Below are 130955 nucleotides of genomic sequence, written 5' to 3' on the forward strand. Positions count from 1 at the left end.
CACACACACACACACACACACACACACACACACACACACACACACACACACACACACACACACACACACACACACACACACACACACACACACCAGCAAATACGGCCACTATTAATTCCACCTCCCTCTCTCTATACACCCCATTTCTCTTCAGTCTGTGTGCACGTGAGCCAAACCTATAGCTCACGTCACCTCAATCTTGTCTTTAATTTATCCTCTTTGCATCGTTCTCATCTTCTCACATTCACTCCCTCGGCCATCTTTAACTTCATCTCACCCTTCTCCTCTGATCATCATCTTCTGCCCTGAGGTTGAGTTTCTTCATCATTGCTTTTGTCATTTACACCACTCCCTTCTATTTTCATTATCCATCCTCCCACCTTGCTTACTTTTTTACTCTCCTCGAAGCAACAAAATCACTCACAGGCACACATTATATAGATACAGTCCTCAGTATAAAGCAGACACTGCCATATTAGAAGTACAGCATTCTCCATCATGGGGCTGGGGCTGTTATTCTTTATTATATTCCCTGTTAGTTTCCATTTCCTGTTGTCCTTTAAAAAAAACAATATAAATAGTATAACAATATATAGGTTACACTTTATTTTAAGGTGCCTTTGTTACAATGTAATTATTAAAACATGTTCTGAGTAATTCTTCTGTATATGTTTAGGCTTAGGGTTTGAATTAGGAGTAGTTGCTTTCTAGTTATGCATGATTTACTGTTACTACTATAGTAAAAGATGTGTAATAGAGACACTTTAAAATATAGTGTTATGGGAAAGTGTAAAACTGCTGCAACTAAATCTTAAAAAACACTTCACTTTTCATTCACCCTATGGTGAACATTAAGAATTTGATGTAGCATATAGAACAGATCATTAGGGATAACACATAATTAACTTTATGCATACAGTACTTATACATAAAACAGAACATTAAACATTAAAAATGTTAATACAAAATGGCACCATCATTTCCTTTTAGCCATCAGAGTCGACCTACTTAGTGATTAATTGATATTGTCTTACCCAATATACTGATGAATCACAATAAAAAGAGAGAGAATTCTATATTGGGTATTCATTTTCTCCCCCTTTTATTGCTCTTATTCTTTTTTTTCTCACTTTCTCTTTTAAAATGAACATTAATCAATGCATTAATCAATGAACAATGAACAATATTTACTGCATTTGTTAATGTTCGTTAATATTATACATACATTTCTAACATTTCAGATTGTGTAAATTAATATGATTTATCAATAATCAAGTCAAGTCAAGTCATCTTCATTTATATAGCGCTTTTAACCATGTAGATTGTTTAAAAGCAGCTTTACAGAGATAAAGGTATAATTTAAGGTAACAGAGATTGTTTTGGCTTTACAGCGGTTCTTGAATAATGTTATTTTCCAGCTAAAGTTAGTTTTGATTGATTCACTTTCGTTGACATGATCATTTGTTGTTAAATTAGGGGCCGCTAAGACGACACCGTTCTCTCTAAACAGACTTTAAACGCGAACCTGTGATAAACGCTGATGGTGCTCACGTGCGCATCAAGAATTAATTCTATAGTTATGCGCATTTGAATATATATGCGCAGGTTTGTAATTCCCTACAAACCAAGCCTAAACAAAATACTTGTCTTGCCTATACATGTTGATACAGAATTTAATTTAAAGGACAAGTTCGGTATTTTACACTTAAAGCCCTGTTTACAGACCGTATCTGATGAAATAGAACGGTTAAGATTAAAATTTGGACACATGCTCCTGTCCCGAGAATTTTAGGTTTATTTAGCTTTTGTGGACCTATTTTGCCGAACGCGTTACACCCAGATTCTTCCGTTGAGAGCTTGAATAATAGACACCAGTTGGTGGCGATAATGCCCCTTTGCCGATTGCAAGCAAACCGCTGGCATTTCATTGAATACACAGAAGAAGCAGAAGAAGAAGCGGCGGAGGAATATCGTACCTCACACAGCACATTCAATACAAGTCAATGGAGGTGGACAAACACTACGATAAAACCTGTTGGAAAGCATCTTTTTCAGCGATTTTTTTTGGGATCATATCAGTGAACACCCCTGACCACTCGGTGAGTTTCACGTCTTTGTAAACGAAAGTTTAATGTGTTTTAGGAAGGAATCTGCCAGTGCACATAGACAACCATTGTGGGGGTGGGGGGGGGAAGCTAAATAAACCTAAAATTCTCGGGACAGGAGCATGTGTCCAAAGTTTAATCTTAACCGTTCTATTTCATCAGATACGATCTGTAAACAGGGCTTTAAGTGTAAAATACCAAACTTGTCCTTTAATTGTATCACTTCGGGGTAGGTACACGAATCGAATTTTCCCACAACGCTTTATCTGTTGAGTGGTAAAGGGATCCTTCACAGGGGAGAGGCTAGTTGGCACTTCAGCACTGCGTTGTCATCGGGTCCAGGCGAAGGTCCAGATGTCAGATCTGGATACGGCCTGGATCCGGCAGGCTGCGGGAAAACCTCAGGATAAACAAAGACACTAAAATTAGTGTAGATGCCATTCTTCTTATGATGTAATGAGTACATCAGGATTTAAGGAAAGTGTTCCCAGTTCCAGCTGACCTAATCTATGCAGCCTAACATTGAATTATAGAAGTCAATAATGTGTTATGTGAATGCTAGGTCAAAGAGATGTGTCTTAAATCTAGCTTTGAACTGACAGAGTGTGTCTGCTTCCCGGACAATGGTAGGAAGACTGTTCCAAAGTTTTGGTGCTAAGTAGGAAAAGGATCTACCGCCAGCAGTCGACTTTGATATTCTAGGTATTATTAACTGTCTGGAATGTTGAGATCGCAATAGACGTGAAGGACTATAATGCGTTAAGAGCTCGCTCAAGTACTGCGGAGCTAAACCATTTAGTGCTTTGTAAGTAATCAGCAATATTTTTAAATGTATACAATGTTTAATAGGAAGCCAATGCAGTGTTGACAGAACCGGGCTAATATGGTCATACTTCCTGGTTCTGGTAAGAACTCGAACTAGCTGTAGTTTGTTTGTTAAGCGTGCAGGGCAACCACCCAGTAAATTACAATAATCTAGCCTTGAGGTCATGAACGCATGAACTAATTGTTCCGCATTTGTCAATGAGAGCATATGGCATAATTTAGATATATTTTTAAGATGGAAAAATGCAGTTTTACAGATACTAGACACGTGACTTTCAAATTAAAGAATCATATACTAATATACTAATCAATAGTGTATTTATAAAATAACATAAATAAATGTGAAAGCGAAAAAATTAGCTTCAGGATACCTAATGCAGTAATGTTAAATAAGTGTACACTATTGCAAAATGTTATACACTACTATTAAATGTTTGGGGCATTCATTCATTCGTTTGTTCGTTCGTTCACTTGTTCATTCGTTCGTTCGTTCACTTGTTCATTCGTTTGCTTATTCAGTCACTCATTATCTCTTCATTCATTCATTAAGAAATTAATACAGCAAGGATGCATTAAATTAATCAAAAGTGTCAGTAAAGACTTTTATATTGTTACAATGTCACGTGACACTGAAGACTAGCTGTTGAAAATTCAGCTTTGCTGTCATATCAATAAATTACATTTGTAAATATATTAAAACAGAAAAAGGTTATTTTGTTATTTTAAAAGAAAAAAGAATGCTCACTTAAACTTTGTACGTTTTTGGGTTACACTTTATTTCGATGGCCCACTTTAGACATTAACTATAGGCATTAACATTAACAACGGCATGTCAATAACTCTAATTAGTGCAGGTAGACTGTTAGGTTAGGGTTCAGGTTCTGGTTAGTAGAACAAGTTTCCATATTTTAGCAAAGTTACTTAGTAAAATGTCTATTGGGGACCATAAAAATAAACAGTTAGCAGATATTAAACAGACTATTAATACTCTAATGACTGGTAGTTGATATACAGTTGCAAAGGTATCATAAATGTCTAAAATGGACTATCGAAATATTTCAATAGATTTTGGTGTTATTAGTGTAACCTTTAGCATGGCTGCAACAATGTTAGTCTTATCAGCAGCCCATGCGTGAGGCTTAAGACAGATTACCGTCCCACTCTCTGGAGGCCACTGGTTATTTTAGCACCTGCATCCTCACCCTATAAACAAGAGCATTCAGACTAAGAGTCATGATTCTGTGCCGATCTATTTCTGCGTCTTTCCCCCGACCCTCCTTCTTCTTGACCTGACAGGTTTTCCTTGTATAAGTGCTCAGTTCCTGTACCGTCCTGCATCTCTGCCCATTTACCTTTTCATTGACCCAGATTCCTGCTCTCTTTCTCCTCATACTGTTAGATTAGTATTGATCACAGGGCTACAAATAACTGGCCGTAACTTATTCACGGCTTTTCCGGGTCAACGTTGCATTGAGAAGCCTATGGCGTTTATGTTTGCTGGAAAGTCTTGAAAAAGATGTAATGCGTATATAAATCGGATAATTCATTTTTTTTATCTATTTTTTTAAGATCTAACAAGTGTCTCCCTAAATCATTCTGAAGTACTAATCCACTCTGTTCACGTTATATTTCAAACCCGTTTGAGACCAGATACCTGTAGTCAAGAGATAACAAATGACCCTGTCATTGAGACCAGAATATAATGCTGTGGTTTGCCAGCTCCGATCTATCTCCCCACACACCTGCTATTGGCAAATCTGTAAATCCTCTGCACTTCAATTACAGAAAACAACAGTAATGCACAGCCCCATTTACACCCACATAAAGTGCCTACCCTTCCCTGAAAACAAATTACTGTTCGCTGAGGTCCAGTGATACAACGAGACCTCCACTTTATGTGGTCAGCAAATTAGAGGTCAGTTTTAAGTGAACCAATTAATCTTTTCCCATGGGCTTGAGAATACAAATTGCACAATTTGTTAAGTAAGGATGATGCTTTCCGAACAGAAGACCATTGAAAAGCTGAATGTATTCCTAATGGAAATGAAAACTGGGTTATACTGATGCTAATCTCGCTCGCCAGGCTTTTGACTACAGAATTAGATCTGATCCATTTGAAGCTTATTCTGGCCAATGTTTGACATGTAAAGCAACCATCCACAGTTTGTTTTGTATGTGTTTATGTGCATATTGTATCAACCAAGTACCTTTTAAGTTCGACCTGGCATCCAATCAGTTTAGAGCTTGTCAGATTCACTTTTTTGTGTGTGAAATATGCAGTATAATATGCAGTGAACACTCAAGCTGATTGATGATATGTAATTTACCACTCTTTATAGTCCTTGTAAACATGTCTCATAGTGATAAAAAATATTTATGTCCTTTTTTATTTCACTCTCCTATTAGCCTAATGGATTATACTTACTGGATTTTTATGTCCTATTTTTCAAAAATACACAGAAAAGGTGACTTCCAGTATACTGGCGTTGACCCATACACTATATGTGGTAGTATATCAGTGGTTTGTGACCTGTCCTTTACTCACTCCCCTGTTCTACATTTCACACTCCATTAGCCATATAAATGAATTTTTATTCTGCTCAGAATATGTTAGCTGCACTTTCCTGAAGCAGTAATACTACGGTACATGAAACCAGCACAATAAACCCTTTAACGGTATGACATTAAAGTGTACATTACTTATATGCCACAAACTATTATGTGCTACCTTAAAATAATAATTATCCCTTTTGTTTGCACACCAGTGTGTGTAATGTTATGTTGCATTATGCTCCTTATGGCAGGAGCTCTGACATTTGAATGGTTTCAATCGATCAGGACTCTCATAACAGGCTGTGGGAAGCGCGTGAACCCCACAGAGGATCCAATGTTCTGAGACATGTTTGTTCAGGTGGGGGGGTTGTATGAAGGTCAGAGACAGCAGGGCCGAATGAACGTCAGGCTGCTATTGCTCCATGGTGGACACACAACATTAAACCCATGGATGATGAGCAGCCAGACGTGATGGTGCTGAAGGGAGAAGACTCATAAAACGCTTGATTATTGCCTTCTGTTCCTCAAGGTCTCACAGCATTTCTGGGGAAGTATGAGCAGCCCCATATGAAAGATTTGTACTTGCACATGTTGCCTAAATGGTGAAATTCATTGAATCTTCTAGTTGCAATGTATAATGGTATATTTGTAAAAAAAAGAAAGAAAAAAAGATCAATAATAGAACAAATTAATATATAGAAAGTGTCTTGAGGATGGTGGCAATTCAAAATGATTTAAGTGTTTATTTTTGCTATTGTTAATAATAGTAGTTTTATTGGGCTGTTAACACTGTTCTTTATGTTTTTTCTGTCAGGTAAAAGTGACCCAGTAAACAAAGCATTACACTGATCGACTAAGACATTCAGCCCAGAGATGCCCCCTGCATGTACTGTAACTTTGGATGAAAAGTATCTGCTAGCTAGACCAAGCAGATACATTTTTTGGAAAATTTTGTTTTCCAAAAAATATTTTAACTGTAAGGTTAGTTTCAAAAGTTTTGAGGTACGATTTTTCAAAAATGTTTTTGAAAGTCTCATACTCACCAAGACCGCATTTATATGATGAAGAAGAAAAAAAGACAGTAAAACGTGCTGTAAAATATTACAATTTAAAATAACTTTTTTTCTATTTTAATATTTTATTGTCTATTTAGTCGTGATAATAACAAATCTGATTTTTTAACAGCCATTACTCCAGTCTTCAGTGTCACGTGATCCTTCAGGAGAAATATTATTATCAATGTTGGAAACAGCTGTAAGTAATATTTTTGTAGAAACCTAAACGCCTGCCCTGCAGTGACACCAAAACGCTTTTTAGTGTCACTGCTTTTAAAGTGGCGAGTAAGTGTGAATCAGATAAGACACTGCCATCTAACGGACAGATTGTGTCACTACCGATCTTAGCAATGGTGACATATTTGTAAATAAATCTATTTTTGAACGATTTATGATTGTTATTAATGCCTCTCTTTGGACAAACTGAACAAATATGTAAACAATATATCTTTGGACTTAATTTAGATTTAAGCTCTGTTCCCAAACCCGATGAGCTTTATTTCACTGCCTGCAGCCATATGGGTCACTTCTCACTAAAACTGTAATGGCACCTCATTAATGTTGGATATAGGCAGCAACTCCATGCACTACAAATAGTGTTTTAAAAATCTTGGATTGTATTTTATTCTTTCACTTCGCTTGTTGCAGTGTATTGTGGGATTGTTGTGTGAAAACAGCATGTTCTATCTCTGTATCTGATGTTGTCTTTGTTCAGGATAATTATGTGTAATAGTCACATAGTAGATTCAGCCAAAAGAAACTGACACAAATGAACATGGGCTTGGCAGAAAAAACAGGCACACTGGGAGTTACATAAACACATGATTGACATCCAGAAAATAACTTTCTAATATTACAAATCTGATCTTATAACATTCTAATCACCCTGAGACAGTACAATAGATTGAAATGGTGTAAATTGCTTGTAAATTTGTTTTCTAGTCATAAATCACGGATTGATAAAACAAGGGAAAGAGACATGCTCTGCTTTAAAGCCCAGTGCCCACCAACAGAAACCTGAAGAAAAGTCAGTGTTTATTTATGTATTCATTCACATCTGTTCAGTGTTTTGGTACAGCTGGAAACAAACACAGGTCAAGTGAAGACAAAATGAAGAGTGCAAGTGTAATGGAGGCCAGCTAGTAGTTTAAACCTCACTCCTCTGATCTCAATAGGCACTTTAGCGACAGACGCTAGGGGCTGCAGTCTTTAGCCTCCTTGTTAGAACGCCTGACTCTCATCCCGGAGACCCGGGTTCGAGACAGGGTGAGAAGGACCCGGGTGGGGGGGTTACATTGGTGCCGTGACCCAGATGGGAGTGAGGTTTAGGGTGGTGAGTGTAACGGAGGCCAGCTAGTAGTTGCTGTGCGTATAAACCTCACTCCTCTGATCTCAATAGGCACTTTAGCGACAGACGCTAGGGGCTGCAGTCTTTAGCCTCCTTGTTAGAACGCCTGCCTCTCATGCCGGAGACCCAGGTTCGAGACAAGGTGAGAAGGACCCGGGTGGAGGGGTTACATTGGTGCCGTGACCCAGATGGGAGTGAGGTTTAGGGGGGTGAGTGTAACGGAGGCCAGCTAGTAGTTGCTGTGCGTGTAAACCTCACTCCTCTGATCTCAATAGGCACTTTAGCGACAGACGCTAGGGGCTGCAGTCTTTAGCCTCCTTGTTAGAACGCCTGCCTCTCATGCCGGAGACCCAGGTTCGAGACAAGGTGAGAAGGACCCGGGTGGAGGGGTTACATTGGTGCCGTGACCCAGATGGGAGTGAGGTTTAGGGGGGTGAGTGTAACGGAGGCCAGCTAGTAGTTGCTGTGCGTGTAAACCTCACTCCTCTGATCTCAATAGGCACTTTAGCGACAGACGCTAGGGGCTGCAGTCTTTAGCCTCCTTGTTAGAACGCCTGACTCTCATGCCGGAGACCCGGGTTCGAGACAGGGTGAGAAGGACCCGGGTGGAGGAGTTACATTGGTGCCGTGACCCGGATGGGAGTGAGGTTTAGGGGGTTGAGTGTAACGGAGGCCAGCTAGTAGTTGCTGTGCGTGTAAACCTCACTCCTCTGATCTCAATAGGCGTTCTAGCGACAGACGCTAGGGGCTGCAGTCTTTAGTCAACTTGTTAGAACGCCTGACTCTCATGCCGGAGACCCAGGTTCGAAACGGGGTGAGAAGGACCCGGGTGGAGGGGTTACACATAAAATTAATGTCTGCGAGAAAAGAGGCAATGATATAACATTCAAACGGAGATTCTATATGACTCTTTATTTCTAAAGAAACACGACTGCGGAGAACTCTGAAAAGCACTCAAGACATGTCCATTATAATGTCTGTTCAAACTAGGGGTGAGTGATAAGGCAAAAATATATCATATGATTTTTTCAGGAAAATCACGATTCATGATTATATCACAATTCTTTTTCATGTTGGTTTTACTATTTTGCAAGTGACTGAGCATTAAACTAATGTCAAACTAGTGTCCCCATTTTAAAAACAGAGCCTTACAAGGTAACATAATATAAAATAAAAAAGAATGGTAGACATTTAGGCCAAAGTGGCTAGAGATAAAAAACCTTTGTCATTATCTTCTTTGTTATTAAGAGATAAGAACAAAGATACACATTAAATATACACAACATATAATATAAAAATTAAATAAACAGTGCATTATTTTTTTTTTCAGTAGGTGTTTTGAACAGAAGCAAGAAAGAAATTAAATAAACAAATATAAAAATAAAACACTACATAGACTTCTGTATAAATTATACACGGACATTGGCACAGACACTGACAGCGGCACGGACACAACGACACCAGCACAGGCGTGGACACCAACATGGACACACCGTCACACAAAAAAAAACATGAATTTGACTTGGTTACATGATACTCAACAACAGCGGTTACACAAACAAAACTAGACAAGATATGATGGAAACATGTGGGCTATTTATACACCAAGACTAATGAATAACAAGAAACACCTGTGAACAATCAAGACAATCAACCAATAAGAATATGACACTAGGGGTACGGCAATACAGAGCAATACAGCCAAACTAATGTCCCCCCACCGGCACGGACACCGGCACAGAAACCTGGCACGGACATCGGCACAGACACCGCCATTGGCACGGACACTGGCACGGACATCGGCACAGACACCGCCATTGGCACGGACACTGGCACGGACATCGGCACAGACACCGCCATTGGCACGGACACTGGCACGGACACCGGCACGGAAAGCTGGCACGGACACCGGCAGCAACGGCACGGTCGCCGACAATGGCATGGACACCAGCACGGACAACCCGCATGGACACTGGCACGGACACCACCATTGGCACGGACACTGGCACGGACACCGGCACGTACATCGGAACAGACACCGGCATGGACACCGGCATTGGCACGGACATCGGCATGGAAATTCAGCAAGGACACTGGCACGGACACCGGCACCACCATTGGCACGGTGCGGACACTGGCACGGGCACTGGCACTGACACCGCCATTGGCACGGCATGGACATCGGCACTGACACCGGCATTGGCACGGACCCCGTCATGGATATCGGCACAGACAATAGGCATGGTCACAGACAATGGCACTGTCACTGACAATTGCACGAACACCAGCACGGACACCAGCATGGACACTGGCACGGACACCAGCATGGACATTGGCACGGACATTGGTACAGACACTGACATCGGCATGGAAACCCGGCACGGACACCGGCACTCTTAGTTCTTTTTCTTTTTTACAGTAGCCTATATGGTTCAAACTCTCAGGTCTGTTTAATTTAATAAAGATAAAGTCCATGGCAGTCTTAATCCTGTCACCTGCATTATTAATTCAATAGCCCAGCATCACATAAAAGAGATTGATCCCTTGAAGCACTGATTGTCATTCATGATTATTCAAATAATTTGCATTGCGTTGTTTGATAGCAGGTGCCACAAAGAAGCGCGATTAGCATTGGGTATCTTAAGACCACACAGTCGACAAAGTTGCCAGGGAACCAAACACGAAAGCAAAGTGCATTTTATCCAATAATATTTACACAAATGTTTCTTATACGTCAACTTCAATCAGGCAGAGAGCGCCAGTCCAACTTATCCCGTCTTTTCATTAGCTCTTATGAAATTCTGATGCTAACTTTTTTTTAACTTGACTAAATTTATCAGTAGACAAGACCTGTAGATTTTCAATGGCTTTATTTGAAAAATACACACCATTCACATATGCTTCCTTTCCTCTTTGTACTTCATTACAAAAACAATACAAACTGCAGAAAGATTCAGACTATACAGACATCAGATATGAGGTTAGCATGACATTGGACAAGATTCTCAAGTCAAGCTTCCTCTAATGAGGCACAGACTTTTGTTAAAGTTCATTTGAACAATGTTCAAGAGGCAAACTACAGGCATCTAAAAGCATAATGAGTGAAAACTGAAATAACAGCTGAGCAGAACTTTTATTTTAACTATTACTTTTAACTATTAAGGTAACACTTTACAATAGGCTTTCATTAGTTAACTACTTTAGTTAACATGAACTAACAATGAACAATAACTATGCAAGATTACTAAACGCTGTAAAAGTAATGTTGATTTCAAAATGTACTAATACATTATTCAAATCAAAAGTTGTATTTGTTAACATTTATTAATACGCTGTGAACTAACATGAACAGTTGGATTTGTATTAACTAACATTAACAAAGAGGAATAAATACTGTAACAAATGCATTGCTCATTGTTAGTTCAAGTTAGTTCATACATTAACTAATGTTAACAAATGAGACCTTATTGTAAAGGCGTTACCAATATTAGAAATTAAAATGCAAAAAAAAAAAAAAAAAAAAAATCCAACATTGCCAAGTTGGTTCGATAATTGATTTCAAAATGAGAGTTATTTTTTTTCCTGATTTCTGCACAAATCACAATTTAGTTAGAGCCCATATGACCATATTATGTCAAGTTGTTTTAAGAGAAATGTCAAGTGTTTGATATCACTGTCAATTGGAGTTGGCTTAGTATCCTCTCACACTTCTGGTACGAGTACTGAAATTCACAACACATGGCAAAGAAGAATGAACACTTGAGCTTCGTTTTGGTGTTGCAAAAGAAAAAGAAAAAAAAGATAAGGTTCCTCAAACACTCAGCCAAATGAGAGCACTACAATAGAGAACAGCAACACCGAAGCCCTTTAAGGCAGGAAATGGGCCTTATCCTGTGGTGACTGGTGAGTTCTGGACAATTTCCAAAAGATCAGCTCACAATGGAGGCAAACCCACAAGTGATGAGTGCTTGATTCTGTACAAATTGCTTACAAAAAGAAAGGTACACACGTCACTTTTCTAATATATCAATTATATGAGTCAGCAATACAAATGCACTTTTTTCCTTTTCAGGCAACTGGTACCAAAATACTTATAAAATTACTTTCTCGTGTACAATTTAATTGATACTGATCATGTATAGATTTACTAAAATCTATGAAAATATTATTTAGTTATTTAAAACTTGTGACCCTCAAATTAGTCCTTTTATTATTGATTATCTTAAGCCTCAGAACCTAATTTAGGGTTGTTTTTAAATCTAACAGATGTGCAAAACAGAAATAGCAATTTGTTTGAAAATCTGTAGCTTTGTAAATGACACCGCAAACAGCTAAAGACTTTAGCTGGAACCTGATACAACATTTCTTTTAGTATATATATACACTGTGCGATATAATAGTAATAGTATACCATGGACAGCTGTGCTAAAGTTGAAGTGTAGGCCATCTGTGACTTGCAGAACGTTCATAATAAATAGAGACCTTTTGCTCTTTCAATGCAAACAGCCCAGAGAGAAATCTGCAGTTCTGCTGCATTTGTCGTTGTGCTTAAGTCTAAGTCCATTTGCAGGGCTGATGGGAAACCCGAGGCTGTGCCGCAGATCAGCCTGTGGTGAGATCAGTGCCAGCAGTCTCCAAAGTCTCAGCAATTTCACCCAACTCGTCTTGAAGCTCTGTGAAAGAGGGTCTCCGGAAAGCCTCGATCTGCATGAGACAGAACAGACGTTCAGATGGTAACATCCTTTTCCAGGCCAGGGAACAGGGTTTGTTAGCTTTTAAGCATAACTGATAGAGGAAATGAGTGTCCATTTTTATATACACAAAAGGTCACTTACCAGACAGCAGCTGGCTGCCAGCTCCAAAAGATGCTGAGGACACCCACTGACCATTTTCCTGAATGCTGACACATCCAGGCCGTAATCCTGCAACACCCACACACACACACAATGATAAATGCATACAGAGACGATAGATTTTATGAAAACATTTTTTTTTATGTGCTTCTGATACTGGATGTGGCATTCAATCGTGTCAATAACGCTATTTATATTCACCCGTGTTCTTGGAAGGATTTCTGGGTCTGCTGGGATCCTAGCCAGAATTTCACACAGAACAATTCCAAAAGAGAACACATCCACCTAACATTACATAAAGCAAAATCATCAAGCGAGAACAACCAATGCTTTAGAACACAGTGTTCACCGGAGCACAATTTCACATCTCGTTCTGCCATTTTTGAGTCATCACCTTGCGGTCGTAGGGCTCCCCGCGCAGCATCTCAGGGGCCATCCAGAAGGCGGAGCCCACGAGTGAAAGCTTCCTGTCCTTTGCAGGAAGTTCGACCACCTCTCGAGCCAGACCAAAATCAGTCACCAGCGCTTCTCTGCCCCTCGTGGTCACCCTTATTAGACAATTCTGTGGGAGACACAAACATACACTTAGTATGCTTCAGTTTTCTCTCTTTTTAGTCTATTACCATTCATTTATTTTCACTTTTAGGATTGTAAAAATTCAGTAGCATTTGTTCAGATTTAATACAGTCAAAGTATAATACAGTAATATTAGTCAAATATTGCTACAATTTAAAATAACTTTTCTATTTTTATATATTTTAAAATGTAATTTATTCCTCTGGAGTAATGCTGCTGAAAATATAGCTTTGCCACCAGTCTTCAGTGTCACAGGATCCTTCAGAAATCATTCTAATATGATGATTTGGTGCTCAAGAAAAAATTATTATTATTATCAATGTTGGAAATAGTTGTGCTGCTTCATATTGTTTATTTTTATTATTTACATATTTTGTTTCAGGACAAAGTTAAAAAGAACAGCATCTATTTGAGTCAGAAATCTTTTGTAACATTATAAATATATTTACAGTCACTTTTGATCAATTTAATGCTTTCTTGCTGAATAAAAGTATTAATTTCTTTAAAGACCTCAAACTTTAACAAAATAGAGTACATGGCAATATATTTGCTAATAAATAATTGTATGTTATGAATTAATATTAACTTTCCTTTAAATTAGGTCATATATGTCATTAAATTATTTAAAATCAAATATACCAGATATAGCAAGGAAAAACTAAATGTTTACATTTTTAAACAAGCATCTTGGGTAACAGAATAATTTTAAGTGAGTGTTTTTCTTCACTGCCAAAAGGGGGCAGCAAAAACTAGCATAAAGTTTCATGACTCATTCTCAATCTTCTCCAAAAACTCTTACACGGCATTTCCAAAATCTAAATGCATATAAATGTGTTATTTTAATATGGCAACACATTTTCTAAATAAACACAAACTTAAAGTTTGAACCTGTGCAGACTGACTTGTCTGTGGACTTTTAGTTTCAACGCAAACCATGTAAATGCAATACAGATCAAATGCATTTTCAAGTTAAATTATGCATTAAAACATAAATAGGATACATGACAGCCATTTTGTTCTTTATTATCTGTAGCATGTGCCTAGCGGCGGAAGCAAAACTCCCAGGCTCAAATGAAAGATGTTCCTCATCATCACCGTCTCCGTTTAATGAATTATTCAGCTGACCCTGTACCTCGCCGAAGGGTCTGGACCACCTACAACTCCTCTCCTCCATCTCTCGAACACCCCTGGGGTACCAATATGCAATGTTATACCTCGCTTTCAGTTTGAATGGTCTCTAGCGATGATGTGTCATGCCTACAAGCAAACCATTTGGTCTGAATATCAGTTTAAAACAAAATTATTGTGGTTATAATAAAAATGGGCTGTTATTTTAGAGGAAAGGCAAATGAGGAGACACTGAAGCTGACCAGAGTAAGGGGACTCCAGGTACAACCGAGACGTTACATAAGACCAGTGGGAATCTTGGAGCAGAAAGTGCTGATGGATCAAACAGTAAGTTCTGCATCTGGATCGAATTAGAAACCTCAGCTAAACCTCCATCCAAAAAACTGACCTATGATTATAGGACTAAGAAAACTCCAAGCACAGCCCTGAGCCTAGAAGCCTCCAAATTTAGAACAGTAGCTCATGCATATGCCAAGTGTTGCAACACCCTTTGGCTGTGCAGATAATGGGTGGGTTTAAAAGAAAAGTACTGAGGTTGTTTGAGTCAATATGAAAAAAAAAAATGAAAAAAAAAAAAAAAACAGTAAAAAAGTTATATAAATAAATAAATGTATATATATATATATATATATATATATATATATATATATATATATATGATAAAAATATAAATACATTTTATAATAAATAATAAATAAACTAATACATTTGTTAAGCACTGTACAGACATATTAAATGTTTTATTATCTTACATGTATTTGTGTATTTCTAACAAATATGCATATGAATCTCTTTGCAAATGTTTGATCTCGTATTTAAATCCTGTAGTTCTGTAACATTTTGTGCCATTCAGCAGGATGAACCCTTTCACCTCCTCTAAATTTGTGTTCCACAAGCTCTTAAAACACCAGCTTTAGGGAAGCAGTCAACTTTAATAGCTTCTATTTTCTGACATCTTCCCACAGTCATACCAAATTCTATGTCAAATAGCAACTGCAGAGCAGTGGAAACCAATCGATGATCCCTCTAACTGACGTGCTAGATGTCACGGTTGTGTAAATCGTGTGGCTGGCATTTTTGTTTGCTCATTGTTCATATCTGAATGGCTAACAAATAGGCAGTGGCACAGAGACAAGGGTAAAAACAAAAAAAGGGGGGGAGGGATCTGCGAGCCTATACACTGTTTGTGCATTTTCAAATTAGATGGTAAGGGTTGGGGAGAGAGTGTGTGTGTGTGTGTGTGTGTGTGTGTGTGTGTGTGTGTGTGTGTGTGTGTGTGTGTGTGTGTGTGTGTGCGTGTGTGTGTGTGTGTGACAGAGAGAAAGACTGAGTGGGAGAGTTTATTACCATCACAATGGACTGGCCTTGTTGCCTCGCCCTTCACCCCAGGTTTGGTGAGCACTTCTGTGAATCCTGGCAACCAATGACACTCTGACGCAAACATCTATGTCTGCTGTATTTCTCAGGGGAAAATTCCATGCAAAGACTAGACAACAATTCTCTGAGATCCGATGATTGCGGTTCGGTTATATTATCTATGCTTTCCGTTCTCATTTTATATGTACAGTGTGTTCGTCACTAAAGATGATTGCGATTAAGAGCCCTCCTGTACCTTAGAGTTCAGATCTCTGTGATAGATGTTCTTGTAGTGGAGGTAAATCATCCCTCTGGTGATGTCAGAGCTCAGGTCAACTTTCTCTCTCCAGCACAGAGGCACGTCTTTCCTGGCCAACAGCTCCTCTAAACATCCTCCACTGACATACTGTCAAGAGAAAAAGTCAGTGAGGGAAAGAAACAAATATACGCTCACTTTTATTCTTATAGTTTTGAGCAGGTCTCAACAACAAGGATGTCTCTGGGGCCAGTGTAACGTGATGTAATACAAAAATAAAATAAAAGGTAAAGGTTATATAAAACTAAATATTTTCCACTCTTTAGCTCTATTTGTTTCATCTGTAGAACTTTGGTGTTTGATTTCTCATTTAAATGGAAGCTTATTTAATAATTAAATGTTGCATTATATTCATTATTTATTCATTATTTTTCAATATCTAACATTTAATTGGCTGTATCTAATATGTGATTAATTATTGGTAGTAAATGGCAAAATATAAATATTTTCTAAAATATTTAATATTTTTATACATATACATACAAAATTGGCAGATAAAGCAGAAAAAAAACATTGTTGAGCCCTGATAAACATCTGCAAATCACATGTGCAATTACAAAGCATCACATCTTTGGGACAATTCTAAGCACAATATAATGCATAAAATAAATTCAAACTGAGAAACAAACTTTAATTTTGAGGCTAAGATGGAGATCTCACCTCCAGAATTGGGTACAGCTTGTCCTCTTTGACACAAATACCCAGATACCTGAAGAAGAAAAAAGAGATGAAAAAGAAGGTTACGAGCCATCAGCATGACAAGTTCCCTAAAATTGCAATGTTGAGCAAGTTAAAAGACAGTCCAAAATTTTTCAAATGCACAACTATTGTATAGAAATGGAAAGTTACTTTGAGTAAAAAAGAATTATGTTCAAGCTTTCATTTGTCATCACTAATAGAGAACCATGAATCAGTGGAGCAATGAACATGGGTAAATGTAATATTTCACAGTCACGGTGACCTCATTTGCTTCAGCAGTTCTGTTCATGGGTCAACATGACTGTCATCTGTAATATGGTGATGACAGCTGGCAGTAACTGTGCAGTGTTAATTTATCTCAACTTTACAGGCAGTTTTGAATATGGCTCTGTCCTTCCATAACGCACTGGGAATAAAAGCCATTCTGAGATTTCTTAGACAAACACACGTCACAGTGCAGGATTAATAGCAGTATAACCGTGCTGTGCTGGAAAGGGCTTGGGGTGTGCCTTCTAACCTTTAACAGGCTTGTCTAATTCATTCTTCAAAATCTTGTATAGTATCTTGCATTTTAATGACATGGTCATATATGTATACTAGTTAAAGTTTTCGAAACACCTACTCAATCTTCACGATTACAGTTTTCAACAGTTTCAAAATAATAGTATAGGCAAAAAAAAAAAAAACTGAAACCACAAATGGAAGTATGGATATGGCCAAAAAAAAAAACTCTTCTATTTTAGGTTCTTCAAAGTAGCCCTCAATTGTCTAGATTACAGCACACACTAACCAGCTTCATGAGGTGCATCCTGTGATGCATTTTAAACAGACAATTCTTAAGTCAGATTAAGATTCATAATTAATTAATTGCAAGCCTTAAAGCAAAATACTTTAGAATAGATTAATAGGTTTTAAGATAGCATACAGTGCAATCAGTCCAGTGGGTCTAAACTTTTGACTGGTAATGTAAATACACAGTGTACATAAATGAGAATGGAAAGCAAATATAATAACCAAATATCAACAGACCTTTGTCAGGGGTAAACAAAATAAAACTAAAATCCTTTCTGTAGACAATAGTTATATGCTATAAATATTATTTAACCCTCTTTGTTTAGGGGTCACACTTGGCTTCTTCGGTCAAAAGTGACCCAAGCCTTGAAATGCAACTTATTTTTGGTTTTTAGAAATAAATACTTATTTTTTTATGAAGTTGTGGATTTAGATTTATACTTAGACATTTTTGTCAAGGTTTAGATTAATTTTTTATTATGTTAATTTCAATTGTCAGTTTTTGCATTCATTTTACTACAGTCAAACCTGAACACAGAGGAGGACATTTTGTAACTCATAACATCAGAATTCAATCTAGGTCTGATCTGATTTCAAACTCTTATTTGAGTCTTGTGGCTCAATTTTACCATAGTGTCACAGCCACACCAGTTCAGTTGTGTGTGTATAACAGTGTATTGCGTGTGCCTCTGCGAGTATGCAAGTTAGTTTGTGTGTGTGCACGTGTGTCTGTTTTGTACTCTTGTCTAACCTCATCCTTGCTGTTCTTTTTTTTCACACATTTCCGAAAACTTGCTCCGTGTTATAGTCGCACTAGTTCATATACATGTCTGGGGTGAGGGGGATGTGTCTAATTTGGATGTATTAGAGTGTCATCCCTTCATTGCAGTGCACTTTTTCTGAACAGTGGCTGATTTGAAGTTGTACCACCAAAGGATTATCTTCATTGAGTTTGCAGATTTTTTTTTTTGTATTTCCTTTCCCATTAATTTCCAATGTCTATTTTTGACCACAAAGGGGCCAAGTGTGACTTTTTGTTTTTGACCCTTTAACATATCTGAATCACACATTTTTTGTTGTGTGACAAAAGCCACCAAATGTCATCCCATTCTGATGAAGCAAAAAATCATAATAATATCATGATTCAATAAAATGAGTGCAGTATATGGCAAGTTATTAATTCAGGGATACCTCACTATGTTGGGGTGTGAGAGTTTCTGCAGAAGGCTGATTTCTCTTACAATGCTGTCCTGATCAACATCATTCTTATAGATCTTTACTACCATCACCTTCCGTGTGCTGTTGTGGATGACCTGAAAAATAAAGTAAAGTGACAGTAAAATGAAAAACAGAGAGGGGAAAGGAATGAATCCTAAAGAGGTATTAAAACATTCCGATCTCTCTCTCAGAACAATCAAAGAGAAAAGCGTCCGTGTTATATACAGGAAGGGACAGAACTGCTGAGACAGTTGAGCTGTGCAATCATCGCTTATGTAATTTACACAGCAGGGACTCATCAGGAACCCATTAATGGGCATGGTGTACTCGGCACAAGGGCCACCTCAAACTGGGCCTAGCTGACAAATATGTCCTAATTAGTAGGACTACAATACTGCACTGTATGAGTGCCATTAAAACATACACACATATACCGCACACTGGGAGACCTTCTGCAGTACAATAGGAGGATTACAAGTCGAATTTATCATATTTATTGTTGATGGACTTCACTATAAAACATTTATGATAGAATTCTGAAAAATATTATGTAATAAAATGGAGTAACAAAATAAATCAATATGCATGAAGTAGTCAAAATTGTACACTGTGTTTTTTGTTGTTGCGAATAATTCTCAACGGACAATGTGTTAAAGGACTAAGCAGATAATTCATGTCTGCCAAAATTTCTAAGCACCTACTGCACTTCAAATCACAGACAGATTCATGTCATCAGATTCAAGATATTTTGAGCATTACCTTGTAAACCTTGGAGAAAAAGCCACTGCCAATCAGCTCATGTGTAAAGTTTTCCCAGAACTCTAGCTTGCGGACGGCCGTGCGTAGCTTCTGCCAGCGGTCCACATGGCAGTATGTATCAGAAGACTCTCTATACAGCGTCGGGCTGGTGGGCTCAGACGAAACGTCCACCTCACACATCCTGGAGATCTCCGCTGAGAACCGAACACACACACAAAGTGTTGAGAGAAACACCAAAGCTTTCCACAAGGAGTGCTTAAAGCCAATTCAGCGTTAGAATATGATGGTAAAAAAAAAAAAGTCTAAAATTTACTGAAAAACCTGTAATTTTTTAAATCAAAGAATTCTTTGTGAAATGCCTCTTTAAATATTTATCAAGCGCAAAGCTTAAACTGCAAAAGAATTAGTAGCTGGTTTCTAAAGGAAGCAGTGTGTGTTTATGGATGAAAGTGAAGCTCTCGGTTTGAAGCTCATACAGTGAGAACTGGATTAGCTCAATGAGTAGGAAGGCTCTCGCCTGCTGTGGCGGGGTATAAAAGTGACAGAAGAACGATGTCTTAAAATAGCCATGGACAGCATGCAGATAAGGATTCATGCAGGTGAAAGACAGATTGTTCTTGATCAAAACACAAATGAGACATCAACAACTTACAATTTGTGTTACTGCTGAGACTCATTGAGATACATTTAGTTCACACAAAAGTGAAAATTCTGTCATCATTTACTCATCTTCTTGTAACTCCAAACTCTTTTGTAAACCAAAAAAAATGAGATATTTAGAAGAATGTAGTCTGATCTTTTCATAGAGTGAAAGAATACAGTGACCACAGATGGTATGGTGTTTTACAGTATATCGTTTTTGGACCCCATTGACACTTTGCTGAGTTTAACTGCATAAAAGCATACACATGGGTTTTGAACAATTTGAAGATGAATAAATTACAATTTTGATTTTCACTTTAACTGCCTATCGTAAATGTAAGACGAATTTTAAACGATGTAATGTACCGCTCAAAAGTTTGAGGTCAGTGAGATTTTTCTGTGAGAAATTAATACTTTTATCAAGAATAGAGACAATTATAATGTTACAAATGAGCTCTATTTCAGATAATTGCTGTTCACTTGTAGCCTGGCTAACGCCAGACCCAATTCTCGTTGAGACTTGGGTCTGGGAACTAAATGTGCATTTTCTCGTATTTGAGGCGTGGTTTACGAATGCCCGGCGCCGTTTATTGGGTGCTAAGAATGTCTATCAAATGCGCCTGTACGTAGCTCATAGCCAATCGTTTCCATTATACCAGATGACGTATGTAGAGAAATGGTTTAACGCCAAACGCTGCTCTTTTTTCTAAATAAAATTGCGATCTAAACTACTTAGAACAATATATAAGGCTGCATCAAAAGGTAGCTTCGCGTCTGCTGCCATGTTGACTCCATAGATATAAACAAACTGCTTAGTTGTGTCGCAAAGATGTCGTCATCGTCTTGCTGCTCCCTCCCCGTTCTGTGATTGGTTCCCTAAACGAGGCGAAAATCAGGTCCATGGTTTCCAGACTGCCTTTCAGCGAGAATAAAATCACGCTGCGCAAAGGCAGTCTGGGGAAACCCAGGCTAGTTCACTTGAACTCTATTCACCAAAACAACACTGCATTTTTTGTGCAATTCCGCCATAAATATTAAGCCGCAAAACTGCAATAACAAGAAATGTTTCTTGAGCACCAAATGAGCATTTTACAATGATTTCTAAAGTGCAACACTGAAGACTGGAGCAATGGCTGCCAAAAACTCAGAAAAAAAAACAGAAAAGAGTTATTTGTTTCATAATATCACTGTTTTTATTGTACTTTTAACAAATAAATGCAGCCTTGAAGAGCATACAAACTTATATATTGTATACTGAATAGGTTGGAAGTCTGACTTTAAACCCACACAGGATATTTGCAACACGAAATAGACATTGTCACACATTACTGTGGTTTTCTTGTGAGGTTGAGCAAATTCGGCAAATACCCTAACGAAGAAAAGATTATAATAATGATATACTACACAGCATAACTCAAGTAAAACAAGTACTCTCCAACTTGATATACACACCTGTAATATCTAAAAACACCATCAACAGCACTAGTGTCAGTTCACTCTTGGTTCATATAATATCTGGGGTCTAGAATTAATGCATCAGTATTTCCATGTTGGGGAGACACTGAGAATAAAGTGGGGCGTTGAAGTCAATGGGGACTGTCATGCCAGCCCAATGATGCTGCCGGGGAACAGCACTGAGTGGCACGCTTACACAACCCGCCGGGCTTTGTCACTTAAGCGGGAATCATCTAGCGGTATTCATCAAGGGTACAGCGCACACATGCAGTCTTTGTGCGTCTGCTGCTGGAAACACAATCACAGCCCTTTCAGTTTTACAACCTCAATAAAAAGCAAAATGCTTAGAGTGCAATCCTAACTCGTCTCTTCAATCCACCATTCACCCGAATGATAAATAAAAGACTTCAAGAGTGACTTCAGACTTTTGGAGGTTCCTCAAAAGCTTTTGTGTACGCTTACAGACTCACTATTTTTGACATCAGACCTCAATTGAAGTTTGAGTACATGGTACATTCAGAAAATAATGACAATAATCAAATAAATAAACATAACTTCTGGTGAAAAGCATGTTTTTGCACCAAGGTGCAAGTTGAAGCATCATCCTAGTACAGACTGATTTATAACAGCGGACATCTCCACTGGAGTTCAAGCAAGCTGATTTAGTTTTAGACAAACCACAAGTTAACATTACAGTGATAAAATTCACTAAAGGAAGTGGTTTCAACCTCCCATTTACTCTGGGAGGAAACAGCCGCTATCTAAGCGGCAGCTAACGTCTGCCCTCCCCTCGTACAGGAGACTCCGGGTTTGTGAAATATGCGGGTCAAAAGGAGACATTGACTCAAAGTTTACACAGCACGCAGCACGTCACAGGATGCCATCATGAAGCCCGCAACCTGCCTTCACATGCACACGAGAGGAAACCGACCCTCAACTTACTTTTACAGGAACACTAATGCTTCAGCATGCAGTAATATGCCCAAATTAACTATGTAGAAGCTACAAACGACTAGAAATTTTTAAATACTATAAAGTACATCTAATTTTTTTTTTAAATGTTACAAAATAATATGAATTTAGAAAAAAAAATGCCTGAATTTAGATGTTAGTCACTTTAATGACCAACTAGACATTAATTACTTTGCATGCAGTTAGATTTCTTAATTGGTCAGGTGTTGGTTAATAAAAATATTTGTGATCCTAATATCTAGTGTTTTTTATCATCATTTAAATACCTTTATTAATATAATTTTTTTATAAGAATACATTTTATTTAAAATATTATGTTTTTCATTTTCATTTTCAGTAAGTCTGTCATTGTCATTTTTATATTTATCTTTAACTTATTTTTTTATTTCAGTCTTAGTAATGTAATACTTAAAATTAGATTACAGTTAGATGCCAAGCCAAGATTTCTAATTTTAGGTTTTATCTAAGATTTATCATTTCAATTAATGAAAACCATTTAAAAATTATAATTAACAATAACACTGATCTTATTTTTTGGTTTTGAAGGATAGAATATGCCGTAAGAAAAGGTCAGAAGCAGGAGTAACATGAGAAAAGGGACGAAACAAAGTCCTGAACATTCTCGGAAAAGCCTAGGCCAGAACAGAGATAAGAAACCGCTATAAGAACATGCGAGTCAAGTCATGAAATTCACACCAAGTAAATCGCTTCATGCTGTCCATAGTCACACCATAATAAGCGTCTACGCACAACATGCCATGTATTTGTTTTTGTTGCATTCTTTTAGTCCACATCACGACAAGTTCTCCCTCTCTCCGCACACGGTTTTCTCATGTGGCTGCTGGGATTGGTGTGAACTGCAGGGGCAGAAGCTGAAGTCTGTTCCAGACTCAATCTGTTGGAGAAGAGAGAGCTTTGGCGTCGCTCCAGAGATCTCCCCCTCACATTCTCTCCCACTCTCTCTCTCTCTCTACCGAAAACAACATTCAGCACAGTGGCATACCAAACATCAAAAATGTCAAAAGTCTTACTGATGTTTTTCTCTTTTCCATCTCTGCCTGTCTGTTTTTTTCTTGGAGTTTTGGGAGCACTGGTTTCTGCGTGTCCAAATGCAGGATGTTGAATTGATCAAACTCACATTTGTGCACGCACAAACTCAATTTTTTAAGCAATTTAGGTGCGATGACTAGTCGTAATGATTTCGTTAAGACTGGAGCCCACCTGTCTGGGGAAAAAAAAATCAATCAAAGGAACAGCAAGATAAATCTAGTTTCCTAATAATGACTGAACAGAGACTGCTTTGTCACAATGATTTGCTGCCTAACAGGCTGCATTTGCAAACAGTGACAAAATAACTGATCCAGTGAAGCTTACAGTATATCTGCTGAACTATACGGTATCAGTGATGTATAGTATCTAAGCATAAGCATGGAAAGGCTCCGCTACTATGAAAACAAATCTGTGATGAGAGAAGAATGATTTTGCTCATACACTAAAAACAATTCAAAATCTAGGCCTAAATAACTACATATTAGGTATTTTGATTAGGCATCATACACTATTGTTCAAATTTAGTGTTGGTAAGATTTTTTTAAATGTTTTTAAAATTAGTTTATTATGCTCACAAGGGCTGCAATTTTTTAATAAAAAATAAATTAAGTAATATTGTGAAATATTATTACCATTTATTTGTAAATGATTTAAATTCTAATTTCAGAATTCATTCTCATATATTCTTATTTGGTGCTCAATAAATATTTTTTTTACCCTTAATGTTGCTTATGACTGCTTAATATTTTTAAGGAAATATTTTTCAGGATTCTTTGATGAATAGAAAGTTCAAAATAACACATAATATGAAATAGATTTTTGTAACAGTGTTTAACTGTCAATTTTGATCAATTTAATGTCCTCTGAATAAAAGTATACATTTCTTTCAAAACAATAAAAAAATATAAATAAACGTATTGACCCCAAACATTTGAACGATAATATATAACATGCATGTAATTGCTGTTGCTTGTATACTACATATCATAGTGGCGAGCACCACTCTTTATCAGAAGGATTCAGATCACAGAAACTTATGTCGTGTATGCAACTGGTCTCCAAGCACATCTCAAGGTTTGATCAACATAAACACCACGTACTTCCTTAAATCAAAGCAATTATCTTCTGAGGTTGGCTTCTTTTTGTTAGTCTACCCTTGACTTTGACTTCTGACTCTAACAGCATCACATGTTTGCGCGTCACGATTCTGTGCTCAAGCATCAATCTACATACATCTATGCTGCACTTAGTAAAGACAAATAAGACAGTATACAGAGTGGTATAAGTACAGAAGGAAGTACTTTTTCGAACAGTCCTTTCCTTTGCTGTTTTATAGGAGAGAGACGGGACTGGGCAGTACACTTTTGGAAGGAGATGGAGGGAGGAAAGCTATGTTTTCCTGTCTCACACACCAAAGGGCAGGGAGGATCTCAGCTATGTCAACAGGAGGGCACAGACCGAAAGATATAAACTCAAGAATAAAAATAGTGGAGTACAACAGACAATAACTAGGCTATATGTTAACCTGATGGCACTCTATTGCACTGTCGTCTTGTCTGAAACACTCAGAGGTGGACAAAGTACACAACTTCCTTACTCGAGTAAAAGTACAGATACTACTGGTCAAATATTACTCCGTTACAAGTAAAAGTTGTAAAGACAGATTTTTTACTTAAGTACTATTAAAAATGAGTACTTCTGTACTTCTACTTAAGTACTGTATAAAAGTAAATTTCAATGTATTGTTTTATTATTGTTGCATGTAATACTTACAGTAGATTATGCCTCTGAATATATGCCTGCCTACCCTCATATCAATATCACATTTATTTAAACATCACAATGGTTTCGGACACCCAAATGGCTGTTCTCAATTTTTTGCCGTTTAGTGAATATGTTAGCCTTACTATTATCTATAAGCTAGAGTGCTCCAAAACAATGACAACATTTGCATTTAGAAGACCAAAACCAATGTTGAAAATAAAAATCAGGTTAATGTCAGAATCCAATGTCAGATTGACGTTAATCTCCAACTTTGGACAACATCAGTCGAGTTCTGACGTGGTCAACCAGACTTTTATTTCCAACCAAAATGCAACCCCTGCAACCAAAATCATCCCTGACGTTACTACTTTCTACTCAAGGACCTTGACAGAAATGTAGTGGAGTAAAAAGTATGATATTTGTCTTTCAAATGTAGTGAAGTTAAAGTAAAAAGTTTCCAGAAAAAAATAATACTCAAGTTAAATACAGATACTCAAAAAATTTACTTAAGTACTCAAGTAAATGTACTTCGTTACTGTCCACCTCTGGTAATGAGACACTGACATGTCACAAGACTTCAACTCTAGAGCACGTCACTAGAAGCTCTGGGAACATCTATTCTGATTAATTCTCTTCATGACATTCTCAACGTGAATCCACTAATTTATTCCCAGCCATACGGAGAGGAGAAAGGTCAAGTGAGGATTATCAAACCTCTCTATTGAATACATTAGGCAGAGCAAAGCAGAAAACCTGTTCTTCATGACACATGCAGGTGTACAGAGTAGCAGCATGTTTTTAAGGACAACTAGCCGTGTACAGTATTTTTTATAAAACTGATTAATTCCTATAGTATTGTTACTTACTGCACTGGTTTAATAAGCTATTCATGTGCATCTTGAGGTGGGTGGAGAGGTGTCCGCCGGAGCTCAAAACACAGACAAGCTGGGAAGTGCCTATATGACAGAAGCTATAAGAAAAGGGACACACATAGAAGCAACCATGAACAGAGACACACAAAACATAGAAATGTAACAGAATCAGCAAGGACATAGAAACAGCACACTGAACCGACATGACATTTTAAATGCAACAAACTCTGATAAAGTGTAAAATCACATCCCACAATGAGAGAGCTCTGTAAGGCTAGCTCTTGGTGCACATAACTGTCGCATCATATTATGAGTCAACATTTAAATGAGAACATGAAAATGACAGACGGATGAGTGGGTGGATGCATGGACCAAGATGCGGTTGTTAACAAGCAGAAATGTTTTAAACATGTGCACGTGTAGCCTAGTTTATTATAATCACACACACACACACACACACACACACACACACACACACACACACACACACACACACAGTAGGAAAATAATCAAGGTGCATACATCCTAGAAGTAGCACTCGATTTAAATCAATCTCTTACTCACAGCAAAAAGCACCCCGGCGTCTTCACCTCCGCTACTGCTGACTGATTTATTGCTCAGCGATCAAAATCGACTAACGTTACAACCCCCCTACAAGTTCTAGTCGGAGACAAACGGCATCACTTGCTACTGCGCTTCTGTTCTTGGATGAGTCCATTTACCGTCACTCAACCCGACAATCCTCAAATACAGCGAACCCGCCCTCCTTCAGACTTACAACTGCTTAACAGGGTTTAAAGCGGTCTATGTTTAATGGGCTGGGCTGAATGTAGTGGGAGCCAGTTGCCATGACGTCATAATTGTTACGTTCAGCCCCACCCACCTGTTCCATGCTGCTGCTTCAAAACCAGTGAGCTGCTTACTCAGAACTGAACTAGTGGTGTGATTTTGTTCAATGACTCGAATCTTGTTCATCTCTTCACCTGACCAAACAGACTAATTTTGTGACCATTTGCGTGTAGGCTATACAAATCTAAGAGACCGTTAACGTGTCAACTCCATTAGGCTAATTTAAAAAATAAATAAAGGTGACTTGACAAATGAAATGACAATCTCAACTTCCGTTTCATGCCTACTTTAAATTAGTTTATTTTACAAAACGAAATTTGTTGAAGGAGATCCAAGTCGCTTTAGGCTAGCCAGCCTAAACACACTGATTCGTTCAGTGATTCGTTCGAAGCACATCAGTATAGCCTTGCTAAAGTGAACAATCCGTTGATGTTGCAAAACATGATGTTGCCCGTTGTCTATCCTACAACACCTCACTAAGTTTTTAGAATCAGCAGCTGGAAATAAATTCGAATAATTAACTGTAATATCACAGCAACAAACACAATTCAGCGCTTTGCATCTAATTAAACAGTCCAAATTTACTTTTCCATTGTGTGTGGTGTGTGTGTGTTTCTTTTTAAGAAAGCCGCAAAAAAGTGTGTTTATGTTTGAACAGCTGATTTCCAGGCACACACGGTAGGCTACTACAGGCCAGGCGGTAGCCTAAATGTAAAAGAAAGTGACGACAGATTTCTGCTTCGTTAATACGAATCGTTCGTTATACAAATAAATTATAGCTTTGTGTACTGAGAGGTCAATTAACTGGACAATATAGCAAATTACTATCTGGATTACAACCTTTTAGGCATAGGCCTACAACCTTTCAATTAGTCTAAATATTCACTGCATTTCCTCCGCTCGCTATTATTAGGGAAATAGCGCCCCCGTCTGTATAAATTACGCACCAGAATCTTTGCGGTTTGCAATCAGTTCAAAATGTATGCTTAATAGACCTTCCATAGAGGAAACAGAGACAATAATCACACATTTTATCATAATAATTTATAATACTTTTATTGTTTAAAGTGCATAGGTGGTAACTCTTTTATCATCACATTTGCTACGAATTATGTTTCATGACAGAAGCACAAGCATACTCAGTTTAAATAAATGCAACTGCAATCTGATTAATAAAATAAATTGCTGACATATATAAGTGTCGCTCTGATTTTCAAATTGACAGCAATTACAAGGGCACATAAAACAGCCAATCAGATGTCTTTTACATTTTGAAAACAGACCAAATATATTTTTATTGATATTACTTCACACTATAAAGAAAAATCATGAAAACAGCACAACAGGCATCCCCACTTCTTGAGGACTCTTATCTTCAGGAATTACCCATTTCACACATTTCCTAGTGTTTTTACTCTTTTGAAAAAAATATTTTTGTAATAGTTCCTGTTATCTAGGAAGTGTTTTACATCACCACTTCCACCCATATGCATTTATTTATTGACCTTCCTTTTAATATGTATTGATTATTTATTTATATATTAAAAATGTTTTATAATACATTATTTTGTAAGTGTTCTTAGCCATTTGAAACTGTATTATGTTCTCTCTGCATGTGTAAGTACGGATCAAATCATAATTATGTGTGAAGCTTGTTTAAGGAATGGAGTGTACTTCTAATACAATTTTAGGCTTTCAGTTTGATGAAGGTAAATAGTCTGTATCAACATGTAGATTGAGACTTCTGAAAGTCATGCCAAATGCGGAGAAGATTCTGCGGATTAAAGCCATTCACTACAATACGCTTGGAAAAAGTGCACCTTTCATAACTAAGCTTGCGCACCTCAAAAAGATTCCTAAGTCTCAGAAATCTTGTTGCGTAAACTGGTTTTACACCCAGGACATGCAGGCACATCCCCACATAAACATCTTCGAGTGGAATTGGCAGGACAAATCTAGAGGCCCATGATATTTTTCTGGCCAGGTCAGTGGAAAAGACATATGCTGCTCCAGACACGTATGGAGGATACCAGGTGTCTGGGTAAAGATCCTCTGGGATATACCATTTGTTGTAACTATCCCTGTGAGGAACAGCATCTGAGATGACCGATCCAGTGATGTAGTCTTTCCTTGAGGACTCGTCCCGACCATGCAGGTAGTCCACCAGGTAACGCACATTGAGAAAGACATCTGCATCGATCTTCATGGTATACCAGGCAGCCTGGCAGTAAGTGGCTACCCAGTTCATAATCATCATTGTCTTGATTGTGAGATTATGGTAGCTGTCCACAAAGTCCATTTGAATAATGTCACCATATTCCTTGCTCTCCGTCTCAAGGTGCTCCTGCAGTACTGGCTCGCTTTGTGCTGGCTGACCAAGGACAAACAAATGCAAAATAGCCACACCAGGAATCAAGCCATGTTGACCCCATGTCCTTCTAATAGCAGTCCTAGCCTCTCTGTTTTTGAGAGTCACTGGGATCATAAGAACCAGGAAAGGACTCTTCTTCTCACACAGTTCTGGCTGGTTCAAAATGAATCTGTATGTTGACGGTGAGATCACATCATGGAGCTCTTTAGGTGTTGGAGTCTTCTCCGGAAGAGATGGCCAAAGTAATGTGCCGTTGAAAGCGAATATAAATAAAAGTGTTATTAATCCAGCGACAGCTAGGTATTTTAGAAGTTTAAACCGCGATCGTTTCCGCATATTAACACGCGATACAAACTTAATTGCCCCACATGTAGGACATTTCAAAACTTGAATATTTGACGAAAGCTATGCGTAAGGCTAAGATGTCTGTTTGGTAGAAGTTACAAACCCTTCTTGACAGGTGGAGTTTAACTTGCTGCCCCACTTTTAAAGTAAAACAACTTTAATTTTCAATCGGTTTTAAGTGGACGTAATTCACAAGATAAACCAGCTGGCTATAAAGGTTATTTATAATATATTTATCATGTAGCCGATACAGTCACCGGGGAGTGTTTTATCCGGAGTTGCCAGATTATTCTGGCATAGGCAGGCAAAACAGAAGCGAAACAATGATTTGATTATAGAATGAAGACAGACATTTGCTTGATTTTGGATTCACGATTAAGCTATTAAGTTTCTTAATTTAAAATGTTAAAGAAACCCGCACAAATAATCGCAAATCAGGCGATAAACACTACCTAGTTTTCTCCCCCCATATAAGCGCATTTTCCTCGCACACCCTGGCAACATGATTTTACGAGAACCTCACTTGAGATGTGCCTCGCCCTGGAATTCAGCCGAGAGACGAGTACAGGCAGGAATGGATGATGTAAGCTTCGTGAACGAATCGTTCTTTTGAACCGGTTCTTTTTAGTGAACCGATCGAACTAGCTACACTGCTGAATCGTTCACGTCTTGCTTCAGCGCTGATCCACAAGTTACTACTAATATTAGTTAATTAGTTCATGCCTGACAGTCCCTCCGACTCGAAATAAAATAATATCCCGGAGCATATTTTACTCCAGTAAATCCAACAGTTCACTGAACTGAGACATGTTGTGCTGAGAGAAGTTTAGTTCGGACGTGTTCGAGATAGAACCATATGAACCGGGAGAGACAGTGCCCCTGTGTCAACAAGCTTGGCTCCCCGTCTGGCCCCCGGTCCTAAATTTGGAATCGAGAGCCAGCCTCCATTCCCCCCAATGGAACGGTTTTTTTACAGCGGCGGCTCGGAGCCTCTCTCAATAGTTCCCGTAAGTAGCAGCAACGCGGTAGAGTTACAGCAGAACAGACCGTTTGTGATGCACTTTTAAAAGATAACCCTTTCACACGTAAGTTTAAAATATTCTAACTTACACCCCAGCGTGAGTTTTTCAAGGCGACCGTTATTTCGAATCGGTCACTTTAGTGTTTCCATAGTGACGCGTCAATGCTTGTCACGTGACACAGCCAGTGTTGCCAGATTGGGACGGTGATTTCCAGCCCAAAAGCTCACCAAAACCCGCCCACTACAAGTAAAAACCGCCCAAAATTTTACTACCAAAATAATGTGATATAATTGTATGGCCATGTCATTGAGAAGCACAATTAGTATATCCTTAAAACAAAATAACGATGATAAAAAAAAAAAAAAAAAAAAATTCCCAGGAAAACGGATAAAAAAAATAAAAATAAAAAAAATTCCCAGGAAAACGGATCAAAACGGATTTGACACTGTCAAAACGGCAATCAAGAAATTAACCGATGACTTTAACCCTCGGAAGTACACAGAACAAAACGCAGAATTTAGCAGTCAAAACTGATTAATCGTTGATTCAAACCTTTTTCAGCCGCTGTCAGGGACAAGTAGAGAGTGCATGCAGTCTGGACGGTGTAGAAGTTGCAGATGTCTGGTTAGGCTAGTGTGCAATGTGCATATGACCATGGAAAGGAGTCGTCCCATATTCAATTTCAATTCAAGTCATTCAACTGTGCTCTCATCTTTATATTCACCATCGAGTCATCAACATGTGTACGTTTTTAGAGTTGCTCACTATCTCACTCTTTACTGTAGATGCAACTTACTGTATGTCACTTTAGCATTAGCGATCACTTGAATACAGTCAGCTACAAGTTATCGCGCTAAATCACGTCTTCCTGCTGATCGCTCGTTGATTGGCTAAAAGTGCGTGCTCGTCGGTGACGTCAACACCAACGCCAGCTGACTCTGCACTGCATGGGCGTGTGTGTTGTAATGTCATGGTGACTGATTTTATGGACTACATGCACACTTTAGTTTAGTTTTTTAACCAATTAGATTTTAAAATGTAGATGTTTGAAAACCGCCGAACTGACCCCAAACCAGCCCAAATTTTGTCCACCCGCCCAAAGCCTTTTTTACCCGCACAATCAAATTCAAAACCGCCCAATTGGGCGGGAACCCGCCCAATCTGGCAACACTGGACACAGCGCAACTACAACACAGCGCTGAATGAATGATGATATGCTTTTGTCATTTTTTCTTTTTTTATTCAAAATATTCACACATTTATTAGCATGAAACACTGATATTCCGGTAGTTCTGTAATCCGGTATAATATTAACATTCACCTCAGCAGTGATGGGAATAACTGTTACTAACGGCATTACTTTTTCCAGTAACGAGTAATCTAATTGATTACTCTTCTCATCTTAATAACACCGTTACTGCCAAAAAAATGCGGCGCGTTACTATAACTGATGAAGCTGTTTTTTTTTCATCAGACCAACTAGATCTCTGAGCGAGAGGCAAATACTTTTTTTTACTGTTCTTCCTTGGTTAGTGGGCAGAGCACGTAACCACGTAACCAGAGCGCATAAATGCTGACGATTGGCTGATGTAGAGTAAAATTTCATTGTAAGCCAATCAGAGGTAGAGTTGGGCGGGTGTTCGAAAGCACGCATAGTAGATGGGCATTCGGCTCTTTTGACTCAGCTCACTGAAAAGAGACGGCTCTTTTGGCTCACAAACGGCTCTTTAAATGACTTTGACTATAATATTTAAATTTTTATTACATAATTATTTAATTTCTATAGGCTAAATTTGTAAAAATAGAGTCGGCTCTTCAGATATGCGAGCCAGCTCCCGACGTTCACCTAAAAGAGCCGGCTCTTAGAGTCGGCTCATTCGCGAATCGCGAACGACCCATCAAAAGCTCATTCGCGAACGACCCATCACAAAGAGTATAGAAGAACAAGAGGCGAAACTCTGATGCTTTCTGGGTAACAGCCACTAGGTGGCGCGGCCGCCATTTTGGGGTGAAGATTCCAACTGGAGTTACTGGACAACAGCACAGATAACAGTTACCGTAACAGTTACACATAAACAAACAGAATGACAACGAAGTCCAAGTGGAATAAAAGAAAGCAGTGCTCGGCAATAAACTGCAAAAACTATCAGTGCAGTACAAATCTTGCCTTTCATCGGTTTCCCAAATACCCTGACAGGTAAATTTGGCCTTTATGGCATGCAACTTATATATTGGTATTAATTCAATGTTTGAAATGCTAATACTTGAACTTCAAAGAATGTCAAACCAAACTGAAGGTTTTGTGGGGAAAAGAAGACTTGTCTAAGTCTGTGAAATAAACTGTTAAACGGGATTTGATGATCACTAGTGCTGATTGTACGTTATTATATGTTGTCATTATTCAGTTAGGATTTGATCTTTAACCCTCTGGAGTCTAAGGTGTTTTTGGGGTCCTTGAGATGTTTTGACATGACCTGATATATGTATTTTTTTCAGTTGCTTATAAACATATTAATGGCAAAGGTGTAATTACACTCTATTTAGCACGAACATGACTATCATAATATGTGAGCAACATGTATGTACATGTTTGCATTTTTGAGAGAATATTATTTATGCGTGGTTATTCAAAAAACTCAAACTTAAATGTTCTGATATAAGACCACAAACGACCAACTTCACATATTCCCACAATACTTTTGACTAATGGATGTTGTCGGCTAGAGTATTTACTTCAAAATGATCTGAAAATCATCCGGGCTAATCGTTCACATAAAACAATAGATTGATTTAAATTTTGTAAGACACTTTTTGTTTGGAAAGGCAATATGCAGGGGGGCGTGAATGATCCAACAAGGTCATGAATAATGTCCTCATTCACACCTGGAGACAAAGAAGACCTGCTAATGCTGCATACTAATGAGCCTTTCACTGAGTGTGTCACTGAGCCACACAGAATGCAAACAACACACACACACACATATATATATATATATATATATATATATATATATACATACATACATACATACATACACACACACATCTACAGAATTGGTTCAGAGTTGGAAACATCTTGAAAAAAAAGTGTATTTTTCCACAAACTCTGTAGGCCTATGCTTGCAAATTGTATAATATCCAAGGTAAACATTTCTAGTAATTGTGCAGTTAATTCTCATTCGTATTTTCAGAAAGTTTTGGATTATGTAGGCTATCCTCTCCCCAAATTTGTCACTAATAAAACACAAAAATAATTTAAAGAGAAGGCTTATATTGACCTTTTAAGATTTTGTTTGCACCTTGGAAATTAGGTTTTGATGTGGCAGTACAAACTTTATAATCTATCCAAAACGAAATGTTGTCTTTCATATTTCGTCTGTAACATATCCTCTTTTATAATATAGCCTATATTAGGGCATAAATGTTAATTTGCAGTTTAAAATGTTGCTTATACAAAGACATTTTATTTCAACGTATTCAGTCGATTTTTACTCATCTCAGTAGGCAATAGATATTTCATTCACACACACAGACACGCGCGAGCTGTAACGTTAGTAAACAAACGCATGCACATGTGCCGTTCATTCATTCAAACACAGAAACGCGCTAGCTGGAGTAAACAACAGCATGTGCCGTTCATTCATTCAAACACAGAAACGCGATTCAAATTTAAACAGTCTTTTGCGGATTACAGACACCATTTCATATCGCGATTAGAACAAAGCACTTACTGATGATCTGCAGCTGGATCCGTTGTTCGGCTACTCCAGCACGTTTGAGGTAAAATTTCCAGGATAATCACGATATTATTAGCAGAGCTATTCCTCACAGCGAGTGTGTTGTCCAGCTGTTGTGGGCGTTGACTGGTTTGCATGTGTTGCTCCAGATTATCTGTGTTTGAATAGCGCGCGCTCTCGATGGGCGTGTCACATTAGCGGAGTAATGAGGTGCCAGAACGATAATGAGCACAGCTGATCTCTCGCTCTTTTTATATAGATTACATAAACAGAGAATATTTGTTTTAGATTTGAATTAGATAATTTAAAACTACACACCTAAATGATTATAGAGATATATAGCTCATGTCTGAGTGAATAGTATTCGCTGAGTTTTGTTTGAGTTTAGAGAAGTGCTTCAGAAAAAAAGTTCACGGAGACGGAGAGGCATAAAGCACTCCCTGTTTACTTTCTTTATTTTACAAAAGCACAATGTTTTATTTCGATTGTAAGTGGACACATAAAAAAGTAGACATTTAACAGCTTATTTTTTCATATTTCTTAAGTCTGTATGACCAAAACCGACGGAGTATTTTAGGTCTATTTTGCTGCTATGTAAAAAAAAACGAGCAAAACGCGCCCGCGCGTTTGCCGACCTCAGGGGGGTCTTTTTATATATATAAAGCAGCTGATATTGCCATAGCGACAGCAAGAAGCTAGTGGATAGTGATGGGAAGTCCGGCTCTTTTCAAAGAATCGGCTCTTAGAGCCGGCTCCTTCGCGAACGACACATCACTAGTAGTGGACTGCCGAGTCGCTTTCACCCCAAAATGGCGGAAACGTAGGGCTGCTGCTGGGCGCTGGTGTTGCAATGGAACGTTCTATTGGCTTTCACTTCTTGTCAATATACGTTCTTTGCCCATCATCACTAACGTTCATGAATTGCGAACGACCCATCATAACGCACAGTCGGACAGGACAGTTCACACAAGGAACAACACAAGCCAGTCAGTCAACGAGAGACAGTGTAGCGACGAGCCCAATAAATAATCCAAGTAGTTCCCCACACAGCAACATATATTTTTTTAGATGTGTGTACAATGTTTCATGTTTCTGTTAAAGGGATAGGCTAGTTCACTTTAAAATTAAAATTCTGTCATCATTTACTCACCCTCAAGTTGTTTCAAACCTGTATTAATTTATTTCTTCTGCTGAACACAAAGAAAGATATTTTGAAGAATGTCAGTAACCAAACAGTAGTCTCTGTACCCATTGACTTCCATAGTATTTTTTTTTCCTACTATGGAAGTCAATGGGTACAGACTACTGTTTGGTTACTGACATTCTTCAAAATATCTTTCTTTGTGTTCAGCAGAAGAAATAAATTAATACAGGTTTGAAACAACTTGAGGGTGAGTAAATGATGACAGAATTTTAATTTTAAAGTGAACTATCCCTTTAATAATGTATTGTATTAAGTGTCCATTTCATTATAATATTCAGATTTATCATACATAATTGAACATGCACATGTATTTTAAGTTCCGTTAAAGAGGTGGGGTCACATTTGAGGATTTAAAATGTAATTTTACTTGAAAGTAACGCAATAGTTACTTTCTTAAGTAACTAGTTACTTTTAAAATTTGTAACTGAGTAACTAATTTAGTTGCTTTTTAGAAGAAGTAACTAGTAACTGTAACTAATTACTTTTTAAAAGTAACTTGCCCAACACTGCACCTCAGACACAACCCACCATAATATTAACATTCACCTCAGACACAACCCGTTCACCAAAATAAATACTTTAATTACATCATACTTTACATACTTTCAAATTAAATTATAGTCCTTGATTTAAAGGTGATGGTTTTCCTCCGTACAGTGGCGACCCAAGCCATCCGACGCCTCTTTCAGACAACAAGTCAAAGAGTAAGTATAGAAGTAACTTCTATACTCTTTGACCAAGTATCCTTGCGTTTTTTTCCAAGTACGAAAATTAACATGATTTATTTGCCGTCGACCGTGAGACCGATTACAGCAGTTCACAATACAGCAATACTGAACCATTTTCCTTAAAATAACCTAAATTAAACCTAATATTATCAAATGACCAACGTTACAATTTGAATTACCCATAGACAGTATATAAGATGGACACAGCGACCCCATAGATTTCAACGGAGAAAAGTGAAGCCCATTTGAAGCACTCACTTCCTGATCGCCAGGCGAACTGCGCAGGCTCAAACTGAGCTTGACGACGTAGATGTGACGTGGGTCTTCTAGTATTTGTGCCGACAGAAATCTGAATCATTCCCTTCCGAATCTCGCAGAGACGGAGAGCGTGATTATTAGTTGTCAATGAGCCAGCAGCAGGAACAACTTTATGAATCTCTATGGGCTTCTCCCTTGACTTTATGCCTCCACGTCCCCCCGATTGCTTGCGAGCTTCTCCGCCGGTCTATACGGTAATTTCTTTACAGTGCGACAGAGAGTCGCGTGGGTATGACGCAATCGTTAGCCTATTTTTTACAAAAACGGCTTCTACGAAGTCATAACGTAAGATACAAAGTAATGGAGCCCTTTATACATTGTCGTGTTTCTTTAGAAATAAATAATGGACAAATGGAGTCTTTGGACGCTTCAGATGTAAAGTTATTCGCTGTCAAAGTGACGCAAAAATGAATGGGAGTCAATGGAATGCTAACAGCAGGTGAAGTTCTGCTACAATGGCGGTGCCCGCGGAGGCTTCAGTTTCCGGCGGATGGATTACCCCCTTTTGGAATTCGCCTTTGGCTAAGCCACGCCCTAGAATGTAGATTGACCAATCACAGCACAGCCAAGAACAAGCTCCCACAGAGGGTCCGACACTTTTTCACGGCGCTCCTTTGACTTCAACGCAGGAGGCTCATAATTTTGGTCTCGGCAGGCTATTACGTCGCCGTTTTATAAAAAATATGGTTAAACGTTGTGCCTGGGGCATTTGTAACACAGATATGCATTTCCCAGAGAGGTTGGAGGGGGTGTCCGTTTTTTCCCCTTCTCAAAACAGAAGTTAAATCCTGACAAGTGTCGTCTTTGGATTAAACTGTGTGGACGTCCTCTCAGTCAGCGAAACCCCTCAAGGATCAACAAGCTCACTTTTGCTCTGAGATACATTTAGCTTTTAACCTTACTGTGAAGTTATACTAGTTAGACAGTTTTATGCTGTTTAGGTTATGATTTCGGTTCTCTGCCCTAATTGTTGATACGCTAGCACACGCTGCTAATAAATAACAACTTTATACTCGCGTAGTCCGTTTGCTTTGTAAATAATAACGATTATAGAAGTGAATAGAGACCTACCCAGCTTTGCATGACAGTGTTTCTCCTGATATTGTGAGTCCCAGCCTCCGTCTCCATTAGGATATGCTGTGGTTCATTTTTTGACTGTGACCGTTATGCTTTTGCCTCTATTTGGATGCCTTGTTGTTGTTGCGTTTCACCGTATGTCTTGAATAAAGCCTTCAAACGCATACTGCAGACACTTTTGCCTACTTCTATCGGACACTTTATTTGCTGCTTTATAAAAGTTTGATAAAATTTCAGCAGGAAGAGCTGTCACAGCATAAGCCATGTTGATACCAAACCAGAGCCCAGATGAAGTTGTCGGAGGTAGCAACAGTAACTAAGGGGGGCGGGGCTTAGCCAAAGGTGAATTACCCAGTACATCTACTTCCGTACCTTGATTCCCACAATGCATTGCGCCGTGACGAAACGATCCGAAGGATTATTATGGCCGCTTCCATAGACATCATGATCAGTGTGTATTTTACAAACTCAAATTCACTGTTTTTTAGTACTTATTTGATTTTTAAATGTCTGAAACCTAAAATAAATATTATGTGGTTGAAAACACTGAATAGTTGTGATATTACAAGCACTTAGCATAGTAAATTCGCGTCTCTCTCGTCGTCTGGCGAGAGCTACCAGCGAAATAACCTGCACTCTGCGAGCACTTTAGGGACGTAACCGTGCCATGGCACGACTCTGCTTAAGAATGACTCTGGTCTGGAGTAACGTTACGCTGGTACGTGCGCCGCTCTTAGCGAGCGCAGGTTGTGCTGCTAAGCCCACAGAATGAGACTCCTGGCCATGGCGTGCAGGTTGTTCGACCTGAAGCCCCATGCGATTTATGTAGGACACCACTGCCATGTTGTCCGTACATAGATATCATATAAAGGCTAGATGTCTCGTCCGCGCTGCTGGCCAATGGAGGTCGACGTCCGCACACGGTGGCCATCTTGCCACAGGGGGATGTACTTTTTAAATAACCATAACTTGCTCAATTTTCTACCGATTTTCAAACGGGTTGGTTTGTTATAAACGTCAGAGATGTATGACACTGCGTACTTATGAATAATTATAATATTATATATTTCAACATGTTCAAGCATCCAGAATTATAGCCACATTAATAACGTTTGTAAGAAACCAAACCGTTTGTAAATCCGTCAAGATTTCAGCAAGATAAGAGTATTTGTGTTCGTGCAGATCACTCACCTTACAGAAAGCTTCCCTGTGACAAGATGGCCACCGGGTGATGACGTTAGAGACTCCGCCGTAAGACATCTAGCCTTTATTATGTATATCTATGTTTTCATTATCTACGATCCCATTCATCAAAAAGTAGTTCCCCCATTACCTTCCACCTTTAGCCTACCCGTCTACCAGGTAGCTGCGGATTGGTACAGTGATGATAAAACGGCCAGCCAGCCAATCAGATTGCGTGGTTGCACTTGAATAAAGTTAAAAACACCACAGCATCTATTTCTTTATGGATTGCATTTATGAAACAAATTAAATGTTTTGAATATATGTGAAAATTGTAAATGTTACATTAGGCTAATTGTGTGACCAAATATGCACATGTTGCAAACGTGATTTATTAAACAAAATCTGTTTTATTGTAAGAGGGGTTACAAAGAAACACCTGTTGTACACCCATTTAATAAACAAACAAACAAACAAAAATATTCAAATACCAAAACGAGACATAATTTACACAGGTATTGTATGGGTCAGTGGTTTAGTCGATAGCAGGGTAGGGGCAAACACGAAGACTTATTTTGTATATTAATTCTTTCTGCAAACAGAACTTTCATATAAGACTATGTTTACAATAATTTCAATAACCTGGCCATTACTTTTCCTTTATGATTCTTGAACATTATACAAGCTCATAGCTGGCGATCAAAGTATCACTTAATCCAAAGATTGAACATAGGTCCTGCCTTAACCTTTGTTTCATTGAAATCTTTTAAGAGGATATCAAGCAACAAATCAAGATTCTTATGCTTTGTGACTGAATGCCAATATAGTTATAGGGTACAGGAAACACGACAAAAGGTGCATATAAATGAACACTTAGCAGTACTGTAAAGATACCAGTTCGAGAAACGTGCCACTTGACTTCAGAACTGATGAGTATGAGTTGTGGGAGAGAGAAGACAGAGAGAGAGAGAGAGAGAGAGAGAGAGCATGGGTACTTAGATTGATCACACACAGGCTAGAAAGAGTTGAAAAGATCTCTGAGCCTCCCCACTAGATATTGTTATGCAGTCCTGCATATGAAATGCTGAGTTATCATGTGCCATTAAACTTCTCACCCTAATTGAGAAGTTAAAGGATAAAGTATTCTCAAGGCTAACCACAGCCTAGGGAAGAGGCTCCAATAACATTAAATAAAATACCACACACAAACATTCAACTCTTTCCATTGTAACTGTATGTGATATACAGAAAGAATAATATCATTATTTTTTTAACTGGAAAGCACCAAGCCAAACTCAAAATCTCCCCTCCGTCAGCATTGCATTATCTAGATGTTACTGAGTGTCTGTCTTTGGTGTGCGTATGATGTACAGGCACAGTGTGTAATGTTAAACACTTCACTATGAGTCTATTGGTTTACTGTTGAACAGAAGTGGTACACACACAACTGTGTATGGACTTTAGCTTTGAAGACTTTTGTTTTGTTCTTGTTCTCCATGAGTAGGAGAGTGTAGAGAGCAGGCTGGGCTCCTGGCAGTGGCTTTGGTAGATGAAGGGGATGAGATGATGCAGGAGAAACAAGGGGAGAATTGGCAGCAGAGGAGGGTAGGTTGGTTGGAGCCGGAGCGCACTGGTTTATGATCGCTTTCTCCTTCCCTCAAAGTTCCTGAAGTTGGCGGGCCTGATCTTCATCTCTGCAAACTCGACGGAGTGCTCATGACCCTTCCAGTGGAACCAGTTTACACCCTGAAGGAAAAAAACAACAATTCAAATGATCTTGACTTATAGTATGCATCTCTTTCATATTCACATGATTCTCTTATAGGGAACTCAAACACAAATGTCAATCTGTCTCTACTGTATGAAAAGTGAGAAAGCACATTTGAAATGTGTACCTTGCTGTGACTGTTGTCTCCGTATCGGCCCATTATATTGACTCGGTGACAGTTTTTATACCAGAAAGCTCCCTTATAAGACAACGCACAGTTGGTGACAGCTATATCGTTGTCATGATCGTAAGTTGAGAAGGGACGGCTGTGGTGGTACGTCATTGAGTCACCTTTAAAACAGCATCAACACAAAATTAGATTTTAAAACCACTAGCATTGATCAAGTTTTATGTTTACTTTTGAGCATAATATATGTACACATACATACACACTTAGTGTTCAAAATCTGTTCATCACCTCTTTTCAAATTTGATAATAATGAGAAATGTCACTTGAACTCCAAATCAGCATATTTAATTATTTTTGACGGATCATGTGACACTGAAGACTGGAATAATGATGCTGAAAATTCAGCTTTGCCATTACAGGAATAAATTACATTTTAAAATATATTAAAATAGAAAACATATTTTACATTTTAATAATATTTCACAATATTACTGTTTTTACTGTATTTATATTTATTCAGTATATCAAATAAATGCAGTCTTGTTGAGCATAAGAGACTTCTTTCTTTTTTATTGAACTGTTGTATAAATATTTGATTTTATTATTTTAAATGAATGAATATATATATATATATATATACACAACACAATGTAATAACAACTTTTTTATTATTTAAACATTTTCAATTAAATCACTTTTCAATTCAATCAATATAAATCAATACACACATATATATACATACATACATACATACATATATACATACTTACACATATTAGGCAAAATTGTTTAATTACATTTAAAATATATATAAATAGAAGTAGAGAGAGGTCAAAGACTTTACCTGCAGTGCCGCTGTATCCTCCGACATGGACTTTGTAGCGACTGCGTGGTTCAGAGACTGAAAACTTGTCATATTGTGCATATGCAGACTCTCCCTTATCTCTGAGGTCCACGCGCAGCTCATACTGGCCAGAGGAGGTGATCTTGTGGAGGTTAGAGAGACCTGCAGACACAGCCAATGGAATCAGTAGTACAATATGCTCAAAATCATAAAAAAATCATTCACCATGTCATAACACATTTAATTATATTATAACTTAAGGCAATATTGGCAATTTGCCATATCTGCACAGATATAAACATACCTAGCCAGAATTCATCGTTCAGGTCACCAAAGCCTGCAGTGTAGTTCTTCCAGTTTCTGAAAAACTCCACTTTACCGCTCTGCCGTCTCACAAACACCTGCGTGGAGGTACCACAATATTACAATGACTCTTGTGTATGAGAGCCTGTTTTTGCTGAGACTTTAAAGGAATAGTTCACTTGTAAATTCTAATTCAATCATAATCTATTTACTCCCATGTCATTCCAAACCCTGCATGACTTTCATTGGAGCATTTGGTATGATATATGGGTGAGTGAATGTTTTCATTTTTGAGCAAACTATCCCATTAAAAAGAAACTCTATATAAGATCACAACAGCTAATTGTTCTATCCTGCATGTTATTTGAGGAAGAATTACTCACAATCCAGCCGCCTCCATCAGTGGTCATATCGCAGTAGACCTGCAGGGGCTGACTCTCATCTCCACGCACATAAATAGTGTGCAAGCCTGAGGCTGTGTCTCCATTCAACAGAGCCTGGGAGCAGTCTTTAGGATGCTTGTACAGCACTCCAACTGTGATAAAGAAAGAAAAGAGTTTGACCAAGGGCAAGTTTATTTATTCAACATCTTCACAACTAAGAGTCCATAATCATGCAGTGAAGCTGTAACATAAATGTATTGGCTCACTGGTGGTGAAGACTGTGGAAATGATTCTGCTTCTCTTTGGCCCAGCGATGGCCTGCAGTTTGACTGTGTATTCTGTGGAGGCAGTCAGCTGAGACATGCTGTAATACGTTGCTGTGGGGCTTAAGACAACCTCCTGAGCCAAGAGAAGAAAACCAAGAACATACAACTGTCAGTAAAGAAGCATTGGACTGTGCATGTAGTAATCATTGTAGATCGGGAAAATTATAAAGCTTTAGTTTTAAGGCACAAATAAACTGCTGTAGATCATCATGTTTAATGTTTAGTCATTTATTTGTGCAGTTCACTCACCTTGACCATGCCATCAGCCGACTCAAAGCTGAGGATATACCCGCTGATGTCTGCTCTTGGTGGCTTCCATGTCAACATGGCAGTCTCTGTTTGAATATTACTGGCAGCCAGATTCTGAGGGGCATCAACATCTGTGACAGAAGGCACTTGGTTAATGCAATAAAAATGAGTATGTACTGATAACTGCCCATCCCCACTATGTGCTAGGAATTGTCATATTAAGATAGTATAGCATGAACTCTTGATGCTGACAGTGTGTGTGTGAATGAATCTTACATTTTGGGCACTTATGTCTGAAGGGTTGATATTTATTAAAACTAACAGGTTTTATTTTATTATTATATTTTGGTTTTGTTATGAATGTCACATTATAGATTATGTATAGATTCCTTTTCTCAAACCCAGACTTTCGAATTACATCATACAAATATGAATTACTACTTTTAAAACTTGCATTGATGAGTGATTTCAATGGTTTCAATATTTCAAATGGTTACTGAATGAAACATTTCCATTTCCAAATAAAAGGTGAAATATTCTCATGAACCAAATCTTTTTTTTATTCATTTACCATGAAGCTGATTCTGCAAAAAGTGTGAAAATATTATTTAATTGTATGATTGTTTAAATATTAATATAAATTATTTAATTTATTCAAAATGCTAGCTATGAAATTAGATTTAGAAAGCCAACCAAACCTGCCTTTTTATTTTAAAAAAATGTATCAAATGTAATTTCAATGCCATTAAACACAGCAATCAAAAATGTACTGGAAATGACACTGTGGTGGGAAAACAAGAGAGAATTTTATTAAATTTTTGGTGGTCATTATGTATAATACAGTGCTCATGTATTTTGCCCAGTAGGAAGATTTGTCAGATGCTATGCGGTTTCGCTTTACAACAATAAAATATTTTGTGTGTGTGAGTATAGATATCTTGTGGTGTTTGTGTGCACGGGTGAGTGAGCGTTCCCCTTACCTGTGGTGAACTCTGTTGTGGTTGCAGCACTCTTGGCTGCCTCTCGGACTGCATAGACTTTAACGGTGTATAAGGTGGCGGGTGTGAGGGAGCTCATCTCAAACTCCACAGTGTTCCCAGACACCCTTTCCATCACTGGAGCCACTGACAAAGAACAAAACACACAACTGAGACTCACTGCTCCATTGTTTTAGTCTAGTGCCTGAAGCAAGAATAATGAATGACAGTCTGAGCTGAGTTACCACTGTCTGCGCTGTAAGTGATGACATATCCGTCCACAGTAGCGATGGACGGCTGCCACAGCAGCAGGGCTTCGGTGTCGGTGATGTTGACTGCTGTCAGACCGCGTGGCTTATCCAGGGCTGAGGGCCAACAGATACACGCAGAAACATGAGAGAAGCAAACTTAAAACTTGGAGTCGATTAGTATAGGCTTCTGCCAGATAGGAAAGCAAAACACAACTAATAGGCTTACTATACAGACTAAGGAGAGGTTGACTACAAAGCAGTCTAATGAATATGAGGTGCTAAAACATTACAAAATGATTTAATCAATTATTAATTATTTTAAAATACAATATTAGAGTGAGACGTACCTGTTGTGACCCTGTCAGATCCTGGTTCACTCTCCTCCAAGCCCTTCACAGCGATAACAGTGACCTGGTAGGTCACTCCAGGGGTCAGGTTAGGCAGCATGGCTTGAGACTCTCCTCCATCTACTCTCAGTGTCATAGGGCTGCCTGCAGGGGGAGACAGAACACTGGAATAAACTAGAATAGTGATTGCCACTAGAGGGCAGCATTGTCTGTTATTGATTGGCATGGTGACATGCAAGAATACTCTGCTGATGGATAAAACAGTTTGGCTTGGATTGATGATATGCACTGATAGATTCACATAACTGAAGACGGCCTGATCTAAAAACCTGCACAGAACACTGAGAGGCTAAAAGGACAATATGGGACTTTGGGGGGACATCTCTTGAATTCAATCAATTTATTATGCCAAGAAGGCAGTCTAAGAGAATTTCCTCCTCGACTTGTGCAATATATTACGCAATACATGATTTATGACAAATCATAAACTGAAGAAGTACAAATAATAGTATGATTTGCCAACAGGCAGCCATCCAAATGCATAGAAAACCGCACGGTAAAGTCTCACTTTTCGAAGATGGCCTGTGTGTCAAAACTGTGACTTTGAAGAAGGAAGAATGCTTTGCTTTTATATCCAGACCAAAGGCTCCAAATGTGCTATACATAGTACTAAGGCATAAAAAAGGACACGAAAAGAATGTTTTTTTTTTAACTAAATTAATTTTATTCAGTAAGGAACAGTCATTTATAATGTCGTGAATATTTCTATTTCATATAAATGCTGTTTTGAACTTCCTATTTAGCAAAGAATCCTCAAAAAGTATCACTGTTTCCACAAAAATATTAAGCGGTAGCCTACTATTTTCAACATTAGCATGATTTGTGAAAGATCATGTGACACTGAAGACTTGAGTATAATGGCTGCTGAAAATTCAGCTTTGCCATCACGGAAATAAATGACATTTTCAAATATATTCAAATAATATTTGACCAGTTATTTAAAATTGTAATAATGTATTTGATCCAACTCTCAAATTTTTCCAAATTTTTGAATGGTAATGCATATAATTATTAAGTAACAGTACTGAATCGATAATGACCACACGTTACTTACCACCCTGAACGGGTACATATGTGACCCGGTAGCTGTCTACATGGGAACGGGGCATAGTCCAGTGAACAGTAGCCGATGTATCAGTCACGTCAGAAAAGCGTATCCCCTTGGGTGTACCTAGGCCTTGGTAGAAATAACACACATAAGAAGCACATAAGAATGAATTGTTAAAAAAAAATTTGTCTAGCATCTGTGTGGTTCAGACTGTAACAAAAAACAAAAATACAGTGCGTGTGAAGAAACTTCTTGAACTGCTTATGCAGCTGAACAAATAGATGCTTGAAAGTAAACATTCAGGACATGAGGACAACCAACTGTGCGGCTACAGATAAAGGACACACAGACAAAGGCCCTGGCCTTAAAGCTATTTCTCAACGATGGACCTTAGAATCTCGCGTGACAGATGCAAGAAGATTAACTTGCCCCCAGTACAGAGACACAATAGTGTGACATGCCAACATCAGGCAAAAGTGGAAATTGAAGCTCGCTATATAAAGGAAGATTGCTAGAGACAGGCATAAAACAAGGAAAATACACAAAATAGTTGGTCTTGCTCTGTAAATAAACCCCTAGATCACACAGCAGAGAGAGAGAGACTGGTGATGAATGAGAGAAGACTTGAATGAACGTGTCGTTAATGAAAGTACCTTGAGCTACTCTGTAGACACAATGAGAAAATAATGAGTGATATCATTTAGTTAAATATGGGATAATAAAAGACTTGTGTTTGCAAGTTTCCATTTTCATGTTATAAGTTTTGACCAAACCAATCTACTAGTTAACAGAACAGAAGAAAATAAAGAAAAAGAGTTAGTGGAGACCAGCGTCTCATAAAAATCCAATACCTGTTCGAGCTACGGCCAAAATGGGCTGGAATTTCCGTCCCGAAATGATCCCAAAGAGCTCAATTTCATACTCCATATCTTCATTGAGACCTGTCACTTCTTCTGTTCGCTTGTCTCCAGATACACTAATCTGGCGGGGTTGGCCCAGTCCATTAGAATCGACGACTTTGAGGGTGAATGTCTCAAAGACGCCCTCCGGTGCTGTCCATGTCAGTTTAAAGCCGTGCGGTGTGATGTCCGAGACCAAAAGGTGCTCCACTTCAGGTTCAGCTTCTGTTTGATAAAATAATAAAGTTGTTCTTCCTCTGTAAACTCTGTGAAATGTACTTAAAAGATGTTAAATGACCAAGAAGTGCACATGCAGGTCTTTGTGGTGTTTGTTAGAGACAATTCAGCGATAATGTTACTCATGCATGAAAATAGCCAATTGTTCTGTCATCTATCAGTTGCTTCTATATCGATGGCAGGTGATGCTGAAATCAGTGAGCCAGTAAATTTAATTTACATATTTTGATTAGAATATGGAATGAGATATGTTGGTTAGTAGGAGAAAAAAATTGACATTGATGAATTTTCCACCATTATATTAGGTTCCACCATCATAATTGTATCGTCATATAATAGCAGTCATGCAGAGTTCAAGACAGAGCTGTTCCAGGACAATGACATATCCATAATAATCATATTGACAGAAGGGCTCATCCTGGAAACGCATTTATCGTCTCGTTTTTAGCTGAACTAGCAATGGCCACTGACATGAATTCTGAGAGGGACATCTCTAGAGAAGCAATTGTGGTAAGGATATGTAAAACTAAAAACCTAAAGCCTCAGGGATGTCTTGACCACATAAGCAATGTTGTATTTTCAACAATGGCTTTGTTTTATGACCGAATATGTTCCAGTTTTAATATTCTGTGGTTTCTTCTTCATTGTGTACCAAGAACTGCCTTACACACGTTTCTTGCCTTTACTTTAGAAGTAGATTATAGCACCATAAATTCAGTTGATTAAGATTTGTCTTTTTTTTCTTTCTTCATCTGAAGGAGGAGTAGCAGCATGTTAACTTGTTATAATAACTTGACCTAATTCAATCTAATTTCTAGGCTGGAAAGAAAAGTCAGAACCAGAGACGTCCACCAATCCAGCAGCCAGGCTCTTAATGTATAATTTATTTACAAATACAGATGGGAATAAATATTCTGATTACAATTTTAAAAGGAAAAAATATATAGTTTATATTTAGAATAATCTGATCACTGTCTCCTCGGGATATATATGGTCATGTTATTTCACACAAATTATGGAAATGGGATGGAAATTTATTCAAGTTATTATACTGAATTTTGCTATCATAAAGGCAAAAAAAACACACAATGTATTGATCCAAACCGACAATGCTTTAATAGAGCCTTGTTGTCCTAAACTAAACTTTCATGAGAGAGAGAGAGAGAAAAAAGACCCTTGACTGGACTGAACCTCTTCTTCCTCTAAAGCTCTGGATGATGTGAAACAGAAAAGACATTTGTTGAATGTGGAAAAGTGTTGGAAATGAAAACCAGCGAGGACAAATCCCGTGGAGCTGTCCCTCTTCATTAGCACTGTTCACTTGTTTAAGAGTGTCAGCAGTGTTTGAGGCATTTCAAGAGTACTAACATGTGCTCTCCAAGGATCACTTTCATCTGACTGGCTTCTAAGTCTCCCTGGTCTGACAAAGAGGCATCTGTTTGTGGAGGTGGAAAAGGCGCCAGCTAACCTACAGAAACAAGCTCTGGAAGCAGTAATTCTACAGCAGGCAGCAAAAACCTCTGAGGGGGATATCTGTGTTGACGCAGCTAAATCTTACAGCAGGGATAAGCACACCAACTAAAGTGAAAAGTTTCTGTAAATATTGTACATTTTTCTGATTTTAAAAGCTTGTATTACTCAGGACAGAGTGAGGCAAGAGTTCATGGGTCATGTGACATGAATAGAGAGGAGGTTAACAGAAATCCAATCAGTTCCCCTTCTCCTCTGCCTATTTGCATGCAGACTTGAGAGACTGCTACAACTGTGGCCCCTGCAGCCACTGGCTGATAAACGCCAAGAAAATGTGTGAAAGTGAGGCATAAGAATGAGAAGTAGTGCAGGGTCAGAAAACTGGGCGTGCATACTGAAAAGATCCTTCACAAGAAGCGACAAAAACTCCTCAGGATCACTTCCATGGCAGTACACCCCAGCCTAGTCACCCGCTCTATTCGCTGACTCTCTGAGGGGGGGGGGGGGGGGGGGGGTTCTGGGGCAAAAATTTGGTATGCGCCTAATAAATGTATGTTTGTTACAATACAACTTGTCTGGTTTGCTGGTAGACTATAAATGCCACAATCCAAATGATTTAAATGGACTCACCAGCAATGTGAATTGAATGCCGCAGTCAATTAGAATGAAAAAGCCATCATTAGTCTAACTTTGTTTTGCCTGTTAAACACAAATGTACCAGTGAAGACAGGCAGAGGTCATTTACTGCACCTGCAGGCTGTGCTGGTGATTATGCAGACGTGAATGTGTGGGGTGGCATTATGATGCTGTGCAGGTATGCTCTGAATGTCAGCACACTTCAACACATAATAAACACATTTCACAGAATCTGCAGCTGACTTAAAAGATGCTTTTTTTGTGGCGCTTTGCAAATTTGAGAGATTATCTGCATCTGAAATCACATAATGTCAAAGTATGTACTGCATTCAAGTATGTTCTACCAACCTGATCTCACGGCAATTCATACGTATTTTATGAGGTGGCTAATTTGTACGAATTCATACGACCTCACTCATACGAATTCTTACGATTTTTGCTAAATCGTACATATTTTACGAGTTGCCCAATTCGTTTGAATTTATACGAATTACCTGCCCCTGCCCCTAAACCTATCTATCACTGGGGTTTAGACAAATCATACGAATTTGTACAAGTGAGGTCATGCGAATTGGTATGAATTAGCTACCTTTTACTCACTCATACGAATTGAGATAGCATGTAATGTATAAAATCCAGACATACCACATCAGCCATGTTGGTATTGTCATGTGACTTACGACATCAGCATCTGCTCCCTATTATTTACGGATATTGTATGATGTCCTGTGGATCATATGTTTTATGTTTATTCTGGAATCAGTAATGGTTGAGGCTGTGTAACGGAGGCCAGCTAGTAAGGGAAGTAGGCATTTTCAAACAAGGATTTATTGAGGAATAAGTCATATTTGATGAGGCTGCATTATATTTATGTTATTTAGTTGACAGTGCCCAATATTTACTCAACCTTATATATTAATAGTGGAAAATAAAATAAATACTAAATAAATAAATAAAAATTATGGAGATGATAGATGATAGATGAAGAGATGAAAACACTAAGAAGGATACAGAAAAGCTGTTAGAATCAATTGAACATGTGATGTGATAAAACATTTGCAAATGAAAAGAGACTAGAGGTTAGTCTGTATTGCTGCTTGAGGCACAGCATTTGATCCAAAGACTGGAAAAGAAAAGATGCCAAAAGACAACCAAGCTGGTCCAAGTAATAATACCTGTGATGACTTCTGCAAAGACAGGATCTAACAGATCTCCCTTGTACAGCCCATACAGTGTGACCCTGTAGAAAGTACTAGGGGAGAGGTCAGTTACAGCCAGGCTGAACTCCTGGCTAGATAATGTGTGGTTCTGGCCATCAAATAAGCCATCTGGGTCAGACACTTCAATCAGAAAGCCCTCAACCTCTCCTCTGTCCAGCTCCCAGGACACACTGAAGCTGTCCCAGGACACATCAGAGATGGTGATGTTTCCCACCTGAGGCTTCTCATCATCTGGATTACAAACAGACCAGAAGATAATTATTTTGGCAGAAAAAAAACACATACATTTAGGAGAAGAGCATCATGGGTAATGGTAACTAAAGAGATTTGACTTCTTAAGGCATTCTCTCTTTAAGATGATGGTCATTTCTGTTGCTTGGAATCAAATGTTATTGAGGTGAAAACAAAAAGGCCTGAAAGCTAAAAAAAGACATTAAACAAAAATCCACAGTGCAGAATGTTTCACATTATTCAAACCAATGCAAATCATTTTAACAATTAAAGGTGTGTGTGTGTGTGTGTGTGTGTGTGGGGGGGGGGGGGGGTATGTTATGAGCAAGTCGAACAACAATAAACCACTTAATTTGTTACTCCTAAAAAATTCATCGCCATCTGTTCCAAACAGAACAGGAACATCTGGCCATGCAGTGAAAAAACAAAACAAAAAAAACACACAAGTAATAACTTTCAGAAAGTTGTAGTGACAAACAAACAAATTTGCAGTCATTTCTCTTACAACCTATTAACATCCAAGCACCAGTTTGCTGAGACAGCTTTGGTATTAATGGCCCTGAGAAAAGCCATTAATTTTTGAAGGTCCTGCCTAGCCTGCCTGAGCAGAGGTACGCTGAACACTTCAAACATGGGAGGCAGCCATGCAGCGCAGTGCAACCTAGAATTGAACATCATTGTGCATTGTCAGCATTCACAGGCAAAGTGAGGGCAGATAGCAAGGAGATGCACGGTGGGCTAACCATTATCCTGTCTATGCACATTCAAGAGGGCAGAAACGTGGCGTGCAAATAGGTTGACAATGGGGTTGAAGTGAATGACCTTCCCAGGCATTAGGGCCGCTTGTCGCTTTTAAAACCTGGAAATGAAACAATATGAAGCTGTCAAACAGCAAAACAACTCATTGATCATCTTGCGCCATTCATGGGAAGTGAAATTTGGTCAAATTGTTTCATTTTGCACACTTATTCAATAGAGTTCTTTCCACTGAAAGCGGCCCATGTAAGTCTGAGGAGTGGTCCTCACTGCATGCAGATGGGAATGAGAGGAGGTAGAATTAAAGAATGGCTTTATTGCGGTGAGATCCTCAGGCCACAAACACCTCAAGGGCATTTGGATAAAGCCATTGTTGGACGCATGCACAACCCTTTTTGGCTCTACGTAGACACCACTGTGTGGGCTTTAAGACATGCATGTTATTTACATCATAAAGCTGCGATCACATGTCAAAGTCAGAAGCAAAATCCAGTAATTTGAATAGGAAACCATGCATTTATGTACTTCATGTGAGAGCGAACGGTTCATGTTGGACAGGCAGATTCACCACACTGACCAACTGCTTGGTTTGAAAGGGACTTCTGTCTGTGATGTGCTTCATACATCACTACACACGTTTTTTAAATTCCGCTAATTTGACCGCACCTTAACACAACATAGCATAACTGTGTGCGTGCATGCATGTGACGGTTTGCTCTCTTTTTTTTGGCCTGGTTCTGTCCTGATATGTTTCCATTGAGATCTCAGTCATCAGATTTCCACATCTCCGTGTTACAAGCTGAAACTCTTCTCATAATACCAGAGAAGCATTTAGTGAACAGAAGAAAGCCAGACCTAGAGTTCTCCCTTCCCCCCATCTTCCCAAATCCTTTGGGTCTGAGGGAAGTGTATGCACATGTTTGTGTGCCGTGTCTAAGGCCGATAATGGCTGCTGAAATAAATGCATTGGGATTATAGTGCTGGTGATTTCAGAGACAACATTTTAACAGGCGGCTCAGCATGTGTCCTATTTATCAGTCCGCCCCACAGTTCATTGTGGTCAAATCACGCAAATCCAAAAGGGGAGTGGGCTCACTCTGACGATTATCACATGAATGAGCTTTCTGTGCGTGTGTGAGAGTTTGTGTGTGTGTGTGTTTTTGGGATCTTGAGAAACACTATATCTGTTGTCTTGCCTTTGCGACCAAAGCAAACAACTGAGGTTATATTTTGTAGCTCCCTGGTTTTAGTTAATGATTGCTATGTTATATAAGCAAGAACATTTTTGGTAACAAAGTTCTGGAAGTTAAGTAAGTGGCATCCTGACCGCAGTGCTTTTGGCTTTCATTGGTTTTTCTTTAAACCATAAAATAAACCCACATGCCATAAATGAGAGAATAGGGATATTAGGCTTCAATTTCCAGTGGCATACTGACAATATGAATATTTTTAGATTTTTATAGAAGTCTTCTCAAGATAAGGAGCTACAAAATATTTAATTCAAATTCATAGAACAAGGACTTTAATATCTTCAAACTCCAAAATAAATATTGACACTTATGGGGGAAAATAGTGAAGATAATAAATCCCTGAGTTGCCTTCAGATCCTCAGTGGCCTGCTGAATAAATATTTATGTGTGAAAAATTAGATTCAAATCATATTTTCTGAAAGCTGATTTCATGATCCAAAGCAGTATTGCTTTTGTCACTCTAGAAGCAAGAGAAAATGGGATGTGAAGATGCATTCAAAATATATAAATGAAAATGTAATGATGCACACTAACCTGTGGATGCTGACAAGGTGGCTGGCGCACTCATCTTTCTTCCTCTCTTGGCAGAAAGGCTGATGGTGTACAGCATGCCAGGGGTCAGATCACTTAGGATGTAGGTATTGGCAGCACCAGGTACCTCCAATTCAGTTCTCTCGCCGACCGCAGATGCAAACACTAGCTCATAGGTGTCGATTTTGGTGACCGGCCTCCTCCAAACAAGTGTCAGTGTGGTCTCTGTGGTCTCACTTACTTGAAGCTCTTTGGGAGCATCAAGATCTAAGAGGACAGGGACAAAACACGGATTAGTTAATTAAAAAAATGACAATTCTGTCATCATTTACTCACCCTCGTTTCGTCCCAAACCTGTCCGAGTTTCTTCCATTGAATACAATAGGAAAAGAAACTGGTTGCTTATTTTAATTCAATTACAATGAATGGGAATTGAAGCTTTCAAGCTCCAAGTGAATGCAAAAGCACCATAAAATATATTGCTATAATGCTATATTTATAGTCTTTTGAAGCTAAACAATACTTTTGATAATCCAGTGAGCAGTTAACCATTGCAACCAGATCGGTCAACGAGTTGAATTCATTCAGACCCGTTTTGTGAACTGGATCAAGTGATTCATTAAAACTATTCAACAATGAATTATTCACAAACCAAACAGATTCATATTCAATTGACCACAACAAATGACAGTATTGGCCAGTTTGTTACACAAAGGCTTCAGAAAGCACAGGGGTCATATGGACCATTCTTATGATACATGAGCACTTTGATATTGTGCATTTTGTTATCCTTTTGGTACTTGACAGAGAGAGTAAATTTTTTTCTTGAACTATTCCTTTCAGAATTATAAATACAACAACTGAGCTTTATTATGAAAGTAGATCTCACATGCACCTTTTTACTCAGTTTCACTAATGATGTTGCATATCATAAGATACATAAAACACCTGTGAGTTAATGACCATTTTTGTTAAGTCTTACCAGTCACAGCATTGGTTGTTGCAGGCAAACTCTCACGCTCTTCCTTAATGGACGTCACTCCCATTCCATACTCGGTCCCGGGCCTAAGGCCTAAGAGAAAACCCAACAAAAATAGTTTTTTTGAAAATGAAACCATTAATCCCTCACATTGGTGTTATTTTTGGAACCTCCATGGTAGGCAATTGTTTTCATACTAGCGACAGCACGGTTTCAATTTCATCTTCATGCCATATCAATCTAATGCCTTTCAGTTGCCGCATCAAAGAGCTTCTCCACATGCCAGAGACAATATTTACCATCATACAAGAGATTCTCAGATCCCCACAGCCCCCATTCATAAGAGCCCTTAGCCCAAATCCCACACTTTACCCCTTTTAATGCCTGTATTGGCTCCTGCAGAGGTCACTGTGCAGGAGTCCTCCAGCATGAAATTACGCCTAATGCATAGGAAGCTCATTATCAATAAAATCACAGGCGTGACGGCAATTACAGATAATAACTGTGTGAAAGAGACAACTAGTGAGATGTGTGTGTGTGTGTGTGCGAGAGAGAGGCTCTGCGTTATTAGCCGAACAGATCGTCCGCCTTATTTACATGGAACAGGCCTCCCAAGGACAAAGGAGCAAACCAGACAAAGAATCTATTATCCATTTTGAATATATTTTTTTCCTCCCAGCCATGATAATCCCTGCTTGCGGTAACACATGGTTGTAGAGAATAAGAATTAGCACAGGAGATTGCCTCAAAGCGCAAGTGTATAATAGAAGTGCTGCTGCGACGAAGAAAGCCTCCACTTTCCCTTTTTGACTGGGATTTTCACATTGAAGCACCAGTGTTACTTCATTTAAGGCATGAATAAGGCATTATCAACAAAAAGGGTAGCATCTCGATCCACTTTAGTCGTGTAAACATTTTACGCCACTAAAACAAAGGCGCTCATTTGGAAATAAGTGGTAAATGGTACTGGTAAAGTAATGCAATAAAACACTTAAAATGTATACAATTTTAAATTAGCCTATTTCTATTCAGACATACAGAACAAAAGCTTTCCAATTGTTTTAAATCCTTTCCTTATTTTTTCCTCTTTTTGTTTTCATACATAGTTTTCAATCTCCATGATCTGCTTGTAAATGATTTGTAATCGGTTAGCAATCTCTGGAGAGGAATTTTGTGTAATTCAAACGGGCCTCTCACCAGTGATTTTAGCCTTAGTGGTGTCTTGCGGGCCACTGGGGAAGACCAGTTCTCCATGCTCCCCTCCAGAAAGTGGGCCGTATTTAACACGGTAATTCAGGACGTTGGCTCTGCTGTTTTTCCACTCCAGAGTTATGCTCTCATCTGTCTGTTCAACTGCCTTGAGGTGCTTTGGGGCATCCAGGTCTGAAACACACGTCAACATGTGGATGAAAGAAAATGCTTCTTGTAAACGTATGGTTATCCTCCAGGGCTAGACAAACAAAATTGCTTCAATGCAATGTCTAAGTGCACCACAATTATCAGTAGACCTGCTAAAGCAGATTGAATTCACTTTATGATGTGCTGAAAGGATTTCTAGTTGTTGAAATTAGTTTGTACCTGTGGTGAAGGTCTCATAGACGGGAAAGCTGGTCATCTCTCCCCTGCGGGCCATGAGAGAGACCTCATACTCAGTGTCCGGATACAGCTCAGCCAGGTGATACTGGGTATCCATGGAGGAAAGCTTGACTGTGTTCCTGTCTGAGGAATCTGTGTTTGGGCCATAGGACACAGAGATCCCATCCACCTGAGCAACAGGCTGAAACCAGGTGACGAGGGCTGTGGTGTCCGTCACATCACGCACATCCACCTGGCTCGGAGCATCAATCACTGCGGATGAGAGGAGAGATGTGTGAAAGCTAGGGGAAAAGCTACATAATGGGAGCATTTATGCAAACAGATGATCTAAAAACAGCTGCTATAGACTTTTTGATATCAAGGACCTCCAAATATGATATTTGTTCACATAAAATATAATGACGGCTATACATTTTTATTCAAAAAGACCCATTTATACTATGCATAAAAATATTCATTGTTTCATTATTCATTTAATTTAAAATAAATCATTGTTTATTCACATTGTCACTTTGCTTAAACCAAAAGAAATTATAAAAATAGTAAACAGTAAATTAAATGTAAAAAAAAATAAAAAAATCTGCAAATATTACAAAAATAGTTTTTCATATAATCAAGAAAAAAAATCCTAATGAAAGTAAAAATACATATTTGGTACATGCTAGGTTATTTCCCCCTGAAATAGCACCACAACCCCCAGGGGGTCCCCGGTTTGAAGAAAAAACAAACAAACACTATTTGCTATTATACAGATGCATATATTCCGACATTAAGATTCTCCAAGACTTAAAAGAGGAAAAATAACTATTTATGTCTTAATTTCTATGGTTAAATCAGTTAGTCACATTAGGAAGTGTATTGAGAGCAGATACCTATGTGAACGTAAGATAATATAGAGGGACTGCATGCAGCTTAGAGGAGATTTGTGCATGCGAGATGCTCCAATGCACCAGTTATCTCACGGGAGGACAGCCTCTCATGTTGCTGAGTGGTGCCTCCCACACACTGAGAGTGAGGGAGAGAACTCACTTTGAGCAATTAGTCCTCCTTTAATGCAAATCCTATGTGGCACAAGTCGAAGAAATGGAGTAGATGGAGCGTTAGAGCCATGCTGGGAGATTTTTTTAGACATTTGTAAGACAGCAAAATCAGCATGTTGTGAAGGGAAACTGGTTCCTTGCACTGACAGCGTTAGAGGCCAATGTTATAACGGCACATCTTTTCCCAATAGGGCCATATGTGTGTGTTTTTTTTTAAATAAGCTATTGATAAAAGTGAAAGATTGTTTGGGAAATGTCAAAACGGTAAAAAGCAGTGCACCATTTGAGGGTAAACCCTTATCCTACTCTTATTTAAAAGCAAATCATCTACAGTCAAAGAGGATGAAAAAGCTTGTAACTGGTACTCAGAAATATGGTGCAAAACAATAATATTTACAGTATATTTGTTAATATGTAGAATGATATTTTAGTTTCATACTGATAGGAAGATGACAAAATATATTACAAAAGCTATAAATCAAATTATCAAATAAAAATATATTATTCAAAACTATTACTAAGACATTAATGCTACTGTTTTCACTGTAACTTAATTAGTTTAAGATGTAAATCTTAAATCTTAGATGTAAAAGTCTGGTCACACTAGCAGAAAATTGGAGGATGCAAAATACTAAGTTTTTTCATGTTTTTGAAAAAGGTCTCTTATGCTCAGTGAGGCTGTATTTATTTGATTAAGAAATACAGTGAAAAAAGTAGCATTTTGGAATAGTATTACACTTCAAAATAACTCTTTCAATTTACATTTTTATGTATTTTACGATTAAATATATTCATGTGATCACAAAGCAGAATTTTCAGTAGCCTTTACTCAGTCTTTGTTGTCACATGATCCTTTAGAAATAATATGCTTATTTGGGTCTCAAGACATTTATTATTATCAAAATTTTATTCTTAAAATTTTTCTTATTCTTATTTTTGTGGAAACTGTGGATTTTTGTGGATTATTTGATGAATAGAAAGTTGAAAAGAACAGCATTTATTTGAAATAGAAATCTTAACTGTCACTTTTGATCAATTTAATGCATCCTTGCTGAATAAAAGATGGAATTTCTTTCAAAGAAAACAAATAAAAATCTTACCGACCCCAAACTTTAGAATCGTAGTGTATATATTTTAGCTGATCCGGTGTAGTAATACACATAATTAGCAAATGGCAAGTGCTAACGTCTTGCAAAATAAGGTATCAAGAGAATAGCACTTACATTGCCAGTTAGTCTAACTCAAAACAAAACATTAACATTTTCAGCAGAACCCTGCACTGCAAATAACTGCCAATTAACATAAAATGTTGGCTGCCCTTTTTAATTTCAGGTAAGACATTCTGGCTCTTAAAAAAAAGGCCTGAAAAAGAGCAGACTGGTCATGGACTGTTAATTACGTCGACAGCTGCTTACTTGTGACAACGTTCTTGCTGGATGGGTGTCCGCGGGTGTTGTTCTTTACGACCTCAAGCTTAACTTCATACTCTTGTCCAGGTCCAAGACCAGACTGCTCAAAGGTGGTCTCAGGAGGTGTGAGAGAGTTCAAAATCTCTCCATCCTCTTCTTTCTGCCATTCAAAAACAGATTTTTTTGGTTAATTGAATTGGTGAATATATTAAATCTGAAAACAGATCACTGGTTAAAGGTTCTGTTGGTTAATAAAATAACACCACAAATCATCAAAGAAGCAACCTCAGGAAAACAAAGTCAAGCTCCTATGAGTTACAGGGTAATGAGAGGGTGTCCTGAGAGTAAACACTTGGGTCTTTTAGCTGATTCTACTTGGATGAGTGTTTCACTTCACAGTGAGAGTTATTTTGGCATTGACATCTCTAAACTTGATGTGTGAATGAGACTGCCAAGCTGTGTTTTGAAAGAGGGATATAGGGGAGGCTTGCATGTTCTAATGGTGCTGTTTTTTAGAGTTTGCATAAGCCCTCGAGAAAGAAAATAAAGCATTACAGAGACAATAACAGTTCTGTGGCACATGATCACACATGCTGTTGCCAGGAGCTTCTTAGAGGGTTTTGTCTTGGAAAACCGCAGACTTCTGTCAGTAGCTTTTTGCTAAGTGGCACCACTCAGCTATTTTCTAATTTTAAACTATTACTTGCCAACAGAACAGTCCTTTTATATTACAACTTTTAGGCAAATATATGTGGGCAATGATACACTTTTGGATCATAGCCCCAAGGATGATGCCAGGACACTCACTGTGTTTCTGAAGATGAGGTTCCAGCTATCAAACGGGATGTTCAAGGGGTCCCACTCAACCTCTACTGAAGTCTCTCTAACCGATTTGAATTTCAGACCCTCGGGTTCAGGGAGATCTGATTGTAAGATAGAGCAGCTTAGCAGGATATACTCAGGACAAAATAACAAGTAACTTTCCCAAGCATTAGATGATGTGTGACTTACGTGTGGCGATTCTGGCACTGACAGGGACACTCATCTTGCTGTTCAGGACAGCAAATACACTGATTAGGTACTCTATGCCAGGCTCGAGCTCCCTAATAGTGGCTGTCTTCTTTTCACCAGAGACTTTAATTTCCATCTCTAAACCGCCAGGAGCCGTAGGCACATAGGTGATAAGATACTCTGTCACAAGCATCTCATTGACCCAGGCGAGGTCCACTGTTTCTGGGTCGACTTCAGTCACTGTAAGGTCTCTGGGTGGGGAGACTGTGGATTGAAACAGATCAAATTAGTCAAAAGATAACATGCAAAACAACATCTCATTGATATTATGCCACAATTTGTGGGAAAGAGAAATGTTAAGATAAATACTTTATCCAATGATAGCTTAATGTGCAGAGACAACTAAGTAAGCCATTCATGGTTGATTTCCTCAAATGTGTAAACATTGCCTACTGCCTAACCCACTTGGCTCAACCAATTATATGCAGTTTGAAGACGAATTATGGGTTTGTCTGACCAATGGAAGATATGGAGGAGTGTTTGAAAACCATTATTTTTGCAAATTTTGTCTGGTGATGCTAAGCTTAATACACATACACCTTAAGTCATTTATATTTACACCTGCTTCATCTTTGAGAAAGTATAATAGCCAAAACTGTAGGTAAAAGCTATACAGCTATGCAGTATACGGTGTGAATTATAGTGACTTACTTTCAGAGCAGTCGTCGCCAGTGAAGCCTAAATCACATATGCACATTCCATTCAGGCATTGGCCTTGGTCATTGCAGTTTTCTGGGCAGGTCAGAACAGAGCAATCCACACCAGTGTAGCCTTCAAAGCAGATGCATTTTCCATCTTCACAGAAGCCACGGTCCAAACAGTTGTTAGGACACATCTTTGTACCACAGTCCTCCCCAGTAAACCCGCTGTTACACACGCACTGGCCATTTACACAATGTCCTTGGTTATGGCAGTCACTGGGACAAGTCAACTCGCTGCAGTCATGGCCTGTAAAGCCAGTGTGGCAAACACACTTGCCGTCCACACACTGTCCATGGTCATTGCAGTCATTGGGGCAGGTCTTGATACTGCATTCTTCCCCAGCAAAACCATCATGGCAAATACACTTGCCATCTACACACTGTCCACGTCCATGGCAATGATTGGGACATGTTTTGATGCTGCATTCTTCTCCAGCAAAGCCATCATGGCAAATACACTTGCCATCTATACACTGTCCACGTCCATGGCAATGATTGGGACATGTTTTGATGCTGCAGTCTTCTCCAGCAAAGCCATTGTGGCAAACACACTTGCCGTCCACACACTGTCCACGTCCATGGCAGTGATGGGGGCAGGTCTTGACACCGCAATGTTCTCCAGCAAAGCCATCATGGCAAATGCACTTGCCGTCTATGCACTCTCCTTGTCCATGGCAGTCATTGGGACAGGTCTTGATGTTGCAGTCTTCTCCAGCAAAGCCCACTTTGCAAATGCACTTCCCGTTGACGCATCGACCACGATCGTGACAGTTATTGGGGCAGGAAAGCTCTGAGCAGTCGTCACCTTCATATCCAGCATCACAAATACACTCACCATCGACGCACTGTCCTCGGTCATTGCAGTTGTCGGGGCAGGAGAGAATGCTGCAGTCCTCGCCCTCGAACCCGGGGTCACATATGCACTTCCCATTGAAGCAGTGACCTCTCTGATTGCAGTCATTGAGACAGGTGAGCTTGGAGCAGTCATCTCCGCTGTACCCAATATTGCAGACACACTGTCCATTGACACACCTGCCACGGTGGTTGCAGTTTTTGGGGCAGGTAAGCTCCCCACAGTCCTCCCCAGTAAAGCCCTCATCACAATAGCAGGTTCCATTGTCACAGCGGCCACGGTCAAAGCAGTCGTTAGGACAGATGAGCTCAGAGCAGTCAAACCCCGTCCAAGGCTCGTCGCATACACATTCGTCATCCACACAGCGCCCCCTGCCAAGGCAGTTGTTTAGGCAGTTGGTTAAACGGCAGTCTTCACCAATGAAGCCCTCCTCGCAGAGGCAAGCCCCGTCGATGCAATCTCCATTCTCACCGCAATCTACAGGACACAGCTCGATACTGCAGTCCTCCCCACCAAAGCCCTCGAAGCAGACACACTTGCCATCCTCGCAACGGCCCTGATCCTGGCAGAAGTTCGGGCACTCTGGCTCAGAGCAGTTTACTCCCTTCCAACCGGGCTCACACAAACAGCTGCAGGTCTCAGTGCTGTAGTTGCCACGGCCACTGCAGTAGGGTTTGGTTGTGACTTCACCTGAGAAAGAGAGTGAAAAACAATTTCATGCTGGTTTAGGTGGGGATGGGAATTTTACAGTACACTGGAATGTTTTTCATGTTTTCAATTGGCTTCGGACACATTTTGTATATGAAATCTATTTTTACATGTTTGCTTTGAGGTCATGGTAAAAGACTAAGTAATGACCTGAGTCGATTGTGAGGATGAAATTAATCAAAGCATCTAAATCTATGCAGTCATAGAAGGAATTTTTGGGGAGGCTGATATAATCTTGTTCAAACCAACAATAGATTGCAGGAGGTTTGAATTTTATGTTTAGAAATAATTACGCTCATGTATACAAACTAGAAAGGATCATGATACATAATGCCTTGAATGGTTACCTCTTACAATTATTGGTTATGTATGTGGAAGAAGGTGAATTTCATTTAGCTTGTGCCTTTCTCCTTTTTTCAGCCGCATTTTGGAAGGAAGCAAACCGCGTTGAGTCATTCTAACTGGTCAGTTTAGCAATAAGTGGAACATTTTGCTGTCAGCTTCTTCTAACATTCATGTAGTGATTAAAACTCGTTTGGGCTACCACGTATGAAAGAAAAAGAAAAATCTATATTTTTACATTATACGCATCTGTGTTATGCATGTTAGCCGATACATTTTTTAGAACAAAAGTTAAAGGTATAGTTCACCAAAAATGAAAATGCTTTCATCATTTACTTACCCTCATGTTTTTCCAAAACTGTTTGACTGACTTTCTTCTGTGAAAAAAAGATATACTGAGAAATGTCTCAGTTTTGTTTGTTTGGTTTTGTCCATTATACAATGAAAGTCAAAGGTCACCCAAATGTTTGGTTACCTACATTCTTTAAAATATCTTATTGTGTGTTCTGCAGAAGAAATATACTCATACAGATGTCCTGTGCTTTTTCATTCATTCACTGGTTACACAGATTTGGAACAACATGAGGATGAGTAAGTGATGGCCGAATGTTTAATTTTGGGGTGAACTCTCCCTTTAAGTTTAGTCAGCTTTGTTATGTTTCTTTTGGATACATTTGTAATGAGACTCAGCCTCCTAATGGACTGCCAAATGATCTGTTATATTAGGCCTCACCTGTAACCTGAGCACTACAGCAGCTTGTTCCACTGGTGCACTGCTCCCTTAGACTGGATACCTCTGCTTCCAGCATTTCCAGTCTGTTCAGAAGGTCCTTCAGGTCAGGCATATGGTTATCACAACCACAAGCTTGCTTGGGAATGTTAATCCTATGTGTGAAAACAATCTGATTCTCCCCATCCATGGTGTGTTCTATGTGCTGGTCAGATTGTTCCGATTTTGGCTTCATTTCGGTTGTTCCTGGTGAATCTAAATCCACCGAGCACATGGATCCAGTGGGAACGTTGATGTTGTACACATGGTTGAAAACCACAGGCTGGTCAGGACTTGGGAGGGTCAAGTTCTCAGTGGTTGGTGATAGTGATTCTCTTCTGTGTCTAATTACTCTTTTAACCAGGCCAGCACTAGAGAGATGAACTAAAACGGCTACTGCCACAGAGGCCAGTAGCAGACCTCGCATCCCCATGATGATTTTATCTCACAGGACTATTCTTACTGGTGTGAATGTTCAAATTGTTTCAAGATACAGGATGACGTTCCTATCCTGAAAAAAAAAGAGTTCAATTAGAACAGTCCACTTCATTCCAATGCATTTCCAGTGTGAACAGATAGAGATCTGATAGCACTTACCCTGTCAAAATGAGACATACAAATGACATCAATGACAATGATAAACAATTCTATAATTTAATGAATTTTAAAAACATGTAAGGACAATGCTTAAAAAGCACAATTTAAAATTACACACAATAAATGTTGATTTAAATAATATTAATAAGTATTCAAATAAATGTATATCAATATTAATAATATAAATAATACGTAGACAATAAGCAATTTATTTTAATTTAAGATAAAAAAAACAATTCAAGTCACATTTAATTGTATAGTGCTTTTCACAATACATATTGTTTCAAAGCAGCTTTAGTAATGTCCATATGACAGATTGTACAGTTCTTAGATAATAAATAAAAAATCACACAGTTAGCTAACATCATGTTGTCATGAACTGCTCGAGGACGCAGACAGTGGTGATCCAAATGCAGGCTTTAATGAGAGGAAGATCCAGAAAACAAAACGAGTACACAGGCAGAGGGTCAGAGTCCTGGTAAGCAGTCCAATACAGCAGAAGTACAATACAGGGGCAAGGCAAACAGGAAAACCAGTCCAGGAACTGAGAAACTAGGAAACACTAAGGAACTGGGAAAACGCTAGGTAATGCAGTCAGACACATACAATACTGAGCCAAGACACAAAGGAAAACCAAGGCTAAAATCATAGAAGCTAACAAGCATAATCAAAACCAGGTGAAAGACATAAAGCATAATCAGTCCAAATGAAACCATAAGTAGTAATGAAAACAAGAGAAGGAGTGCCCCCCAGTGGCTCAAGCGGGCACTCCAGCCGCTGATTGTCACATAACCCCCCCACTAAGGAGCGGCTTCCAGACGCTCCTAAGAGCTCCGGGGGGAGGTCAACGGGGGATGGGATGGAGGGCCGTGGAGTGTGGGCGACCAGGGCGGAGCACACTCAGAAGGGAGCCAGGGTGGAGCACACTTGGCAGGGGACCAGGGCAGAGCACACTTGACACAGGACCAGGGCAGAGTACACTTAACAGGAGACCAAGACGTAGGGAGCACAGGGCTGGACAGGACCAGTGACATGGTAAGCTCAGATGGTCGTGCAAAGGTCCATGTAGTCGCCGCCTCCATGGCCCTCACAGGGTACCTACGGCCCCCCCCAAAAAAATACTTGGGGAAATCTAAGGCTAAGGCCTCCAGGCTGGGAACAGCCACTGGAAAAGGCTCCCGAAGCTTGAGAGGCGCAGGTAAGGCGAGGCGCAGAGGCGGGGCCGGCAGGGCGAGGCGCAGAGGCGGGGCCGGCAGGGCGAGGCGCAGAGGCGGGGCCGGCAGGGCGAGGCGCAGAGGCGGGGCCGGCAGGGCGAGGCGCAGAGGCGGGGCCGGCAGGGCGAGGCGCAGAGGCGGGGCCTGCAGGGCGAGGTGCAGAGGCGGGGCCGGCAGGGCGAGGAGTCTGGGAACGCCCTCCGGAGCCTGGCGAGCCCAACGAGTCCTTCTCCTGCGACGGCGCTTCACTGGGCTTGATCCATTTCTGGACACGACACTTGACTCACTAGACATGGCAATTGACTCACTGGATTCACTTAATTCACTTGACTCACTCGATTCTCTTGACTCACTCGGCTCACTCGATTCACTCGGCTCACTCGATTCACTTGGCTCACTCGATTCACTTAGCTCACTCGATTCACTTGGCTCACTTGGTTCGTCGAGGCTGACGTGAAGCTCTGGTTCATCGAGCGCGGTCTCGGCTGGGCTGACGTGAAGCGTGGGTTCGGTTGGCACGCGCTCAGATGCAGCAGAAAACCCTTGAGGCAGGAATACAACTGAGCTCACGTGAAGTGTCCGAACGTCGGGATTCACATGTTGCGTGGATACGGCGGACACCTTACGAAGCGCTGCTTCACCGGGAGACAATTGATGCGTGGATTCAGTGTTCAATGGCGAATCGTCGGGCTTTCTGTGAAGCAAAAGTTCCAAAAAATCCACAGTAAAAAGCGAACCGCCCATGGAAAGGGCCAGGTCAATATATTGGGTTAGAGTCCAGCTTGAACTTGGAAACGGTATAGCAGAGCCGAGCGGTTCAGACAGTCCTCCCCGAAAGAACATCATTAAACAGAAATCATCTAAATAGGACTGACGAGAGAGCTTCAAAAAATCGGTCACAAAAACCTTGAGAGGACGTTCCCCTTGACGGAGGCTTACGATCTGCGCTGTGGGATCCATGACGAGGTCCGTGTCTCTCTCAGCCGCTGGATCAGTAGTGGCTCAGTATTCTGTCATGAACTGCTCGAGGACGCAGACAGTGGTGATCCAAATGCAGGCTTTAATGAGAGGAAGATCCAGATAACACAACGAGTACACAGGCAGAGGGTCAGAGTCCTGGTAAGCAGTCCAATACAGCAGAAGTACAATACAGGGGCAAGGCAAACAGGAAAACCAGATACAGGCAGGGAGTTCAGGAACTGAGAAACTAGGAAACACTAAGGAACTGGGAAAACGCTAGGTAATGCAGTCAGACACATACAATACTGAGCCAAGACACAAAGGAAAACCAAGGCTAAAATCATAGAAGCTAACAAGCATAATCAAAACCAGGTGAAAGACATAAAGCATAATCAGTCCAAATTAAACCATAATGAAAACTAGAGAAGGTGGCTCAAGCGGGCACTCCAGCCGCTGATTGTCACACATGTATTAATGGCAGATTTATTTTTGTTTGATAGACTTCTCACAGCATCTGATAATAGACAATATAAACTAAGGAAAGATAAATTAAATAGTTTAACCTTTGACTTGTGCGCCCTTTCCAACTAGAATGAATCATATTGAAATAAATCACATCACACCAGGCAGTGTTCATATTTTGAATTAAATTTCTGGGGGGAAAAACCTAAAACAATTAAGTATACATGGCAGTCAGCAACACTGCAGGGAAGACAGACACTGAGCACAACTCTGAAAGATCAACTCTGGCCAATAAAAGCAAGGCAAACTTCAGCTCAGGAGCGAGGGCTCCAGCAGCGTTTCCTATGACAGGCTGCCATGACACACAGCAGGCAACACCTGAATCTGAGGAGCGTACTCTCCTTTCTGACGCTCTGCCCACAGCCCATGCTGACAGATTAATACTCGCGCGGAGGAGACCATCTGCAGCGCTTCCGCTAGCGTGGGTGTTCAGAGTTCACGCTTCTCATAAAAGTTAGCTTTCTTTGACCATTCTCCAGGCAGCAGCAGAGATTTGCATTGAAACACAACACTTTTCTCATTAAAAGAAGTTAATAGTTATAGTTTTTGCAGGCCTCATGAGGCTTGTCACTTACTAAGTGCATTGGTCTGTTAAAAATTTAATTAAAGTAAAATGGAAACAGCTCTAAAACCTTTTCAAGCATGTTAGTGTGCTGGTATGGAGATGGAGGATGCCTGTGTTTAAAGAGTCCTGATGTGCATGTCATATGGTCACATAGTTGCCAATTACAGGACTGCAGATTCAGTTTTCCATATAGTAGTTTTCCCGAATGTTATGAAAACCAAATGGGATCAATTTAAGATGGAAATAACCGCCTTCCAAAAGTGCTGACACACCGACTTTTTCAATACCATAAAACACCAAATATTTATGTCAAATTTGGAATATTTATGTGTGCATTTTCCAGCTTGCATCTTATCTAGCCATTTTTCAAACATCCAGTCATGTTTAACCCTTTAACTGAATAATTTTCATTTGATTTTTAAAAGATACTTTACATTTACATTTACATTTAGTCATTTAGCAGACGCCTTTATCCAAAGCGACTTACAACTGAGGACTACAACAAGCGAGTCATTGTGAAGAAGCAAAAATAACGCAAGAAGTGCTCAAAATACAAAGTTCTGGAATTGCTCAGAGTAGCATAAGCCAAAACAAAGGAGGGTAAAGGAGAGGTTTTTTTTTTTTTTTTTAGGTCAAGTGCTCACGGAAGAGATGAGTTTTCAGTTGTCTTTTGAATGTGGTCAGGGATTCTGCATTCCGGATGAGGGTAGGGAGATCATTCCACCAGCAAGGAACCGTGAATGAGAATGTTCTGGAGAGTGATTTTGTGGCTCTCTGTGATGGTACCACGAGTCGTCGCTTATTGACCGATCGCAGGCTTCTGGTAGGGATGTAGACTCGTAGGAGCGAGTGAAAGTAGGAGGGAGCTGAGCCTGTGGTCGATCTGTAAGCAAGCGTCAATGCCTTGAACTTGATGCGAGCAGCGAGTGGTAGCCAGTGCAGAGAGATGAACAGAGGAGTGACGTGGGCCCTTTTGGGCTCGTTGAAGACAAGACGGGCTGCAGCATTCTGGATCATACTTTATATTTTAAAGCATCAAATTTGAACAAGCTTTTTTATGACATTAAAGAGATTCCTTCTGTCATAAGTTCAAACATATTTAGATGAACGTTTTTGTCCATAAAAAGTAAATCGGGTCAATGAATTTGTACATTTTTTTTAATCTTCCACTGAAGACAGAAAGTCTTGCAGGTTTGGAACAGCATGAGGTGGAGTTTTTTTTTCCCTTTTTTTTGGTGAACTATCTCTTTAAGGCAAGTCCTTCAGTAACAAAAGAGCAATACATAGTTACACAGATCAAAAATTTTTCACGGCTGCAGGGGGCTGACCCAAAGCCGCAGCTCGCAAGGTCAACAGCAGGTAATATCTTGCCAGGATCTGTTTAGTGAGTGGAGAGCTCGATTTGACATGTGATTAGCGGGACTGACAGATGAGCTCCAGCGAGAGGGATCCCACGACCGCTGCCGCCCATCCGTGATTAGACAGACAGGGATGAACGCTTCTGTGATGAGAGCTTAAGGGGGGCTCGATGATGGGAGACTCCCGATCTGGACCCTCGGGGGCGACGGGACCTACCCCGCTTCTTGTTCCTCACATCTAAACCCTGGGATTAAATCAGCAAAATAGGCAGAAAATTGCTTTGAGTCGCTTTGCGGTTTTAGTTCTGGATGGGTAGTTGGCTTTTTCACTTTGAAGCCTGGCTTGTTGCCACAAGAATCGAAAAAAGAAAATGACTCTGAAGGACCAAGCTGGTCTTTGTGTAAGAATTCGCCCTTAACCCCTGGCCTTCGGTGGACTGTAAATGAATGGAATTTTTTTTTACATAAGTAATTTAATGATGACACCTTGGCTTAATGGCAGCAATGATGGATATGTGTAACTAAGAAAGAATTAGCCGTTATTAGATTGGAAAAGATTTATGTATTTTTTGCATTTTGAACAACGAGAAATAAACAAAGCCAGTCTCTTTTATTAGAGCTCCATCAATACAGTGCTGAGCTCAGAGCAGTATGCTAATGCTGCTGCTTACTGGCACTTTCAGATAAACCAGACACAATGTGACTGCTGCTTTCTCATGCCAGGTCTAGTTTTTATACTTTGTTACTTTCTCAGACTCTGGCTGGGCCAGTTGGCTTCCATGTGTCTATGTGAAAGGAATTTCAATGGGGAGTGAACCTGCTGGCACACATATTTAGTGCCAGTGATCTAAATTGGTCCTGCGTTGTGCTAAGTGCTGAATGCTGACTAGAGCATTTGAAAGGAAGAATACCTCACACAGAGACCAAATGAACACTTTTGTAAGTCATAAATTACACAGTGACAGTTAAAACGATTCTTCCACCACACCAATGTGCCACAAACAAATTAGCTTATTGCTATTTGTTAAATTAGAAGTTTGTAGCTGTTTACATAATTGAGCAATTAGCATGTTAGGGGTTTGGAAGTGAGGCATATTGGGCTGCAATTAAATTTACACTACAAAGACATAAAACATAAAAGGAATATGGCAAAAAACAGATTACAAAGTACAAAACATATTACTATTCCAAACTGGATGGAAATTAGTGACACATTATATTTAGACGACAACTGTTGATGGGGCAGAAATAAAATAATTCAGGTCAAAGCTAGGCTTTTCTTCCTGTCTTCAGAGAGCCAATGGTGTGGAGATCACTCGATAATGGAAAATGATCTGTTAAATAGCATTTATCTGACTTCAGCATGCAGCGGGTTATTGAACTGTAAAAAATGCTGTGGTGGCTCTTACAGTTCGTCGTTCAGTTTCATATCCAATGATTAGAGATGACATTTATCCACAGTCTGCTGAACAGAGGGGAACCACAACTCTTCCTCAGTTTATTCCTATGAAATCATCAAGCAGACTTAGTTTTGTAGGTCACCCATGACAGAAGCACTTGCCTTCCCTGGGACCAGCCTTAATATGGGTCGCCCGCTGTGGTGAATGAATTGGTATTGTCTCGACTCAATTCACCTTAATAGATGCCATAAAAATGCCCTGACAGTTTGTTTAATACTAGGAAGGAGTCAATGATGAAGAAATATCTCTCCCAGAGGTATGCTGTATACACACACTGCATCATTTCTCCACTGGTGCATGTCAAACTTCATTAAAAATCAATAAGATGAAGTTGAGAAAATACTTCTTAATCCAGTCAGCGAAGCAGTAAACTTAGTGGAAAGGGGCTCAAATGTGTCTGGTCTGGGTTGAAGACCAAAAAATGCTGATGAATCATAATTAAAAACACTATAAAACGAGTACACTGTGAAACTCTCATTGAGAAGTAGATGCTTATCGATTGCATGGTTTCCAAGGTCATAATCAGAGAGAGGGCTGCTGAAACCAGCACCATGAAGCAGCTCATAATCATCCAACACGAAGATGGATTTCCAGACTAGCTCATAACGCCGCTCAATGGTGTGTACTTGGATCGATGGCAAAGTATACAGCCACTGTTATTGTTTCATAAATGGATTTAGAAGTCATCGCCTTCCTGAGCAATGCTCATTTAGGAGGAGTGGCTCAGTTGACTATTACACTTACCATTTTATTAGGTTCTTTCTTTCTATAGTTCTGCAGTTCTTCTTCTCTCTTACCAATATTTTTCATCTCTCTGACATCCTGTTACTTTTTGCAGTGTGAACTGAATGCAGAATGTGCATTGTGACTGTCCACTGGCCTCAAACGAACTGATGATTGTCTGTGCCTCACTACTCTATTTTGCTTGACATGTCTGGGCTTCAAAAGGAAGTCAGTCACAGCTAGCACTGGGTTCACAGAGCAGATTCAAACAAATGAATATGTCTGGCAATCATAAACACGCAGACGTGCTGTCTCACTGCTGTATGTGCAATGTGAGCTTAAAGGTCTCTCAAATGCCACATAATGTGATCTCTCACCTAACGCATTCTCTTGGCATTTCTCCCATCGGTGGATTGACAGTGAGGTGTGAAACCAGAACCTAAGAACATACGGCACTGTATATTATATTTCCAACTGCATCATTCTCTTATAAGGAGATTAAGTAATTATTCATCTTGTATCTGATTTCATTGCCACAGCTTTAAGGTATTTCTTCTTTAATTAAACTTTAAATCAACCGCAAACGGCATCATTTTCTGTTTTTATTACCGATCATTTCATTACTGTGTGCTATTTTCTCTCTATATAGTAGAGACAAAGGATTGCATGCAGACTGATAAAGGCAATGCAGGTGGTTTTCACAATGAAAAAAAAAAGCTGGTTTTCATGACAGTCTAGGCCCATTTGCAGAGCTCTAATGATGCTGGGAGATCTGATTGCACCGATAGGAGGTTTGTGTGTGTGTGTGTGTGTGTGTGTGTGTGTGTGTGTGTGTGTGTGTGTGTGTGTGTGTGTGTGTGTGTGTGAGAGCGATAAGCCGGTCTGGTGTATGGGCAGAGATAGAGATGTTTGCACTGCACTGATGGACCTGCGGTTCGCTGACGTTGCTGCACTTTCACCAAAGAAGCATTCAGACCGAACTCGATAGAGGTTTGGTGACATTGCCAAAGGTGAACTCTAACATGCTGATTAAGGAGAAATGGAAAGTTTAGGACATGTCAGTCAACATTTGAGACCAAAGACACTGGAGAAGTCTACTGGGAATGAAGTTGAATATTTCCTGACTTCAGCTTCCATGCGTGCTTTCTCTTAAAGTCCAGATGGAAGGAATGAAGGAGGAACATTTGTTACTTGCTGTCTCATTTTACATTTCCAGCACCGGTGACCCCGTGTTTATTAGCTTAACCTCTGTTACGGCCAGAAAAGCAGCCTCATATGTTCAGACCTAAAAAAAATTCTGAGCTTCCCATTTGTCGCAGCAAAATTCAAACACTATTTCTGTACTATGCAGACAGTCCCTTTCACATCTTGGTCTTAAAAAACAACAAAAATTGTTTTACTTTGTTTTTCTTTTTCTTAAGAATATTGTGGTTTGGCAGGAATGGCAGAGAATAGAAGTTCATTTTATAATCCAAAAGTCAATTTTGCTACAGAGTAAAAAAAAAACTTATTTGAACACAGCGGTAATTTTTTCACAAGCACAAAGCATCTTTCCCTTCCCAACTGGCAAGCTATTGATCATTCTTTCCTATTCTAGAAAGAATAAAAGCTACCATGTGTCTTGTTTGCGTATAACAGGAAATTGCTTTTTCTCCACCAACAAGAAATTGTGTATTTCCTCTTGCTGACCGAGAAAAGATAAGCCATGATCAAGTGTGTATAGTTGATTTACAATGGCAATTCTCTAAAAAAAGGCCCTTAAAATGCACCCTGCCAGATCCAATTACTTACTCTACATACCTATAATAATTAGTTTCATCACAATATGATCTTTTGGGATTGAACAAACTCTTTCAACTCATCGACCCCATTGACATTTTTTTTTTTCCTGGAAAGAAAAATCAGTTTTCCCACACTGAAATGCAAGAATATTGACTGGGAGATTAAGAGATCTATTTTGCCTGTTCAAAATTTCAGACCAAAATGTCATCAATTGAGATAATCTTAGCTTTGTAGATTTCCCTTTTACAACTTCCCAAATGAAAACTTCTGCTAACCTAAAACTCTCTTATTATCCAAGGCATATAGTGACAAATGCATTCAAGCATGCGGGGTCACTGACAACTAATCAGAATTCTTCACTTCTGTGGAAGACACGTGTGCTCATCTCTTGGCTTCCGTCGGTGGGGACACTGTCTGTGCTCTGAGCCCATGGCTTTCCTAGCCATGTTACATTAGCATCAGACAGCCATTAAAACCATCTGGGGCTGCAACACTTTAACACACTGAAGTCTACTGAGGAAATCTTTGTTCACTGATGCCAACAAATCATCCTGAATGCCTATGTGGCCAATTTGGAGTGTGGAGGAAAAGAACCCCTTTTTACAGAGCATATTTCACAGACAGACAGACAGACAGACAGACAGACAGACAGACAGACAGATAGATAGATCAAATGACTGACTGACATACTGACAGACAGACAGACAGATAGACAGATAGATAGATAGGTAGATAGATAGACAGACAGACAGATGATAGATAGACAGACAGATGATAGATAGACAGACAGATGATAGACAGACAGACAGACAGAAAGACAGATAGACAGATTGATAGATTGATAGATAGATAGATAGATAGATAGATAGATAGATAGATAGATAGATAGATAGATAGATAGATAGATAGATAGATAGATAGATAGATAGACAGACAGATGATAGACATATAGACAGATGATAGACAGACAGACAGACAGACAGACAGAAAGATATATAGATAGATAAATAGATAGACAGACAGACAGATGATAGACATATAGACAGATGATAGACTGATAGACAGACAGACAGACAGACAGACAGACAGATAGACAGATAGACAGACAGAGGAGAACACAGAGGGTACAATATCTGTTTCAAGTGCATTGCCTGGCCAGGAGCAGTGCTGACAGCTGTTCAAACAAAGGCTAGTTTCCCACTCAGCTTTGTTCTGAGTGGCACTGTCAATGAATACACTGCACATAGCATCATAAAACATTTAAACACCCCGCCTAGGCAACAACCATGTGTGGTTGGCACTTCTGATGTCCTCAAGATAATGATGGCAAAGGAGCTGAGGAGGTATTAACAACCCATGAGGCATTTACATTATCACACAACAAAACAGATCAACATATTATAGCTACTGTGACTTCTGTAGTCACATAACATTTATTTTTCTCAAAAAAGAACTTAAAGAAAACTTACTCAACAATATTTTATGCAATCATTAGCTTTGCCCTTCATTGCTAACAACTAAGTTTCCTTCATTTGAAGCAGAACCTCCCTCCTATTTAGCACCCTTGGATCCAGGGGGTCTCTGTCATTGACCCCACCCCCCATATATACACACTCATAAGGCTTCTCACACCCCCTGCGTTCCCAGCCTAGACCCCTCCCACTACCACCACACACACGCAAATCTTCTCATCACCTCAGTTTCTCCATTCTCCTAAACGGATACAACCCATCAGTAAGGACAGCGTACTGATCCGAGAACCATTCACCCCCACCCCTCACCGTGGATGAGGCGAGAGAAAAGAGCTGGCAGCTGACAGCGGAGCTGCACGAGGAGCACCAGACTAAAGAGAGAAGCGCTAACACAAACCAGCTGCTGCTCTCCCTGGCTGGCGAGAGGACAGAGATCCTGGGAGGGATGACACCGTCTGCCAGGTAACGGACACCGGCTGACCTACAGCTGCAGACAAGCCCACCACGTGTAGAGCTACGCCAAACTATCAGAGCGTACGCTACTGTATTCCTCCCTCAAGGGGAGCTGGAATAATTGCTGAGCATAAAACAAATGTGGATCACTTCCCCTGTAAACCATAACGAGCAGCCTAAAGCAAGCCAATGCATCACTAGCAGCCTTAAAAGTCCCTGGCTAACATTTACACTGCCAGATTTTTACCTTTAGGGGTACAACATCTTGTCACTGCAGTCCCCTTAAAAGGACAACTTTGTACATGGTCAACCCCTAAAATGTGCATATATATATTATATTAGAGTAGTAATATTTGCCTACCCTTAAGGCACTACTTATAAACCTTCTAAAGGTATATAAGGTAAGATTTCCCTACTGCCCCAGTGACAAAGTGTACAATCTGACTTTTTTTTTTACAACAGCCTTACAAAGTGGTAAGGCATTCTTCAGATTTAGCATTAAAACACATCCAACACAGACACGCTCATAAAGAGTACTGAGTCATTTAACTTGCAAATGTGTCACACTAACAGGTAGATGGACTTGGAGCATCACAGCTTACCTTAGTGAGACCAGTCCTCCTCTACAGGCTTAGAGACGTGCCTCTGTCTAGGAACAGCGACGTGACGCTAAACGAAAGGTTGAAACCATCAGGAACTCTTGAAGTGCTTTTTAATTTTCTGTAGACAGATGACAGTCCTGTCATTCCCTCCTGTCTCTCTGCTCTCAGTGAGAGTGCGCCATCCAGCCTGTGTACGTCTGCTGATGCTAAGAGAGGGAATGAGTGAAAGAGAGAGAGAGAGGAAGGGAGGGAGGGAGAAGTCCCTTTCTTTTAAACAGTAGACACTTTGCGGTCAGACCCCACTCCCACCTACCACTCTTATATGCACCCCCCTCCCCTTTCGCCCTCTGACTGGAAGCTGAGGAGCTGAAACGGGATGCCTCAAGGCTGAGTCGCAAACTTACACACACACATTGGGAAGAGAGGAGGAGAAAGAGACAGAGAGAGAAAGAGAGAGACCATTTACTATAAACTGGAGCAGCCAATGATTGGATGAAAGGGATATATCCCAAGCTGCATTAACATACATTTCAGATTAGAACAGGGAGGAAAAGGGAGGAAGGACCTTGTGTGTTTGATGACGAGCATGACACGGCGGATGATGGGATTATGTACGGTGATCAGCATAATCAACCTTTAATCCCCAAAATCCTACCTCACTATGGAAAAAAATTCTAAAAGACTTGTTTTAGTCAAGGTTGCTTCTCCCTTTTTTAAAGCTTAAATGTCTACTCTAAGTGGAACCATCTCTGTGCCGCAACCTCCGGCTTTCCGTGCTCTCCTGCGCTTCTGTAAATACTCTTCCCTTTCAGAGTGTCAGGTTATTCACCTTTCCATCTGCACTACCCACAAACACCTCCCCCACCTGCACTGCAGGTAGAAGAACATCCAACCAAGCCAGCTGCAATTACCGGACTATATACGGCATCCAGCGTTTAGTGCAAACAGGAGCTTTTCTTCAAACAAACATGGAACAAAGAGCCCGGCAGATCGGATTTTACACGCGTTTCATTTTAAACGAACAGTGATGCTCTTCAAGACATATTTCATTAGAGATGAGATGATGTCTCTCATCGTGTCAAAAACTGACCTTTAGTTCTCTTGGGGGGCAACACGGAGTCACCCGTGGAGACGGGGAGCTCGAACCCCCAGAGAGGAATCAAGAACGCTTTTTTTCTGATGAGAGAAAATCAACCCCCATCAGCCTGTGCTCAATAAGTCATGAATCTGTGATGATTTGCCTGGTCGACATGGGATTTTAATCTAGGTCTCATTTCAGAGTGAGAATCACTACATTTCAAACCAGGCCCAGCCACTGATCAAATTCAAACTCATGTATTTTTTTTTTCTGTAAGAAGGCAAACATGATATCAATTTCAGGTTTGCCTTGAATGGAAAAGTACAATGTGAAGAACGGGAGATGAACACAGGCATAGGATATTTCCCAAGGTGAACTCCACCGAGAGATGCTCTTGGTAATGGTGTGCGTGTTTGTGTTTTTCTGCAAATGTATATATGTGGTGGGTGGTGAAGGGAAATGCAGCCAGAATGAGATGTGAACTCCCAAACCTTTATAAGAGACTTTATGGAAGTGCATTAATATAACGCCCACCATAATGTCATATATCCAGCCAGTAAGTCTATCTATTTATGTCCGCTGATATGCGCAGAACATAATACAACTGAAGTGCATTAAAATCAGTAAGTGTATCAGTGTGTGTGTGTGTGTGTGTGTGTGTGTGTGTGTTCGGGTCTCTATCTTCCTGAGAACGCATATCACCCTTCTCCATCTGTTCGTACTCTCACACTTTTTCCTTCACCGAATCACACCGCTTCACAGGGAATAGCAGTGGGAGCGGGAGCATTCCGGGTTCGTCAGGCGTCCCCGTGCTGTTGACATCTATGCATTCACCAGCTGATTTCCCAGATGACAGCAGTGTGCGCTTCATTCCCCATCAGCCAATTTCTTCTAGCCGCAACCAGACACAAGCTACAGGAAGCGAGCTTTATTTGTGAACGTTTAGACACATACCGGTAATAGTGTTTAAAAAGAGGCACATTTAGAGTCAGAGAGGAAAATAGTCTATCCCTTCAAATACTTGAGTCTGGTTGTTAGGAATCTACTTGTTATAGTTACAAGATATTTAAAGTGGTTTAACTACTGTCAAGCTATACCTGCATGCAGTTCACTGACACAGCAGCAACAGCGTGATCATATATATATACAGACTTCCCTATCATGCACCTATTCAATCAACACAATTATGCACAGACACAACACTTACAAAAACGTAGTTGGCTACACTACGGGCAAATTACCAAAAAAGATAAATAAATTGAAGCTATAAAGGAATAATATTTCTTTAAGCTGCAAAAAAGAGAGTAATTTTGTGACTCTTTCCTATTTTATCATCCAAAAATGTTATGCAATGGTGCTTAGGAAATGTATCTTGTTTTAAGAATTTTGTGATATTTGATATTTTACACAGAAAACAAGTCGAAAGTGCATTATATGATTATATAATGTATTACAACCTGAGCAAAGCTGTATTTTTCTGGCACAAAAAAAGTGTTTATAAATGAACGAACGAACAGCATCAAACTTTTAAAGATAATTTATATAACCAATTTAAAAACAGTAATGAATAGCAGCATTTAATTAAATATCTAGCTATGAAATATGACATTTTTTTGTGGTTCATTCAAATGAACTGATACACTAGAATTAATTACACTTTCCAACACTAAACAGGCTTAAAAAGCATTTAGAAGTGCGTGTTTGGTTATTATCTCTGCTCACTTGGCTAAAGTAAACCTATGTACGCAAACAATAATAAAAAACAATGTATAATTTGGTCTCATTACATTGGTACTTCTTGGAAAAAAGAAGCTTGTTACTGGAATCAAACAAGATTGTATGGGTAAAGAAGCTTGTTACTGGAATAACAAGATTATTTTAAAAGCAAAAAAACTATTGCCAAACTACATAAAAATGTAGCTCCCAAATACTGTCCTGTTCCTAATATCTTATAAAAGATATTCAACCACAAAGCAAAGGGGCACTATACATGTAATTTAAACATATTTTATTTTCTCACAATGTCTCAGTACATCTTTTTCCACATTACTCTACATTTGCTGGCTATAACTGAATCTACCCAAAGGTACTGGGTCTACAAATTAAAGAAAAGGTTGCTGAGAGCACAGCTCGCATTCAGTTCATTTACCCACGTAATTGGTGGCAGTCTATTCGAAGAAAGAGCGAGGGCTTGACGGCTAGCAGGGCACTTTCTATCAGCGCAAGTGAGATCTAATTATGAGCAGAGAAGCCCTGCCTACGGCTGGGTAAAGTGTCAGAGGAGAAGGGAGCGATGATGAGACAGGACTCACAACTCACAGTCACCCTCATGACCCGGACAGACCTGTTTACCTCATTAAAAATGAATTCACAGGTTGTATTGGCTTGTGTCTCCTCCCAAGTCTTCGCGTTATCTATTATGCAGGAGGGAGGCCGTGCAGGACGGGTTAACTCAGGGAAGGTCATTTGGACAGCTTGTGGAAGTAACTTTTGGAGTGTTGCAACCCCAGCTTTGCCACCAGGGATGGGAAATTAAAACACTAATGGCCTGTGTGAGTGTAAAAAGCATAGATTAAGTGGAAGGAGAAACTGGCCATCAGTGAAATGGGCTTGCGGGCATAATTGGGCTTGATTCATAATTTATAAAGCAAAGATAGGGATTGGCATGAATAAAGAGCGGCACAGGAAGAGGTGAAAGGCTATTTTCTGCCCTCCACGTTTATGCATTAATCCAGCATTGGCGATGTGGTGAATTATGGTCATTAGGCTTTGGGAAATGAAAAACAGCCATTATGGCCCTCAAGGGTAGCTTTTTACATAATATAGAGACCAAAACAAGAGAGGGGATGAAAGAATTGTTGCAGACACATGTGATTTGGTGATATAGTCAGTGAGAGTGATGTTTCGGACCACACACAGGTCAGCATCGCTGTGCACGTACATAAAGAGCCTGTAAATTTCCGAGGACAAAGACAGCAGATGACCCCAGTGACCCAACAACCTCTGAGGGGTTCAGATCTTTGGAGCCACCAAAACTGTGTCAGACTTTGCTTATGCTTTTGTTAGCTAATAGTAGATCAGATCCATAAAAATGAAAGATCAACATGCTCTCTGAGAAACTGCACTACACATAAAACGACACTATACTACATAACCTATAGGTTTTACCACATTTACCATAGGTCTTTTTTTATCCATTTTCATGATAAGATGGGGGGAGGAAGGTGCAGCTAAAGAACATTTACTCGTTCAGGGTAATTTAGCAAGCAGAATCTGCATCTTTCATTCTTCCTCAGTTCTGTATGTTTTTACAAAGACTTGGTGTTTTTTTTATCCAGCAGGGCAATAGAAATGCCTAAACATTCCTTTAACACCAACAGCGCTGAACAAATGATAGAAAAACAAATAAATGGTATCCTTCAGAGCAACCAACGACATTGTGAGTCCAGTGAAAGCAGTGGGTTGGGGGTTGACGGAGATATCAGTGCTCAAAAAGGATTCTATAGAGTGAATGAGAGATGCTTGCTTCCCATAGCTCCTGAGACGCACAGGCAGCACAAACACTCATACATCATTAACATTTATGCAAATATCTGCTGCATTTGCAGGCTCGTTAGCAATTCTGAATGATGCAGGTTTAATGTTTATATATGCATTTTCACAAATAATTAATTATGACTGTCTCAATAGAATTAAAACAAGGAAGACACACTATTATCGAGAACTTGCCTGCTTATATGCAGGTCTAGACAGAACCTGCTGACCTTTTTGTATTTGTTGTCTGATTTTGTGGAAGAAATAAATCTGTGGAATGAATGGAAACGCCAAATGTGTTAAACAGAATGGAGTACTCTTATCGGCAGCTAAAAACATGATAACATTAGACTATAATAAACAACAACAACACACAAGATGTGGAACTTTAAATGACAGTCATTCCTATTCTGTGGAAATCTGCAGAACATGGAAAAACCTTTGATTCCTATCAACTGCGTTTAACTGTTGCTTAAATAAAATCTAATGACACTGCACATACCAGCAATGTGTAGTTCTTATTTAAGGGATCCTATCAATAGATGAGAAGACCACCGAGATGGATTGGTATGCCAGCTGTATTTAATGCAGGGGAGTTCAAATGAATCTGTTGAGGGACAGAAAGTGTTTTATTTTTACTATGATTGTATAGTATTCAATATATACAATCATACTAAAACTGTCCAGGGCTGAAATGGCTACATGTTAGTAGTGGACTGCCAGAGCAACAGATGAATCAACGATGACATATCATATCTTCAGAGTATGCAATTATCAACAATAATGCAATAATGTATGTAACGTCATATCTCTGTCCTATGTTTTATGAAGAAAAAAAAGTACATTCTAAGAGTAAATCTACGACTAATCCCCACTTACCGACCTTTCAGGAAATCAGTTAGGACGGTCACCTAATTAATATTCATGAGTATAAGGTTTACAACGTGATTTTGAGACTTTCTACACCCTTACTTGCTACGGTACTTCATTAAAAAAATTCTATAAACGCCTTTGTGTCATGCACTACAATTTTACAAGATACAAGATAGTGGAGGGACACTTTAAAACATAATGAATCCGATTCGGACCTCTTCTCTGACAGGCTTTGGTGACTGATGTCCAACTCTCCCTGAATGTCTGATATTTCACTCCTCTCGTCATCGCCCCTTCTTTTCTTTCAAGACACCCCATCCCTCCCTCTGCCTTTACACAAACAGCTCTGATGACATTGTACAATGTCCCACAGATACCATGTGATCCCCAACCTACCATCACGTACACAACTCTGAGGAAAAAAGTGTTTACGTCCTTTGACTTTCACCAGTTGTGACAAAAGACAACACTCTTATCCAGTGTCCCCTGCCTCTCCTTCCCTTCACAAAATAAATAGGGTAATACATCAGTTAAGGCATGTTGTGGCACTTTTATCACAAATGTGCAGTCTTTCTCTTCGCCCTATCGACTCAGGAAATATTGAGCTCAATATGAGCGTATATCCGGGCCCGCAGAGTATAAAGCCATATCTCCGGCAGTGCTGGGAATGAAGCGCCGCTTCCAGTGCTGAGTAGAGAGACAGACCGCCAGTTTGGACGGATGATTTATTCATACGAAGCAGGTAGAGGCACAAAACTGTGTGTCAGGGTGTATTTCTGCAGAGATTAAGATGTCCTAGAGGTTTATGTCTCTGGTTCTCCAAGCTAGGAGCGCAATAACACATGTTGACTGCATGCCACAGACAAGACTAAGCTTCGCAAAGTTGTCTTTTCACAAGCACGACTACACACTTCACAAATCCTGTAGTTTAGGAAACTCTTTCATCTGTGGTTGATAACTGTCTATGACTGACATCATCAACTTAATCCTATATGGCATATTTGCATGTGTATATACAGTATGTTATAAAGAACATTGGTTAAGGAAATACACCTTTTAAATTTGAAAATATCTTTAATTGAAACCATTAAATGCCTAAATATATTACAAAATCTTCATCAAGGGGCACAACAATACATTTTCACTCTTAAAATGCATTTTGGTTTAATTATAATGATAAAAAACATCAAATAAATTATTTTTCACGAATGGCCCAAAAATAAATGAGGAAATGTTAACTATATTAACAAAAACTTATGAAAATGCATTTATGTAAATATATTTTAAAATCTATGTATAGTAATATATTTATTTGTTATATTTGTGAACATTGTCTGTATGGGATAGCGAGGATATCAGCCGCTGAATGGATTGGGAGAGGGTGCGGGGCTTTTGCATGGGAAGCATGACAAGAGATTTCCTGGATAGTCTCTTTTAAGACTCAGGCTTTGTGATCTGTCTGAACTGTGGATCGTCTTCACTCTCACTGGCTCTTTGTCTCCTTCCTGCCATGCATCTCTGCTTAGATGAATGAGAGGGCGGAGAAGGAACAAAGAGCAGGATAAGGGCATTTTACAGGGCAGATGAGCTGAGTTGAGGTTATGGCAGCCATCTCTATGGAGAGCTGCTGGGAATGCTCCTGGCGGAAGGTGCCTTACTGATGCTGATCATTGACCAGCTCCATTCTACCAAACTATATGCAATACCCAGAGACAGGAGCAGATCTCAGTTCAGTCTGAAAGTGTCTTTCTGTCAGCACTGCACAGTTAACTCAGTTGTACATACAGTCAGTCTCAGCAAAGTGTGTGTGCAGTCACACCTCATTTGTATCTGTCTTTCTGCACCTGTCTCACCCAACCTCCTTCTGCCTTAATGCTGATGAGGCTTTTTTTGTTTTACTATAAATTTTTTATTAAATAAATAAATAGTAATATAAATATATTAATATAAATATACTTTACATGTATTAATATAAATATATTATAAATCAAATCAAAGTTTATTTATAGAGCACCTTTTTACAACAGCAGGGGTTCACCAAAGTGCTGTGCATACAGAAAAAACAACAAAGCAAAAAACAACAAGTAACAAGTAACTCTCATACTGTGTTATATGCAGTACTATACAAATATGTTTTCAAATGTAATTTAAAAACAGCAAGTGAAGGTGCCTGCCTAATGTACAAAGGTAAATTATTCCAGAGTTTCGTGGCCACCACTGCATAAATAATAATAATAATAATGAATATACAAAATATTAAATTAGCAATATATTGTCAGTTTTTTTTTTAATATATATATATGAAAATATATAGGTACATAATGTAAATATAACATAAAAATATTGTAGGTATAAAGCCCAAAGCACACTGCGCGTACCGCGCGGACAGCGCACGTACAACATCGCATGTGAAAAGTGCATTTTTTTTTAGTAGATTCGGCGCATGAGCCAAACGGGTTTTTCTGCGCTCTTGGCCAAAGGAGGATCCTTTAAATGTTCGCTTACTTACCTAAGCACGAGACAGAGCGTATACATTTCTCCATGTCCTTAGCAGAGAATGCAATCCCAAAATGCACATCTATTAATTTTCCAAATGTATTTTTGGCAGAATTTTCATTTTTTATGACAGAATTTTCATTTTTGGGTGAACTATCCCTTTTAAATAGTTTCATAAAGTATATAAGTCAGTTGTAGGTAGTAGGCAGTGAGGTAGCTCACTAGGTTTTGGAAGAGCTAGAATGAAATACCGCTTACAAATATGTTCTTCTCAGTAAGGTATATGCACTAGACTGACTTTAAAATGTCACATTCTCACTGTGATAGCCTGTCATTTATATATCTGCTTTTCCTTTGTGTTCTTTCTCACAAGACCTCTGAAATATCATTCTCTGGCAAAGCAATACTTCATCCCACCTCCACACGATGTCTGCCTTCAAATACACCCTGTCCTTCACTCCTGCTCTCTTTTTCACTCTACTTCTCATCGCCACTTTCTGTCATATGCATATCCACATCCCTTGTGTTAGTAATCCAGCAGGGTGCTAAATAGAGGACAAGTCACGCCTCAGCACGTCAGCCGCTTCTGTCAGCTCCTCGGAACAAGCTCTCGTCCTCTCTCTCACTCACACACACACATTTTTACACATCCATGCACTTACATTTGTGCATATGCAGCACATACAGCATACAAATATTTCTGATACCAGCTTATGTTTGACTATTGAAATGTGTTCAACAATAACCTCCGACTGCATTAATTACACGTAAGACAATAATATAATGGTTTAAAGAACAGTTCAGACATTCAGCTATTCATTTAGTCAACAGGAAAACTACTAATATAACATTAACTGGGACCATCATTTATTATCATTTATAAGGAACATCATTAAAGAAATGAAAATTCTGTCATAATTTACTTTCACGTCGTTCCAAACCTGTATGACTTTCTTTCTTCTGTAAAACATTTTAAAGAATGTTTTGAACATACAATGAAAGTGAATGGGGTCCAAAACAACTCTGGACCCCACTGACTTTCACTGAATGGGCAATTTCCAAAATATCTCTTTTTGTGTTCCACAGAACAATGCAGGTTTGGAACAACGTGAGGATGAGTAAATAATGACAGACTTTTAAATTTGGTTTGAACAATCCCCTATATTAAAAAAAGATGCTTTGAATATTGGGTAATAAAGATTAACCAAACGTTTCACTCAGACAGACACCATCTGCTAAAAGTACACACTAGACATTATAACATTTTATGATAATTAGAACATTTTATGCACCTTTCAGCTTTAGCTGTGATGAAGAAAGAAAATTAGCTGCCATGTCTTATTCAGAGAGGAATGTGAAGACAGACGACCTTATAACGTCTCTTTCAAACTATGATTAGATCATTTGAATCATCCATATTCTTTCTACAATTTTCTTATTCTCTTATGATATGATAACAATTATGCAACACCACAATATAAGAATTATCAAATGCCAAAGTATTCAATGCATTTAACTAGATTGCTGTATTTTCTATATTATAGAGATTGTATTGCTATACATCTCATGTCTGGATATCTGTCGATATATATATATATTTTTTTTACATTTGTTCTGCTTCAGTAGTTTAATAACAAAAAATAACTCCGCCTGACCAGTCCCAGCAGACGGCTCTGTGTTCACAGGTCATTGGGCCGGCGGGGCGAGCGTGATAGCGGCCTCTCACCCTGTGTTGGACCTTAGACACCTCACCCAAGCTCTTTTTGACCATCAGCTGAGCTCTTTTTGACACTCACAGCAGAAAACATAAGGACACTCAGAGCTGTACTGAGGAAGCGTTATTGAACAGTGTCCACAAGCCATAATAAACCAGGGATCAAGTGTGAAAGCTTATTTCTTTGAGGCTTTGAACAAACAACTTAAGTTTTGCATGTCGAGATCTGAAAGTAACAGATAAAGCTGTGATTTTTAAAGGATTGTGGATTGAGAAAGGTTCCATGAAAAGCTTGTGCTTTAGATCAGTGCCAGAAGAGGTCTAGTCTAGTGCAATATGCTTCTTTTTTTTGAGCACATGACATTTTAAAGGTACTTCAAGTTTGACTTTAAATGTAAATGTAAATGACTTTTTAAAACCAAATGCCAAGATGGATGTTGCTAAGAAATCGCATTGATCTTCCAGGCATCCATGTTTTGACATATAATGCTTTTTACAAAAGTTAGCTGAAAAATGCTTGTTTTGCTTTTATTCTTTCAAAGCTCAAAATGCCTTGAAAACACACCATAAAAGTGTAATGAAAGTGGTCTATAGTGTGCTCTGTTACAGGTTTTCTGAATCAATACAATTTGTTAGTCATTATTCACTCTCTTTGGCGTGTTCATGAGGTTTCATGAGAATGTTAGTGATGTTTGATTCATTAACAAATCATTCAATGTATGATTTGTTCACAAATCAAAGTGATCCAGTTCTCAAGTTCCAGTTACTCTGATCCGATACGCTGATCTATCATAGGGCTACAGAAGACCTGTAATACAGCAGGTATAGCAATGGTCTTATAGACCACTTTTATAATATATTTAGCTTTTTCCAGTCACCAAGCGCAATATTTACATTTACAGCTTTTCTGTTCCCCAAATGAAAAAAAAAAGTCATTCAGTTTAGACCAACATGAGGGTGAGTAAATGATTTCAATATTTGGGTGAACTATCCCTTTAAAAATGTTGTGCCCAGAACTGAGAATAATTCCTCCCAGGTGTTACAGTGCATCTAAATACTTTAAAACTGTCACATTTTGTGGATTGTCATCAAAACCATATTTGCTGCCACAAGAAAATATAAAGATATGCTTGGGTAAGTCCAGATGCCTCACATATATTGTCCCTTCAGCTGTCCACACCATTTTGCCCAAAAGACTAGTTTTTATCGTTTCCTTTAGTTTCTCTGAACAGAAAAACATCTCAGGAGCCAATCACACTTATTGTTTGTGTTTAAGTTCTCCCCAAGGACAAAGCAAGTGCAATTACAGCTTGAAAAAATTCCAACAGCAACGCTCCACAAATCTCCATGGGCTCTCAGGGGACCCAGGTGTTCTAAAATAACATGGAGAAATCTGCACTACATAAACGTTTGCATGGCTCTCTCGGTTTTACAAAAGTCTGTTAAGTCCCTAACAGAAATCTGCAGCGAATAACTTTTTTTTCCTTAACCACGTTAAATGACTTTTTCTAGGAGCGGGTGGTTGGAATCCTTCTAGTGTTCCTTACAATAAACTACCAGTTCAGATTTCTAAGAGGCCCCGCAACCTCCCAGAGTGGTACTGTAGATGTATTCCTTATTTTCATACCCAACATTTGGCCCTTAAAAATCATAATGAAAGCATGTTTTGAATTTAATACATTCAATACAGATTTGCTAGTTCTTTTAAACCACAGATCATGTTCAACATTTATCCAGGAAAAAAAGCATAGAAAACAAAAACAAATGGAACCACAAGAACACAAAGTACCATCACTTCATCTATCAAATGCTTTAATGCCACATACTTAATTAAAAAGAGACAGTTCACACAAAAATGAAAATTCACCCTCATGTTAAACATATGACTTGCAAAAATGACTTGCAGTGTTTATTTTTAGGGACTAGTGTTGTTTTGTACCCCACTGACTTTCTAAGGACATTTATATCATTATTTAAAGTATCTTCTTTTGTGTTCCTAAAAACAAAAACAAAAACATATAGGTTTGGAATAAGGGGGAGAAAATGAGAATTAAAATGTTTGGGTAAACTATACCTTTAAATGAAATATTGCTGTTAACCTAATATAGTGTTTTATTTCAAACAATGCCTCCCAATCTTTGAATTGTTATGTTTAGAAAAACATCACTTGTTCAGTATATTTATAATACATATTGTGATTCATCCCTATAAATGAGATGTAATGAATTCATTACATTTCTGATATTGCAGGTTAGGATGTATTGCAAGTATATCTCTGCTTAATAACAGCCACAGCCATCTCACAAATGTACTAGATAATATAAGTAACAAATTGTTCCTTTTTTAGTTTATACCTGAGAGTTATTTAATCATAAACGAAGTGTAGGTGTAAGTTTCATGAATTTGTCATGAACATGCTGTTTTGTTATATCGACATGCATCTGACATTATCTTTCTATGTTTGTGGACCAGATAATGTTGGTAAATCTATTGTTCAGAGATTCAGTCTGTAATTACAACCCTGACTTCTGTTCAATAATGGCGAGCTGAGCCAATTTCCCTTTTTTTTAAGCTCCAAGACTTCCACTATGTATTCAAATGCACAGGCAGGAACTTTGACAAATCTGGGCCAAGAATCAAATCCCTTTCCTGCTCCCCTCGCCATGTAGTATTAACAGATTAAAAACAACATACATTTAAATAATTTTATTTTAGAGTGTTTTCTTAAGGAGAACAGGTTCTTTGTTTTCTTGAGTTATGCTATAATGCTGTCTTCATGTAAAAAAGATATGTACAGATGGGTTATATAACATTGTTCGCCTCTAAAGCATTTTCGGTCTCCCTTGCTGAACAAAGCAGATCAGTATCATTGAATTTCATTTTTCAAAGACTGCATTTCTCTACGAATCATTGGATACACGTACTCTAATACACATGCCCGCTAAGCCCCTCCCTTATAGATATGCAGTAGTTGGCGAAAGGTCACACCATTGTCACCATAAACTTAACAACTGAAAGTTAATATATAGCCACCTCCTGTGGCCTCTAGAAGTTCACATGCCAAATTTCAAGCCCTGCATGTTAGAAACAGAGAAAAACTGCTGGCCAAATGGAGGCGGCGGGGGGGGATCTGCCACATATTTCTCATTGATATGTTTATGGTGCATGATATCATCCGTTAAACTGGAGGTTTAAGCAGTCTGAGTTGTTTAGTCACATGCGCAAACATCTTTTCTGTATTATAATGACTGTCATTCATCTTATGTGCTCTGATAGTTAGAGACACTTAACTTGTAAAACACCAACAAAATGCAATGTATAGAGGGAAACTGCTGTATGGTTTTGCTTTTAATTTATTGACTGAATATAATGTACAAGTTAAGTTTCCAGTTTTTTATTGAAAAAAAGACATTTATATGTAGATGAATTCATGTTCATGCAATGCTTTCTTGCCTTATATATAGAAAGAAAAAAAATCAGTAATGAGCAAGTTTTGACCAGGAAATAACTATTCTCAAATGTTCCATTCTATATCCCAATGTAATACAATACAAAGCAAATGTGTGTAATGTGTGGTTCATTTTTCCTACTGTGTATAATATAATGTTAAAGTCTACTTCCTTGTTGCATAATTAAATTTTCTACCCCTCCAGGCAAATTGTTAATGAAAATATATTGAGAAAATACCACCTGGTTTTCCTGAGGAAAATTCTTATGTATTTCCAAAGCAATCACAGAGAGACATATCACCTACCATAGTTACCATGACAACATATTACTTTTGTTTTTTGATTATTCGGGGGCAACCAGTTCAGCTCTAGATCTACAAACCATGACAGATCTACTCCACCATAACAACATCATCTTTTTACACGAACATACAGTATCTTTCAATGCTGAAATAGTTTAATATGTTGTTTCATGGAAGACTGTGCTGTACAAAAAGGGGTTTAATGTGTAGCACAGAGATTAAAGATACACATGGACTGCTGAGCTCAAAAAGTGCTATTAGGTGTAATTGGAGATGCACATTTGCTGGAGGCCATGACCTTTGTTGTGCATTCGGAGAGCTACAAAATTACAATTGGTCCAAACAGCCTTTCACTCCATCTATCATTCTATAAGCACAGTCATAACAATGCACCCAGGTGAGTCTGAATCCTTAAGTTGATGGATCTCTGAGTAATCACATAAACCCACAGAGATGTTCACCACAGCGTTTCATAGCAACAAGCTGACACAGAGCAAACTCTCTGTCCTTAAAACAACAAGCCCTTAAAACTCCAGTAATTTAATGCCTAACTTCAAAGCTGAGGTTTGGTTAGTGAAGATGGAGACATAGTGGTGGCCAGAAACCATAAGACATACAGTTGTTTAATGATTGAGTTTTCTATGCACACTGCCACATTCCCACAGAGCTCCACAACCTACGGTAGGAGGAAACATTAGAGAGATGTAAGTGACTGAAGACGCTTCACTCAAAAAACTCATCAAATGAGTCTGAGCTATTCAAACATGGGTTAAATCAGCAGTTGTCATTGACTGACTGCCAGCTCAAACATTCAAAGATATGCAGCGATCGGTGAGTGCTAGTGATGCATAAAACAACATGAGTATCTTTCATAAAGAACTGTATAAATATACCAGCAAAATTTAGAATTGAAGTATTTACTCCCTTTCATTCCACAGGAAGTGGAATTTGAATTGAAATGAGAGGAAAAGGAATTTACTGAATAGAGTGGATCTGTGCTCGCCTACTTTTGCAGCAGCCTTGGTTTCAGTTTTTTTTTCCATTCATTGTTCCCATAGAGATTTTTTTTATAATCTTCATTTAAGCGTTATAAGCCATGAACCAAACCAACATGCAATTAGATGAATCACAACATTAAAAACGTGAAGCATAAAGAAGTATTAAATAAATCTGACTTCACTACTTTATTGAGGGAAAGAACTACAATCCCATGAAGCATTATAAATTATGAATGACAAATAAAAACTAAACTATTGATTTTTTTTATTATATATATATATATATATATATATATATATATATATATATATAGAAACAATATATTTTATGTAAAACATGCAAATATTTAAGTAGTTAGAGAGCGTATAGGAAAACTGTCTCTATGTTATTCATTGCGCTTTATGGAATTAACAACCTCGCTCACTAAAGGTCTGTTTAAAATAGTTTATAAGTTATTGTTTAAAATAAATTCCGCTGTGGAGAAAAATTAATATATGGCCTATAAATCTTTCACAACTTTCAAACAAGTCCTGTTTTGAATTCTATTTTTAAAATGTGTTATGAGTATGAGTTGCATAGGAATTTTCTTCAATTAATTTAATTCTACTTCCATTCAAATTTGAATTGCGATTTTCCGTCCTGTTTGCAGTTTACACTGGTAAAGGAATTGACTTATATCAGATGCATACTTTACCCCAAGTTGTGAAATGAACATGGAAACTCACAAAACCTCACCATTTGTACTTGGCTCACTCGTGTCTTACAAGCAGAGCAAAAAACAGAGCCAAAATCCACTTTTCTTAAAGCCAGTGAAACCATCTAACATCTGTAGATTATTCGTTCCCAACGAGACAGCAAGTTCGAGGAAGTGAACATCTCTGAGGGGCATTAAAACGGGAATCAAGAATGAGAAAGAAGGCTCAGACAGTGAGAAAAAAGGAGATCAGAGAGGAAAAGATTCCATGATAAAGTGAAAAGATGTACATGTGAGAGAGCTGACATTAGAGAGCACCTCGGCAGCTCGGCTCTCACCTCGGCTGTCATCAGCCGTCCCCTCAGACGGGTCTTAGACCTCAACACCAATCGGATCCTAAATTACTCTCCCTCTCTCCTCCGGTTTCCATCATTTCACTTTCCGGCTGTCAGTCAGCACGTGTTCCCGGCTGTCGTTTTAAAATAAGGTCTAGGAAGACGAAGAGGAAAAGTTCAATCAGAACATCCTTATAGGAGATTAACAAAGGTGAATAACTTAAAGTTCAACTATTTTCCTTACAACCCTGTAGCAATGTCTGGGCTTTCCCCCCCATAAAAAACACACCAAGCTGAGTTGTATAATGGAACTCTGTATTCACTGCTGATTTTAACCCCCCACCCAGCCCATCTAATGACTGGTGCATCCATTTATCTCAATATTCACTCCGTGGCATAAAGGAAGACTGAAGGGGCTAGGCTTACAGGGTTCATTCATGTGTGACTGACGTGCACAGCAGACCCCGATTCCATTGTGGGCCGGGATGCAGACGCCTGCAAAGTCCATTAGAGAAAGGGGTGAGCATTGAAATGCTGGGAGAGTATCTCAGAAGGATGAATGGACATGGTGGCCCTCTTGTTTTTGTTTCCGTAACTTTAACTGTGTGTGCCACTAGGCAGTGTTTAAGACAAAGAACACACTGTTTCAGTCTCAAGGTGCAAAAGAGAGGAAGAAGAAGACACAGCGGCACGTACACATTCTTCTGCGACTGCTGAAAGAGTCTTATTACTTCCAGCTCAATCCCGGGAAACTAGCACATATTAGTATGTAATCATACAGGTATGTGCAGAGTAATGGTAATATTTAATATGCAGAAGCATCACAACCATGCAAACTGATAAGGAGATTTTTGAGCGAAGAAAATGGCGAGGGGAGTGTATTGATATGTATTTGGTGTGTATGTATAAAATAAAAAGGCTATTTCACATATGTAAAACATATATGAGAAAACAACAACAACGACAACATATTCAAAACAAAATATATACAAATTATGATTATAAATATTGTTACAATAAAAATGTATAAATAACAATTATATAGAATAATATAGGCTATAAACATAATGATGTTATTTGATATAATATGTAATACGTTTTAATATGAAGAAGAATTATGGCCATTCAAAATAAGGAAAGCATGAAAAATATATTTATAAATACAGGCTATTTAATTTGTAATACATACAAGCACACACTAATTCATTCATTCATGTGGCAATTTTGTTGCACAAAAAATTAAACTTTTAGTACCAATTTGATAACATTTATATTACATCACATCTCTCCTAGGCCACAAAGTGAGCCAGGACTATCTATTGCACCCTAAACATACATATATATGGTGCATGATGGTGCACATTGTAGTGTTGCTACGCCACCTGCAAATTAATTTTACAGATTATCGGCAACCACCATGATAAATAAATTCCACCATGCAGGATTAAACTGAACATCTATACTGGTCTGCATGACCTCCCATCGGTTAGCACTGCAAAATCACAACCCTTTACAAAACATCAATGAGACATCTGTATTCAACCAGAAAAGGTAAGGCATGGATATACATAGTGCCGCATTTCACAGTCAGTCTCACGTATAAAGGGTTTCAGCCCTGGCTCACTGCTCTGATCGTGCCCTAAGAGAATTAGAACATCGTCTATATGAGAGACTCTGGGATGTCTATATGGGCTCATCCAGTCCCAGCATGACATGCAATACGAATCAGATAGAGATCGCTCAATGTCTTTTTGTGTGCAATAAATTCATGCCTGCACTCGATCTCCCCCACACCTGCATTGTGAAAGCATTTATAGTAAATAGTAATGAATTGTTAAATATTACCAACCACAATGACCTAAGACCCCTCCACTCCTTTTTGTTACCGTTACTATTACCTCCATTGAGAGAGTGTCTCTACTCTACCCACTGTCCCCCTCTTTCCGCAGCCCTGTTTGAGACAATTTTATCACGATCCCTCCTCTTGAGACTGGCATATGGTAGCACCATACTGGCCGTCTGTGATGTGCCCTGCTATTGACACACAGAGTTATTATTGCCTCCTGGGAGCTCTTAAAGCAGTGGCAGTAAACACATCTACATGCTCTATTAATCTGCTGGTATGATTACTTGTGTTTGTGCAGAAACCAGAATGCACACGAACACCATACGTGCATGCAACTATAGCAATGTGCAGATTTGCATATTAAGATGATTAGGGGGGCACAAAAATTGTTTTCTTTATTTGTAGGGTTATTTTAATGATATACTGTTTTGTCTCCACTCCAGTTGTTGTTCTTTCATCCTACAAGAAAACCATAGTCTGTATATATAGCTAATTTCCATTTGACCTTTAGACCTTGAGAAATGAAAAAAATATTTTTATGTTGGCGAAAAGAAAACACTCTTCCATTTATCCTTATCCAAAGGATTAAAGCGCAGCAGAGACACTTTAAGCCTGTGTGTGAACCTGCATATATATATACAAGATGCCCCCTGTTTTAGAACAAAATGTCAAATATAAATGTGACCCTGGACCACAAAACCAGTCACATGGGTAAATGTTTTGAAGTTGAGATTTATAGATAATCTGAAAGCTGAATAAATAAGCTGTGCATTGATGTTAGGATAGGACAATATTTGGCTAAGATACAACTATCGGTATTTGAAAATCTGGAGTCTGAGGTGCAAAAATTCGAAACATTAAGAAAATCGCCTTTAAAGCCATTATGTTCGCGATTGTGCTGCATTCACTCACAAAAATAAATGTTTTATATAATTACAGTAGGCTATTTACAAAATATTTTCATTGAACATGATCTTTACTTAATATCCTAATGATTTTTGGCATAAAAGAAAAATCTATAATTTTGATCCATATGTATTGTTGGCTATTGCCACAAATATACCCGTGCTACTTGTGACCGGTTTTGTGATACAGGGTCACAAATGTCAAAAAATTGCTAATATTAAGAAATGTTTATCAAGCACCAATTCAGTATATTAGAATGATTTCTTAAGGAGTAATGGCTGCTGAAAAATCAACTTTACCACCACTGGAATACATTTTAAAATGTAATAAAACAGTTATAAGATAGAATATTGCACAGTATTACTGTTTTATCGTATTTTTGATCAAATGCAGCCTTTGTGAGCATAAGAGACTTCTTTCAAAAACACTATGGGTGATTAAATGTGTGCCAACATACTCATTGAAGTGTTGTCTAGTTAAGATGCACACATGTACACACACAAGTGCTACTTTTCACAAAGATATTCTTAGAAGCAATTTCCTCAGAAGTTTGACCAGAAGGTTTTTCTGTCAGATACCATAGTACAGTATCTTAAAGCGCATAAGTAGATTTGACACATCTTGTCATTTCAATTCATTAACACCTTATCCATACACAAATTTTAAACTGTCAAATGGCTTCTGCAGAAACTTATTTTTAACTTCAGAGCGAAAGAGCCATATTATTAGACAAAAGAGTTGGTTTAATCTTATCAATATATCTTACTGAATCTGATTGATGTAGTTGAGGAGAATGATCATATGAGCATATGTTGACACACTCCTGACCCTGGACGCATCACCTTTTCCAAGATTTCCATGTCTAATCTCTGTGGAGAAAAGGCTATTTGTCCAGGCCATTACCCATCTGTAACACTAAGCAACCTTATCCTGTAGGCATGAGTCACCACATTCTCATTTTCTTTCTTTCTGGATTTCTTTCAATGGACCTAAACACTTTAGTGATTGATTTGCGGCCGTTGCAATCTTCATGTCTGGTCAGGTCTAACCATCAGATGAAGGATAACTTTTCAGGAGACAATTAGAAAATGACCTCACTGTTTCAGTCTTCTAGAGGAAAGCTGAGGAGGTTGTGCTCTTTTTGTCATTGGGAAAAGAGCAAGAATCCAAGCCATGCTAAATCCTATTTGTCCTCTAGGGCAGACAGGCTTCTCTGATTACTACCGGACCAGGCCAGTGTCTGGCCATTTTGCACAGTTGAATGGTGAATTGGAAAGAAAGCCTTGGATGAGGCAACACAGACACGAAACACTAAAGCCACAGAGCCAAGAACATGCCCGAACAGCTGCTGCACGTCTCCGGACCACAGCTCTAAAACATTTGGTCCTTGATACGGGTTTTTTCCTCATTAAATAAATTAAAAAAATTAATAATACTTTTGAAAATTTTTTATAATCACACAAGCCATACATATTGCCCAATAAAAGCTGTTTTATTGTATATGGAGTAACTGCCTTATGCTGGCAGCCATTGTAAGATCACATGACCAGCCAAATACTACTAACTTTATCTTGATACACTCTCAGACAAAATTATCCAAAAGTTGTCACTGGGATTAAACCCTTTAAAAAGATTCTAAAATGTACACTTTTGGTACCAATATGAGGTATTAATTGAAATCTTTAGGTACAAAGGTGTAGCTTTTGTAAGTGTACCACCCCAGTGACAGTAAATGAATCATTGTTGATTGCAAATTGCACATTTCTACAAAGGAATTGGCAAGTTCATTTGCATAATATGCTGCAAAGTGTCAGCATAAATCCATATAAACCAGAGCATAATAAACACACACACACAAAAAAACCCCAGCTCATTGGGAAATTGGGAATTATATTATGTTTCATGAAATTTAAAAAGTGAAATGTATAGTGAGTAGCACTAAAATCACATTCAGTTTGATCCAAAGCAGATTAACATGAATCTGGCAATGCTTTGTTATGTTGGTTGTTGTAGTATTTCACCAGTTAGGAATATTTTTGGTGTGTGCCGCTAGTTATGCGATGCAAAATTAAACATGTATTAGTTTACAAAGTAAACCATGCACTATGGTAAAAGTGTTTTGCCGTATTGTGCAAGGAAGAATGGAAAAATATTTTTTATTAAACCATAATCTGCCACGTAATCATATTTTGTGTGAAAACGAACACAAGTTTTTTGTTTTACTGCCACCAGTGTTAATTTCAGCTGGAGACTGCAGTGAATTGTATGGTTATGTATACGTTTTTTGAAGTTTTAATACATTTTAAGGAAGAAGCACATATTTCCAATGAGCCTATGTTGAAAAAAAAATATACTGAGTGCTCATGTAATGGAACACTATTCTGTCAACAGTTTGAGCTTAAAGTTACAGTATCACATGATCGTTTGGGATATCTTGCAAGTATCAGGAGTTCACCTGTTTCCCATGGACAGTTCTCATCTTCAGCAGAAGTTCCTTCTGTCTTGTTTGTGAACTGACAGAATGGTCATCTGCTACTCAAGAGCGTCTGAGAGAGAATGCTGTCAGAATGCTTAACCACGGTCCCATGGATCTGGAGCGCTGAGTGTCGTTGAGCATCGATGAGCCTGTTTTTAGCAACACAGCAGACTAAATAATGCCACTGGTTGTTGTGAAGAATGAAAAGGAGCTGGCACTGATGCTCTTCATCTGGCACTGGATCCTATGGCAGAATGTTTCGCTCTCTCTGAGAGAAGAAAAGGTCTTCAAGAGACCCTAGCTGTAAATAACACTCAATCACTCAAAAACTCAATTTCTTCACATTTTAGTGAAAGAAAAACAATGTTATTGAGCTTGGTGGAGTTGGATGCATTACCTGTCTATTTTGATGGCTAATCTTCCTCTCGTCAAAGCAAACGGCCATAGCAAAAAGTGCAGTGGAAGGTGTTTTTTCCCTCATCCTTCGGTCATTAATTGGGTGCCAAGTGCACTTGACTGTGGAAAGATGAAGCTCTCTCTCCATGGACACTGTGTTCAATTCGGGGGAGCTGAGGCCAAATGAGTTTTGTTTGTGCCAGAGCCCAGTGGGGAGCAGCAGGACAGCTGGGTAGTGTGTATTCTGTGTGTTTTCAGTTGCTGTAGTTGGCCGTTATGTGTCACGCAAGCTCAGCTCACAACCCTTTTTAGACCCATTTCAGGAGCCAAGATTGGCATGTCATCAAAGAACAGACATTTCATTGTGGAAGTTTAGTCTCATACAGTATCTTACAAGGAAGCCAAGAGTGTTGTGGAAGCCAAGAGTGTTGTTCATAGAGACCGAAACAAAACAAAACAAACAGCCTGAAAATGGTCAAGATATTTAAGAAACGCAAAAGGCTTTCATATTTGTTTTTAGGGAGGGATTATTTACATATCAAGCAAACTTGAGCTTAACTTAAGAGCAGCTCTGATTCTTTTTGTAAACTATGCTATGGACTGCTATAGACCTGACAAGTGCTGACTTAGCAGTGCAACACTTAAACTCAAGCGTATTTGCTTATTTCTACAAAGAATCCTCTGTCCATACAGGCTCCTGTCACTTTACAGCTTTTAAGGGCAATTATATTCTTGATCCTGGCAACTAGAACCACCCCATTAGGGTCAGTTTACAGAAAGAAGCCTTTGGCAGTCAGGGAAGAGGTCTGGACAGTTATAAACAGGAGTCATGGAGCCAAAACATGAATTTAACACAATACAACGGACTATCCTTTAAATCAAAGGATGCTATTAAGGCTGCTCAAAAGCTCCAGGGATGTTCAAACAATTGAATAATACCGTACTAAATATTGTGGTTTGTAAAACTTTCAAAAGGTGTCTTCTGTCTCAACAACTCCGTTACAAAACTGCATGGTCTGCATCACCAATCTAGCCTTTTCTGGTTCAGCAAAACCTATCATTACATTCTTCACTCAATGATTTCCACTGAAACTTTTGTTTAATGCATCATTTGACAAAGAAGTATAAAGATAGTTTCTCATACAGCAAACCTGTACCTTATAAGCAGGATAGGGGGAAAGCACTGGGTGATGAAAGGTGCCATATCCATAATTAGCAAGTTAAAATAGCATCTATAATTAATTTTAAAGCCTGTTATTCTGGCTTATATAGATGTGTGGTAATTTGGGCTGGTGAATCAGGTAACATGCTGCAGGAAGAATTAAAGAAACAGTTTGCATTAAAGGATACAATGATATACATTGTTCATAGTCAACAGTAGATGTCAAGTTCCAAAAAGGTGAAAAAAAACTTAAAAGTGTCATATCATAGCTTTGTGTGAGTCTTATGGACTGCTTTTATCATGTTTTCTGGTCCTTTTTAGAGCAGATGTGGGCACTATAAATTGTCCTTGCTATGCAGATTTGGAACAACATGAGTGTGAATAAATGATGACAGTTTGTTTATTTATGTGTGGACTGGCCCTTTAAGAAGCTTCGTTTTCCTCACAGTGCTTGAGGTTTATTGTAATGTAGAAATGTAGACTAATTATCTTTCATTTAAAATACAATAAACCTAATGCTCAACATGCTCAGAGAAATGATAAAAGAAGAAGAAAAGCCATTAACACAATGGTAGGGCAATGTAGGGCAAACAGCCTGCAAACATGATAGCATAATGATACCCACTACTCTCCTGGCATGAGTTCCTCTCCCCGTCTACGGAGTGTAACCTGTATTCTTGCCAAGGTAATTCAGGAGCAATTCTGCAATCAAATACCTCGGAAAGCCGCTCTTGGCAAGCCACTATCCGCAGTGCCTCTGTTTCTCGCAGCGCATTGTTTTGCTTGTTATCTTTGGACAGCCATGATGCTCATGGGTTTCCTTGGTGAATTTTAGCCACCGTCTCATCTCATATATTCTCGTTAAGCTCAGGAAATACTAACAGGAGGACAAAATCTCCATCATATCTGGTAGCACTTAGATTGGAAGCTGGTTAGCCTTTAAATCACACTCTTTGAACACATCATTAACAGCTTTCCTTGGTTTGCAAATAAAAGTTTCCTTTTCAAAGGCGGTACGGGGACACACTCGCACATGTAGATCATTGTTTGTGACAGCTCAGAGGCTTATTCAATATTTGCCTGGCTATTCACTCTCTTCCCTATATATCACAGCTAAATTAATGTATATATGCAATGTCCTAGCCTTCCGTTTCTATTGGTAACTGAAATGGGTGGACTCTTACAAATAGGAAAGTGTATCTTGTTGAGGGTTTGTTATTTCTGAAACAAGCACTAACTTACTATTTACCAAGGTTTAAATGATAATCCATATAAATCATGCCAATATGATTTAACTTAACAAGGTTCAAAGGTTCTAATGTCTTTTTGATTAGGGGTAACCAGGTGTGTTGTAACACCATGTATTTAGCCAGAAGGAAATGAGCTATAAGAATGAAATCGCTGCCATACATTACCATGTCTATATGTAAAAATTAAAGGACAAAAAATTAGATTGAGGTAAATCAGTAAATGATCGGTATCATTTGAATCAACTGGTTTTCTTGTTTGATTTAATATTTACACACAAGCTTTTCATCTAAAAAAAATATATAAAATGTTTTATACATTTAACATTTCGAGTATACAATTATTATTAGATTTTACCATATATTCATGCACGCTATTTAAATACCAATATGTTTTATATTTGTATACAGTTGGATAGCAGGCTGTAACAACTTTTTATACTTGACTCTTGAATTTAGTAAGAAATTGAGATTCCTAATCTACATTTGTAGCAGATACATATTAGACTGTTAAAGTTTGAAATACATGGTGCATTAAAAAACACATTAACAGATTTTATAACACCATTCCTGATCTCCCCTAATAACATTTTACTTGGATTAAAATGCACAGAGATCAATAAGGCATCTCTTAATATTCATAAATTAGAATAAAATATTATTATAATATTTATAAACAGAATAAATATAAACTGTACCATTTTATTTACAAAATATGAATCTCATATGCAAGTTCACGTAAGGACGTCTGCTCTCGCGTCAACACAACACATATGCATTGTGGTGCTCTCGTGAACACACGTTGGATATTAATATTTTGTAAATAAAGTGGTACATTGTGTACATTGTGCATCCCGTGTCACTTTATTTGTAAAAAAAAAGTCTTTACTACCTTTCTGGTGCTTGAAAGTGGTAGCTACGTAGGCTGTCAATGGAGGAACAGAAAGCTCTTCATTTGTGTTCTGAAGATGAACGAAAGTCTTATTGGAAAGACATGAGGGTGAGTATTTAATGACAGAAGTTTAATTTTTGGGTGCACTAACCCTTTAAGGTTGCAGTGACTCATAATGATTAAGCATGCAGCTCTGAATTTAAAATTTAGCTTGTGAACTTCACATTTGAATGGAAAGCTACTAGCCTTTCCACTCCTGGACCAGAACATCACCACATCCTTCATGATGTCATACACAAATCAGCAACGTGAGCACAATGAATTATGCTGAACTTCAGAGTAGGTGTGTTCTGGTTTGTGGTTGTAAGTATCTCCAACACAGCTGCCTTTAAGCCTAATGAAATATATCATACTGTGTACCCTGGAAGCTTTGAGTGACTCAAGTGAATCAATCCAACACAAAGGAAGCCACAAAATAATTTCCACTTGTTGGTTTGTTTGAATAGTTTAAGCCACGTATCCATAGAATCACACAGCAACGCTCAATCCATAACACAAACTCTGTAGTGTAAAGGCAACTTTGAGCCTGATTCAACAAGTAACAACACCACTAATACAGGGGTTGATAATCACAACCAGTCCATCTTTGCGTGCAAAGTCCTTGAAGATTTTGAGCTGTCTAAAAAGCTTCATGTCCCTCCTCACCCTTTAATCCCACGTCCAGACAGACTGATTCTAGCTCAGAAAAAGGCACAGCCTTTGCTCATCCTCGCACTGCAGCACCTTGGGATCTGAGTCCACTATAATAGTGTGCAGTGAGACTATCTAACTGATGAAGACCAGCACCTGTAAATGACCATGTGACAATCAAGCAGTGCCTTTCAACTAATGATGAGCACATTTTTTACATTTTTAATGAAAAACAATTGAAAATCAACATGAATTTTAGAATTCCTTTGTATGCGAGACTTTCTTAGAACAGTATTATTTTTGTTTACAAAAACTAAAATAAAATATATAAATAAAAATAACTGGGAAAAATTTAACTATATTATATTTTAATGACTGCAAACTTAAATTAAAATATATTTTGAAACATGGTAAAAAAACTAAAAATGATTACAGCCTGCCTGCATTAAACATGAAAATGCTACTATATAGATATACAAATCATACCAGTTAGCGCATTAACTTTGGCAGTTCGAAAATACTAAAACTAAAATAAACTAAGCTAAAATTAAATGACAAATTGAAAGTTAAGAAGAGTAAAAACTAAGTCTTTTAATTCTTAAATTTCAAATTCATTTTGTGCTTCTAAATACTAAAACATTGATAATTTATAGCTTTGATTTTCAATGTGGCCTTTAAAAAAAAAAATCCCACTAAACCTAGAGTACAGCACTGAAGTCATTAATATGTCTGTGGTGCTCTGTTTTTATTTTAAACTACATCTAGACAAGGTGCAGTCTTCCTGACCTTTACTGCAAAGCCTTCTCCATAAAACCAAATGCCAAGAATGCCACTTCATTGTTAAAACAGAATACCAAAGAATGGGATTCTCTACCCTACCATTTAGTTTCTCGCTCTCTCTTGCCTTCCTCCGACACCGGATACAAGCGATAAGAGGCAAGTCTCTTTGTTTGCAGTAGACTTTTATTTACAGGACATGCATAAGACCAGGATTCAATACCAGTCCTGAGCATGCCTGGAATCCTTATGAGAGCTCAAGCCATCTCCCTTCTGTCATCTCTTTCCTCATCTATCCTCACTTCCCACTATGCGCCATTCCTTCAGAGATTGACCCACATCTTCACAGTAGCACTGTGTAATCACCATGGAGTGAGTGTCAGTCTTTCTGTGATTTACAGTCAGCATTATACACCAAATACACTCAAAGCTTTCAAAATATTCCCTCAGAGATGTTGCATGCATTACTGATCAGAGGGCTTTTTAATCTTATTATCCAGGTCAAGAGGGGGGAGAAGTGAGCAGAACCCTGGCCAAATCCAACAAGAACACTTGAAATGTATGAAAACAGAGTGCTGCTTAATTTTAGATGGGTATAGATCAATACTTCATATGGGTGTGTATTAGGCTTTTGGGATTTTTTTTCTGTAAATTTCACAAGAAAATGGGTAAATGAAATGAAATAAATATTTGATGAAGCATCTTATTGCTTTGTTGTTAAAACGATATAAACAGAGAGATCTCAGGAGGTTGAAAACCAATTCATTTCTGGATTATCAGAAAGCTTGTAAATTGAACACACTATTTTACTGAAATTATGTGAATGCATTGAATTATAAGGGCAATAATCTAACACAGTGTCCCACAAAACACATAGTATAGTAATAAAATGTACCTTTTTAGATGGGAATGAAGTTAATCATGCTCGTCTTCTATTGTCAGAAGGTTGCTGCTGATCTGCTGGTGGTTCCCCTGAGAAGTGAGACAGATGACAGTGGGGACACCTGCTTGAGTATAAGTCCCCAGTCCCCTCAACAGCTTTAGGCCCACAGGATCAGACGCCTGCCCCAAAAATAGAGCTCAACCCATCTGCAAATATGGGACCAAATATTTGTCAAATACCTTTGTTTTTTTTTTGTATCTTTGTGTGTCTCTAGAATATGCTTAATGCAATTTCAAAATGAGAAAAGGATCGCTTTGTATCCTTACACACCAGAAGTGATGTAATCAATCAGAAAATCCGGAAAATCTCGAGGCGAGAATCAATCAGAATGGTTAATGCACAAGATTAAGAACCGGCAGTAAATTGTGGTGAATTCTCCATTAGTCTGGATGAGGAGTTTAAACAAATCCAAGGAGCTTATAGTATCTTACCAATGGTTTATTTTCGGGGTTTGTGGGGGGTGGGTGAGGAAGCTTCATTCTCAAGACACCAAGCCATCTGTTTGCTCGTTTCCTGGTGGGTCCATATCTAGACCAGAGTGATTGATTGACAGCTCTGTAATCCAAACCTTCTTTTTCACCTTGTGAGGTCCACATATAAACCTGTAAATTTCATGAAGATACAGTATCTTATACAAGCATATCTCTGGATTTCAACCATTTATCAAAATAAATGGCTGCACATTTTAGCGTATATGGAATACAAGAATGTAAAGTGTATTAGACTGCCTACTTCTAATTAGATCTTTATGAAGATGTATTGCATTGATGTATTTTCACACCATGATAACCAATAAGAGTTACACGGTTAACATGGTTTGCCTTATGTATTTTAATTCAGTGGAAAAATCTCACTGGTGACATTTTAGTAATGATTGTGCAGTAGGGGCCAAATGAAATGCATCCATTTAAATTATCAGCAATTCAATATTAATGAAAGTTGTCCTTATTGAGCTGTCCTCTAAGAACTTCATGAACACTCTCTCTCTCTCGAAAAATAATTTGGTTAATGTACTAGTATCAAATTGGCAATCATAAAACATATGCTTACTGTAACTGAGTTGTATTAGACAATATGACAACAGATAAAAAATGTAAATGTCTATGCAAATTATATTTAGGCCAATACGTTATTCTGGAAAGTTTTTAAGCCCCAGTGTGTTGTTCTTTGGGGTTGTGTCCTGCTCTGGATTCAAATCATATTTAGAGGGCAGCCATTTTGCAATCTGCCACGACAGATGGCTGTTTGTAAAAATAAATAACCTGTCCCCTTCCCTACACATGTTTCGAGACAGATCCAAGAGAAACCAGCCAAATCAAAGTCTTGCACAATTTATGATGTCCCTCCCAAGGCGAATGACAATTTAACACGGAGGTCTTTTAGACCCTTTCTGACCTCGTCTGAGAACATCCAGAATGACAGTCACCCCCTCTCTTATTATACATAGAAAAATCAGATAGAGATTACTTTAACTTCAAAAAAATAAAGGAATGATCACTGACTTAATCACATTTATTACTAAAGTTCCTATTTTATGTACCTAGCTCAATTGGTAAAGCATGGAGCTTTACCAAACTGATGAAATTCCAAATACATTTGGACAAAAGAGTGAAATCCAACGTAACACAAACATTGTTGTTAAATGTTGTACTTTGCTAAGCAACCATCATGAACACAAAAAAAGGGGAACCTAGGAAAAAAATATGTTCAGATTTTCAATTATCTCACCAAACTTTACCAACATACATCACTGCCGGTGTTGGAGGAAATATCTATTACGCCAGTTTTCAAAGCTTCTCAGTTTCCCCAAGCTATACCCTTGATGTCGGGTAAGAGGCTTTAGTTTATTCTTTGAGTAAAACCATTTTTTTTCCGAAATCCTTTTTGAAACAAATGTCCATCAGAAGATCAAAGCTTTCCAGTGAGTAATGGCAACAATGTTTACCATTAGTCAAATAAATTCAAAGCCTTTATGGATCATATTCCTTGTTTTATCTTACTACTGAATGGAATATCATCCATGAAAACTTTTTAAAATGAAAAGATTTTCTTTCAAAGCCAAATTTTAGCCACGGGCAAAGGTAACCTAGTCTTTATTCTCTCATGCTTCCATTACCAGCAATTACATGACGGTCACATTCCATTATGCATTTGTTTTTCAATCTCCTGTATCAGCACTAAAATCGCGTCTATCTTGTCTGTCTTTTCTCAAAGCCTTACCGACCTACTTCGACTCTGAGGAGTAACACAGAATTCTAATAAACTGCTATCACTGAACCACAGGGGAAGGTTCTTATCTGAAGGGGCCCAGCTTGTATTACCGTCAAGGGTTATTTTTTTCCACCCTGTGAAAAAGGACCAGATTTCTGTCTTTGTTCAAATGCACCCAACCAAAACTCATAAAGCATCCCTCCCTTGCCCAGTGCATGCCATTTTTCTTATCCTTTCTGAGATTTTATATTTGGTTGCCAAGGGAACAGAGGACACAAGCTCTAGAGGTTATAGATGTTTATAGGATATGAGGTTAAAGCATGCAAATGCACATGCACCCACAATCCTTCAGCTTATTTATGGCAATAAGACCAGATTTTGCACCTGTATAGACGCATGAAGCCCCATACTCTATAATGTTGGACAGAGTGTCAGCGCAATATGGAAAAATCAGGAGTGACAGCTGCAAAGAGCGAGGCCTATCTCCGAAACTCATGAAAATAAATGAGCTACTGAAATGTGTTTATCTGGAGACTAGGGTACGACTAAACTGATTGAGGATCATTAAGGTCTGAGAGCAGATAGAAAGGGGGAGATTCACTCTATAGTCCACTGGGAATCATATTCATGGCTTCTCTCACCCTTGATCATCCCATTGTAATCACAGCATGAAGGGAAATTCAATCCTGTTCAATTTCAGCTTTTCATTGAGAAATGTCATTAAATGAATGTGTAACAGAGGGCAGACAGGCCTAATTCAAATTAGCTGTAACATTTTGTCTCACTGAATTGTTTTCATTGTTTCAGATTTAGGTCGCTGCTTCTTTATCTGAATCATGCCAAGTCAGTTAGGCCCCCGTTTTATGGAGGTGTATTAGATTATTGCCATTCTATTGTTCATGTCACTCACAGAGTTTTTAATTACTTTTCCTGCTGAGGTCATATTTCATTTAGACATCTCTAAATTGTGCTAACATATTTATGGGAGAATGTTATTGAATATAGCCCACTAACAGAAGTTTATAATCACTGGATTCGGGTATATCAAAGTTAATTGCTTATGATACTGATGCAGAATGATACCATTTATGAACATCCATCCATATGCTAGGATCCAAGGTTTTCCAGCAGAACATTTCCAGAGCATAACGCTGCCTTAGCCGGCCTGCCTTCTTCCCATAGTGCATCCTGCTGCCATCTCTTCTCCAGGTAAACACGCTCACGCACCCAGATATCCACCTGATCTAAAAGAAAATGTGATTTATCAGACCAGACAACCTTTTTTGCAAAGTTTCCATTGCAGGCACTTTTGGAGGTGGACAGGGGTCATCATGGGCACTCTGACAGACTTTCTATCATGAGCAGCATTAGGTTTTTCAACATTTTGAGCTACAGTAGCTATTCTGTGCGGTCAGACCAGACGGACTAGCCTTCGCTCCCCACGTGCATCAATAAGCCTTGGTTGCCCATGACCTTGACGCCAGTTCACCTGTTGTACTTCCTTGCAGCATTGTTGGTAGGTACTAACCACTGCATACCAGTAACAGCCCTTTATTTGTTATAATTTTGATGATTATGGCTTACAGCTTATGAAAACCCCAAATTCAAAATTAGAATATTGTGAAAAAGCTTTCATAGCTGTAAGCCATAATCATCAAAATTATAACAAATAAAGTCTTGAAATATCTCACTTTGCATGTAATGAGTCTATATAATATATTAATTTCACCTTTTAAGTTGAATGAGATTTTGCACGATATTATAATTTTCAGAGCTTCACCTATATATATATATATATATATATATATATATATATATATATATATATATATATATATACACACACTGTGTATATATATATTATATATATATACAGTTGTAATCTAAATTATTCAACCCCCATTGCAAATCAGGTTAATTGGCAAAATGTACAGAATTTCAGCTGTTTGTAATGAACAAATCAAACAAAAGTAATTGAAATAGCTAAACACAACAAATGTTTCAAGTGGTTTCCCCAAATTTAACTGAAAATGCAGCTTTTAATGACTTCTGCAATCTCAAAATGATTTAACCCCCTGAGTAGAATCCCTCACAACAGCACAAATCTGCAAAACAGGTGTTGTCTCAAGCACAGCTGATGCAACTGATGCAACTGATCAAGGGCTTCATTAGTTGCACCAGGTGTGCTTGAGCTAGAACACTAGTGCTGCCGCGATTAGTCGACTTAAGGCGGGCGTACACAGTGCGAGTTCGGACACTCGGGAGGTCGTGAGATATTGCACACGTTACGAGTCAGTTAAACTGATAATCGCGTCAAAGCAGCTGGTACACGGCACGACTGTCCTCCTGCACGAAAGCTCTGTGAGAGCTTTCAATGTTTCAGGCAATAGCTTCAGATAGAAAAATGACAGAAATGTGTGTGCAAATGCAGATACTGTGACAGTAGCCATTCCGTTCAACATAAAAACATGAGAGAGAGTGTGTGTGTGTGTGTGTGTGTGTGTGTGTGTGTGTGTGTGTGTGTGTGTGTGTGTGTGTGTGTGTGTGTGTGTGTGTGTGTGTGTGTGTGTGACAGTGTATGCGCACGCTGTGTGGTTGCTGCCACTGAGGTATAGCCCCATCGATCTAGCCTGTGAGGCGGTTGTGTATGATTTGGCAATAGGGGACAGCCTATACGCTGGTGAAAATCGGGCCGACTCCCCGAATTTTTTAAACATGTTTAAAAATGATCGGGAGGTCGGGGAGGTGCACATAACGTGCTCGGCTCGGCTCGTAATTCCTCTCACACGCTGCGAGCCGTGACCATGTGAGCATCACCGATTTGCACTCGATTTCTCCCGAGTGAAAAAATAATCTGCGAGCTCGTAAAACAGCAAAAAATCGCACCGTGTATGCCCGCCCTTAATCGACCATGAAAAGTAGTAGACGGCAATTTTTGTCGACGTGTCATTTTACTATTGACCGCCTATTTATTTTTGGTCTCCCATCTCAAACGACTCACTGTAATTCACCACTTCACACCAGTATGTGCGCACCCTGCTGGTTAATCTGCCATCCTCTTTCTTACCCCTCTCCGCGTCTTCACTGCTTTGATATGAAAAATTGCTTTCACGCTGGGCTCGTTTGCTGCGGTCCAAGCCCGAGCGTGATTGTTCCGGCGATATTATCGCCCTTCACAAACAAGGAACAGGATACAAAAAAATAGCAAAGGCCCTAAATGTTCCTAGAGACACCGTTGCTGTTGGAAGCATAGTTCGCAAGTTCAAAGTTAAAGGAACAGTGGTTACACTACCTGGACGGGGCAGAAAAAGGAAGCTACCAGATTTCTGAGAAGGCAGGTTCAGAAACGTGACTCGAGTGACTGCAAAAGACCTGCAGCAAGACATGGTGGCAACAGGCACTGAGGTTTCATCTTGAATAGTAAGGCGCGTACTAAACGCATGCAGTTTCGATGCTAGAACTCCAAGACGCACACCACTACTGACCCAAAAGCACAAGAGCAAGCACAAGCACCTAATTTTCCTAGGTGAAAATGTCATGCGGTCAGTGAGGAAGCTGAAGCTTGGGCGTCATTGGACCTTCCAACAAGACAATGAGCCCAAGCATATCTCAAATTCCACCAAGCCTTGGTTGCAGAAGAAGTCCTGCGAGATTCTACAGTGGCCATCACAGTCATCTGACTTGAACCCCAAAGAAGAATGGGCTTGCAAAACGCAAATCCAAGACTATAACTGAACTGGAGGCCATTGCTCATGAGGAATGGGCCAAGATTCCTCACAAACACTGCCAGAAGCTGGTGTCTGGTAATACATCTCGTTTGCAGCAGGTCATAACTGCAAAAGGGTGTTCTACTAAGTACTAAAGATGCTTGTCATGAAGAGGTTGAATAATTTTGAGACTGCAGAAGTCAATAAAAGTTGCATTTTCAGATGAAATTGGGGGAAACGCTTTGTTTGATTTGTTCATTGCAAACTTGCATAATGTCGATTACAACTGTACGTACACACACACAGACAGACAGACAGACAGACAGACAGATAGATAGATAGGAATTAGCTTTACATATTGAGGGAGTTTTTGTCTTTCAGTCTCTTGCTTTGTTGCTATGACATCCACCCTGCAATAACAAATCCGTCTGTGTATTTTTCCTCCCCTTTTTCTTTTAACAATCTTACCCAGTAGCCAATGCAGAGGCTGTCCAGAGCTTTACCGGCTGAAGGGAAACAAGTACACAAATGAACCCTATCCAGCAAAGTCCTCTCTAGTTTTGAGGGGTTTAATCCACTGAAAGAACAAAAAGTGTTTGGCTATTACAATTAATAGTCACCTTTTTGAACCATTAATTCACTTTACACATCACCATATAATGTCAAGCAAATTCATACAGCTGTGACAAAAACTGGTGATATCTGAGTGGGTAAGTAATTACTTAGTCCGTAATTACTCCGTCCATTTCTATCAGTTTGACCCATTCAGCAAATATCCCCTTCAAATTCATTGCATGATCAGAATCTCAATGAGCTCAAAGGAGGCAAATGACATTCACACACTCTATGATCATATATTCTGTGGCATTTTTATAATGTTGCATCTTTTTTCATCAAAATAATTTTGAGGTGGCACTGACTCCCTTTACCTCCTCCTCAGAAAAAGATAACCCTCGGTACGACTGCCAGATCCACATGGATATGACGACATGAACTAGATATGAACTAGATAAAGTCAATGGGTTGGAACATGCAGTAAATGTCACAAACCATCTTTTGCACACAGTAACAGCAGCATCTGACTCTCACAAAGCAGTAGACATTATCATAACTCAAGGGCCACCATCTGCTGTGAAAGGAAAGATGGTGTGTACTTAGGCAATACTGAACAATGATGTCCAAAAATAAGAAATAGTTTCCATAGCACTGATAAATGTCTGTTCTGACCAACATTATATGTCTACAATCAGCATCCAAAATGTATAGCCATTATACGATGTAGGTATATCTGCCAATTTGATGGCTAAATGACTAAATGAAGATCCATTTTAAGCAATTTTATTTGATTTCTTTCACTTAGGGGAGCATCTATAAAATGAGTAATAATCCATTGATATCTTTCTTACTCCTTCTTGCACAACATTTTTGAGGTAATCTGGTTTCCTCATCAGCAGACAAGCATGCTCTGCTGACAAGTACACACTACAAGAACATCCCTGAGTGAACTCTGCAGACCTGGAGGAAGTCTCCATTTCCCTGGGGAGACCTCCTGAATTTTCCTTTTAGAGATCAAGCTGAATAAAACTCCCTCTCGCTCCTGTGCTCAAAGAAAATCCCTAAAGCGTTTCCCATGGATGCAGAGGTAATAATAAATGGTCTGTCTCTGTAGAAAAACAATATACACCGCAAGCTCCACTCCTCTATTTGGTGGTATTATTTAACAAATTGATTTGAAACTAATTTACATTTCAGTGATTATGTTATTTTATAACACTAATGACTAATTTAACACTATGACTAAAAAATGTTAAATAATTTACAGAGAATTATTCTTTAAATATACTCGATCCCGCTCTATCACGTTTTGGGCCAGTATGATAAAAAAATAATAATAATAATACTTGTATTCAGCAAGAATATAAACTGATAAAGTGACAGTAAAGACATTTATAATGTTACAAAATAATTATATTTCAAATAAATGTTCTTTTTAACTTTCTATTCATCAAAGAATCCTGAAAAAAATTATTTCAATAAAAATACAGCACAACTGTTTTCAACATTGATAATAATAAGAAATGTTTCTTGAGCAGCACATCAACATATTGGAATGATTTCTGAAGGATAATGTGATACTGAATACTGGAGTAGTGGCTGTTGAAAATTAAGCTTTGTCATCACAGGAATAAATTAGATTTTAAAATATATTCAAATTCAAAACAATTATTGTAAATTGTAATAATACTGTTTTTACAGAATTTTTGATCAAATAAATGATATGTCTTGGTGAGCATAAGAGACTTTAAAAATCCCTTTTACCGGCCCAAGAATGTAACATGAACAATGTAAGGAAATGTGCTACCAAACTATCTGCCATCAACAATGTCATCTGATATATTTGAATAAAACTCTCTTTTCAGAATAGCTCTCAGAATGAAAATGTGAAGTGGTTTAAGAAAAAATGGGTTCTTAGAAAAGGCTAAATAATTTGTCCAAAGGGAAAGCTTTGAACAGCCATTCAAACCACTTTGTCTGAGGCATTACTGTCACTCTTGGCCTATAATTCCCAGTCAAACTTTTTTCTATAAATTTCAAACCTTAAAAATGTCCAACTAAGCTGAACACACTCGACTGATCATTTTATTTGATGAAACACTGCAATCCATCTTGCTTTAGTGTTTTGCTGCTTTGAAGAGAGCCTGTAGTGCTTTGGTGGATATTGGGCTCAATAGAGGCACTGTGTACACGTGGAAATTGGAGCTCCCGAGAGATCACCCCCTCCACTTTCAGCTTCTGATTGCCCTGTAAGACCCTCAGGAGAGTGCGGCTAACCTCACGCCTCACAGTCCATACAGATTTTATCATCCACTGGCTCTGGACCCCAGTCAGTCACCTCAGAGAGGCGGTGCCACTTCACAATGGGCTATCAATTACCACAAACACCTCTGAACTTAGGTTGTCAGTCATATGTCAGCTATCTTACAGTAATTAGTGCTGGGAAAGCCTAACTCATTTCCAGCTCTCAGTTGCAATTCTTTCAACGTTTAGCCATTTATAACCTCCAAACATTTTGTATTTAAAATATCCAATACTAGGGCCAGATTTACTAACAGCTTCCGCTAGCAAGCATTCAAAAATAGGGGATTAAAATCCTGTCAGGATTTACTAAAGGCACGCAGTGAAAAAATAGAGCTGAAAAGGTGTGGATAGGGTTATTTTCCCGGCTAACCTTATTGCATATGCATTTATAATGTTCCTTTCAGATGCAAAATGTATGGAAGGAGAGTATTTAAATGAATCATGCAAAGTGATTTACAGCTATAATCTAAATGTTTTAACGCCTATTGCAAATAAGGTTTATTGGCAAAATGTACTAACTTTCAGCTGTTTGCAATGAACAAATCAAACAAAAGTAGATCAACACAACAAATGTTTCAAATGGTTTCCCCAAATTCAACTAAAAATGCAACTTTTAATGACTTCTGCAGTCTCAAAATTATTTAACCCCCTGAGTAGAATCCCTCACAACAGCACAAATCTGCAAAACAGGTGTTGTCTCAAGCACAGCTGATGCAACTGATCAAGGGCTTCATTAGTTGCACCAGGTGTGCTCGAGCTAGAACACATGAAATAAATATCAAATATTTTGTTGCTGCTGTTGTAATTCCCGAGGCTGGAGTTTGCAGAACATCTACAAAGGTTTGTGATTATGCAGACATGCACATATAGTAACTTTCTATGTCCCTTACTGGTATCTGTGTGTTAATACAAGTAAATTTTAGTCAACTCAAAATATCTGAGTTGTCACTTGGTACAACTTCACATTTCAAGTTGACTAAACTTAACATTTTAAGGCAGCACGAATACTTTTTTAACAATTCTTTTTACAGTGTATATTAGCATCTTAAAATGAACAAACTTAGATTTTAAGAGTTCACAATGTATGAAACAGATATGAAAAACTGTAAAAAGTTTAGCTTGCTATCAATAATGAATGGGCTCAAACATCTGACATAACTTAAACTCACTTCCTCTTCCATCAAGAAACAGGACTGCTGAGGTGAATAAGGGATGCTGGAAGAATTGGCAATATGATCTAGTAAAACATTTACTAGCAACCCAGTCAGTGTTGATAAGGGGTTTATTCAGAGGGAGGTACCTTAATTATTGGAAGAAATTGTGTTGAAAGCTATTTTTTATGTTGTTGAGTAAAAGTACTCATCCGATAAACTGATACACATGTTCATCCCGTAGAGTGTACTCTTGTGTAAGGTCAAACTCATTTTTTAAATATGTTGCGCTTTTAAGTTTACTCTGCTTTTAGCAGATAACATTTAAACTAAAGATAAGTACTGACACGAAAACCATCTCAAATTGGTTTTCTTTACTCTGCATGGGTTCTTTTTACATAATGATCAATAAAGATAATTAAGCCTAGAGCCACATCTGCTTCAGATAAATGTTTGCAGCTTCTGCTACCAATGGCATTACTGTGTTTGGGAGATTTTTAATCATTGGAAGATGTTATGGCTCTTATACTGTCATGGCACTTGTTAGACGATGGAAAAGGAAGTGAGTTTAAGAGCTTAAATCCTAAAAGATGTGTGCTACGAAAACAGATCAAAGGTCAAAGGATACACAAACCAGATGGCGTTTCTCATACTTCCCAGGTAGAGGAATCATAGCTGTCTGTCTCAAGGTACAATTAGAGTCCTTATGTCTTGAGGTAAGTGTGCCAGTGACTAAAATTGTGGTAGTACAGTACGTTTTGTTGTACGTTTTGTAACAAAAGCAGGACATATTGTTACAGATACTATTATAAAATGCTGACCATTATTTCAGTACATTAAAATATTCTACATGTTAACCTGTTCCTTGGTGGTTTATGTAAAAAAATCGAGTAAAATAGCAATATTTTATAATTAGCCTATATTTATTCTCATTTATGTATTTTTCATTTCATATCATATCAAATGTACAATATAGACACATTGACAGCATCTAAAATGTAAAAGTAGCCTAATTATGTATGCACACCCCACTCTGATCTAATTCTAAACCTAACCATTTCTCAACAATATATAAAAAACAAAAACTATTTTAGTTAAAATAATCATACGTGATCATTTTGAAAACTATTTTCCTTAATTTTAACGATTCGGCTTGGGTGAATAAAATCCTTCGAAATGAGCTGAATATGGCTATTACACAGAAAAGAAAAAAATGGTTTTAAATGTAAAATTAGGCAAATAAGTCCAATTTCATCACATTTATTTAACATTTAATTAATCTCATTGAATAAATACATCGGAATCAACATATTCATTTCACAAATTCAATGTTAAAAAATATTTATAAATTCGTTCATTTCCAAACTTGTAATATGTAAATACTCAAGTTTTAGATGCTGTCGATACATTAACAATGCAAGTTTCAGTGTCTATGCAAATGTATAATATACAATAGAATCACACTTTGCTAGAATCACACTTTATGCACAAATGAGATCAATATTTTTTTAAATGTAAATCATTCCTCAAGGACACAACTTACCCAATTTAAATTGCCTTTTTTATTTCAGTTGATAGCAGGCACCCTGAAAATATAATTAGTTGTAAAATGAAATGAAGTTCTACAATATATAAATAGTTTATAGTGCACCTCCATTTCATTTTCCTCGCCTGGTAGGGTAAGTAAAAAGTGTCAGTTTACCACACTTATCTTCTGCAAAAGAGCTCTCTAAAACGCGTTTGATTTCTGCAAAAAAAGGTCTGCATCTCACAATAATTTATTCATTAGAATAAAACCTAACCCAGGCCTTCGTGCCTTGGCAGAGATAAGGGAACTCCAGAAGTCAATGCAATGAAGCTAAATGGCCCATAATTGGGCAGAGATACTTCAAGTGAAAATCATCCCTGAGCACACGCACAGCTGGACCTCTCCGAAATGTTCTCACTCCAGGCGTGACTCCTACATGAGTGTGCCGCAGAGCCAGTAAGAATAGAGGCTGGATCGAGGCGTTTCTGTGTAATTATGTATTGAACTAGCCGTGGGGAATGACCCAGTTTCATTGTAATTGCCAGCAACATTCTGCGAGTCCATTGGTGACATCTCTTCCCTGTCAGCCCACATCTCTAACAGCTCAACAAAGATTCTCTATAATTGTTTGTTCTGGGTTGGAGGGTTTTTTCAAATGGGGAGACTCGTGGGCAAAACCAATACACAAGTCATGTGTCTAAGGACCGTCATGGCTGAGATCATCATTAAAGCCATCCTCCAGTGTAAATGAAACATGCTATTGATTGAGTGAACACTGATTTCAATGAAAGCTGAAGACAGATTAATGATATCAGTGTGCAGAAGAGCCAATAGAGCACATACAGTGCAGGTTGTAGAAGAGCATGTGGACACATTCACACTCATGATAATGGATGACAGAGTTTGGGCTAGAAGTGTCAAATCAGTCTTTTCCAATCAAAATCAACTAATCCATTCATGCTGATAACAAAATGTCAGACCTATTGCAAACATGTATTGAGAAGTAGTACGTATAGTATATATTGTAACGTTTTTTCAATATTTCAATATGGGAAAAAAGTCTCCCATCTCATGACAATAATCTATTCACAATCTGTCTTTACAATCCTTCAACAGTTCAACAGAACTGTGCATAATCACTTTAGCATTGAAAAAGAACAGTAAACAGAAGTGTTCACTGGAAAAGAAAAAAGAAATATTCCAGTAAATACATTTCACCTATAATGACTATAACAAAACACTTACTGTATAAGAATAACTGTACATATGCGTCAATGATACTCTGATAATTGGAACCAAGTTTCTTTGTCTGTCTGTCTGTCTCTTCTGGATTTTGGCTAATGTGATTAGCTTCTGTCACTGTCATTGTCCTGAACTTCTTCCCACCTTCTGCTGTAACATGGCATTCATACTTAAAGTAGTATGAAGCACAGTGTGACATTACATAAAGGCAGAGTTGTGTTAAGATAACTTATTTGAGTCAAGACCAGAACCACAAGAGAGTTGAGTCCGTGACAAGACCAAGGCCATGAATATATGCTCTTAAACCGACTCAGACCTAGACGTGAATAAGCTGGTCTCGACTTAAACATTCACTAAGGATAGTTCATCCAGAAATGTTGTTACAAACCCATATGACTCATCCTTCATTGGACACAATAAACGGAGGCTGATTTCTCATACAAAACTATCATATGGTTTCACATCGACTATATTTTATGATACTTTTATGGTGTTTTTGCAGCTTGAAAGGTTCAGTCTCCATTTATTGTATTTGAATAGAAAAGAACGACCCACGATACACAACATTTTTCCTACAGTACTCAAAGGAGAATACAAACTCTTAAGAAGTGTTAACATTATTAACACTTCAATGGTTAAAATGACATGAGGGTGAATAAATTACAGAATTTTCATTTTGGGGCCAACTATCCCTTTAAACTTTGAAAGTAAAGTTAGAATAAAATACATACACTACAGTTCAAATATTTGGAATCGGTCAGATTGATTTCATGTTGATCAAAAACACGGTAAAAATAGCAATACTGTGAAAGACCATTACAATTTAAAATAACTGTTTTCTATTGAATATATTTAACATATATTTTATTATTGTGATGGAAAAACTGAATTTTCTGCAGCCATTACACCTGTCTTCAGTGTCATATGATCCTTTAGAAATCATTCTAATATGCTGCTCAAGAATTGTCTTGTTATCAATGTTGGAAACAGTCTATTTAGAGGGTGAGAAAAAACACATCATTTTGTGTGTGTCCCTTTAAATGCAAATGAGCTGCTGCTCCCGTCACAGAGGGCAGAGCTTCAAGAGAGTGTGTGTTAGCAACTAGCAGATAGCCTATGCATTAAAATGTCAGAAACTCTTCTACTCAGGAAGTGACAACATGTAGAATGCAACAGGATGTTTCTGAATGGTTAGTTGATGAATGTGTGTAGCTGATGTGGAGTTAACTTATCTTCAAGTCATTGATTAGCATATTATGTCATGATAATCTATAAATCGCTAGTGGGGGAACTGTTGTAAGATGCCTACAGAGTGACATGCCATTTGTGTTACGTACTGTTTTCACAATAAATGTGAAAAGAAGGATGCGACAGTTTGAGCAGACTTCCAAATGTGCTCTACTACAACAACTCTTCCTCTTATCATGTACGCTTTGTTGTCAACCCCCTTTGTTGTGTGTTTTCAGGGGCAGGGTTTATGTAAATTTGAGGGTTCATGATGTCACTAACCCGGGAGGAAGCTTGTGCAGTCCCTATCAGTCGTTTGTTGTAGTCCTTAAAAAGCGATTTCTGTCAAATAAAAAAATCTCCCTTTGCTTTGAACTTTGAGTATTTTAACTCGCAGATGTTGTTTGTGCACAAACAGCATCATTAAACACTTATTAAAGTTAGAAAAGTGAAATCATAATCAACCACCCTTTTAATATTTTTGCTGAAACCGCAAAAAAATTATAATTCAGGATTCTTTGATAGATAGAAAGTTCAAAATAGCATAATTGATTTTTGCAACAGTGTAAGTCTTTTGTCACTTTTAAAAAATGTAATGCATCCTTAATAAATAAATCTTACCAACCCCAAACTTTTTTATTGTACCAAACGGTATTGTACTATTTTTAAACATCGAATAACTACAGCAGATGACTGCACATTTCCTGCCATCTCTCTCAATTACAAATTATTTTTGGCAGTTGTTTCTGATGGATAGGTTTAGCTTTTATCTTAGAATTAATTTTGAGATTCAGAATATTGCCTTTTATCCTGTAAAGCGAGCCTTCGTGTACATTGCCACGATGCCAGGAGGAGAGACATTTTCTGTTATTGAACCTGAAAGCAAGCTGGAACATTGTGTAAGTGAACTGTTACATAACTGGCAATGAAGGCTGAGAGAAAGTCAAAATGCTTTCTACATTCAAGTTTATTCACAATATATTTTATTGCTGGGGGGAAAAATACACATGAATGAAGCAGAGACTTAGGGCTTGTCATCTGAACTGCATCAGAAGGCCAGATGATTTATTCTCAACTGCCTTTTTTGTTCTAATCACAGGACCAGAGTCACTGGAATGTGTCCCAATCAGTAGCAACAAAAACTGCAGGAAACACAGCGGCCTCTTCCTCTCTTATAACTCTCTTTTTACGACTTCTGTTGCGCCTTACTCATAGTCTGTTCATTCATTCTCCCATACAAAGTTCTAAAGTAAACTGTCTGTGGAAAAATAGAAGCCAATACCACAGAAAAACTGACTCATCTAAAAAGCACCAACACAATCCAAATGAAAGCATTGGACACTTGAGAAAGTCTCGATACAGTGGCGTAAGGACAATGGTGCCCTGTTCCAGGCGACTGGGCTCCCCTCCTCAGGCTTTGTCTGAGGTCAGGGCTTCCCCAGTGACATCACTGCTCAGCTGATTTTAAGCATCCGCTTTTCATTATTTCAGGGCATACACAAAGGCTTCCTTACAGGCTCTCTATTCACATTTGGTGGACAAATTTGAGACTGAATTTAACTAGAGACGGGAAGTCTGATTTCAAATTTCATTTTCTGTGAATGGTTTTATTTAAAAATGTCTCAAATTTGAAACATGACATTATTAAAAGTGTGTTATAATTAATAAACCGAAGTATTTGATTGAACAAATAAGAAATACTCTAGGTAATTGAGCTATTTGTCGCATTATAATAAACAGGAATTATATCCCGAGGACCATGTCCCGTGGCCTTGGCCAATGTGCCAATCTAATGCTAACATCAAAGGACAGAATTTAGGATTTTTTTTTTTAAATGGGAAGCGCAACAATAACGCGACCCAGCTGGAGTGTTCCTGCTCCAGATTTGAGAGCTTTTAAAAGCTCAGGCCTGGAGCCATAGACTGCTTTCAGAAAGGAAGCGATTGAAGAAAAAAAAGATAGAAAGAAACAAACGATGTTGTATAGGAAGGATTCGTTTTGTAGCGAACGAGCACTGTGAAAGTTAATCGATTCTACTGGTGTGGACTGCTGCTGAAAACCCATCCTCATTGTAGACGGAGTCTAATGATGTCTCCAGTGGATTCTCAATATTGAACCAAAACAGTCCTCCTTATTCAGACAGAATTGGATTTGCAATCAAAAAAAGTGACATTTGTGCTGTTTAATGTTAAATATATATATATATATGTCTAGCCTGATTCAGGTTTATTTGTACTGTATATAGTGTTTACATGTACATTTTTGCATGTTTGGATATGTACGCTGAAACATGTAATAAAGATTGACAGCATCAAAACAATATAAATATTTACATTGTATGCATAGTTTCATAAAAGTACAAATCATTTTCAACAATGATAATAAGAAGCAGCAAATCAGAATATTAGAATGATTTCTGAAGGATCATGTGACACTGAAGATGATTAATGAATGCTGAAAATACAACATTTTAATTCCATGAATTCAATATTATAATGAATTTATATATGTATTGCTTAAACGCCTACGTTTTAGATAGGCGCATGCTAATAATGTAATTTTTTTGTATTTTTCCAGTAAATATATATGAAAATGTATGCGTGCTAGTAGAACCGGTTTACATATGAATACCTGCCATTACTTATTAGATCACATTGATATGCATCTTTCTCTGCTTGTGTCCTCTTATAAGGACATCATCACCGTCTGCATGGATACCAAAGACGTCACAACTGTCATTCTATAGAAAAGGGAAAATAAGCTGTTATCCATCATCTTCAAGAATAAAGTCACAAATCCCCTCGGATAATTCTTCAAGGAAATTACTTCTGGATGACTAACAAAAAATACTGTGCATTGAAATTTGTGATTTGCATTCAAGTTGCTCTAGCTCAGGGCTAGAACAGTATAGTGGCATCTGGAAATGATCAAGTTTCAAGTAGTTAAGGGGTAAATGGACAATAATTTCACAGGCTTAACTTTATCCGGGTGCATTGCAGACAGATGGAAAATAACGCAGTTCACCTCCAATTCTCACGTTTGCTGACACAATGTCAACTACGTGATAATGGTGTTGAAATCCTGTTATATTACAAACATCTTTAGATTTAGTCAGTTCAGTCAGTCCATTTATTCTAAGCTATCCATATTTTAATATTTAGCCAGCAGATATACCCAGGGATCTGGCAGTTAAACCTGGCTCGGGAAGCTGTTAACTTGTAGAAGAGAGGTCTTTAGATGAAAAGGAAGATGAAAATACTTATATGCATTTCTCTGGATTCCAAAAGACAGTTGGGGATTGAAACAGAAATGGAGATCTATGACCTTCCTCACTGTTTATCTTTCCTCTCAGGGTCAATCCTACCTAAAGCAGGGGCACTTGCTGCCACAGGTCAGTGCACATGGCACCAATTAAGAGTTCAACAAGATGTCTACAGACATTAGTATAGGGTTTGCAAATAAGCGAACCAGACGTGACTTAGTTTTAAAACTACTTTGACACAAGGCGAAATGAAGGACCTGATTAGAATTAACTTTAAAAGAATATTCCAAATTCAATACAAGTTAAGATCAGTCCAGACCACTTGTGGCATAATGATATTAGTGTATGGGAGGAAAAGCTTACTTATAAAGTTATATCCAGGTTTATAGCTTAATTATATTGACAACGCCAAAAGAGTAGAACAACTTTACAGCTGTAATAATAAAGCTTTAACAAATTATATTCAATTATTTTCAATTATAAGCTTCATAGTTTTGCTTTTAAATCCTCCACAAATTGGTCCCATTTACTTCCATTGTCAGTGCCTCATGTAAAGTAAATTTTTTAATGTCATTTTATAAAGGCAATTCTGACATAAATGCTGATTAAAGGGATAGTTCACCCTAAAATGAAATGATCCCATGCCACACGAGTCAAATTTCAAGTGTTCTCGAGGTATATGATGAAATTGTATACATTATTTTTAACGAAAATTCTGACCTTGGCCATAGGTCTTCAGTGCACGGCAAAGCGACGATCTGTGATACTTTTCGTGTTTTTTAAAAAGCTTGATGCCGGTCGCTATTAATTGTCATTATATGGATGAGCGTGAGCAGGACATTTTTTTATTTATTCTCCTTTTGTGGTCCATAAAAGAAAGAAGGGCATATGGCATTAGAGCAAGCTTAACTTTTATTGAATCTGGAATATTTCTTTAATGCCGTATCTGAGTGGATGTAGAGAAAAACTGACTTGTAAACCAACTTTAACACTAATAGTCTTAAACGACGGCCATTTCATAGCGTATATATATCGAACAGTACATCTTTGTTTTCCCTCTGAGGTCACGACTTCCTGTGGCTTGCCAGAAGGTTTGCAGACATTTCACAGTCTAGGTGAACCCCTGCTACTTTATGTATGTTTATACAAAGCATTGTGCCATGCTACAGGGTTTTACTGAGACCTTTGGTCATCCATCAAAGTCTCTCCTGACTTCCTCTGTCTGTGGGCCACCATTTCATTCATTATGCACTTGTTTCTCAAGCACTTAAGTCCTATAAAATAAACTTTAAGTAACACTAATAATGTCCCATTAGTTATTGTTAATTATTGCATTAACTAACAATGAGCAATAGATCTTTGTTAGCATAATTACAACTGTTCATGTTAAGTTCATGTTAGCTCAGGTCACTTTATTAAATAAAGTTATAGTAAATAACTTTATTAGTAAATTAAGTTTGTAGTAAACTTTATAGTAAATGTTGAAATTAACATTAAGATTAATAAATACTTTAGAAGTATTTTTCATTGTTTGTTCATGTTAACTAATATGAAATACCTTATTGTAAAGTATCACTTTTTGTTTTTATTCCATTTTTCTTTCTAGATGATTGATAACAACATCCCAAAGTTTCAGATTTAGGATGAGGAAAAACAAATGTTTCACATAACAATGGTTTCCTCACACAAGTCCCACAAGGCTTCAAGACGAAGGGAAATTGACTAGCTGTCCTCAATGAGAACCATTTCTTTACAGAGTAACTGTAACAAAATTTTGTGCTGGAGCGTTCACAGCTTTGGGTCTGTGAATTCCCCATTCTATTACCGCATCCAGCAGAGGGGCAAAATGAGTTCACCATGTTGTAGAGGTGTCTAGGCCTCTACTCATCATCTCTCTCTCTCTCTCTCTCTCTCTCTCTCTCTCTCTCTCGTTCCCTAGAACCACAGAGGGACCACTTATGCTGTCCTCTCCTTTTCCTAGCCTCCTTCTGTTATATAATTCAATGCTACCGTTTAATCACCTCTACTTCAGACCTCCAAACAGAAGTGTAACCACCAAATAACTGTCATTTTCGTAGAACAACACATCCTACCACGCAAACTACAGGCATGCTCCAGGTGCCCGTGTAAGTGCATGACCCTGTAAAAGTATGTTAGTGACAAGATCAAAGTAAAAGGTTATTTAAAGAGGTGTAACGTTCGCTGTAGGCTATGTTCGGAGAACTAAATAAATAAGTAGAGGTAATCTGTAAAAATTAAGAGAAGGTGTTTACAGTAATAAGCGGTTTTGGGGAGTAAGTAACTGAAAGTAGAAATACTGCTGACTTCTCTGAAAAACGAAAACTCTGTCATCATTTACTCACCCTTATTTCGTCCCAAATCTGTATGCCTTTCCAACTTCTGTGGAACACAAAAGAAGATAACTGAATAAACATCCAGCTGGATGAATTCACTACAATTCACTTCAACACTTAATAAAGCACTCAATAGTCAAAAAGTACATGTGTCTGGCTGTTCATTTGCCAGGTGTATTTTGGTGAATAACAACCTGATATTTAACCCACTTTATATGGTTGCCAACTCTCACACATTTGGCACTTTCATCGCTCTCACGCTGCCCAAGTAAATCTCATGGCAAATTAAAAAAAGCCAACATGCTGCTCAGACCATTTGGCGAATGACATCAAGAATTGCGAAAGCGTTTTGAAAGCTCAGCTTCGCAGTTGCTTTCGCTGTATTTTGATGTCATACACCATTGGGTCTCCCTGCGTAGCGCCACATTAAGTCGATTGAAAGGTATGTTTAATTGACAAATGAAGACCTTTTGTCTGCTGCCTAATCTGTCTGCTGTTACATGAGAATGTTAGAGCATTTTTACAAATAAACTCCCAAGTATGTTGTTCAAAAATACACTCCAAAATTGTTTGCCCATGATATGATTTTGGATTTAGGAGATGATGTATCCTCTCCATAAAACTCAATGAAATTGTCATACATATAGGATACAAAACCTTTAGCCATATATGGACATTAGCAGCTTCACTTTTCTACAATGGAAGAGAGTAAAGGAGTGTTGTCCATCTTTTTTTACAGTCTATGATGAGGACCAAAAAAGGATAAAATTCAAAAAAGGATAATAAAAATAAAAAAACATTTCTGGTATTGCCATCATTGTGGGGAAAGAAAAGTAAGATTTTTGTATGTTTTTGAAATAAGTTTATTATCCTCACCAAGGCTGCATGTCTTTAATGAAAAATATATATAGTAAAAGCAGTAATATTGTAAAATATTATTTTAACTACATTTTTTTTTATATATTTTAATATATATATATATATATATATCTTAAGTAATTTATTCTTGAGAAGGCAAAGCTGAATTTTTGAAGTAGCCGTTACTCCAGTCTTCAATGTCACAGGAATCATTTATTTTCTGATTTGGTGCTCAAGAAACATTTCTTTTCACAACAAAACAATGTTGTGCTGCTTATATTTTTGTGGAAACCGTGATGCTGGCTGCAGCTAACTATTTATTCAAAAGAGTAGCTTGACTTGTTTTAAAATGGCTATCCTCAACACTGCTACAATGTTATCTAAAATGATAGGCTTATTTTAAAGACTAAAACCTGTACTTTCTGCTGGATTTTAAATATTTGTGGTCTTCAATCATACCATTCGCCTTGTTAGACCATGTCCCCATTCCGTCCGTATACCTCCTGAGAGCTGAGAGAAAGGAGGAACATGTCATGTATTCAGTGCTTTGCTCTGTATTTATATTCTTGACATTTCTACCTTTCTTTAAAACAATCTTCCTTTTTATTTCCAAATGACCCACTTTTTGAGTTGCGTTTCTCATGTCCCCTTCAATTTCCTCTGTAAATGTTGGAGCCGTGGCACAGTGGGTGGTGCACATGCTCACAGGAGCATGGGTTTGGGTCCGACCTGCGCCGTTTCCCGGACCTGTTCCTCCTCTCTCTCCCTCTGCATTACTGTCTACTCCTCACTGTCTTGTACAGGAAAGACAAAAGCCAATAAAAAAGATTCTCACTATTTGTGAAGACAAAGCATGTTACTTAATTGTTTAACATGAAGATCAAGCTGCTACATCAGTCAACATAGGTGCCCAATATGCAACAAAGTGCTAACATCTGTGAGACTGCCTGCGCCAAGCTGAACATACTGCAGACGTGCAATAAACCCTTGCTTATACACCTCCTAATGAGAGCCATATTGAGTTCCTGCTTTTTCGAACAGTTTTTCCCCTTTCACGTAGGCTTTTGCAGATGTGAAGGGAAATTCTTAATTTAGCACCATGCCTCTCCACGTCAGCAACGCTCGATCAGCGAGAACACAAGCCCCTTGAACAAAAACAGTAGCCGTTGACAAGAAAAACACAGCCTTTTCGAGAGGCCCTCCTGTCTCACAGTAGCCATGCTTCTGAAAGGAAAATAAAGCCTGGTGATCCAGGGGGTTGAGAGACAGAGCCTCTGAGAGACAGAGCCTCCTCTACATCTAACCACACAAACCTCCGCTAAGTTATAAAACCGCTGAAGAATGGATTCATTGTTGAGCGCGAGGACATCTCGCAAGAAAAATCAGAGGAAGACTGAGTTGATAGCCGAGCCTAAAGAGCTACTTGAAGCCTCAAGGACAACTAACTTCAACAAACTTTAAATTACCATGAAAGTTATGTTTTTAATTGCTTTTTAATTCCTTGCAACCTTTGAAATCACATGTATTAGGAAATGTTTACTAAATGACTGTGGTTTTTATTCAAATCAATTAAAATTGTATTCAGATAGTCTAGTGTTCTTCAGACATTTTTAAATACAGTGATTTTCTTGTTTGGATGAAATCTTCATAAAATTACTTTCACTGTCTTGTTCCAGCGATACATTTCAAGCACCTGGTGTCCCAGAACATTTCAGGTTTTCTTCAATAAATCAGTCAACTGAAAAAGCCAAAACTTGTCAGTTTCCAGTTGATTTGAATCTTTTCATGAAGTCATACTCATTGCTTACAATACTTCTTGTTTTCTTGGGAAATACATCAAAATGGAGTTGATGCTTAAAACAAGCAAAATGATCTGCCAATGGGGTAAGAAAAATAATCTTAATTCAAACAGAAACAAGATTATTTTTCTTACCCCACTGGCAGATAATTTAGCTTTTTTTAAGCAACAACTTGATTGATTTCCCAAGAAAACAAGACATAATATCTTATGCTATTTTACTACTTTAGTAGATGCATCTCGATTTAAGATTTTTTAGATATTTGGACCGGAAACAAGAAAATAGTAAGAAAGGCATTTTTTGCAGTGTAAATGTGGCTAAAAGAAGGTATCATATACTGTACCCATACATAAGCTACATAGTGGAATAGTCTTTGTGTAAAGGTGAATATGCCTATAATATTTTTGAAAGATTTTGAAATGGACCATTTCTGAGCTACAACAATAACCTACGTACAGACTGCTGTGGGATTCAAATTGCGACAACCTTTAGCAGGCAGGCATCCTGATAAACAGGGGTTGGACAATAAAACTGAAACACCTGGTTTTAGACCACAATAATTTATTAGTAGGGTGTAGTAGGGCCTCCTTTTGCAGCTAATCCAGCATTAATTCGTTTTGGGAATAAAAGTCCTGCACGGTGGCCAGGGGATTTTGAGCCATTCCTCTTCCAGAACAGTATCCAGGTGTGATGCTGGTGGAGGAAAACACTTTTTTTCAAAGGACTTACTCCTCTAAAATACCCCAAGGTGGCTCAAAAATATTTAGATCTAGTGGCTGTATAGGCCATGGGAGATGTTTAACTTCACTGTCATGTTCATCAAACCATTCTGTCACAAGGCTTGTTGTGTGTATTGGTGAATTATCATGCTGAATGCACCACCTTCAGGGTTATGTCTGCACCAATAGGTGAACATGGTCCTCCAGAATGGTTCGGTAGTCCTTCGCAGTGACTCGTCTATCAAGCACAGTAGGGAATGCCATGATATTGTGCCCAGAACCATCACTGATCGACCCCCGTGCTTCACTCTGGGCAGCACCATTCCAGGTCTTAACCCTCTTTGGGGCTTCTCCACACTGTAACTCCCACAGATGTGGGAAAGACAGTGAAGGTGGACTCGTCAGAGAACAATACATGTTTCATATTGTCCACAGCCCAAGGTTTGCACTGTTGGCACCATTGAAACCGACATTTGGCATTGGCACGAGTGGCCAAAGGTTTGGCTATAGCAGCCCGAACATGAATATTGACTCCCGAGTCCCGACAAACCGTTTTTGTGGAAACAGGAGAGTCAAGGTGAACATTTAGTTCAGCAGTGAGTTGGGCAGCTGGATAAAGTCTGGGTTAGTACATGGACATCCATTTTAGACAGCTACATCTTGCATCGACAGCCACTCCTGTTGGATGTGGTTCGACTTTCGTGGAGGTATGCCAGCATTACCCTGGATATCATAGCTCTCGATACACCACAAAGACTTGTGTTTCTGGTCACAGATGAGCCAGCAAGACGAGCACCAACAATTTGTCCTCTTTTGAACTCTGATATGTCTCTGATTATGTTGTGTGGATTGCAATATTTTACTGTATAGCTGTGCTATTGCTCTCTAATTCAACCTTCACACTCTGCTCTTACTGATGGAATGTAAAATCAGTGAAGATTGGCCACCAGGCCACGCATAGGCATGAAACCTTCAACTCTATATTGGCCAGGGTTTCAGTTTAGTTGTCCAATCGGTGTAAATATCAATACTCTCAAGCACAGAGAGTTTCCATGAGCTCTGTGAGCTGCCCATCCTGAAAGAATGCAATGGATAAACCTCTGATACTCTCATAATTCACTCCTTTCTGCCACATAAGCATGCTCGTTTTCTTGCCATGCTTTTAGTCTTAAACATGACAAATGACTCCCTTCCTGTAAGGAATTTCTTTTGATTTGCTGGAGTTTCTGGTGCTTATAGTACATTTAGGCACTACCAGATGGGGGTAAAGGGTAGAAAATGAGCTGTTTTCTCTTACATCTGAAAGGATTGCCATAAATTATCTAAATGTTACTGTTTGACAGCCTTCGGCACGCTCAAGGAACCATAGATTTTATTAAATTCCCTCTACAGAAGATAAAAACGGCCTTTAAAAACTCTTAAGAGTGTTCATTTCGTGATCCGCATACTTTTGAGACTTTTCCTAGAAATTAAAGAAAATGCTGCTCTGCTCTGTTTGGATTTAATTTGCACCATTAGTGGCTTCAGTGAGTTACGTGCATGCTGAAATGCGGTCACAGGAGAAAACATACTGATGTCAATGTTTGATATCATTGAAGTGCTCAGTGGAAACATTTTGCAGTCATGTACCGCAACACAGTAGTGAGCAATGTCCACCCACTGCACATTGAGCAATCCCATCAGAACTTGCTTTACCCCCAGCCCTTTCACCTTCCATATGCTTGTGAATTCACACCACTTGTCGCCACCTGTCCAATTAGAATGCAGCAGAGGAAGAAGACACATGACCTAGACAACCTCAGGGCCCCTTTTTAGTGACATGTACCAATCCAGCATCCTGCTGAGGAGTCATTAGATACTCTCGGCCTCGTGGGAGCAACTGCACTGCTCTCAACTTTGGACCATTTTCTGACCTTGAGAGCAGGGGTGTGTACCTTACAGGGGCCAGTTTTGACTTCTGATCTTCTGCTTTTATAGGCCAAGCTGAGTTAAAGAAGTGTGGGGTGACACTTTGAGTTTTAAAGCAGGAGATGAAACCAGGAAAAGCTTAACTCTCATTTTGGCTTGGAAATTCACCAATGTACATACGGCAAGTAGTAGCATTGCCAATTAAAGTATTCCTCTTCTTAAAAAGCATTTAATAACAGCTATCTCTACACAACTAAAAAGCTCCCAAAAGACATGTTACCAAAATTTAGTGAGCTACGTACGTACCAAATAAATATTTAAGACAGGCATGATTCCAACGCAAAGTCTAGTCCAAAAGGTAAATCCAATTGTTCAGCAACATCAGATTGTTGTGGCCAAATTCTAAAGCTAATACTGACATAATAATAAACATTAAAAAAAATATTATTTTTCCCTATGTTTGTGTTCCAATGCTTGGCCATTTTTAACTTGAATTGCATTTTAGCTGTACAAAAAATGTCTGTAATTCTGCTTGATGTTGCAAACTGGTATTTATCATGTTACTTACATTTTTTATTATTGTAATTAAATACTTGTTTGTAGTGCACATAGATTTACAGTGTTATTCTTTTAGTTTACTAATGAATCTGAAGGCTTGCAAAGTCACAGCAAATAGCTTACTTAAGCTTTGAAAGATGAGATTGGGATCAATTGCATGTCAGTTTATGCTATTTGAGTTGCGGCCTATATAGTGTTCCAAATCAGCCATCAGTATGCCTTAGAAGATAATTTAAACAGTGAGCCGCATGTATTTTCCTACTTACAGTTCATCTGCATCAATTTCTACAGAAGTTATTTACTAATAAGACTGCCGCACTTTAGGATTTTCAGAACTCTGAGACACAGATTCCACTATGTGGCATGGGGGAAAACTTTCCAGAATCCATACTCATTCTTGTAAAAACCATAAATAATATAGTGGTACAATAGAAACCGACTTAAAAAAAAAAGAAGCAAATTATATGTTTTATTTCCGAGGATTAATGATGCTTATTGGGGAGCAGTCACCATGTCAAACACATTGGTCATTACAAGCAGGGTGACGGAGGAAGTTTCATTTAAAGCCTTACCAAATCTTTTGAAGAACTACGAGGTAGAGCCGCAGACTGGAAACAGCCATGGAAGTGAAGTCAGCCAAGAAGAATGCATGAGATCTGGAGGTCCACCACATGAAAAGATCTCCCAGGGTTTAGTAGAGAAATTTTCCCTGAACACAGCCTCCTACAGTTTTAAGATGCTGACACAAAACCAACAAACTGCAACATCTCTTATTTCACATGTATGAATCTACTACAAACAATTCACTTTTTCTCACTAGAGAGTGCTTTAAAGAATTATGATATTATGAATTAATAAATTAGTCACATAACCTCACATGTAATTACATATTCAGGCTGCTTTAAATGCTGTATTTGTATCTGACAACGTTCCAATACCTATGCAGATGAATTTCAGGAAATGGAATGATTATAGAACACACATTTTCCTTCTAATATACAAAGGCTGCCGTCAGAGACATTTTAAGGCCATCAAAGGCACGGAAACCTCCATGTGGGAAAAGGCTTAGAAAACCCGTACACTCTCAGCATGATTCCTTCAGTGCTGAGCCTGTTCTCTCAGCAGGTAGATCTATTCCGTCCAGTCACCTTCCCCAAAAGACCACTCAAACTTTCCCCACTGTGAGCCATAAACCTGCTACGCAACCCCTCAGCCCTGCCTCTGTGATGCAAGAGAGCTTTACACACACATTAAAGGGATAAGAATTAAACTTCTGTCATTTACTCAACCTCAACCTAGACCCGTTGACCGTTGTCTTTTTGCACACTTTTAATTGAGATGTACAAGATGTATGCTTCTTGTTTCCAATCAAATTAGGTTTTTGTTGATCAGTATACTCTGAACTAATACTCTGAACTAATGGTTGAACCAATGATTCCTTTGCTGAGCTGTTCTTTACAGTATATCGTCATTAAATCAGTGTTATTTTTTATTATTTATATAATATAAAAAATCCATTTTAAAAATTTCATTTTAAATGTAGTTGTTCTTTCGTTTAGTTTTTTTACTAAATTACTATTTATTTTCATTTCAATTTGAGTTTTTTGTTTTGTTTTCCAGTTAGTAATTTTAATGCTTCAACTTAAACTTATTTCATTATAGTTTTCATCTATAGCTTTCATCTCATTTTCATCTATTTTATTTTATTTCAGCTTCATTTCCATTAACAAAGAGTTTTTTCAATAATTGCAGTTAACAATAATAACCCTGAGTAGAAATGTAGGAAATATTAACTGTGCAGGAAAACAATGTACATATTCGACATACAGCATATTACTATCTCTAATCAGGTACGCTTTATTTGAATCATATCTTTTAAGTCACTGCAAAAAAAGACAAACCAAAAAAGTAGTTATTGCCTTTTATTTTTCTAAGCATTACGGCAGTTCCTTCGGGTAGATTTGCAGGTTGACATTGGCATCAGGTGTAATACTTAAAGGAGCCTGTGGAACAGCAAGCGTAATCTTTTTCTGCTAAGACAAATCAGCAGTTTTTGGGCTCCAGAAAGATGTCTGACTCTGTTTTCTCAAGTGGGTCAAAGTGTTCTTTGTACATCGCTAAATGGTAACATGAGCCCATAGGGGATGTCTCAGGATGACTGCTGAGATGATGGGAAATCAGTGTGTTACAGAGGAAACAGACTGAGAGGAAGCCTCTCTGCCTAGATGATGTAACAGGACTCTCTACAGCAGATGATTAAACTGCAGTTTATCTGTCTTGTACACAATAAATATGAACAGACACACTACCCCTCACATGATTACATGCAGCCACAATGAATGATAGAACATGCATCCTAATTGGGCTAATTTGGTCAAAACTGCTGCTGTCTGACATAAAACAATATTTTGAGGGTATAATCAAACAAAATTATACTAATAGTATTTATTAGTATAACTAATTTAGTACTAATAGTACTAAATTATAATATATAGTATATATATAGTATATGTCAATGTATGTTTTGTCTGGTATGTATTGTGTTTTGCTGCAGTGACATCGCAATTTCCCCTTGGGGATTAATAAAGTCTTTCTATTCTATTCTACTAAAAAACTGATACTTGTGCCTGGCATTAGTTTGAGCTCCAATGGTCAACCTTATAATCACTGAAAAGTAGGCTGAGTATCAATACAGATGAAATTCAATTAATTTTTGATTTAAATTGAATTCCATTTCAATAAATATTCATTTCACGAATTATACCTATTGCTTACAAATTAAATAAATTCATGTTTGTGAATCAGACAACACTGGTCGTGCAGTATGTTTGTTTTTGCGTTACGAGAACTGAAGAGAAAGACATTTTGTGCAGTTGTGATGCAGTCTTTCACTGCATAAAATGCAATACAGACTGCAAACTCACATTCACAACTAAGGGACAATATTACTTCTTTTAGCATGGTGCTGAAGATGCAAAAGATTAGCTAGTAGCAAGCAACATGGCGCTAACTATGAAATTAAGTGAGTTAGCTCAACAGAAAGCAGTAACATCTGCAAGATAGACAGTGCTGTTCATTATCGACCAACCACTGAAAATAGAGTAAAAGAACGATCTTATGATTTTAGGGAACAACATCAGGATCGTTCAAATGAAGTGACTGCGATTAATCATTACTCTATATTTCTACGGACAAGCCTTGAGCATTGTACAGCTTTGTTCCTTTTAGGATCATCATTTTCTATCTGCTGACTACACACAGAGAGGAAGCTGTGATGGAGGGAATACCCCCTTGTTAATCCTCAGATTAGGGTCTGTTAACTGTGATACAGAGCTCCAGATTTGCCCAGGGGAAAAGTCATGGACAAAAAGCCTAACTGAAGATTGTCTAGTGGGAAGATCTCTGCCATTGCCCTTCTATTCCAGAAAAGGGGATAATGTAGCATTTCCGTGCAGCATACATTGCGCTCCTATAAAAAATATTTTAAATTGATTGCTCGCCCAGAAATGTACATTCTGGCATAATTAAAAAAAAATATTGGTCTGAAAATATTAAGGAGTTTAAAAAGGGTTTATCGCAAAGAAGCATTGTTTTCATAGTGTGAGATTTTTTTTTATATATTCTAAAGAATCATTTTCCCTCTATAAAGAACCTTTTGTGCAATGGAAATTCTGTGAATGTTAAAGGTTCAACATGGAACAATCGATGCTAATAAACACACTTTATTTGTACAGAAAAGCCCTCTTAGACAATCTTCCATCTACTTTCATTTGACATGTTAATGAAAGTAATAATATACAGTGAACTGTTCCATTTACCAAAGACTGTAGCTTCACATAGACAGATTTCATATGAATTATAAAATTCTTAAAGCCCATATTTAATCCATTTTAAACTATCATGCTTCATGGCTGGCTATCTTGAAAACTTTCTTTTGCATGCATACAGTACATGTCTGGAGATTAACACAAAGATCTAGTATATTTAGTTTCCCCCTATATTGTTTTGTAGGCTAATGAACAAGTTTTTCTAAAGATTATATCACCATAAGGAATTTCAGCTGAATACTTTTTAACAAGATAAAACAAACCACTTTCAGCTATGCCTCCCTCCTCTAAACATCAAGTGATGTGGGATGTGAGAGATTGGCTGAAAGTGCCATTGCTCAGACATCACCCTCTTCACCGTTTACTGTAGCTCTCAGTCCAACAGGGAAACACTGAACTCAAGAGCACTTCACTGGACTCTGTGAAAGCCATCAGTCTAAGAAGCCCTTTTATTACACCCCCATAACCGACTCATACTTCCTGGAATAGTGTGAGAAATGCATTTACACAATGTAGAGATTATGTTTGGAAATGTACCTTCGATTCACTCATTACAATGTACTAAATAATCACATCAGTCAACAGGAAATAATTCTCTGCTAAACTCAACTCGTCTTCTAAAAATTAGCCTGTATCGTAGTGTATAACGAATAATGGCGCGTGAGCACCCCCA

The 130955-nt window shown here is 38.4% G+C and overlaps 3 protein-coding genes across 8 annotated transcripts; all 3 read right to left on the reverse strand.

Annotated features, from left to right (window-relative positions):
- Positions 1-10738: 10738 nt before the first annotated feature.
- LOC306995771 (dual specificity testis-specific protein kinase 2) lies at positions 10739-27172 on the reverse strand. Of its 2 annotated transcripts, XM_079607666.1 has the most exons (10): positions 26903-27169; positions 26333-26436; positions 19584-19777; positions 18798-18919; positions 16776-16824; positions 16056-16205; positions 13134-13301; positions 12941-13024; positions 12722-12808; positions 10739-12590 (listed from the first exon to the last, which is right to left on the reverse strand). In XM_079607666.1, exons 2-10 carry the CDS (start codon positions 26361-26363, stop codon positions 12489-12491), a joined length of 987 nt encoding a protein of 328 aa, XP_079463792.1. In that variant the 5' UTR covers positions 26364-26436; positions 26903-27169; the 3' UTR covers positions 10739-12488. The 2 variants fall into 2 exon arrangements, with proteins under 2 accessions (XP_079463792.1, XP_079463793.1); XM_079607667.1 differs by lacking the exon at positions 26333-26436 and having other exon boundaries at positions 26903-27172.
- Positions 27173-28240: 1068 nt separating this feature from the next.
- Positions 28241-31029, reverse strand: b3galt8 (beta-1,3-galactosyltransferase 8). Its single transcript, XM_079607172.1, has one exon. It carries the CDS (start codon positions 29892-29894, stop codon positions 28911-28913), a length of 984 nt encoding a protein of 327 aa, XP_079463298.1. The 5' UTR covers positions 29895-31029; the 3' UTR covers positions 28241-28910.
- An 8516-nt stretch (positions 31030-39545) lies between these two features.
- Positions 39546-104522, reverse strand: tncb (tenascin Cb). Of its 5 annotated transcripts, none has more exons than XM_079606539.1 (26): positions 104367-104522; positions 101504-101674; positions 101025-101101; positions 74264-74469; positions 62520-63066; positions 59834-61426; positions 59123-59386; positions 58919-59034; positions 58118-58271; positions 55645-55914; positions 55264-55449; positions 54070-54159; positions 53091-53354; positions 50275-50550; positions 46709-46981; positions 45864-45986; positions 44750-44893; positions 44397-44516; positions 44155-44298; positions 43175-43305; positions 42866-42998; positions 42600-42751; positions 42218-42314; positions 41914-42075; positions 41067-41230; positions 39546-40917 (listed from the first exon to the last, which is right to left on the reverse strand). In XM_079606539.1, exons 5-26 carry the CDS (start codon positions 62986-62988, stop codon positions 40807-40809), a joined length of 5436 nt encoding a protein of 1811 aa, XP_079462665.1. In that variant the 5' UTR covers positions 62989-63066; positions 74264-74469; positions 101025-101101; positions 101504-101674; positions 104367-104522; the 3' UTR covers positions 39546-40806. The 5 variants fall into 5 exon arrangements, with proteins under 5 accessions (XP_079462665.1, XP_079462664.1, XP_079462667.1 ...); XM_079606538.1 differs by having other exon boundaries at positions 101025-101218; XM_079606541.1 differs by lacking the exon at positions 74264-74469.
- Positions 104523-130955: the final 26433 nt, after the last annotated feature.

Source organism: Phoxinus phoxinus (genome assembly GCF_949152265.1).
Source record: "Phoxinus phoxinus genome assembly, chromosome: 3".
Taxonomy (NCBI): Eukaryota; Metazoa; Chordata; class Actinopteri; order Cypriniformes; family Leuciscidae; genus Phoxinus; species Phoxinus phoxinus.

Coding starts and splice junctions, on each gene's coding strand:
- LOC306995771 (XM_079607666.1), bottom strand. CDS start 26,363: ATGCACATGAATAGCTTATTAAACCAGTGCA. Junction 16,825..18,797: donor TCACACCCCAACATAGTGAG/GTATCCCTGAAT, acceptor TTTCTTCTTCAG/GTATCTGGGTATTTGTGTCA. Junction 16,206..16,775: donor AGCTGTACCCAATTCTGGAG/GTGAGATCTCCA, acceptor TTCTCTTGACAG/TATGTCAGTGGAGGATGTTT.
- tncb (XM_079606541.1), bottom strand. CDS start 62,988: ATGGGGATGCGAGGTCTGCTACTGGCCTCTGTGGCAGTAGCCGTTTTA. Junction 44,517..44,749: donor ATCTGACAGGGTCACAACAG/GTACGTCTCACT, acceptor GTTGGCCCTCAG/CCCTGGATAAGCCACGCGGT. Junction 43,306..44,154: donor CACAACAGAGTTCACCACAG/GTAAGGGGAACG, acceptor CTTCTGTCACAG/ATGTTGATGCCCCTCAGAAT.
- b3galt8 (XM_079607172.1), bottom strand. CDS start 29,894: ATGCGGAAACGATCGCGGTTTAAACTTCTAAAATACCTAGCTGTCGCT.